Below are 126,961 nucleotides of genomic sequence, written 5' to 3'. Positions count from 1 at the left end.
ATATTAAATAAGTAACTAGGTACATATTCAACGATTTAATTGCTTTGAAGTATTTATGTCAAGACGGGAAAGTAACTCAAGGTCCATAATATTATTGGATTGAAAAAAAAGTTTCGTAGACGAATTAATTTTAAAATTTTAAAATTGAGTCCAAAAACGTTATGAAAACCTCAGTTGTAGTTGATTCACGAGCGAAATGTATTTTGGTAATTACTTAATTTAATTATAGAGCTGCTAAAGCGTTGTCAAAGCTTTCATATTATGCGTTATGCAGTATTTAAGGGTGCTGTTGACACCCTATTTTTCGGGCCATTCAACAGTTTATGTGCGCCTTTAATACGATTCAAACAAATTGGTGTATGTCATAAATTACAGAGTAAGACGCAGCCCTTGCTCCCCTACGTTGTCTGCGAAATTGTTAGTTGTAACACGTTTACTGCGGACAAAAAGTAAAAAGAGATCGTTTGTTCTACACGCGCTCTATAATGTTTCATTTTTTCTTGGATAAGTAGGTAAAATTTTGCTCAACAGATTGCCACTCCCATTGAAATAAATCACACTATGATAATTTTCATGTGTATTTCTCATCCTCCTCACTGTTCCTATACATTGGCATTTCATATACCTATGTATTTATATATGAAGATGCAATTGAAGTTCTAACAGTTAAGTAACCGATATCCAGAACCGTAGTATATTATTATTAGTCTGTGCCAGAACTAATCAATTTTGGACTGTATTCCGAAGTCGCAAGTAAGCCGCAAAAGGCCTTCGGTATCTGAGGAAGTTTCTAGCTAATTTAATGGGAAAACTTGTATCGTAGTCAATTTATACGGCATTATCTGGGGTTGGCGCGGAATGCGATCGGTCAATAGGCCTTAGATTGATATCTATAGAGTAAATGTGTTTGTTGCTGTTTGGAGACATTTTATTGCAATCGTCACTTGGTCGCGACGAATTGTTAACTTCGCCATTTTCCGACCTCCAGATTGCTGATAAGATATACGAGCACAATTAAAGAGGCTTATTAAGTGACGTCAAAGTTTTATTGAGTTTCCTATCTGATAACTATGAATCGGATAGGCGCTTGGCAATGTTTCTTGGTGTATTAATATGTAATTCTAAGTTATTATAGTCCATATTCTTTCAGATTCATTATAGTGGATCAAATTGTATTTGAGGTGAGTAGGTACACTTGTATTTGTAGTGAAATAGGTAACAGGTACAGGTATGCTATGGAAGTACATTTGTAAAATGGAGCTACATCTGCCAACAAACTGTTTTACAGTTTGGCAGAGTATTGTGATAATATGTATAATGTATATGTGTCTTTAAATAAAAATAAAAAATTAATGTAATTATTTAACTAATATTTTTTATATTAATTTACTATACTTAATGGGGATTTATATGAAAAAGTTTTTGATAACATTTTTGAGCTTTATTTCTAAGGACTTAACTACGTGTAGGTGCATGTCTACAAAGCTGCTTACTTATATAAAATTTGCCGTGTGTAACCCTTTAATAAACCTATCTATTAATCACAAGGTTAGGTACAAGACATTTTTCAATGTATAAAATCAATTCCCTGCATTTTTAAACGGTAGGTACTATATTTGATTACGACTGAAAAAGTAAAAACAGTTAGTAGTTTTTACTAACAACATTTCTTCGTAAGTTCTTCGTAATGAAAGCTGTGTGATGAAAGCATAAGAATCAAACTGACGAAAACATATGACAAATGTATAAAACCAATCACATGTTTCACTGTATCAAGTACAGTGTACACAGTTAATACAACAGCAAGATTTAAGCTAATTATGGCAACCCTACGTGAGCGTGCGACCACAGCCGACACAATGAGACGATTCAGTTTGAGCGGCCGACCGTTAAACGCGTCCCTCCAGCGCTGTCCTAAACTGTATTCTTCTATTGTTTATGGCATTGTCGATTTAAATGATACCACCGATTCGGGATGACTTTCATCCTTGAATGTACACCTTGGATCATGCGATAGGATATTATGGCAAAGTAATTCAATTAATTAGCGGAATATTGCCTTATATCAATGTTCGGGGAAGTTTTCTTCTACAAATTCTTTATATAAGGTCAATATTAAACTTACGATATCGTGTCTTAACTATTATAATAGGTACTACTAAAGATAGCTAGTAGCTTACAGCCCATAAATAACCTAAAACTATTTAGTTGCTTGTGGATAGTATTTAAAATTGAAACAACTTTTACGCGAACTAAAGCTTTTTACACACGGTTTGAATTGAATGCTACTTCGAAACGTCTAAGACTAAGAAATTAGACGGTATGTATCTCTATGTCTATAAATCTTTATATCTTATATATAAAATTCTCGTGTCACAATGTTAGTCTGCATACTCCTCCGAAACGGGTGGACCGATTCTCATGAAATTTTCTGTGCATATCGGGTAAGTCTGAGAATCGGCCAACATCTATTTTTCATATGTACCACGGGCGAAGCCGGGGCGGGCCGCTAGTAAATATATAAAATCCTCATGTCACAATGTTAGTTACCATACTCCTCCGAAACCGCTATTACAAAATTTCGTGTTATGTTATATAATTTACGAAATTTTGTGTTCCTATTACTTAGATCTGAGAATCGTCTACCATCTTTTCATACTCCTAAGTGATAAGAGTAAGGCAGAACGTTCGCCGGGACATCTAGTAATAGTATAAACAAATATAAGACTAGAAGTATGTTCGTTATCGACTGTTCAGTGGTGCAGCTCAAATTAAGCGTGAATCCCCTTTGATTGCGATGGCTGGGTGCGACATATGTCGCCAGCAATGCTCTGGACTTGCTTGAGCGTTATAACAAATGCTGTATCGATTTGCGAGACTATTGTTTTCTTGTTTTGCAAGAAGTATGAAAATTATACAATTGTTCATATCAAAGTAGCTTTCTATGCTAATTCACTGGGTTAAGAAGTTTCTGTGAAATAATGAAGTTAAGTTAAAATATATCAACTACTTAATTGTGTTTTGAAAAGCATATTATGTCTAACGGTCAGTATATATGTAGATACTCTCAGATGTCTTCGACATTGGACAAAAGCGTGGAAATAAATACCTACAGTGTATGTACAACATTGGGATCAGGAACCGTGACCAAAATGTGGTAAGCCGTAAGGATGACATCGTCGACATGACTTTACCTAAGGCAAAATATTAAATGAATGAAATAAACAAAATGAGAAATTATTAGGCAGTCTACATTGTGAAAAAAAAAACACTCTTTTGTAAAAAAAAATATCATTTATTAAATTTAAAAACTCAACCATAAGCAATATAGATTAGGCGCTTTTAGGATTTTTAATTTAAATTAATTACAAGCAAAGTACCCATATAATATGTATTATGTGTTCTTCATCGTGCTTTTAAAGTTCTTTGAAACAATGAATGAAATAGGAATTGTAACCGGAGGAATTAAGAAATAACGCACTAATCGACTTTATGTCGGGGATCTGCACATGGGCGTAGCCACGGTGGGGCAGGGTGGGGCACTTGCCCCACCCTGGCTCTGATCTGGAAGGTACCTAACCAAATGTAAAAAACGTAATTATCTAGGTAGTTAGGTACCTACTGACTACAAAACTTAATATCCGTTAAAAAATTCTCACTCGAAAGTTGTCAGTCGACTCAAAAAAAAATGCGATCTAAACAAAAAGCTTGCGCTTCTATGTTACATGATTTAAAGTTTAAACCACTTTTGGTGCCAAAAAAAGTAGTGTAGTACTGTTACCCCATTCAAAGCTGTTTTTATTTAGCCAAATTCGCACTAAATTTCCCATCCAATTTCACTTTTGTTTTAGGATAAGTTACTGACCATAAAAGCACAAAATGCTGACAGATCCAGGTGGAGCTACGCTCGCAATCTTACATAAAAGTTTTTGGCCGATATCTCGGAAACTATCCATTTTAAGGCAAAAAATATTGGGAATTTTTTGTAGGTAGTAAAATTTTACACCTTTTATACCTTGTAAACTTTATGTAAAACTTTCCGTTTACGATTTATGGCCTATTTAATGAGCCGGTTAATCATCTTTGGCAAGTAACTCTTTAAATATTGGATTTATCAATCATTAATATATTATACACTAGCTTTCCGCCTGCGGCTTCGCCCGCGTTTTCAAAGAAAAACCCGCATAGTTCCCGTTCCCGTGGGATTTCCGGGATAAAACCTAGCCTATGTTACTCGTGGATAATGTAGCTTTCGAATGGTGAAAGAATTTTTAAAATCGGTCCAGTAGTTTATGAGCCTATTCATTACAATCAAACAAACAAACAAAGTTTTCCTCTTTATAATATTAGTGTAGATAGATATGCATTATCTATTTATTAAGATTACTTTATTTGAAACTTTTTTTTCTAATCCTTTTTGAGTTATTTAACGTTTGGCAATAAAATAGTAAATTTCAAGGTACCTATGTATGTTTCGTATATATGTAGGTATAATATTTCGTACATATGTTTCGTATATATTCTAAATAATATTGAGTAGTTATTTTATATTCGGATGCCATAATAAAATAAAGGAAAATATTTTAAAAAATGTATTAAAAATTTTCTATAAGTAAAAAAAAAATCAAAAATTTTGCCGTTTCGGAAACGGTGAAAATCTACTTGCATTGGAAATTTCTTCTTCGTTTTTATTACATCCGTAAAAAAGCTTTTGGCCTGCCACGTCACCCGCCGAGCCTCGGCATTTCTACATTATACGTGGAACGTAACTCAATAAATATGGGCACTAGAAAAAAAAAATTCAATCAAAACTTGTAGAGAATAAAGTGACCTAAAAACTATGTACATACATGCATTTTATTCATTAATCCAATATTTTAACGATCAACCGGTTCATCAAATAGGCCATAAACCGTAAATAGTGTTTTACAAAAAATTTTACATGGTATAAAATATGCGAAATTTAACTTTCTACAAAAAAGTCTAAGCAACTTTTGCCCTAAAGTGGATAGTTTTCGAGATATCGGTCAAAAACTATAAGATTGCGAGCAATGCTCCACCTGGATCTGTCTGCATTTTGTGTTTTTATGGTCAATAAGTGACCATTAACCTAAAACAAACATGAAATCGGAAGTGCAAGGTTTTGCTTTATTTACTGAGTTATTTAAAATGGTTCATTTTTATATTTACATAGACCTATTTTTTATGGTAAAAAGGAATCATATTATTGTATTAGACGGATAAACTATATAATATAGGGATGAAATTTGCAACATAAACGGCTGTAGGTATCTTTTGTTTGTTTTGATTTATTCATCATTATTTCTGCTTGATACCGCCACGTGTTCTTGAAAAAAAAAAGTATTTTTAGACAGACAGACGCACAACAAAGTCTGCCTGTCGGTTTGTCTGTCAACACACTTTTTCTCAGGAACGCGTAGAGTTATCAAACTGAAATTTATATCGAATACTCAAGTCTACGGTCTCTTAAAGCTGTGAAAAAATCAAACTTATAAGCCAACGCAATCAAAAGATACAGCCAAGCAAGGAATCGCAAGACGCAAGGGAATCAAAACCTACATTGTACCTACAGCTTCCCGTGAACACAGAGTCTTGAAATTTGGTTAAAAGCAATGTCTTATAGCACAGATAAAGGAAAAATTGCTAAAACATACATTTTAGAGTTACAACATAATAAAAAGTAGGTTTATTCGGAGCCCTCGGTGCGCGACTCCGACTTGGCCGGTTTTTTTTTGCCCCACCCTGTGCCCATGGCTAGCTACGCCCATGGATCTGCAGATACAAAAAGTAGATTTTCATTAAGAATGCTGCGTCCATAGTTCTCGGTACTATACAAAAAAATAATTCTCCTGATCTCGAATTATGTTGTAAAGCAATTTAATAATTTTTATGGTATGCAACACCTGCTAAACTCTACAAGCTATTACTCCGATAGATGCCTGAAAAAATAAATAAAAAATATATTTTATAGAAAAGATGAGCGATGTTCCTAGTAAATATATGTTTCATTAATTGTTGAACAAAGACAAGAATCTTGAACGACAAAGCTGTCGTTCAAGCTTTTTGTGCTATTCCTTTCTAGTAAGTAATTACTGCGAAAATCTCTGGATTAAGATCTACTTATACGAATAACTTTAAAAAGTACTTCACTACAATCTAGTTAACACACAATATTTTAGTGTATTTATTTTATCATATTATGGACACAAAAAATTTATTTAAATATATTATTTCATTTTTATATTCGTATTTAAACATAACACAAACATTCATTCACAAAAATACAGACATAACACTCACAAAAAATATTGTGTGTACCTACAACACACATAAAACTTTTTAATAAAAATGTAGTCTATATATTTAATAATACATACTTACAATTCCTATATTTTAGAAGTAAAGTTAATAAAAGTCGAAGAAGAAGAATGTCTTACCCGAATTAGAAAACTATAATTAATAAAATTTATAATCTCTACTGAGTGAAACATTTAATAAATAATAATATAATCTCAAACTATCATACATAGATCTCCCTATACGACAATTACTAGTTGAAACTTCCAAGATATTCCTTCAAAATAAGTTCGTTGAAATAAATATTGGATGAAAGTTTCGAGCCCGCATCGGCGAACGAACTTGCAAGGGTGAAATGTTTGTTCTACACTTTCACTGTCGAATGTTCTTGTCTATCTTTAAAAGTTACGAACATTCCAGAACTATTTCCCTCTTTCAATCTTGGTTTATATGAACGGATTAGATTCTAAGCTGTGGCTTTGTTTGATTTAAACTATGCAATTAGGTACGAAAAATAAGAATCAATTGGAGATGTATTTAGTTTTATTATTTTAATTTGAACAATCCTAGTATAATAATTTAATATGTAAGTACCTACTAATACTATTAATCAATGATATTATATATAGAAACAAGCTATTAATGGCCAAAAATATTAGTAAAGATATTTTTTTTCAAATTTAAATTTAAATTACTATTTTGCTATTTTGCTTTACTTTGCATTTAAAAGTAGTCCTTAGTAGGTACTTAAAAGGGTCTTGAAAATTCTAAATAATATTAATTGCAAATTATTTTAATTTAATTTAACTTATTTTACTACGGACACTAACATGTGAAAATACCGCTAGAATTTAAAACTTTCCTCTATTCCGGTCTGATCCATAGACACTTCGCTTTGATTAAACGCGCAAATTTATAAAACTACAATGCGCTATCTAAAGCAATAAAACTTCAGTTTACTTAAATAAATTGTATTTGAAATAGTCGTAAAAACAATTTTAATCGAACAGCGTAATTCCCGTAATACATTTAATGGTCATACGCCCTCGTAGTGTTTGTCGTGACAGACACCCATAACGCACTATGCTCTGGCCTGTCACCTTTATGGTTTCCCGATTGCTAGACAATGCTCCTGTTGGGGACTTGATCTATGGGATGTGTTAGCTACTCAATGTTATTGCGTGCTTTAAATTAAGCTGAAGTATGATTTACGCGCGTTTTGTGTTCCTGGGTTGAAGACACGGATCTGAAAAGAAAATGTTTTTTTTTGGATAAGTAATTAGGAACGGAAAATTTTCACATTTATGATTAATCTAAATTGGAAATGCTTAATTTGATCTAAACCATCCATTTTATTAGACTGTACTACACATCACTATAACACCAGACCCATCTAGAGAATGCAAAAAGATCACCTTATTAATTCTGCAAGATGCAAACTCATTTAAGAAAAGCATTTAAAAATAAACACAGACAGAAAGTCAAACAGCCCTGTCTAGAAATTCCCTTATAATATTTACCCACGGCACTTAATAAGCGTCCAACACATAGGCCATTGTCATTCTAGGCCAAATAAAGAGCCGGTAAGCAATAATGGCACAATCGATATCATTAAATGGCCGAAAGCAGAGTGATTAACAATCGATTTACGCAATACGTATTGTGAAGAGAATTCGATTCAGTTTAATACGCACTTAATGAAATCCTCGTTATTACTGACGTATTTGTTTATAAAAAATAAAAATATTATTAAATTTATATTTACTTTAGTGGAAATCATATATAACGGTTTCCTGAGTCGAAATGAAAATGAATGTCTTGAAAAGCATCGATATTTAGGTATCTTTATTTCTACCCAAGACAATAAGATAAATTTTGAAATTGTATTGTAGTACCTAACTACTAATAAAAATTGCAAGATATTAATTATTTAAATTTTTTTTGTTATTTCGTTTCACATTACTAGAAACAAGATGCTGTCCAAAATAAACACCAATAGTTACTAAATAATGAGTAAAATTGCTTAGTGATTAGTCTAGGTATTATAAGGTTAATTCCCAGGGCAAAATTGTTTGTTAAGAAAATTGGTTTCGACAAATAACTGTCAGTTGTTTAGTTAAGCGAAGGAAATAAAACACGCAGTAAAAATAGCAAATAGGTTGAACTAACACATAATAAAGCAACGTTGATAACACGAAAGTTGTCAAAAAAAGGCAAAATGAGTCGCGTGCCCCAACACGTTTACTATAATGAGATAGTGTGTTTTTAGGTAGTTAGAGACTAGCCTTTTTTACAGGTTTGCCCCTTTTTTGTTGTATCTGTGAAGAATCAATCACTTATTTGTTTTTTTTTTATAATTTTTGTTACCAGTAAGTTAAAGAGAAGTTTGTTGCCATATGAATAAATATGCATAAAAAAAATGAGAATTGAGGTACCAATGTAGTAAAATTTCGAAACTATCATGTATCTTCTGGATATATGGGGACCCGATCTATATGGAGATTCTGAAAATTTATCGTTTAAATTAAAAAAAAATTGAATGGCAAATATTTGGAACTTTAAAATTTAGTGAAATGGTAAACTCAATCTCCGTTTAATTCACCCGTTAGATATTTAGCAGGGGGTAATTTTTTTATGAAAAATAAAAATGTACAAACTGACAACCGCACTATTTCACATGTAGAGGATTCCTTAAAAAGTGGCTATAATCATTCAAAGGAGGGAACTTTGTGAAAAATTGCGGTTGAAAAATTCGTGTCGCTAACGACGCGTGTCAGAGACGCGACTTTTGTTTATAAATGATGCAAAATGATAAGTAAAAACCGAAGGAAAACATCCAGAGTTGCGTGTGGCCCGTTCTGATGGATTTTGGGACATTGATGTATTGTCTGTAGATTGCTTATAGTCTATGGACTGATAATTTATGATTATCGTTTTATTTATTTAGGAATCTGGCACGTTACGCGATAATTTAAAGTAATAAAATCTTAAATTGTGTTTTTTTTTGGTTTTTGTAATTATTACAATTGAATCGAGAATAAGAGAAGATTGAAATAGTTATAACAGTTAAATAAAAAACAATCAACTTCAGAGTTCAGGCAACAGTGATATTTTATTTACACGTGTGGTAATTTACTTTAGAATTTTTCAGCTACCATAATGTCCATTTATTTTAGACAAAGTGACAAAACTGAGCAAATGCTAGGAGTGCTCCGGTATCAGGTGCTGATGGAGCTGTTAACACACTATTATTGTAACTATCAATTTAATCACTTAAAGGCCCGGTTACATGGCGCGGTTTGTGCAGGTATAATTTTAAGGGCATTTTTTTTGAATTTATTAATAAAAAATGTCGTTGTTATGTAGTAACTTGTTAATGTAGGTAAATAACAATACCTTTTTTTGTAATTATTTAGGAAGAACCAGATTATCAGGTTTGACGAACCTTTGCTCATTGTTTGACCTAAGTTTCAATTTGTCAAAAATATGTTCAAAGATTTTTTACTATTCATCATTGATTTTGTTGTTATCTAAGTAGGTACCTACCTTCAAGGTGCAGAATAAAAAATTAAACCAATATGGTGAATAATTTCCAATAATGTGGATTATTATTTTTAAATAACACCTCTCTTTTTCGAGGCATATAAACCCAGCAAGTTTAACACTCGCATCGACGACCAGGTGTTGTATTGCCATTAATATCAATTCAACATTGACCGTCTGCCACTTGCATAGCCATTTTAACTTGACCTCCCTCCCCTCTCTCATACACACGTGAAAACAACACAAGTAACGTTTAACAGTGTTGACCGGGGGTCAAATTGTGTTGGTGACAAAATATTTTATGAGCCGATATCCGTCGTATGTAGAATAATTCGATTTTATGAGACTAATGCTTTTCCGTTTGGTGTTAACGCTTTTTATTGTTGAACTTTGTGGTAAAATGTAAATTTGCTTTTGTGTTTGTTTATATGAGTGGTTTGTTGTTCAGGGTAGTTTTTATGTACTTTGAAGACAGGTAATATAGGTAAGATTAGTTAGGTAGTTATTGTATTGTGATGTATTATTAATTTATGTCATATAATATATTTTTAGTTTTTGCATATTGGCGCAAAATGTAAATAGTATTGTCTACACTAATATTATGAAAAGGAAATATTTGGTTGTTTGTTTTTTTGAATTGAATAGGCTCAGAAACTACTAGAATTATTTCAACCCGGGCGGAGCCGTAAAAGTGGCTAGTAGGTTATAAAGTGGAGCATATACCTACATACTCTCACTTGTTTATTTTATTTAATTTTTTTATTTGAAAAAAATTGTATCCTAATAGCTTTAGGAGGAGTAAAAATATAAATTATGAAGCGTGGCTTTTATTTACAAGGTTATGTATTACAATTCATTTTGCCTTTACAGCTATCCAAATAGGCTTAACAATAATAATCCATGTAAACACTGTCTAATCAAATTAAGTATTTTGTCTTCCATATACGCCATTGCCTTATTCTCTATTCGCCTACACACTTAGATTGCGTAAATAAATGTTATTACATTAATATCAACGCTTTTCCACATGAGTTCCTCTAGGTAGAGTTATTTTTTGCAGAAAAAACGAAGCATGTTTACATCTTATGAGTTCTACCTACACTGCAAAACTGGGGTGAATTCGTTCCAAACACATACCACCAAATGGACAACAGACAGAGTGATTATGATTATCGACTACACGAATTTAAAGAAGAAAGATTTGATGATTTGTCAGATTTGTGTGTTTAATTCTTAGCATATTGACGACTGTATTTTTGTATATTATATGTAACTAGTTTATAATTCATCCTACTATATTGACGACCGTTTTCATCTTTATTTATGTCACGTATTATGTAGTTAAACTATATAAAAATCATAATAAAACTAGATTTACTAGACCCAGAGCGTTATTTGTATTAATTAGATTAATGGCTCTCTACGATATTATGATATAATGATACTAGCAACAACGACGAACAACAATGATATTTTTGAGATTCATCACGAAATTAACAATAAAATGCGATACGTACAGCATACATACAATTCATAGTACATATTATTATAGTTTATAGCACGTATCACTATCTTTAATACGTATATATACAGATGGTCAGTATATCGCACCGCGACGCGGACGGCCGGAAGAGTCAATACGGGCAGCGAGTGAGCGAGGGATGTTTGCGGAGAGCTGAGACGCAATTATATTAAGATTACATATTTATCTCCCGAGACCGACCCATTTCTTTTAGGGTTTCTTTGGCGGATCTAGTGGAGCTGTTAAAACCGTTTTATAGATTTTTTATGACATAGCGTATTCTTTGGTTAAAGGTTAAGTTGATTTATATAATGTTATGTATGTTTATAAGTAGTATCTAATCTAATGATCAAAAATCAGATACAAAAATGTTCGTCATTTTATGACTAATAGAGATGTGGTCTGGTAGAGCACAGAAAGCTTATTACTGCGTCAACAAGACACCACGCTTTTTTTTAGATATAAAAATAATAAATAATTGTGCACACCAATAGAAGAATACAATAACTTATTTTTCACTTAAACAGCATTAAATTTAAGCGTCTAAACAAAATGACAATTTAATTAACAGCTCTATATAATTCCATCCCCCTGCTCAAGTCGTTTGATCCCCAATATTGATTCCGGGATCAGCGGCTGTCCAATGCTGGCTCCCGCGTGATCTTATCATTATTTTAAATGCTTCTTTGTTATGCCGCCCTAATGCGATTTGTGTGCTGAAAATTGTACGGATATGTTGCCAACTTTGCCAACGAAATTAACCTAAAATATACATTATGTATGTGTAGAGTACGAAATGAATGCTTATTTATAAACATAAACCGTGATGTGTTATCGTCCAGTATTTGGCAGAAATGAATGTTAAAATGAATAGCTGGATAATTTACAATTAGATAACGCAAAGATTTACCCTACTACATATTATATTTTAAGGGTATTTTTTCTACAGCATGACATCTATATTGTTCACTTACATTAACATATTTTCTATTCAACTTGCTTTTTATGCAAAAAGTTTGGCAAACCCGTGAACACCATAAAAATTTGTACTTACAAGATAGTTGCAGATTATTAATTTAATTACTGTATCATCATTTTTACTTTTCTAGTGAACAAGGCTTCCACAGCCTTGTTCACTAGAAAAGTAACAGGAAAGCCAGGAAGAAACAAAGGTTAAAAGATTCATTTTAAATATCAATAAAAAATATACTTATTGAATTACTTGTTTAATTACTTAAATTGTACCTAAACTTGAAACATTAAATTAAATTTGCCTTGTGTAAAACTAGATGGCGCCGTTTTCACACGACGCGACGAACTGCTTTTTCATTCAAACTAAGTTCTTATTGCAGAAGTTTTCAAGCATTTTCTTCCTGTCTCCGCCACACCAATTCACTGTTTCTTTTCAATATTAATTAACAATGAACTTAAAGCAGGATGCCGCCGTCACCTAGGCGTGGAAATTTAATAAGTAAATTGCTGGTTGTCACTCAAATAGCAGTGTATTGGTCAGCTAGTGTGACCGAGGTGTTATTGAATAAGGATGGGTCGCTCCCTGTGATTTGGCGCAATTATTCGTCCGTTTAGCGACGGATGTGTGGAGGTCGTTGAACTTGAATTGACGTTTTTATAAGTTGGGAACGGGCGCACTAAAATCTATGCCTACAGACGGGTACAATGACTGACGGCTGACGGGGAGCATATTATAGTAAGTAGCTTTGAAGGTCTCGGGCAAAGGTTGGAAATTGTGAGTGTTTTTGTTAGGTGACTGATATCACTGATTATAGCATACACTATCTTATTGTAAATATAGACTACCTAGGTTCCTAAAAATAAATCTTATATATAAAAATGAATCGCAAAATGTGTTGGTAAGCGCATAACTCGAGAACGGCTGAACCGATTTCGATAATTCTTTTTTTATTATATTCCTTGAAGTACGAGGATGGTTTTTATGTAGAGAAAACGTAAATATGTACCACGGGCGAAGCCGGGGCGGACCGCTAGTTGCTTATAAAGCTACTAATAACAAATAGGTTCAGCACATTGATTGATCCAAATGAAAAATTAATTAATTCGATCGAACGTATAGTTATTGATCGATACAATACTCATAGCACTTTTTTAAAATAAATAAATAAATTCTATAGAAATACCTACTCATAAAAAGAAAACAATACCGTAACCAAGCATTAAACAAAGCTTATGGCACTTCAAGCACAGTTAGAACACAGCGTGTCAGTCTGCAGTCAGTTGTTTCCTCACTATATAATCAAATCTCTCACAGATTCAATTAATAACAATTAAAGAGCACATAGAATACAAAACAGCATAGACACGTTTTTATATAATGACGTGTTAAGTTCCGCGTACTTGGTTGTTAACATTAACTAATTGCGACAATCAATGCAATCTGTTTCACATGGTTTTGTTAGGTTTTAACACTTGGATAAAAGAATAGGGAATGATGGAAGTTGTTAGACGGTGTTTGTAGTGTAGAATGTTCTATCAACTGATAGCTGAGTAGCTATGGAAATAAACATGTAAAAACATTTGTCTTATCTAAATGCTTAAATTCTTACAAATAAAATAAGAAAAAATATTATAATAAAATAAATTTTTCCACGGAAAAATATTAATTCGAAGCAAAACAATACAATTATTTCGCGTCCCGCCGTCCGTATTCACAAATGACACGTATTTTCAGCAAAAAGCTTAATTTAATTTGAAAGGCCATTACCACAGCCGCCACTGCAGTCGATTTCACATATCTCCAGACTTTTCTTGTCTGTATTCGCATAAAAGTTCATTTTCAGTGTCTCATTGAACTTTATAAGCGTTGGTAAAAACTCGAAATGTGCGGAATATGGCTCCGCTAAAGTATTTTTATTGCACACGTACATTGACCGGGGCATTCATTAATTAAAGCAAGTTTTATTAGCACGTCACAAACAGTTTTCGGTGTTATTCCTAGACGAGTTCATTATGCGAGCTTATCGACGTTCTGTGCATCCAAATGATTTATTAATTCAACAGTTGTATAAAGAATCTGTGCGGTATATTAAAAGATTAAAAAATCGGCAATAAAAAGTGTGATTAACTTGTGTGAGACCATACAACTTTTACAAAAAAAAAAATACACTTTTTACAAAAAAAAACGCTCCACAGTTTTTCTGTTCGATACTAGAGCAATAAATACACTACAATTAGAGGTTATAAAGCGTTCTTCGACGACTGTTAGCGTTAAATGGGGATCACAAAAAGCTGCACCGTTCACTCGCAAGTGTAACACCTATGACGTTCATGATAGCACTTATCATCTTTATAATACAGTTATAAGAAATGTGATTTGTCTTTCTGTCTCTAGATTTATGTTTTGATAAAAAAACTATACTTATACAGTTATTATAATATGAACATCAAACGTTATTATTACAGCTAGAGCAACGTAAACACATAATATTATGTATGTATAATGTGGTTAAAGTTTTTAAATTAATATTTTACAAAAGCCATGTAACTATTAGTTTTATTAATTTAGGTATGACTTTTCAGAGTTTCTAAATATGAAATTGATGCCGTTCTAGTATTATGTTATAGGGAGGAATGTTTATGTAGAGTAGGTACCTACTATTTTTACTCCTAGGTAATTATTATATTGTCAGATTGTAAAGACTATGCTGTATGTGTGTGTAAGAGAGTTGGTAAGTCCATATGACATTAACAGTAGCACTAGCCTATTTTTAATACAGTAAGTAGAAACAAATATAAAAAAATAGTATACTTATATGAATTAATTGATCATTGCATAATCCTAAAATAACTTAAATGGAATATCTGTATAAATATGTTTAATGCTTAGCCAGCAAACATAACAGGTAATTCAGAAATTAATAATCACAAAATTTACATCCGGCTATCGATAGCGTAAAATTAGTTTATATTCAAACACAATAAAGCTTATATTGTCAGCAATTACAGAACATTTTCCACAATATAACAATTCGGTTTGGCTTTGTTCACAAATAAATTATAGAGCTGCGTCCACACGGGATCGCGGCGCGGCGACAGATCGCACCAATTTGAATATTAATAGCGCCAGCGAAGCGTGAAAACTGTACGATGTTACTCTTTTTACTGGAATTGACATATTTTTTTAAAATGGAAGTCGGAATTTATTGGATTCGAATTATTTCTGCGATAAATGCAACATTTAAAACGTTTAATCTATAATAATTTTATTATAATATTATGTTGCTTACAATTAAAATAAATAGTCATAAGAAATGGTTTCAACATTCAAATACGCGTTTGTTTTCATTAAATTTTAAATTTAGAATGTGCTAAAATGTTCCATCCGCAGATTATTGAATGGACAAATGGACTTTTTTTTGACCTACCAGCCAGTATTTTTTTTTTATTTTCATGTATTATTTAAAATATTATATTTGTATTCCATCATATCCAGTGACAATGATCGCGATAGAGCCGTTGGAGCGGATCAGCCATATGACCGCGCCCTGAGCGCATTGACGGCCGATGCATAAATCAAACGCTAATAAATAAATATCGCTTCGAGTCGCTTCCTGTCGCTAATGTAGCGTTTACACCCTTGTCCTGTTGGCCCATCGACCATGTCGGGTGACACTTGTTTGTTTCGACAAAAAGCCAAGGAGCTGTCTTTTAAAAGTAAAGATAAATAACCTCAATTAAAAAAACAGTTCTGATAGAGTAGGATAAAAGATTGCTAAGGAAAAAATTTGATACTATTTCGCCAAAAATTATTGGTTACTTATTGTACCTATATAGATAGGAGCGTGGGAGCTTTGCTATATAGTAAAGGTAGAATCATATCCTGCTTATTGACATTTGCAATATTAAAACTAAATGTACTTTTCATAACTACGATTGGAGCTTTGAATGACATCAGGAAGAGAAAGAAAATGCTCGTAATCTGAATATCTGACTGGCAAACTAAATGATATTTTAAACATAATATTACAAAACCTGACATTAAGAACACTTAATAATCAACTCACTTTACTATACGTTAGGTACTAGGTATATCTATTGATATAATGCATATCATTGACACATATCTATTGTCATGCATTGGTCCATGGAGCACGGAGCAGGGTCACCTATTATGTGCACCGCTCCTTGATTGGCACATGACCGTCACGTCACTAAGTGAGAGACCGTAAGTACCTCAGTTAATTTAATTAAAAGTAAATGTATGAAAATTTTTAAGGAATATCATGTGGCAGATGAATAGTTAGTACTTTACCACCGTAATCGTAATATGATAATAACTAAGTAAAAAGTTTTCAAATAGGTATTCAATACTCAAACAAACAGGAATAAATAAAACACAATAAGAAAGTAAACGATTTTATTATTTTAACTAAATTTTAAAACCAATTTACACTTTACAAAACATACAGATATATAGGAGAGCAGTTTTTTACAATACTTTTTACAGTACAATACATAATTTATTAAGTGTTTGTATAACTAATTCTTATGCAAAGTAGGTAATACATATTAGGCAATTGTTGGCAACATTATTATAATTCACAAATCCTATTTTATCTGTAAATCTAAATTTCACAAACCATTGTTACTTCATCCCTCAAGATATTTAATTTTGATATGAAAACACCGTGACATCCGCAAGCCCCATATATTATCCCGGACTATCTTCTAGCCAATATCACCGCAAAATATTAGCCGTTGCGAATCTAACTTTAGTACTAGTGTGTCCACTTAGCTATCCTTAACATCTCAGTTATACTAATATCGACCTTAGCGTTACACTATAAAGATAAATTTTCCACAACAGCAGTTCGCACATCCATAAATGTCCTCAAGTAAAATTATGTCATAAGATTAGAGTGCTTCAGTACAAAATATACAAATAGCACTCTCATCTTCAGTATCTGTTACTAGAATTTGTTCTGTAATGAAATTTGAGTTGTATTTCAAACATATAAGGTTAGTTTTTGTTGTATCTAGGAGGATAGAGCTTGACCCATCCCAAGGGATTTCAACATGGACTTTAGTCACGGTTTTATTTGAATTCGCCGAAATGCATTGCGACAAATATTTGGACATTTATTGCTATTGGGTCTGGTGTCGAATATTAAATGTTGATTTTGTTCGGTCTGTCATATTACATGAATTAGTTCCGGAGGATTTTTGGATTTGCGACAAACGACGCGGGCGAGCCGCTCTGATTGATATCTTGAAGTATTCACGGATTAATATTGGGGTGGAATCGATAACCTGCCTTTGATTTATTTCATGTTTATTAACCGTGTTTGTGTAGGCAATGTTGTTAAAAAAGTTATCATGAATATTTTTTAACTAGGTAGGTTCGGTGTAAAAAGGGAAAAACTGTTTTCTTGTCATATAGGTATAACGTTCGTTAATTGTAGGTAGAGTAATAGAATGGAATAATGTTTCTCCAAAAGTACTTGTCACACTATTATTTTGTCGATTTTAACATTGTTGTGAATATAGCAAGTGCCAGATAATTTGTGAAACAATTTTACAAGCAAATATACGTTTACAAATTAGGTACCAATTACGTGCAAACGCATTTGAATGCCTACATAATTTTCTGCATTCACTGAAGCGAAACGTATAAAGTGCGAGTGAGTAATAGTTGAATTTGTTTATCCGAATTCGGCGTTATTTAGTCGGGTCGAAAAGTGACAATTTTATAGTCACATCGCGCCGGCGTCGGCTGCGGCTGCTGTCAGCGGCCGGCAAAAGGGAACAAAACAGTGACAATTGGTGCATATCCTCGACGAATTATCCCTCTTCGGCGCCTTTGTCCAATTGAAGCTTCCTTTATTTTAGCTTTTTTGCCGCTTTTCCATTCTCATTTGGTTATTTATATCCTCTTTTTTGGATCGGACAATGAGCGCGCCGCTCATTATATCGTCTCAGGTTTAGCACGCGACTCGCTACTAAATCTCCGGTGGAATTCTAGCGAATTACCGCAGAAACACGGGCCGTTTTTTCGGGTGATTGATTGGAGTAAAAATTACTCTCTGTTTTTTCGACAGCGGAGTCGTCGTGTCATCGATTCGCTTTTATCGTGGGGTGGAAAAGCGATCGGGTTTGCTAGCGAAAGATAAATCTCGACGTATTAACATATAGTGAAAAACATATATCGAGGTCGTGAGAGTCATTAATTTAGTGTATCGTGGCAGGTTATCTTGGTGCAGTTGCGGCTCGGCGTTTCTTAGTAGTTGTCGGAAATAGATTGGCCCACCCGTCAAGTGCACTCGTGTATGTACTGCGAATTCCGAATTAATATCATAAAGGTTTTAAAGTTATATCTTAATTTTATTCGTTTTTAATGGGATACTGTTTATTATTTTTATGAATATGTGTGTTATATCCGTAACTGCATTAAAATAGTTGACAAGGCATAGTTAAAAAGTGGAGTTAGGTATATATTTTTTTTTTGTAATGCATGATTTTACCGAAACTTATTTGGTCGATCATTTTATTAGAAATAATAATAATAATAAGCTCATTCATATTCTTATGGAGAAAAGCTCATTCATTCCGTGTAAAAAAAATCAAAATTTACATTTCAAATGTTTTGTTAGTTGTTAGTTTAACTTAATCTATTTTAGTATCTAATGTTAGTTTTAATTTTCTTATTTCCAGGGATCCCTTATTGGGTAAAAGCCTCCTCTCTCCTCTTCCATGTAATCCTATCCTGTGAAATTTTCATCCAGTTTTTATTAGGACTAAAAAGTGAAGTCCCGTGTCCCCGTAGTGGGGTAAGGGGCAGATGCATTATTCATACCTACATCTGTTTCACTGATCGATTTTCTTTAGGGACAAGTAGGTGATCAGCCTTCTGTGTCCTGCCAGACCGAGACATTTTTTTTTTCTTCGTCTCCACCGGGAATCGAACCCAGGACCCCTCGGTTCTACGCTCACGCGTCAACCACTGTACCAAGGTGGCGGTCGAACTAAAGTACGCCTTAATTGTAAAGTTCTACCGCATATACTAAAAATATTATTAATTGATAATAAATGTAATGTAGAGCTGCGATACATTTTTAATGAATAACATTTTACAAGCATTTTTAACATTTCTATTTAAAACGACAACAAAGTCCATGTCAAATGAACACACGTAAACTTTTTATTAAACAAGATGCAGCATCAGACATTGTTTACGCTTTTCCCAAAACATGGTCCCGGCATAATGTATGCAATCTATTGTCTCTGCTCGCAGGATGTCAGCACAAATTACTCGTCGATTAGTTTCCGAGTAATCGATTTTGTATTCGATAGTTGCATCGTTCGGAAAAAGGTCGAAATACAAAAAATCGGATGCAATCATCTGATAGAATGTCGGTTCAAATTGACACGATTATTGAGACATTTCTGGGAATATTATTCGCGTGTGGGATATTAAGTACTTGTGTTAGAATGTATTGAAGAAATATCGTATGAGGTAACTTCTTCCTTCGTTTCGTTGGAGAGTCTTTTTGCAAGACTAGAGTTTTTCGTTTTAAAATGTTTAAAAGCATAGTGATCGTCATTGGTGATGCTATCGATACCCACGTATCTATATCTATGTAGTCTTTTCGTGTCTATTATATTTCAATCACAAACAAAAATATGTTATCTAATACCTAACTATGAATTTAATACGAAGGGTTCTATAGGTATTAAAAATTGCACACACCTACAGAAATCTAGAATGTCATAAATTTTTGAAGGTTATTAAGGTTATATTTAAAAAGTCGTAACTTCTACTTTATCGTTTTATGACAACAATCGGTCAAATTTGCCTGTATTTTGTTAGCATACGCGACGGACAATCTCTAATTTCACGAGTCATTACCCCACCGAACCCTGATTAGGGGCGACACTGAGGGGCTTCGCTAATAAATATCCCGGAATTGATAAAAAGAAAGCTCAAGATGTCATGAATTTGTAATTGAATGACGTGGTACCTATGGGCGACGCGTAAGTACTATGGATAGACTGTAGATAATGACCGCTTGTCTGAGGAGGATGAAATGTATAATTTAAAGGACATAAATATTCTATAATATCTAATCACCGCTCATCTGCTGAGAATTTAAGCAAGGGCTTTTATTAATTTTCTAGAATGCGTAAAATGACATTTTCAATGGAATTTCACAACAGAGGATACCTTCTGAATGAATAAGCATTCTTATTAATTCTAGTTCAAAAAAGAATTTCAAACATTGCTCTATTACTCTCTACATTTTATAATCGCTATAGTGTAACACTAGATCCCAAGATCAACATTCCTAATAACACACGAGAAGAATCTATTAAGGATTCGTCAGTAAAAAACATATTCCCTTACTTCACTTGCATTTCGTCAGTAAAATAATAATTAGCATTTACTTTCCAATGCATCGTTAAAATTCTGCGGCGCCTGCCACCGGCGCGGTGGAAATGTCGAAAAATTCATACGTTTTTGTCTTGCGCAATTCGTCGTCGCGAAAATGGTCGAATAACTGTCATTTTTTGTTAGTTAAACAATTGAGTCCGCTCGTACGGAAGCGAAAAAATCGCAACGTAGCGATAGCGCCACTGATATATTCGACAGGTTACTTTTGTTACCTTTCAATCGGTTTTGTTTTTTGAGTCGATCAGTCGGATTCAATGTAGCAAGAACGCATTTGGCGTTTGGATGAACGCACAATGCGCAATTAGCTTTATTATAATTACTTACCGATATTGTGTTTTTGTTTATAATATGATTATAAATATGAGTACTGGGAGGAGCATCTTTTCCCAGCATTGTCAGGCGTTTAAATCGCATACCTATATAATAAATACGTGTGGTATAAAAACAGAAAACGTCAATGGTTTCTTCACATGTGGTGTAAGTAGAAATTTCACCATGAAAGTGGAATAAATCATGAAGGGTGTTCTGGGGTCATAATTTAATTTAAATTGATGTGTGTAATCAATTAAAAGCATTGATTAACAAAATAATATCTAGATATGAAATTTTGATCGTTAGATTATAAAATTGTATTATGGTACCTATACATATTATCTTATGAAAAGTTATGTTTTTGAAGATTTATCTACCTATCGATAATTTTACCGCGGTCGGTAAGATACACAATATCTAACTATCTACATACTATTTCATAACATAAAATTAAATACAAAGTTAAACAGCGACTAAAAATACTATCTACTCTCACACAATCTTTCTGTAAAAGGCATAATTTAAGTTGCATTTAAAAGCAAACGAAAATCATTTTTATGTTAATTTACAATTTACAATTTGTAGTTTTTAAATTTAGCCCTAAAGGAATCTTCTATGTGATGAACCCAGATAACATTCATCTTATATTGCCGGTCACAGATAATAAAAAGCAAATGGAATTTGCCTGTCGGAGGTGCAATAATAAAATCAGACATTCTAGAGCCCGCTTGTTTATCCTTAAATCAATTTTATCACGTCTTAAATAAACTTAACTTTCCCCTCGTCGGCTTCTGCAAGCATCTGTCTTCGTATTGTCTCAAGTGATTTGCGAGGATATCAAACCGGAGGAGGGAGACAGACTTATGTCCGTCCCCTGTGAGGGAGCGGGAGGAAACGTCGTCAATTGGACCCCAACAATTAATTATAATGGGGCATCGGCTATCGCTTGTTAGACGATTTTTTCAATTTTTATTCTCACGCGAATGTGGGATTCCTGAAATAACTTTTCACGCCGGTTTCAATCTGGACATCTGAGTTAGGTAGGTACGGTTACTGTATTCGTTTTATAGAGAATTTGAAATATTTTCTGTTTCTATTCAAACTTATGTTAATTGGTTCATATAATGATATGATTCGAGAGAAGAAACGAAATTTTCAAGGAAGACACTTATTTTACACAATATTTTGAATTCTTTCACATTTTGGTAAATATCAATTATCTACGTATTTTTAATTTACAATGCAGAATGTATAGTGTATAGTCGCCTATTAAAACTACTTTAAAAATAGTTTGTTTAATTACATATTTATCAATTTGTAAAATATAAGTTTCCTAGACATCGAGCCAACGTGACTCTTGTTTCAGAAGTGCCACAAAATACATAATAGTAGCTAGAAGTGCCTAAAGAAATTCCTCGTTCTCCAATCAGTATTGACTTTAGGTAATAGCTATTTCTCTTAATTGGATAAATATCTTAGGGCTTAAATTCATTTCAGGTGAGAACAGAAAATAGCAAGAGTTATAAGAATTTGCTTTTTTCATATAAGTACTTAACGTAAAACATTTTAGTTAAAACGATTCTACGATAAGTGACACATGTAGGTACGTACACAAGTACCAAATCATCACAAATTTAATTGGCTACATTGAGATCACGCTCTGTAAAGCACATAAAGATCATATCGCTCATTATACACCCAAAACCCGTTTCATCTGAATCACTGGCGATGCTGTTACCATCGTTATGACGCGCCACACTGCTATCAGAGATCTGCTCTTGCGCACCTCACCTCAGAACTAGTTTAGAATACTAATACTTAAGGGTGACCAGTTATACAGCCTCTATGGTATACTAAATCTCTCGAATAAAGGAATGAATGGACATTATCGCAAACTTAAGTATTATGATTATAGAATCAACTAGAAACTGGATGTGGTCTTGCAAGCTGAAGTATCTTGCTCGTAATGGTTTTGCGTTTTGTCATTTTGTTGAAGCTTTACAACCTTTCTGGATGAAGCCAGAAATAGTTGTGACTTACCTACCTTGTTGTATCTTATTAAGCTTTTCACCATGCATATTAATCTAGGAATATGTATCTATCTATGAAATATGGTAATTTGCTTATTTGAATATTTTCAGGATTAGCTTAGCATTAAGTAGGTATACGAAATAGTGTTTTTGAGTTTCAGTTCCATACTGAGCAGCACATTATATAGTAGTATAGATATATAAGATACTTATTTAATTTTCATTTTGGGTCTAGTGTACCTACTAGCTTCGTAAAATTTGTCACAACGTAAGTAACATGAACCCAAGTGTACACAAATCTGACCGAATGTTGCGAATCTCAACAGTTGCTTTAATCTATGACACGTGCAAGTTGGCCTCTCTAATAAAACACATTGTTACGTGTAAACTCATATTATCTAGAGACTGGTTACAGTTAAGTGGGCGAAACGCGAGGCGACAATCTGATATTGCAATTATGTATAGTACGTGACACCTTGCGACTCTGTGATGCTATCGGCGTTGGGAGTGATTCCAATTATGGCGTATAAAGCTTGTTAGACAAGGTAGAAAAAATGGCTTTATAGCCAATTCTCGTGTCACGCTGCTGATTACGGATGTGTTTTTGCGATTGCCTTCGCGTTTGAATACAGATGTTCATATTAGATAGATTCGCGATTCGTTCGTAAAGCAGCTGGCGTTTGAGTCTCAACCGTATTGTGTGTGATTTTAGGGTTATTATGTACCTAGTGTAACTGTCTACAGTTTCTTGTATTCGATGAGATCTCCTCTCTATTTGGTGGGTGATGTGAGCAAAAAGAAAACACGTCTTTTGTCAATAGATTTATCTATATATTTTAATGAATAGTTTTCAATACAGCTGTCACATAGTTACAGTCTCTCAACTTCTCAAAGCAACTCTTTTTTACATTCTGTAGAAAAATGGCAAATCAACAAACATGTGTTTGCATTTCAATTCACTTTTGATAAAATATGACAAAAACAAAATGTGTTACGTATATTATTTCGAGATTTACTTTTAATGGTCTTAAATTTAATGAATTCCATGGAAAATTATATTCATTTATAATTATATATTTTGTATTTTAACTACAAATTTATCAACTATATATTACAAAATTTTAACTTACAGTTAATTTTCATCAATCGTTTTTATATGGTGCGTCAGATTGTTCTTAGAAAACTCTTATAAACTTTTTAATTTTACGATTAATTTTAGATACTTCCATACAAAACGAAATAATGCCTCGTTATAATACTTTTTTATATTAAGATTTAATTAAATTATAAAATTATTAATTTCTCTCGACTCTTTTTGCAAGAAACAACCGAACGCACTCGTTCACAGCACAATTGATAAAACATATTTTCAAAATATGTCTAATAATAATAAACACGTAAATATACCTTATAAATTGTATTTACACAATAAAGCAATAATTATTTTTATACTTAGTGGGAATTAAATGAATCGATAAATCGACGAAAAGGCCTTATTTTGACATCTTTTAAATACCATCTGATTTAATAATAATCTATTTAAAATAAATCTTAATAAATAAGAAATAAATTGTTTATATTTTAATAACACTTAGTAAAATAAAAACAAATTATAATTGGTGTAAGTATTTGATAACGTGGTACTAAAATATATAAATGTTGCTGATGTCTCGCATAAAGTTCTTTTCATCGAAAATAATATCTCTATATCTATTGCAGTGGAAACTAATGTGATAGCTATCGTGTCCATACTACGTGTTCGAATAATGACGTCACGGCACACTCCGCTCCAGTAACAGTATATTTGACAACACAATTTACAATTAAAATGGCGGGAGAGCAAATGACAGTGACATGTAAAAAACTTTTTGAAAATGGAAATCATAGATTCAAAAATAAGACGGAAAATATGAATGCTAACAATACTAATGCTTTTTCGTATGACAGACTTAATAAGACTACCATGACTAAGCCTAGATGCATTTAAAAGTATAATAGCTGAATAACTCCCTTAGAATTTTGTGAAACGGAACCTAAATGAGGCGTTGTAAAATATACTGCTATCAATGAAGCCTGGAGCTTTATAACCATAGGAATGGGAAACTTTCATAGAAATTTTAAAATTTAAAATGAGTTTAATAAAATTTTCATAATTTTACAAAACGACATTGCAGGAAAACTCATGGTCATCGCTCACTATCCAGGTGACAAGCGAGTGCGGGTAACGCGTGACGATCAATCGACGAACATTACTGTTCTAAAGAAACGGCTAGGGCGAGCTTAACTATGTACATCATACGATCGACCCGAATAGAACTCGACAGAAAACAAAATAGGAACGATACAAAACGACATCCCGGCGGGATCTGATATAAATACACTCTATGTACACGTTCGCGGCTAGGTCGCGAGTCAGTCCTGCGTTTCGACGTCGAGGCCGTTGACCATGCGCTCGATGCTCTTGAGGTCGGAGGCGGGCGGCGTGCGGGGGCGGGCCGGGGGCGCGGCGGGCCCCGGCGGGCCGCTCGCCGGCGGGCCGCCGGGCGTGGCGGGCGCGGGCGCGTCGGGCGGCGGGTCGGCGGACGCGGCGCGCGCCGGCGGCGAGCCCCCGCGCGCGCGCGCCGGCGACGAGCTGAGGCTGCGCGCGCGCGGCGCCACCTGCTCGAACGCGGAGCCCAGCCCGGGCAGCGCGTACGGCGCGAAGCGGTGCGCCTTGCCCAGCGGCGCGGGCGCGGGCGGCGCGGGCGGCGGCGGCAGCGAGTACTGCTGCAGCAGCGGGTGCAGGTTGAACAGCAGCCCGGGCGGCATCTGGTGCGGCGGGAAGAACGGCGGCGGGTACAGCGACGGCGGGTACAGGTAGGGCAGCAGCGGCGGCTGCACGGGCGGGCCCAGCGACACGTCGGGCGCGGGCGAGGGCCGCGACGGGCCCGGCGGGGGGGAGTGCGCGCGGGTGCCGCCCGAGCACGACGAGTCGGAGCCCGCTTCGTCGGGACCGGAGTCTCCGCCGCCTCCGCTTGATGTGAACCAGGCTGTGGAATAAATAAATGTTAATGCTGTCTTTCAATTTAAAAGACAATGTAACGAGTTTTGCTAATTATTTTGTGTTACTTAAACATTTCTGACTAAAATATATTTTCAAAATTGTTCCCTGGTTACTGATAGAGTCAGATTTATTATTTCTTTTAGTTTCTATTCAGTTTTCGTTATATTCTACATATTAATATAATCATCTATGTCCTTCAAGTCCTAAACTCTCTTTTATCACCAAATAACAATACTTACAGTTGGTAGAATGCTGCGTAGTAGAAGGCGGCGGTGGGGGGCTGGATGGACCCCCAACGTCAAGCGGCCGCTCGTCGTCGTCGTCCCGCGCGTCCGACCGCGCCGTCAGCAGCGCTTGCCTGCGGTACACGGACAGACTGCTCGTGTTATCGTTATGTTATTTATTAAGTGATGTAGAAATGAACATGATATATGAGTATGAGGGTTAAAAGGTATAAAGGTAAATGGTAGGTAGATAAAGGTAAAAAGGTATATGGTATACAGTGTTAAGGTTAAGAAAAAAGGAGAAGTATAAGCACTAATTTTATATTAAGAAATAGGTAGGTATATAAATACTAGGTATAAGGTATGATGGTATACGTTATAAAGTAAGAAGCTATAGTCTTAAGAGTTAAAGCTTGGTTGATTTCTAGTTCTCTCTCTAGGATTATCAATATTTCAGTTAAATGCATCTATTAGTATGATACAGTCAGATAAGCTCTTTAATTAATATATCCTTCAATAGAAACTCTATAATGCGAATACTGGTTCCATTTCTATAATTATTAATTTTCTAATTTACTTTTTCAGATCACAGAAGACTCAATAATTTTGCCTCCATAAAATGCAGACCACGCAACCAAACCAGAAGCCGAACTTATAGCTCTTTTTGTCGGAGACCAAGACTGTTTTTTGTTGTAGTAGAAAAGTAAAATAATCTTCAAATAAAATTATATTTTTTACAAAGAATGTTTTTTTTTTATACATCAAACAATCGTTTTAGAAGACCCCCACTAATACTGCTAGCTTTAGATCAATAGTAGGTAATAATAGATACCGTTAAAGAGCTTGTGTGAGTGACACAAGAGGAAATGTAAACTTCCACAAAGAAAATACATTAAATTCTTGTGACAATATTGTTTCTACTTCTAAACAAATAAATAAAATAAATACAATAGGTTTGCATGTATTACTTGTAACTTTTCCAATAAGTGGTAGTAGGTTATTTATATTTATTTAGAACTAGCTTTCCGCCCGCTGCTTCGCCCGCGTTTTCAAAGAAAAACCCACATAGTTCTCGTTCCGGTGGTATTTCCGGGATAAAACCTATCCAATGTGTTAATCCAAGTTACCCTCTATATGTATGCTAAATTTCATTGTAATCTGTTCAGTAGTATTTGCGTGAAAGAGTAACAAACTTTCGCATTTATAATATCATAGTAGGAAATAGGATAGGATTAGGATACATTTCTCAAACTGATTTAATATTGGCCTTGATTTAAAACTTAAAAGTGTTCCTAGACTTGCGTTAAGGCAATATAAAATTGAATCTTTACATTTCCTTCTAACTCTAACACATTGCTAAATATATTTATGCAATAACTATTGCTTGTACAACTGTACAAACATAAGAAAATAAATTCATTGATTAAATAAAACTTTAATTGCCGTATACCTATAGAAAATGTGAAATTCATAATTACATACTTAGAAGTTTGTAAAATAAATGTAATTTGTTAAATTAAATTTTGACCAGACTACGCTTATTTCTTTACGTCCTGTCATTATCGAAGGTAAATTGGATTACGTTATAAATAAGAAATAATATCCTATAAAAAGTTGAATCATGTTGAACGTTAAACTTTAGCTTGCAATCTCGCATGTTATAATAAAGTTTTATCATTGCGACGACGTTTAGTAAATTAGTGCAGTTAAGATTCAGTTATCGTGTTTAGGGACGTCGTAAATATTGTCATTTTGAGTTATACTTTGTGGAGTGAATGAACCGTTGAAACTCACGGAATGAGATCAGAAATGTCATTTCAAATTCGAAGGTGGGCGCCAAATTTGTCTCGGGTAATTGATTGAAATTATTTTAGGTACTGTATGATGGCAGATGGTAGAGTCAAGGAATATAGCTGCGTATGAAATCATTAGTTTCTATATCGAAAAATTAGGAACTAAATCGGATTAACGACGAATATTGTACATTTTTGCATACATTGTTGCGGGTTTAAAAATGCCATCGTATCAAGGAGGGGTGTCAAGCGGTTGACATTTTGGTTAATGGCCCACCGCGACCCTCCAAAGGTTAATCATTTCCTAATGATAGTGAGGAAACCTACCTCGTCTGTCGCGCCCTTTCGTCTGTTTTTTGCTTATAGTGTCAAAAATACCGACTCGTTTAAAGGACACGCAGGGAATAGGTAATATATTTTGAGATAATTTTAACTTAATAAGGAATATTTGTTAAAAAAAAAATAATATAATGAGGTTTGTATCGGTAGAAAGCGTTCCGTAAAGAAGTTGTTGTTTACGCGAAATGAAAATAAACGTTAAAGTTATTTAAAATTATTTCTGCAATATTATCATCAGTTTGTATTCACAGTTAGTATTATATACGAGAACGCAAAGCTACGTACAGTCTCTTGTATGTACCTAGTCATTATATTTTTAGAAATTTTATAAAAGACACTAAGTAGGTACGTGACTTGCGCAAAACATTTAAATAGATAAAAAACAGAAGTTGAGAAAAGCCAAAACGTTCAAACAATTAAACCTGGCATTGAATTTAAAACTTATCCGTAGCGAGAAATCATCGCAAAACACTGTCAATTGTCTTAAAGTTTACCTTCTGTAAAAGTTTATTGTGCATTGTTTGTTCCCCAAACACCAAGCGCCTGATTACTGGGGTCTACTAAATTCATTTTATTAACTCATCTCATTGCCTGATAGAATTTAATTTAGCCACCCTTTGTGGTCAGGGCTGGTTTTGTTTCGTTTTAAACGGTGAATGTTTTTTACTTTGAAAATTCTTGAATTGAGAGAAAAGTTTTTAAGTTGAATTTGAATGCAAACTTTGCAATATGATAGGAAAAACAAATAGTTATTTGTTTTGTAATTAATAATTAAAAAATAATTTGGTTGAGAAAGGATAGACTTAGAATCTGATAACTAGCAGTCGAATCTAACTCTGAAATGTATGGAGAGTCACATTCGTAATTCTGATGTGTCTGCAAATTGTAATACGTTAAAACATTATGAAGTATGCAAGTAACATTTCAAAATGCATACCGTATTACAGTAACGTACTACTTTATACAATTGTTACTGTAGACATATATATAGTCTTCTAACTTTAAATGGGAATGTAAGTACCCAGAAGAATAGAAATTGGCACTTGAAAGTTGAGATATTATATGGAAAATTCTTATAAAATCTCGATTTCGCATTTAAATAGTGCGGTCATTTCATACGTTTTTCTTGACATATATCTTTAAACAATAATAATTTTATGCTTTTCCAAAATTTTTAATACGCAAGCATTATTGACATGTACATTTAGTGAAGTGTGGATCATAATAAAAATTATGAAATCGTTTTTATTACTGTTGATGGCAACCCTAACTTAAACTGTTGGCATTAGGGTGTTCACGTTACAATGTAAACCAGCGCGGGGTTGCCAGCTCCTAGCAATTTTACCGAATTTTTTATTCTCGAAGTGATGCAACCCTCGCCGCAATTTATCGAGCATATTTTTGATGATACATTTAACAATACTTGTTTTGATTTCTTTTAAATTTATGGACGATATTGTTAGGATCGTTATCGTTTGGATTTATTTCTGTAATTGTATAATGGTTTGGGTGAAAAGAGTTATAACATTGAAAAGAAATAGGCACAAAATGTTAGTCTAGAATTGGAATAAATTGTTTTTACTGCATCTTGCAGTTAAAGAGATTCTCTTATGGCTCTACGTAAATAATTTGATGAATCCTTAATCGTCATTTGATCAATGTACATATGGAATTAGAATAAAAGTTAAAAGTCTAAATTGATATTTAAACAGAAATCTCAGAAGAAATTATTTAAGAAATTAACAGCTATTATACCTAGATGTGTTATTTAAGCAGGAAAGTTATTAAGAAATCGAAATAACCTATCGAATTTGAAGCAATGCCATAAAGTGTATTGACTACAACACCGTCAAGTAAGAATGGCATAAAATAAAATCGCAATGAATTTACATTTCAGCCGGTCCCAGCTAACTGCTAAACCATAGAGTAAATAATACAAAGGGAACGTTGAGATATGCGGCATGTGTCCCGGCTTTTCACGTGGCGTTTATCAAAACGCTCACGTTTCCCGCGCTTCCGGCTCGACGGCCATTTTGAAAAGACGAGTTTCCGGTGTCCGGCCGTGTATGCCCTTTAATTTGGAAGCTGTGGCCCGACAATTCCGGTGTAAAATGTTGTGTAAGCGAATTAAAGATGCCTTCCTGAACGTTAAATAAATATGTGCCAACAAAGCCAAAGGATCCTAATGGGCCATTAGCTACCGTTATGTTTGCATTTTAGCACATTTATGCAGTTTAATTTTAAGTTTTAACAATAAACGTTATTAATATGTATAGGATACTTTAAGACTGTTAAACGACTGCGACAAATACACTAGATTGTAAGTGAGAAATAAAAGTTTGATACATGATCGTATTATGTTTGAATGAATCTCATTTAAAATTTGTGCCATCTCAGTACAGATGTAGCGAGTTCCTACCATTGGATTATTAGTACAAAACCAGATCTGTCAATTCGCCTCATCATCTTAATAATCTCACAGCTCACACTAATTGAGTTCTTGTTCGTTGAAATTCAAATAAGTAAGCGGAACCGCAAGCTCCCACTGCGGTGAGCTATCAAATTATGCGGTGAAAAAAGTCTAAAGCTGATTTTATCGCGGAAATCCAATTTTCTCCCTCGCACGCTAAAGACGTTGGAAAAAGCGCCAAGTCGAATGACTCCACCATTTTGAAAGTTACCCGCCATGTTTAAATCCCGAACATGAATAAGGAGGCGCCGGATTGGTTTAATTTGAATTTCGTCGTCGGTGTTAGCGGTGCGTTCAGAAACGTTCTTGCCCTAATTAATTTGAGGAGATTCACAGATAGCGGACTAATTTCGTTAGTTGTTAACTTTAGTTAAATTGTAGACGGCTGTGCCCTCATTAATCTTTGAATGTTTACCACCTACGGCTCACTTTATTGCCGCTCATTTGCAGCAATAATTCTAACGCTCGTTGTAAATGCGACGCAGGGACGTGATTTAATAAATGCTTATTTTTGTGAACAAACACGATATTAACTTACTAAAATGCTTGTAGTTAATTTCTAAAATTTGTTATTATTAAATATGAAAATTATGTTGAACATGCTATTATACAAAATATTACAATTATAATTAATATATTCGCAATACTTTTCTTTTTTTGGCTATAGGTAGGTAAACTGATTTGTAACCATCACAACTTTGGTTGATTACCCTTCAAAATTTAAAATACTCAGTTTAAAGGAATGAATGTACTTCAGAATGTCTCTATCAAGCTCTAGAAAATGTACCCAAATTACGAAACGAGACTTAATTTCTGCTTTTTGCTAGTTATTTTTTATAAACCTCTCGTTTAGTCGCATTTACGAATGTATCAAATTATACGAAGTCAAGTCTGTTATTTTAAAAAATAAATATTTATTAGAGAGAGAACTAGTAATGGGCCTTGGTTAAAATCACTTGATGTTAACTGCTAGTTTTTAAGGCTTGTACTGTCGCAGAGTAGTGAGGAACCGCTAATTATCTCGAAAAGCGATCTTCAATTAAACGTCAAGTGAGTTTCAACCGTGGCTTTTTAGTTTTTTATTAAATAATCGTATAGAACGCGGTATAAATACTTACTTCTTTTCTCTTTTCCCCGCGCCCGTGTCGCGGAAACCTTTTGCGAACGGGTTGTTGTCGATTTTCAGTTGCGTAATCTGTGAGAAAATAAAAGTTTCATTCCTCTTTATATTTCACTTATTTTGATATTACGAAAAGGTAAACTAAGTTATGATGGTGCCGGTTCATATTTGTAAAAGGTAAATGTTATTTGCAGGATGGTTTTGGACTTTTTTTTGTTTGTTTGATATTCATATCCAAAAGTTCTGAATACTTTTTTAAGGTTGGCAACTTATGGTGAATGCTTCGGGGTGCAATATTTGGAATACCATTAATTAACTTACACTATACACTCTATAGGTTTATTAAAGAAGCATATGCCACACTGAATAGAATTTAAATAATTTTGTCCTTATTGCTATGAATTAATGAATTTTTAATGTGTTCATTAAAAAATTCAATCCACGAAATTTTTACGTTACTTTTCAATATATCTACTGCCAAAGTTGATTTTCAATACGGGAAGCTTTAAATTCGAGTGTTGCAACACCAATAAAACACAAACTTAGTAATATTACGTACAATATTTTTAAGCTTGTCAACTACCTACGAGATATGAAAATTCTAAAATATGATACTGGCAAAGTGACGAAAAAAAATGCTTCTTAGTTAAAAAAATACACATGACGTAAAACATGTGCAGTGACGTCATACCTTCTCATTCTGGTAAGCGGTGACCGCGATGAACTCTGTCTCCTTGAAGACATACGTCCTGAAGGTGGAGTAGGGCAGCTTGAGGATGTCGTTCGCCCGGACCAGGTGGAACCGGGGCTGGTACTTGTGCATCGAGTTCAGGATCGTCTGCGTAACACACTTTAGACAGCTTAGGAACTTGATCGAGCGGTTTAGCGTTTGTGGTGATGTACATTGTAGGTACCTACATGGCTGTTGCTGTAGGGGGATTGGATTTGGTCGTATTTATAGGAAAGGGAAAATGTATGGTGTAATTTTTCTCAGGATATTATGGTGTGTTTTTGGACAAGTTGAGGAGAAATACAATATAATTTTTTACGTGATAGAAAATTAATAATATGGAGCACGGCCATTGGAACCTTGTACAAAATGTAAATTTTTGATGTACCTACCTAGTTAAAAATATAACTTTACCATCATTTCTATTATTCGACTTCTAACCAGTAACTTTTGATGTTATATATAATTACGAATAAATAATAAAGCATATCAAAAGTTCTGAAGTGTTTTTTTTAGTTCAATACTTCGTAAAACATTTTTTTAGTATAAAAGTTTCATGGATTGATTTCGCCAGTCTTTAGCATTAACAAAAGCAACCTTACAAAAACCCGATAAAAATCTTTCTATTATAAAACATTTAACGAAACATATTTGAAAGAAAAAAGTTAGATAAACACAGCTTACTCGTTTGCAAACTTTTGATTCACATAAACTCCGCTAGATGGCGCTATCGGTATGATTTGTATAGCAGACGTGAAATGTATGCAATTTGTGTAAAATATCACACAATTTCCTACATGGCATTAAAGTTCAAATTCGCTTAAATCACAAAACGAAACATAAGTCATTTGTTAAATTAGCTTTTAATGGAAGTTATGGGAAATTAGTCCTTTATTGCTTGCGCTAAGTATTGCAATGATTATCGCGTTTTACGATAACTATGCAGTGAATTAGATTTGTCCAATATCGGTTTAATTAGACTGTTACTTATTGAGTTATTGATGTTTGATTAATTTTCCAAATGCCGAATAGTTAAAATTGATAGTCCGACAGCCTTTTAATTTTACGACATTTTTGCAAAATTTATCATAAAATATTATCTACAATTAAAATTAAAAAATTACAAATTTCAATAAAATAAAATAAAATTAAACACATATAAACCTGTATATATATTATAATCACACTGTACCTACAACTTTAATCGGAAAACTTTACCCCTTAAAAAAGACAAAATAAAACTCTGAAAAAAGTATTGTAAATACTTAGTAATGTCAGGGTTAAATAAATTTGGTTTCCGTAATAACAGTGGTGACCCCGCCGCGGAGCAAATTACGGGGCATTACGCGTCCCCGCCGTAATAAGTAGCAATGATACTTGCATCATTTTAGTTTTTAATGCGGAAGCGACGAATTTTTCTTTCAGGGTTATGAATCAATAATGTTTAGGACAAGAAAAAGTGTAATAAAATGCAAGTAATTTACATTACTAACGTTTACAAGTTACTTATTTGTCATTTGTAAAACTTGTAAAACAATATTACAATATGACTCTACATTTGTGTTGATGCATTATTATTTAGTCCATAAGATATCTTTGTTTGTTATTATTAATGCTCTCTATCACTGGAAAACATATTTTGTCTTTTAGAATATTATATGCTCTATATTCTAGAGTTGTAGAGCACATGGGTATTGCATAGAGTTTCTATGCGCTTAATTCGTCTCTACCTTTTCTTTATAAATATGTAGAGTCTAGAGCGGCTGCGTTCTCAAGAATATTATGTATTCAATCATTTACATGGCTCCTAATGAAGACAGGTAAGTCACACATGCACATTGTAATTCTGCTAAGGAATAATCTAGATAAGTGCATCCATTGTGGTTGCCGGTACAATATCTATTTGTATGCAAAACCGTGGTTAAGATTCCTAGGCGCAACCTTAAGTGATATGTGCTTTGTAAATCAATTTTCAAGGTTTTAATCTGTTTGGACTCTATATAGAGTAGGTATGTATGCAGAGTGGTTTATGGTCTCTATGTGTTAATTTTTGTAAAGCCAAATGAAGAGATGCCTTAAACAGTTCATTTTTGTTTGGAATTTAAATAAGACACAATAAAATATTACTTCTCTAAGGATTTCCATTTTACGATATTTTAACTTTATTCATATTATAAGTAAGTATCTACTATTTAATATAACGAACATAATATTATTATATTGTAACAAAATATTCAACGAAATATTTAAATTATTCCAGGTGTAAACGAATTGTCGAAATTATTTGTGTAAATATTATGCAGTAATATTTTCTAATACGTAAATATTTGTGTTTGTATGAAAAATTATTAGTCTAATTGATTTTTTCTCTTATTTATGTTTATATAACCACTTAGCCGTCTGTACAAATATAATAAAAAAGTTAGCAGGTGTGCAGATTTACCTGCATTTAAGGGCCTTTATTACGGCTTATAAAATTCGTATCTCAGATCTTACCAGCTATTAGTTATTCTTTATTTTATATCTATACCTATAGGTAGATATATCTAACATTTTTATTGTATTTTTTTATCCTAATATTACTAACCATTTGTAACCTCAAATATTGAGTCAGTTAATTTAATAGCAAAAAAAAATTAAAGTAATATTACATAAGTAAATACAAATAACTAACATACTTATAGTTATATCAAAATCATTCAATTTCTATCAAGAATATAATGTTAATTCTCGATTATAAAATGCATTTAGAAATAAATTTCTTCATAAAGATAAACTATAAAATAGATTCTTTAAATTGATAAAAAGAAGTTAATTTATTTATTCCTAACCTCGTACTTAGTAATTAGGAAGGAACTGATTGTTGTCCACATTAAAAGCAATTAAAACTAATTTGATGAAATCTGAACGTGCGGGCGCGTTACTATTTAACCACTTAACGTCAATTAATTCATAGCTGCAGGAAATCTCGTAAAAAATTGTTAAGAAATGATTATTCTATACAGGGTGTCCCAAAAAGTAGTGATGAACGGAAGCTGGGAGGTAGTAGTAGAGTAGGATCACCAATAAATCATATTATGTTACTGGAAAATTGCATTAAGTTCAAATAAAAAATTAGGGTTGTCATCATCGTTTCAACCAAAACATTCTGCTACTTAACTAGACTCCCAAGGTTCTAAATTTCCACTGGTAGTATAAATTATGTTTAAATAAATTTTTTAGCAGAGCAGTAAATAAAACAATTAAAGTCAAAATAATCAATATTTATTGTTTAAAATTATTACCACTGAACAATCAGCGCTGGTTTAAAATAGCTGGCTTATGGCTAGCAGAATAGTAGATAAAACACTTAATTAAAGTTAAAATAATCAATATTTATTCTTAAAAATAATAACCACTGAATAATCAGCTTGTCGCGCCAATTTGTCTCAGCCCCTTTGATCATTTTTTCATTAAAATTATAAATTGATGTATTAAATTGGTAACGAATACTATTAATTTATTATCTGCACGAAATAGAATGTTACTACTGTATTGGTGACAAATATCAAATAAAAAGGGGTCGCAGTCAGGGATCGATAATCGATTTATTTGGTGACAGATCTACCATTCTGAGCAAAGAGCTATTATTTAAGTAACAAAACTGTTATTATAAGAACGAGAATGTTACTACTGTATTGGTGACAAAATATCAAATAAAAAGGAGTCGCAGTCAGCTGGATCGATAATCGATTTATTTGGTGACAGATCTACCATTCTGAGCACAGAGCTATTATTTAAGTAACAAAACTGTTATTATAAGAACGAAGTTTATATTCATGTAATGCAATATAATATTATTGGTTATCGATCTCTTATTTTACACATATATTAACATTAATTTGATAATTCATACCTGGGAACAATTTTTGTTTATCTGAGAACGAAAATATTTCGTGGTGATAGATCTATTTATTAGGTGATACAACTTAATGACAAATATAAATTTTGGTGATAGAAAATATAGTTCCCATAATTTATTATGTTTTAGACAAAGCAGGCGAAGCCGCGGGCGGAAAGCTAGTTTTCTTATATAACTTCAAGCTTTCTATAACCACAGTGTATCTTTAGTACAGTAACAAATACGTAAGAATTAATTACAGAAGCATGAGTGAGATTAATGGTTTGCACTCTAATTATCAATATTAATGATTTAATCACGCGTTAAGATGGTGTAAACTGTAAGCTATAATCCGGTAAGAGGAAAAACGTTTGAGTTTAATGAAGCGAAATGTGAAATGTTATTTAAAATACACTGAGATATTTAAATGATTCGCAGTAAATTGTAATAAATTTGTATATTTTGACTGACTAAATTTTGTAGTAATTTATCTATTTATTTATTTTTAATTAATGATAATAAAGGGGAATGTTTATTTGACACCTTTTCACTGGTCGTTTTTATTTTTCTGTGTATGCCCGGCTAGTAAGGCACTAATTTATACCTATATCTTCACTTTAGCGTATGGATTTTCTATTGTAGATTTCACAGTGAAAAAATTTTTTTAACTCAACACAAAATAAATGATCATCAAAAACAAAAAGCGTGACTGTACCATAAAACACAAAAATCATCAACAAGTTAAAAAAATAGTTTAAAAACGAATAAGTTACTTACAATATGACTGAATAACGTTATAAAACATAAGAATTGATCTAACGAAGCGGCTAGACGGGGCCATTTGATAGACGATAACACGGGAAATTATAATACGAGTGTGCGTTCCTCTTAATTACAGACCTTTTATCTGCCGTCCAATTTCTTTATTTTACGGCTGGACATCGTATTAATATGTTAATCGGGATGCACGGTGGTCTGTCGATGGTTTTTATTTATCAGTTCGAATGTACGATAGAGTTTGTTGTATTTAATCGAGGAGGGCGTGAGGTACAATCGTGTATTGATATATTGTTATGCGTAATTGTTTTCAATGCAACTTTCTTTTTAATATTTCTTTTGAATGTGAATACGACTTTATTTGTCTCTTATTAATAACTGTGTTCTTACGCATGCTGGTTTTGATGTGAAATATTTTGTCATAAAATATTTTTTCATCGTAAAACTGTTTTCTTAGGCGTGTTACCATATATTTATACGCAAATTTATACCTACCCATAATATAAAATACCTAAATCTAATCGCACGATAAATTTTAGTTTGTGCACCTCCCAGTTTGTGAACTACTAAAATGGCCTCTTTATGTTGAGAGCCCTGCGTCAGGGTCTGCTTTCGCCTTCAAAGGGCTAGGTACTTGCCCTCTTTTTAATGTAGGGATTTAGCAAGTAGCAACACACTTGTGTCATTTCATAATTCTTTTTAAATTTCAATCATTTGGTCAAAAAAATCATTTGGTTGTGACTGCGTTTTCAAATTTTGTTTCCATTATTTCACCTTATTATTTAAAAAAAACAAACAAATTCAAACAAAAAATACAGAAAAAGGAAGAGAATAACATATTTAAAAAAATGCAATATTTTAATTTGTTAAAGCATCGATATTTCGATGGTTAAAAGGCACTTCACTAGCAGTTAATTTCCACAGTTAAGAGATGGCGCCACATTCCATTGTTCGTTTCGTCACGGTCACAGATATTAGTTTAATTGGTAAATGTTGCGTGTGAATAGAGACATTAGGCATTTATCGTACAATTCGCCGCGTGAAAATAATTATCGATTCGTGACGTTGCATAAAATATTCTCGATTGGAGCTTGTCACGTGTAAATAATTGAGCATCGAATGAAGTTTCTATTCATGATAATGTACTATAAAAATTTATTTAATAATATTCGATATTTAAAGAATTCCACTCGTTTTAAATTGCATTGATTACCTACGTTAATGCTGCGTAGTTTGCGCTATTCACCTCTAGATGGCGTTGAGTGCATCTCAATCAATCAACTTCAAATTGAATATACGTTATGGCCGCATAACGCGTTTTTCTCATAATAAATGCCTTTATTATATTGAAATATATTTTAAAATATTTAATGAGATATCATACGCTTGAGCATCCTCGAGCCTCGTTTCATCGTGCTTTTACAGGCTCTTGGCAGTGTATTAAAGAAAAAATACGTGACTTTAATACTTATACACGATATAATTAATCGTATATCGCTCATTCGATTGCCGTTGCGTTCCTATGCATCGCCGGGCGTCGCCCCATACATTCGCGCCAAATGGCTAATTCGCGCGGCAAACATACGCGCCATAAGTCATATCAACTAACCAATACATGCGGAGTCAACGGAACTATACGTGTCTCGCTCTAACGAACTAGAGAAAGCCGCCGCGACTGTTTGTTTTTCCTTTTACTTCCTTTGAAATCTTATTTTGAATTTTATTCCTATAGGGGCGTGGATGCGGCGATGTTGCATATTATGTCGCTCGTTCTCTCCCGCGGAGGCTGCAGCTGTCCTTTTCTCGCTTTTTGTGATTTTAATTCGCGGAACGGCATCGGAACGTGATTCGATTCTAAAGAATTTTTTTATTGCATATATTGAGAATTCGATGAAGGTAAGACGCGCAGATTCGGCAAGTCTTGGGCGCTTAGACTGCATGCGATCTTTATTGGAATTGTTCAAATAAATGGGTCATAAACAGCTGATTGATTCAATGGTCTTAAGTCTGAGATGATGAATTATTAATTTTAAATACAGCTTCAAGTTCACATTCAAGGTAACTGAAATTATAATTAGGTAACGATTCTTTTTATAAGTGTGCAATCTTGAACTTGAACCTGCCTATATTTTTTTTTAATATTGAATTTGAAAAATAGCAATATTAAAACAACTCTATCATCCTAATGTAAATTGTAAACCGAAAAAATGATACCATTTTCATATTAAATTCAGAAAAATATTCATTTTCAAGCTGCATTGCGGCAGGCACCATGAGCATGGAAGTTTCATACCTATGCCTGCTTAAAATAAGGATACGTAAAGTAAATTGTGTTATAAATTTAGACGCAAACCTAATTCAAGAATAAAATAAATGTAATTTACAACCGTGGCCTGAATATAGTTTAGGAAAAATCGTTTTGAATAGGTAGGTATAAAGTTTCAGAGAAACCTCTAAAGAATTTTGTAGAATTCCGAAAATATGCCAACTTTCTAGTTAGGAATATTCAGGTTCTACATATTCATTTTTTACTATTTTTATTTCTGTGCGACGCAGGTAACGAAAACTTAATTACGCTACTACAAAATAACATCAGCAATATTGATTTGCTGAACACTTAGCTATAGATAAAATTGCAAACAAAATTAAAAACACAATCATGGTCGTTGATATGATTCATCGATCTACAACGTTGAAGTGACGCGCGTGATCTTAAACACTCCAATTGCAAGATAAAAGCTTCCCATATATATTTACCACAAGAACAATAAAAACTGAAAAGGTTTTAAACCAGATTACGAGTCATAGGAGCCGCCGACACAATATTTGTGTTGGCTGTCGACACGCAAACCGCCTTAGCAGTGTCAACAAAAGGGTACCATAATGTGCTTTTTAGTACAAAAAGCTTGGACAAATATTGGGAATCATTGCCTATACGATGCGGGGTTATCTGCTTCCGTTGTTCCATAATTGGTAGCTTTGATTTCACAGTGGGATATATTTGGTCAAGTGTACGTAATAGCCGTGGATTGGAAATTGATGAGGTCGCTTCTGATGAGTTTTTAGGACGATTGCTTTGAACATGGAACCTAGGTATATGTGTGTATAAAAAAGATATAGAAAATAGGTGTTATTTGTATAAAATCTCTCTCTATCTCTCTATTTTGGAGTTGTAAGTCCTTGTCACAGGTATTTCCATTTCCGATTCTGTATATTATGCTTTAGATAAAGTTTGAATATAGCTCTGACTTTGAACTGCTCATTTAAATTGTTCTACAGGGTTAAAGTTTATTCCTGGAACTCCCTGTCCCCTTATTTAATTTAAATCATTACATTATTCCGTGGTCTATAGATTGACAAACAAGGCTATTTTTAAAACTGTTTGTAGATAAACAAAAAAAAAATATTGTAAATTCAACTCTATTGATGAAGTAAATAAAGGCTAAGTCAATTAAAATATTTGCAAGTACATTAAAAAAAACTATCGTATAAAATATTTTAATAGTTATTAGAAGACAGAATAGTTATTAGCAGACATAAAACCAATTAGGCTTGTTACAGTAAAATTACAACCATAAAAGCAATAGCCTGTGATAAAAAATATATAAATGCCTAGTAATATTAATCATTCCGAAACAAATTGAATGAGATTTACCATTAGGCTGTATTCACAAACGATTTTAAATATCTTATTCTATTTTTATTAACTCCCCTTTACTTGGACAAGGCCTTTCTTTCCTAGTTATAAACGTCATAACTGAGAATAATTTTATTTAGCTTAGTTCTCATTTCTCAAGTATTCTAAATTAAAGAGTCCATCTATTCTATTTCCTCTTATGACGTAAAAGGTCTATACGCATACATAAAATAAGCAATACCGTAACTACCGTATTGCCAGTTCCATAAAAATACTTTTTCTTGTTGCCAGTTCTATAAAACTATTTTTTCCAGAGGTCCCTAATAGTTAAAGCTTAGTACCAAAGACATCTAGATATTTCTAGCTACCCTACTTCACCTAGGTACTAAAGACTAAAGCCCACTAGTCTGAGCTCAGCTTAAAATCGCGGGAGCAAATCCATTAGCGATTAACGAGCTATCGGCGGGCAGTAAATTAAAATAAATATTTGCTTGCAGCGCCTGCGCACAAAGGACGCCGCTTTCAAGTGCGCCGACACAGGTGCCGCGTACTCTCTGTTGGCTTTGGATCGAGTTACGTCTGTATTCGAAGGACCACTTGTCTATGGGTATAGACTATAGAGATGGAGATTACTGGAGCGAAGATTCAATTGTTAGAGAATTGGCAGACAGTTTTATAATAAAGGAATAATAATGTGTCAAGAGATATTACTGTAGAGTTGAATATAAGAATACCTACTGAAGAAAATTAAAGAATTGATGACAATTTGGTAGATCGATGTGCATTGTGCATGTATAGTATTCGAAGGGCCACCAGTCTATGGGTAGACAATAGAGATTTAGATTCAACTGGAGCGTTGAAGATTCAATTGTTAGAGGAAAATTTGCGACCGAATTCCAAGAAAAAATAAAAGTTGTCTATTTCGTGATGTATCTAATTATTTATAAATTAGTGGAGCGTTGAACGAACAAAATTAAGTAGGTAGAAATATTGTGTCTACAAAGGGAAAGGACCAATAGTTATCTAAAGATTTAACTTAACGTTAAAGCTTCTTTCTGCTTTGGTAATCTAAACTCTGTATAACTAATGTCGATACGATTATTTTAATAGATACCTAACAAAAAAGTAAGTTCATTATAATAATATTACAATGTTCTCATTACATGAGTGTAAAGGTTTAATACTTCTGTGATCTTCTTAGGCTTGGAATGTAGGTATATATAGATGCTAAGACGATCTTTGTGGTAGACCTTAAACCTTTTTGAAGGTTATTTCATATAAGCTACTTGTATAAAAATCCTTTTGTACCTTTCACTATGAATTTAATAACCCTTTGTATTTAAATTTTAGAAACTATCTAAGAGAAAACATCAGATCAAAAGAAAATTGATATTTTTTTGTTTCTGTTCTGTGTATTAGATTAAATATTTATATTTTTTAACATGGTGGCAAATAAAACGCTTTCGATTTCTATCTCTAAAATAATAAATATCCCATTAGGTACTACAAAAACGTTACATACATTGTATGGGTTATTTATAAGCAGAAGCTACTGTGGAATATTTAGCTCAAATAGATATATTAATTGATTCATACATATTTAACACGAAGCAACACTTATCGTTGACTAGATATGTAAATTCCAACCACGAACAAATTACCTTTTTGCTGCTTTTTCATATTTAAATCAATATCTTTTTCCTACAAACAAACCAAATAACACTTGAACAAATTCACTTAAAACCAACATTCTCGAAACAATTTTTCACACTAAATGATGCAAACAAAGATTCGGAATGAAAAAGCGCGATGAAATATGATCGTGTCGGCCATTTAAAGGCATAAGTGTTAATGTTTGCTGAGCAAATACTGCTGCCTTGATCGTCGAATGTTTTGGATGCAGTTTAGAGGAAATATTGCAGTATTGCTGTTTTAATCTGGTGTTTTCTGTTCTGTTTCCATTGGGAAAACGATGGATGATTTGTCTGCAGAGCTTCTTCTCGAACTTTAAGTTATTGTTTTTTAATTCTTAAAACTAAAACTAAATCGTTGTTTAGTTCTATTAAATATTTAAATAATGCCCTTTTGTTCAATTATGATTCAGGCTTTGCATTATTAAAAAAAGATCACTCAGGTGATTAAATTATGCAAATTATTGATGTAGTAGAGTTTAGATAACAACGATTTTTTAATGCGAACACTAAGCACTAGTATTTTTAAAACTACCACTCACCAATATTTTTAGAATTAGATACACCACATAGTTTAGCATTCATTTTTTCACCACCAAAAATAAAAATATCTTATATAAAATATTTCAAATCGAAATTCTCCCTATAAAGCTGCGCCCGACCACCGACAGGTGGCGTTACCCGTATAATTTTATACCAATACCGGTATATACCGGTATGAGGTGATTTCAACATGTCTGTGGGTGATTTCCATTCAAACCACACCATACTTGTCAATCATCTGATAGCTGCTTTTGACGCGCTTTATATACATTCTACTTTGTATTTATCGTCTCGATTCTATTATGGTGTTTTCTTGTTTGATTTTATAGAATGGATATCTATGTGTAGATAGGTCTTTATGACGGGTTTAAAAATAGGATTAATGATATATTTACTATAGTAACTTAGTATTTGAAAGCAGATTAGCTGTTATTAATTACATTCAATTGGAATCAAATGTTATAATTGACCTAAGTATATTGGGCATATATTGGTTTTGACGATCATTTTGGCAGCTAATACCTATGTGTCTCTATTTCCCTTATAAGCCTATAGATTTAAAATAAAGTAAAACAGTCGAACATCAATCTTAGTACATCGAACAGCACATCAAATGAAGTATGAAAAAACATTTAGAATCGTTCAACATTATTTTTGTTATTATTTATAGTGAATATCACGTTCCCCGCTACTACAAAAACTATCAAAGACGCAATAGCACAAAAGTTTTCACTCGACATTTAGCGCTAAAAGATCTGCGCTTGATTATTGTTAAAAGGCTTTTGATCTTTGGAACATCGAAAGTACTACAGTCTACATGGTAAAGTCACTTCATAACAACACTTCAAAAGTAGTCCGTTATAAAACGCTTTTAGAGAGAAAAACGATAATTGCAACGTGAGAAAGATACACACAGTTTCCACAAAGGTTCCGTATGAAACGCTCTCTACGCGTCTAATTCCATTAGTATTAAAACACATTAAAATGTGGAGCAGAATTTCATAAAGACAGTGGCGCCGCCACCCGCAATTAGAAGAAACATCAAAACTATACCCGACCACAATAAAAGGCCTTTTCCATCCAACGGATAGTTTCAACGCACGGTTCTTTTGATTTTCGCCTCTTAATGTACCGGTGATTTTATACTTGAGTGATGATGCTCTCAACGATCCGTTAAAAGGGTTTTTATAGTTTTATACCTTTATTCAGCGCAGAAGTGGCGAGGCGGTTTTGTTTGTGAGTAAATCTCTATTAATTCGATGGCAGTCGGATAATTGTATCCGGATTTATAATGCATCTTGTAAGTCGGAAAACTTAATAATCGCGACGTGTCCCCTTCACGGCGCGGGCCTTTAAAGTTGAGAGCGAAGAGTCTCTGCCATCAAGAGGCTGACTGCTACACTTTCATACAAATATCTTGCTAAATGCATTCGATGTTAGGTATATGTATTTTTCACTGTTCTATTGAACAGATTTTTTTCTATTTTTAAAGGAAATTCAATATAAATAAAAATTCACAGAACGAAAGCTTTTTTACCACAATTGAGTAACATATTAATTATTAATCTTCACAATAGAAATGGGAACGGTTCACCATACATTGTATTATAACAAATTGTACAGCAAAATGTCAACTCATGTTTTAATTACATATCATTGGAGTTAAGTCGAGATACATTCAATATTTGCCAACATAAACTATCATTTTACGCATTGCTACGTATCAATTAGATTCAACTGGCCATTATGTGCTAATGTTTCCGCGAATACATAAGTAACAAAGGTAGGTATGCCAATTCAACGACTTGATGAAAAAAATGTTCTAGGGATCGTTTGTTTACTTGGAAAATGTTCTATTTTAACTTTTGAGCTACATGAGTTGCTTTGTTTTTTAATTCTATAAATAGTGGTTAAAAATGGTTTTTGTATTATTTTCTCCTTGCTTTAAATTATATTTCTTTTATTATAATTTTCGTGGATCTTATAAATTATAAAGTTTCATGACATTCTCCTGCATTTTAGCCATACTATAAGAACTCCCAAGGCCTTATGAAGTTAAATTACGAAATAATAAAAAATAAAGCGAAAAAGTATGTAAGCAGTTGACATTATAAATCATAATACATAAATTGTAATCAAACATACAAATTTATTTTTATCTTTAAACGCAATCTGAAGAAAAGCTCAACTCCTTTCAAATTGTTTAAAGCTGTCTATATAACTTATAATAAAATATAATAAGTAATTAAAAACCTAACACCTCTAACGACTACGGACTAACTATTTTAATCGCATTTTCCCATTACCGCTATTATCCAAAGATCACACGAACTAAAACAAGCGCCCCACAGATTAGAGGCAAATTAATTAACCAACTTACACGTCTGGGATCCAAGCATCAAAGTCTAGTTCAGCCTTTCCCAACCTTTTCCAAAGGCGGACCCCTAGCGCCAAGTTACCATGATCCGCGGACCCCCAAAAAATCTTATTCGCATAAGACAATCTATATTATTTTAAAAATTGATTGATTTCTTGCAGTGTTTTTGTATGAAATAGCTTAGCCACCCAACACTTGACAGATTATTATTCCATCTTAAAACTGAATAATACAAGTCCGGCCTCCAGAATAGTCTGGTCACTAAGGCTTTCGTAATTTTCTTGATTTGTCTGCGGACCCCCTGGGATATGCAGAACCGCTAGGAGTCCGCGGACCCCAGGTTGGGAAACGCTCGTCTAGTTGGTAATCGGTCTCGTGAGATGATACCATTTATGTAGAAACGATAGTCTTGCACTAAACGTGTTGTACATTTTATGTGCAGACAGCATTTTTACGACGGCATTACTTGTAGCATTTATGGCTGATACGTCGTAACAAAAATTTATTTTTGTTGTGTTAATACCGTTTTTGTTTTGCATGTAGGAATTGATTTTGAATCGGCACGTTAAACGCTTTCTGGATATTGTTGTTTTTGTGGTGTTGTTAGTTGATGGTATGCTAATGTGGCTAATATGGTAGAGTTATTTGTAAAGAGAATAGAAGCAGTAGGGCTGTGATACGGGATACCCTGATGATTTAAAATACGGTTGTCTACAGCGAAATCTAAATAAATTATTTCATATTTGAAACATTATCATAAGCAAATCTAAGCTTGGTCAATGGTCATACATTATTTATTACGTACATATTCATTAATAATAAATAAATATTTCGGGACAATTTTCACACACGGCACGATCTGATCCCATACTAAATTTTCGCTTGTGTTATGGAAACCAGATGGCTGATAAACATACATATATAATTTAACGCAAACATCTATGTTCATCACACAAATATTTGCCCCGGGTGGGAATCGAACCCACGACCTCTGGCTTGGAAGGCAGGGCCACTACCAACCAAGCCAACCGGTCAGTCAATTGTTTTTGCGTACATAATGAACATAAAAAGAGAATAACGTCTCTGGACTATATTCCAGAGGAGGCTTAGACAACACCCCTAGATGGCGGGTGCCTTTAAAAAAAAAGCTTGGTCGTGCTGCTTATTTTTAAACTAAACAATTGATGATATTAGGATCTTCTCTTTTATAACAAACAACGGTTAAGTGATTGTATCCAATCTATCTGCACAAAACATTTTCAGTACAGATAGCATACCAATAACAAGGCCTCTTCACATTTTCAGTAATCATTTGAATAAAAACAAAAAGCTTGTTATTAAAATTTCGTACCAACATGAAGTACTATGAAGTATATTATATCCCTCGTGGATAGGGGAGGTTACGGGGTTGTAATTGATTGCCTACGATACGCGGTTATCTATTGGGCCACTTGTTTTTAAAATAATTAGATACCAATCAATGATGCCTTTTGTACGTGTGTGCTAGCGACATCTGTTGTGTGGATGTGGAACTAAAGTAGTTGTATATGAGCTTTTACTTTAAAATTTAATAGGCACATAAATTATAATTAGATTACTAAAATAAATTATACTAATAATTATGAACGTATTTTATTCACGTTCAATTTCTACAAAAGTTAATAATGGCAAGTAATTATTAATAAAAAAACAATATGACATTATGGCTACTTATTTGAGTTTAGGTTTTTTACATTCATAAGCTTTATGTAAATCAACAATTTCGTGTATCCGATTTCCTAATCACAATTTCATTTTAAACGTTAAAACACTACCCGTAACAAAATTAAAAACAGAACTTTCGTTTCTCCTTGCCAAGCATTAACTTTAAATTCCATACTTTACAAATAGATTTCCCACACGTGTAACAGCTGTCTCTTTCGCTCTCGTTACAAAGCCATGAAGCCTACAGCTAATATAATTAGTCATTGGAAACCATATTATGTCGATCCGTTTATAATGTCCTTCTTGACCATTCGTCCGAAAGGCGTCCATTGGACAATTCTTTCTATAATTCTTTGAAAATTTCTTAAATGTCACCAGTCGCCATAATTAACTGGTCTGGTTATTTTTATATCGTATTAACAAGGCTTTTTGTTGCGCACATTTATTAAAGTGTTATTTTTATTAAATTAATTTTAATGAGCTGCTTCATTTGGCTATGATGATTAATTTCGAACCGCTGCGTTGGTGTGTAAGAATGTTAAGTAATTTTTTTTTAATTGAATTTTTTCATAAAAAACTTTTGAATAATAATGTGTCGTTAGCACATTTTGAAACCTTATTCTCCTTTATAAATACATACTACCGACTACGCAAACAATATTGATGAAACAATTAAACTTTAACGAAGGTTTATTTCTAAGAATAATTGCTATCCGCAACACTATTAAAAGCAGAACCTCCAAATTTAATAATTACATCAATATCCGACACATATGTCAAAATACGGGACCACTATACAAACAGACGGAACCATAGACAGCTGCCTAACGACAGTATAACTATTTATTACCATAATCATCGGCTAACGCTTGTTAGTTTTGTTAAGAACAAACCCCTAATCATATCCTAATTAAGCCCGTTTTTACGCCAATTCTTTGAGACCTTTTTTCGTTATATCATTTACAAAACAAGCCTCGCTGCGACATTTGATTATAAACTTTAACTATTACGAGTTTAAGTTTATATTTATTTGTGGGAATGAGATTAACAAATATTTGGGTTTGAGAAGTGTTTTTCTACCATATAATTAGGTTCAGACACCTTGGTGTGATGATTGCTGGCGCCTCCGGCTGTCTTGTATTGACTTCGAGCTCTTTGTTATTATTATTTTTTTTTGTAAAGTCCAGTCCACAGTAAATGTAAAATATATTTTAAAAATAAACTTTATTATGCTTTAATAGTAAATGCCTAAATACCTATGTATTAGAAAATATATTGGAATTTAAAGAGACATAATTACATAAAAATAACGTGTAGTAATGTAAAATTTACATTTATACTGCATAAATAAATCATACTTGTTCAATGCTAACAATGAAATTGCATTTGCAGCCGATATAATATGATAATGATGAATGTTGATTTATATCTTATTTAATACGTCGAATAAAAAGTATTATGTCAACTATAATACCTTATTAACAGAGATTTAATTGCCTCTAACTCAATAAAGAGCTTTTATAAAAAACGATCATAGTGGTATTATGGTATTGAGAACATGTTACATTGTAACAATTACAAAGTATATAACTGTATATAAGAGTTATTTAATGCATCACTTGAGGGAAATAAACGTAAATTTAAAATACATAATTCAAGTCTAACTTTCCCGACAGCTGATAAAGCTCTACTACTTATAGGTACCTACCTAAACGGAAAAAAAATTTAAACAATTTTAACTTCTGTTTAAAACCAAATAATAACTACGACGACGTATATAGACATAGGTAGTTAATAGTAATTCATCAAAAATGTTATGGTTATATTCTATTTTCTCCAGCATTAGTCCCTTGTAAACTCCGTGAATAAATGATATTTCGCATGAAAAAAGTGTGTGGAATACAAACAAACATTTCACGCTCCAACTGACTTACAAACGAATCGAGTTACTGGTAGGTGAGCATCAAAAAACTAAAAGGTAATAGACAAGCTCGACCATAAATAATAGAATCATTAACATCTGCTCTATGATTCGATCATAAAGTTTTTTCGTCAGCAAAAAACGATCCGTTACTAGTTAGGGGCGTTTCGAAGGAATACGCGTTTTAACGGTTATTTTTAATTTTCATCAGATTAATCATATTTCGAACATGTATAAATATTGTAACTGGAGCTGTAAAATTGAATTGCCGCCATTTTTGACTGCTATAATGATGAAGTCAAGAATGAAAAGTGTAATAAAATGACAGATTAAAAAAATGAAATGTCTACTAACCAAATGATCTGAGTGGGGGTCTCTGGGCGCACTAGGTGATGGATTGGGCCACAGCAACTTTGACAACATCCGTTGGCTTTGGCTATAGATGAGCTCCTACGAAGGAGAGAAAAATGAACTTTAGTATGACAAGAAAAAAGGCGGGAAACGCCGACAGATGAAGGATGTTCGAGTCAAAGGCGATGAACAGAAACTACGTTTTCTGTTATCGGTAACTTCATTGTAAGCTATAGGCATCATGCAAGCAAAAACGTTAGTTCAAATATCTCTGCTAACAAGTTCGTAAAAGTTAACATCGCTTCACAATCTTGTAAGTTTTTATCGAGAACGGGACGTAACCGGCAATAATTATGAAGGAAAGAACTCGAATGTCGGTAAATAGTCAATAATTAGTAACCACGTACGGTGATTAACACATGTCGGTAATTACTACGGTGGTAGCGTTGGACTTCTTACGATCCTTCTATAACTTATCGTATAGTTTTTTCGTTTATGCGTAATCCATTCAATGATCAAACTTGGCTGATATCATTGTTTACTGTTCGAACTCATTTATTTTAATGTTAATACGTTTTTAGAAATCCGTTCTAGTTTGTACTGGAAACTTTATTAAAAATTATTTGCGTATTTTTTGAAGTGAAACTTCTTTGAGCGCGTTCAGAGTTAAATTTCAATATCGTGCCATATCTTTGAATCTTGCCAAAGAAGTTTCACTTCTGACACGTGTGCTCGGCACTTTTTTTAAATTTACTAAATTATCAAAGTTCCTACGTTAATAATTAACCAAAACAGGCATGCATGGAACAAATAACAATGCCCTCGATTTGTTGAACAAAGGTAAGCATTAAGATAACACAGGTATGCACTAGCGTGTAAACTGTATGATTATGTGTAATTGACTCTTATGACTCTAATACATTTGGAAAACAAATACTGTAATGATAGGTGGGTCTTATAAGTTTTATTTAATAATATCGGGTTATGATACATCACTTTAGAATTTGTAATACAGATAATTAGGTTGTTTTATAGAATTATTAAAATTGTTTTTACAAGTGTAACTTATAGTAAATTTTCTTATTAAATTACTCAGAAATTGATGTATGATTTTAAAAATTTACTATTTATTTCAAATTATGCTGTATTCTTTACATCTGTTTTCGCTAAATTTTGCCATTTTTTTAAACAAATTAAATAAATTACTTATTGCTTTTTTTTCAAAGCCTCTAGCTCCCTAAACAAAGTAAGGTAACAAAGTAAGGTAATAAATGAAGATACAATCGGGCAAGTATCGAAGGATGAATGGATAAAATTATAAATAATGTGTGTCTGGCACACTGCGCCCGCGCCCGCGGCTAGCAACGAGGTTGCCAACATTTGGTTATGAAGTTAACAAAATAATGTTTTTTTTTTGAAGTGAAACTTCTTAATCGGGGTTGGAAAAAATTTAGTGTAACATTTTTTCGTTACGCGTGACATTTTACCGTTACGCGCCATCTTTTTCTTATCCCTACCACGCGTGATTTGACGTATTTCTGTAAAGTTGCATATAGTAAATTGTTTTTGAAAAATGAGGTCATAAAGAAGTTTCACTTCTTACGTGTATAGGTACTCCTAGTAGGTACACGCACACATTTTTTTTTCAAGTAAGTATTGTTTAATGTTAAAGATAGTGTTTAAATTTTAATTAATAAATTTCAAGAAAATCTTTTATCATTAAGATTTTGAAAGAAAACCCGGTTAAATATTTTATGTTTACTGAACATAAATAGATGCATTTTCTTTAAATTTACAGATAACGATTTTATTTAATTATGGCTCTATAACTCTTCAACTCTATTTTACTATCTAATAAATTATTAATTAACTTAACATTGGAAGTCTATACTTTTTTGCATACATACATCTTTAAGCATTGCTTGATGATAAATATACATTAAGATTAATCATCACCAATCTTACAATACAAACCAGCAACAAATGAAGGCACAAAATCAATTCTCCCAAAACTATAGCAACACCGAACAAAAGACCACAAAAGACGGCCAACGGCCACTCCTGATCGTAAAAATAAAAAAAACATAAAGGTAATTATGGGCTGTGCAAAGTTTCTCGCCTACAAAACAAACATTGTCGACAGAGCAGACGATCGCCAGAGCGCTAAATTATTTTAATAACCGCGAACCTCGAGTCAACATTTCCTTCGCTATGATTTATCGTTCTTGCCTCTCGACCGCTTGTTGATTTTTTAAGAACCCATAATTTGATTCAATTAATCTGGACTGAGGTATTATGTTGTTATGTCAATATGAAATTTGTTACATTGAGAGTTGAACATTGGTGATTTATATCTAATGGTGCAATGTGTTTGATAGACAAATCATTTGATTAACATATCAGTTTGTATGCCCACTAGCTATTTTATATAATATCGTTACGATTTTTATAACTTTTGATTACATGCCTAGGTACTTCAATTGATCGATCAATTATATTTTGCGTACTTATTTCAAAAGACAAATTAGTCGTTCATCAAACATTATTTTTTATATCATTCTCTTTCAAATTTAAAAATTAAAACAATTTTAACATCAAAAAGCTCTGCACATTTCTAACCTATGCGATTTCGAGGATGGAAATTGGCAGTTAAGTTTCTGTTTAAATTATACCAATCGATATCATCTCAATAATACAGCTGTCAGAAATATATGCTCATGTAATATCTTCTTATAACCGGTTCCTTACATGAATGAAACCGATAATTAACATACTATTTGTATTATAATACATATATTATTTTCGTTTGATTTTCGTGTATTTGAATTGATTGCACTAAATCTAGACGTATTTGGATCATAATTTATATCTCACTAGCAATGCCCTGCGGTTTCATCCGCATAGATAGCGATATCGTTACAGTGAAAAGTCTACTATAGGTCGGACTATAGGTTTAATTTTTAATCACATGATAATCACCTTTACCCCGTCCCGCACTACGGCCTTTTTTTTTTGTTTTAGTGGGGAAATCTTTCATAGATACCCACGGCCTCCGGGGGAGGGGCCGTGGGTTATGTCGGATTCCTACCGACCAAAACCCCACTGTGTTCCGTCAAGACGCATATTGGTAGAATTCCTCCATGACCCCCGCACTGGCTTGCTCGAACAGTATACCTACTATTTTCTGTAGATTGACACTTTTAAAAATTCGTTATATCTTTTGAATGGAATATCCAATTCTTTTCATTTAAAAAGTATTTTGCTGGTATTGAAACAGTCTATAATAAAACATCATTTAATGGGATAAGGATTAATATATGTGTATCGATAACATGGTTTGATTACTGTCGGCACTTCTATTTACTTTGAAAACGTAAAAAAGTTGTTGTAGTAACATAACTACTGAAGATGGACATATGGTATCGCGGACTTTCTTGTAGATATTGATCCATTCTATAATACCGTAGAACATTTTTTTGTTCTATCTTCAATAGATTCCGCAGCGCACGCGATGACAGATTTTTTATTGAGGATTTTTTTACACCTTGGGTTACATTATTGCATTTTTGGTAAGGATCTCTAATTTTTTTGAAAATGCAATATAGCCTATGTTGCTCAGTAAAGATGCAGCTTTCTAATGGTGAAAGAATTTTTGAAATCGGTCCAGTAGTTTTTGCGTGAAAACCATACATACATACATACATACATACATACATACTTACAAACTTTTCCTCTTTATAATATTAGTATAGATAGTATAGATTAACTCGAATACTCGATATTACCTACCTCAAATATGTGAACTAATGAAGTTTTCAACTAGCAATGCTGTATTTACCTACAGTAGGTATGGTAATGATATTTTTAAAATAATATATTTAATATTATATTTTGAAGAAATATTTCGATAAAAGAGTTCAAGCTTTGGTTTATTAATACAATTATTATTTCGACAGTTACTTTCAAGTCCTTAAAAAATAATATCAATGTCTATTTATTTCAGTTAAAAAAAATGAAGGAAAATATTGCAAATGCCAAATGAAGATAAGTAAATAATTGCCAGTATTTATTTACCTACATTGCCAATTTGCATAAAATCATGTCTAGAATCTAGAAGTTTTCTGACAGAATAATTTCAAAAACCCCGTTGACATTGGACTATAAAACAAACAAGGTTATAATTAATACTATGACAAGAATGTAATCAGATTGCTCTAAGTTACGGGGTACCTATAATTGCTGGTTGAGTATGGGCCAAGCGCCTGCGCAGCTGAAGTTACCCCGCAGGCTATAGCGAACTAATAATTTTTATTGTTTTATTTTAGAAATAAAAAAGACAAAAAAATCCAAATTCTAATTAATTTAATGCATAAAATAAGCATAGCATAAGTCTAAGAAATATTAAAATAGGTATAGTATAGTCCATTGAAATGTTACATTTTTTAGGCCCTTGCGTTTGTTAGAGGACACAATTTTATTTTTTTGATATTTAGGGGGGATCAGCATGAAGCTAAAACTAAGTTAGTGGGGTCGCAACCCTTGTCCCACGGCCGCCATCTTGAAAATAGCGGTTGAAATGGTTTTTATGATATACTTTTATCTCTTAAACTATTTAATATTTACCTATCTGATAAAAAAAATTGTTAATATTATTTGTTGCAAATTAAATTCTCTACAACTTTGGTCCAGAAACTTTTTGTCGCAGAACTATAAAAAAAAAAGTTATAAGTGAAAATGTTCAGAAATTAGAGATATTTATATTTTTCAATAAAACTTTTTTTTATCATTTTACGAAGAAATTATATCAGACCATTTTTGTAGATTATTTTTCGAGGAAAATTTTTTCATTACGTCAATAGCTAATGTTTTACAGCGCTCTGAAGTGAGTAGGTACTATTTTTGTATCAATTCAATCAATATGCTTTATTCTTAACTCGATTTTTTAGAACCTAGGTATCTATTATTGTTTAGCAAAAAACAATCAAGCTTAAAACGGGAATTTATTGAATAGAAAGAATCCTGTGAAGTACCTAAGTAGCAGTAGAACTATGTAGCTCTACGTATTATCTTATTGTAATTTATATTACCTATATTCTTTTAAGTGTGTCTTATATTATTAACTTAAACCGTATAAGTTTAAAATACCTCGTAAGTGATTTACAATTTAATAAGCAATTCTCTTCAGTATTGCTACATTGTATAATGCACTCAAATCCCATTTAATTGACTACGGTGTAAGTACGCTACACGTTTAAATAATAATTTATAAGACTTCAAAAAACTGGCTTCGTTGTTTAATAGGCTTCAGCTGGCAATCTATACGCATCTCGATTTAAGAGTTACGGACCAGAATCAAGAATTTTGAACGGCTCTTAACTCACGCTCTTTTGTTAACAAGTAAATATCCAAACAATATAGCATTTCGTGGGGTGAAGTTACGATATACAACGTGACATTTGAACTATCTACGATCTACAATTCGCCCGCGAGACGAAGACGTATATGGTTTTGAGCCGACACAGAGCGAAAGATCGACGCTAATTAAGCGCTATAAAAAGACCGAGTCGCAGCCTTTCACCGGTGACGACGAATTCTGTCTTAAAACGAGAAATTACCTCAAATGCGCGAGCCTCGATCGTAATAGATTAATGATATAGCCTGGAAGGTCTGTACGGTCGGTAAGAGGTCGCGGCGGGCGCCACCCGCGCGGCGAGCGAGCGAGAGCCCTAATCGATGGAGGCGCCACCGGCTCGCCGCAGGGCGGCGCCCGCGTCGGCCCCACGCGCAACACATCTTATTGAGAAATTCCCGAGCATAATTCTCCTTTTGGTTTCCCGTGTAGTTTACTCCCTGTTAACAATATTACCATTTCGGTGACCGAGCTTGCAGACGCATATTTTATCGGAACATCGGCTCTTTAGGGCCGACTCGTGTGCGCCGTGTGTTCGCCTGATTTATAACATCATATAAATTCAACGTGCGCTCTGCCCGGACGGATTTACATTTTGTGGATTCAACTCCGTTACAAATTTCAGTAGCCAGTAATGGATCACTTTAAATATATGTGGTACATATATATACTTAGTAAAATAAATTAAAAACCAAAAAATCGCATATATAGATAGACCGTACAATTTATAACGAAATGTTAATGCTTCCGGTGCTTATTACCGAGCTTACAATATTTCAGTCTGAAATCACTCCTTAATTATAATTGATTAAGTATTAAAAATCGCTGGCCAATTTTCGTCTTCATCGAAGCTGTTAAAACAGCAATCAATTCTTATCGGACAGTTATGCTAATAAGACATGCTAATTCCGAAAACCAACAAGCGAACAAAAACACGAGAGCATCGTCGGCCGAAAAGGTAAAAAGGTAAAAAAAGTAAAGAGCCGGGCGCCACGGGCAATTATGAGCACGGGTGAACCGACGCCCGAGCCCCGAACTACTCCCAACTCAGTCGGAATGCTTTCCTTTCTAGTTTCGAGCTGTCTACGTATTCGCATTGTCCTAACTTCTTAGAACGGTAGCGTTTTGACCTTTGACGATGGGGATTTTAAAAATTTATGGCCCGAGACGTTCGTTAGGAACGACGAGTTACAGTTGTCTGAATTCAACTATTTATAAGAGCAAGAAAACGTTTAGGCCCGCTGTAAAATGCAAGTGTATCTCTTGCATTTTGCATGGAGCTAACAGGTTTAGTTATATTGACGTACAGCTTAATTGTTTTTCTTTGAATATTGATCATCTATGTGAGGTGCCTGAGGCGGAGACGCTACCACACACTTGGTGGTTCAATTTTTAAAGAGAAAAAATTAATAAGCTCAATCAAGGTGGTTGAATCATAACTGTTGAGGCCAATTATATATCGTTAAATGAATAGATACTATTATGTTAGTCGTATGAAATTTAATAAGTATTCCTGTAAATAGTAAAATTCCTTAGAAACGTTTAAATAAATGCTTATTTGAAGTTTGAACAAATAAACGTTCGAATTATACCAGTATAAACTGCTGTTGCTAAACCTTGTTATATTGTACCAACCAAACGATCTTAGAGACAAAGGACACAAACACACACAAGTACGGATTTGCCACGCATTTGATCCGGATTTTCCGGTCAAATCCAGTTAACAGGGCGTACCCGTGACGTCACAGCGGCCGACCAATCACAGCCCGTCCCCTTATTGTCACCCCCGTATCAATAGGTATCGTCGGACACTCCTAGCGATTGCTTCTTACTTTGATTGACTTTCCGAAATACTGATACATTTCAAAGGGGTGGGAAATGAAAAGATAGTTAATAGTTTGAGATAAGATCTAAAAAATTAGTAAAACTGTGATTTTAAACTACTATATTGGCTATTACTGCAATACAATATGTATTCGTACTAATTTAACTTTCAAATGAATATTGATGGATATACTTTTTATATCGGAAGCGAAATAGTGTAACAAACCTTGTTACCTTGTAAGAAATGATAAAAACCCTTCAAGGAAAACATGCATTATGAATTATGATAATTCTTTAGCAAAGAAATTCATATGCATTTCATACGCAGGTGACGAAATTAATTTAAGCTTAAAAAATATCTAGAAAACAGTTTTAATTAAAGCCACATTTTGTTAAACACGGAAACTCATAGACATCGATACGCAACGAAACGTACAAATATATCATTACAATTGTCAATTACCCTTACTCTATAAAATATTATATCAAATTTGAACCTTATTACAACTTATTAGGGCTATTTTTAAAAACTAGGGTGATATAGTTAGGGTGATAATACAATAGCTATAGGATTAGTTGCGAAGTGTGCAAGGGGCTTAAGTTTGGCGTAATGGCGGCGAAATATTATTATCTAATAAATTGTATTCATATTCATTTATCACTTCTAGTTTGTTCATCCCTCCTTTGTTATGTATATCGAGTTTTATTATGTCTGATTATGTTTATGTATTAACTGGTAACACTAAAGGATGAATAAATTTTCTTTTCAGAGCAATGATAATACGATAATAAGAACTAAGCCATCATTTATACAGAAAAATCGAGATGAAATTCTTCTATACTAAAATGTCGATTTTTAAAGGCTTGTTAATCTGTAATCCGTAGTTACTTTTTAAGTTTTTAGTAATATGTGGTAATACGTACTTACTACATATTTAGTAATCTGTTGTAATACCAAAATGGGAGCGTCTATTTTAATGCTACTCTGTTTCGTAGATTTTTGTTGAAACAATTTTTTCACGCCGATAAATGTTTGAAACTAACTGATTCAGCAACAAAACAAAATAGATAAGATATAGCTGTACAAAACCACAACAAAACAAACATTCATATATCCTTGACAGTTAAAACAAAGAAATTTTGTCACGATGCCAAAATATTCAACTGTCTACGTGACTTAGATATAACTACTAAAGTAGATTGCATTTAGGCTTCGTATACTACCTATTCATGTTCTGAAACTACATCTAAAAATAATTATATTTAAACCAACTAAAAAATGTTTATAATATGTATAAATATGATTCTATAAATACCAAAAGCAACTTACCTACCTATAACTTCATAACGATTTTATCAAAACGAAAATAATATTCTGAGAACTCTTGTTTTACCAGGAATTCTATACGGAATTCCATTTACCAACTTATTTCGTGAGACAATAAAGAATCATCAGAAAGATCAGAACCAATAGGTATCTATTATTTACAAACTAAATTATATCACATTTATGTATATTTTTTTGTGTTTCGCAAATAAGTTTATACACTACTACTCCTTAATTATTAAACATTTAATTCACACAAAAGACAAACACAGAAAATATTTTATACTATGTATTTAACCTAATTATTGAAGTGAATCTTCTTTTGGCGTGCTGAGAGCATTATTTCAAGGTCACGTCATGGAAATTCCGTCAAGTCATGGAGTAAGGCGACGATTATGGTATCTTTGAACCTTGCCGTAGAAGTTTCACTTCTGACAAGTGTGCTCGGCACACACGCTCCTTTTTAACAAAAAAGAATAACACACTCATCTAGCTACAACCAATGACTCTATCTAAATAGTGGACATATTAGCTGCGCTCCGCGGTTTCACCCGCGTAGCTCGTTGGTCTTAGCGTGATGATATATAGCCTTCCTCGATAAATGAGTTATCCAACACCGAAATAATTCTTTAAATCGCACCAGTAGTTCCTGAGATTTGCACGTTCAAACAAACAAACTCTTCAGCTTTATAATCGTATAGATATAGATATAAGTATAGATTACATATTATTTGTATCTATTTATGTATTTATCTGTCAAGTAATAAATCGTATCACTAATCTGAGGTCCGAGGACCGTCCTCAATTAACGTAAAACGTGTTCACCTCCGACAATTTAATAGATAACAGTTCGCTTCTGGTGGTCCACTTTGCTGAGTGGTTGAGATAAATTGGGTTAAGGAGCCCGACGCAAGGTGGCTGATTGGATGGGTTACCTTTCCTAGATCTTAATTAATTTATTGGAATTTTGGTAGCAATCTGTTGGTAGCATATTAATTAATTGCAATTAGTATTAAAATATATTTATAAGAATTATTTTTTTAGCATAACTAGGTAGTTAAGTAGGCAAATGAGCGTTAAAAATATTTAATAAAAAATTTCTGTACAGTAAAAGAATATAATGAAACTAGGCTGTTTAGATAAAGTCCTTTGCCTTTCCCAAATGGGACATACTTTAAAAAAAAGTAGGATTGGCATGCGGGCTGCCATTCACATTATATGCGGGCAATAGGTACAAGCGTCGAGTGGCGAATTTTTTATGGACATTATTGAACGAAACTTCTTATCTTTTTATTAAATCGCGAATTTGTACGGTACTGTACCCTGAAGGTTAAGATGTAAAAGGGTGACCGAAGATTTTGATGGATAAATAGATAAATTAAAAAAGGATTGCAATCAATAAAAAAAAGTTTTAAAATAAATATAGGTACGTAATTGTCATATACGTCATATAAATATCACTAATAACCTATTGTTATTAATGATACTCTGAATATGTATCTAATTAACGCGTACTTACAACATTAATTCTGCGATTCTAGTATTTTACAAAAAAGATTTGAATTAAATCAAAAATATTAAAAACCACCAAGGCAACACATTCTTCGAATTCAAATGTAAACAAAACACTACACAACCACGAACCTAGTTAAATGATAATTGTAATTAGGGTAATTGCGCTGGTTTGCCGTCCAGTTTCGGTTTTCGTCCATTTGACTGACCTGCTACAATCACGTGCGTAAAACTTGAATACACACCTACCTTCCCGCGCAAGTTGGCACTTTTTACGTTCCATAATGTGTAAGCAACAGTACTATCAACATGAAAATTTGATTTGACAAGAAGAGAGTTCAAAAAATTAACGTAAAAGTGGCCGCTTCCCATCCGTGCCTTGCAGATGTCATCGCGCGAGAGAAAAATTTGCCGGCGAGAAAAGTTCATGGTAAGTTAAATCACTGTTTTAGCTAGTTTACGTAATGTTTTTGGTACGTATGTTTAGATAAAAGCCTATTAAACGCAATTAGAAGTGTTTATTATACTTTTTTTTATAATACTCTTCGAAAAATTAAGTGGACGGATACTAGGTTACCAAATTCTCAAAATATTTGGTTTTCGTCCAAGTGGACGAAAACTCAAACAGCTACGTGAATATTTGTTAGGGTCATTTTATTTTATCGGACCTTTAAAATACTGAATAGTTTCCCCCGAAGTGATCTTTATTGCTATTAGTTTAGATTTTTTGGTTTCCGTCCACTGCTTTGTCAGTGCTGCCAAAATAAAAAAATATTTAAAGTAGTGGACGAAAACTAAATTTAGCTTTAAACGTTTTAGTTTTCGTCCATGAATGAGTATTGGAGTGGACAAAAATTAAAAAAAAGCTATTCGTTTGCATTACTTTTCGTCTTTTTTACGTATTGAAAAGTTTTCTATTCAGTATCTTCCTTATAAATATATAGGTACCTACCTACCTACCTATATATAGGTACCTAATATTGTCATTCATTCAGTCATGTATCATTCTCCTTATGTGAAGTAGAGTCAATTATTCGTAGCATAAATGGGGGTAGGTCAGACATAATACACTGTATTTTTCTTGATTATCATTCACTTGACTATCATCTTTAATTCTAGGTCTGTTTTGCCAATGCAATATTTTTTTATTCTACTTACTCAACGTATCCTAAGAAAGATCTTATTGTTTTTAGATGGCCTCGAAGGAGTCTAAGAAAGCTAGAAAAAAAACGCTACGTACACTGAAGAATCTTTAATAAAGGCATCAGTAAGACAATAATGCATAGTTCAGTAAGGTATAGATACTATAGTTTATTTTAGTAGCTAAAACGTATTATTATGGCTGTGTTTAATATAGTACGTTTCATTTGATAAACAAAGTATTAGAATGAATATTTCTGTTTTTTGATGTAATTTCTCAGTCCTATAATTATTACTTTATTCATTTACATTGTAAGTAACGCATTCCTTTCTTTATTACGAATGATTAAACAGTCATCACTAACGCATATAAAGACTGCCAAGTGCTACATAGATCTCAGTGTTGACTAGTTATATTGATTATTATTAGTAAAACTAAACCTGTAAGGTAGTGAGAAATTGTGATGTTGATTAAATAAAAGTATATATTTACCTGTAATTGGTTTTTAACTTAATAGTTGACCTACCCTCCTTTTTCTACACGGTGGTCGAAAACTAGCTTACACTAGGACGAAAACCAGTTTTTTTGGACGAAAACTAGCATATACCCTACTTTTGCAGAAAATAATTTAAATAAAAAGATACGTCAAAATGATTTATTTTCACTTAATATTATCTTAAAGAAGACTATATAAGGACTAAATAAAAATATTATATGTTTAAGTAAGGGTGCTCCAAAATATTTATTTCGCATCACAAAGTTGGCAACTCCCATAACTGGACGAAAACCAGCGCAATGACCCTACTATCGCTCGAAATGATGTGAATAATAAAACGAAACATTCCACTCATTTAACGCAATGTTGCTATTCATTAAGTGTATAAACCTCCACAGATTATCATTCAACGCGTACCAATCATAGATTATATGTATAAAACTTATCGTTGAATTAAAATTATCTCAGCGAAACTCGTCGCGAAGGGTCTAATTCAAGCGCGATAAATACTAAAGTACGAATAAAACATTCGAGCGGCTTTTTTGAAGCCTCAAAGGGAGCCGATTTGTTTGGCATAAAGACCTCTTTATTGGTCTATATCGCAAGAGACTTTATTCTTCTTTATTCGCCCGGTTAATATTGCAATTCAATTAATGAACAATATTCGGTCAGGTTTCTCGAGTTAATGCAACGGACGGGAAGTTTGGTGAAATTTCGTTCGGGTTTATGCGTTTTTGTGTAATTAAGATTCGTACTTTATTGCGCCGGGATTTTACTTCGATGCGATGATTGCTTTGCTCGATTTCGTGAAAGAAATTTAACTTATTTTGCCGCTTTTGTGATTTGTCTCAAAATCTCAAATGCTGCACTTTGAGTTTACCGTTTTCGTTGCGTTTGTAAAATATTATTCCTCGTTTGCAATCTGTTTTTGTGTTGATAAGTTTTTAGTGTCTAAAGATTCATCAAATGCGTAGGTATCTAGGTATCTCTTCAGTTATGAGCTGCTGATATGAAGCTAATTGATTGATTTTATCTCTATGTATTTGATAAAAATTTTGAACGAAAAGCTCCCGTCCTAATGAATATTGATTGCTAACTATGCCTAGGTACCTATCTATCTATTAACGCTAACAATTTCATATATTCCATTAACAAAATTACAGATGTAAAGAATAAAGGGTTTAACCATCATATAAAACCTTTGTTAAACTAAAACTTTTTACACGCAATGCGTGCGGCATTACATTATCTGTGATCGTTTTAAGCCTTCTAAATTTAAAAAAAGGTTCGTTCACGTGTAACAACCAACCGAACGGCTACCGGTGTAAGCAGACGCCAATAAACACCGTTATAATCCGTCCTTTACATATAAAAACACTCAACGTGCGGCACTCTCGGTGTTTATCTCTTTATCCATTGCCTCTAGAAAGGATATTACTCGATATTATTTCAACATTAAGATATTGAACATCTTTATACCTTCTAATAGAGCCGACAAAGCAACTGTGTAGTTCGCTGTTTGATGCAAACGGTAGTGACATTTAGAGAACGTAAGTCTGTGATTTGTAGTTCGTTACTTGCATAATGTGCAGACTGCAGAATGTATTGTCTAATAATTATTGTTAATTTTATAGCTACTTTCATTAATTAATTTTATAACAAGTATACTCACTAGTCTACTCTTCCTGATGTTATGACTATGAATCAAGATTATTGCGTGATAAAAAGTGAGAAATAAATTTCATACTATAAAAGTATAGAATGAAAAATCCATCTAGTAGGTAAGTACGATATTTCAAAACACAAATGATAACTATTCAAATTGTTGTTGTTAATTGTTTTCAAATTATATGCTTTACCTACTAGAAATTAATTGTAGGTAATTGATTCGCATTCTTTTGTTTTTCATGATATTTTTCTAGAAAAGGAAAGCAACAAAACAATAACATGACATGTCATTGTCAATGTGCGTGAAATGTCATTTTTTGCACAGAGTATAAAACATGAAAGCGATGACAGAAAAACAACAAAAATTACCGACTGCAATTTTTTAATAAATATCATTGGGTTTTTCTGTTATTTCCAATGTTTTTGGAGTATAAGTTTATTTAGAAGTACCTAATACGTTTATAATTAAAAAAAATTAATTAGGTATCTACAGTATAGAAGCATAAAGTATTAGGTAAGCATAGATAAAACATTTCGAACCATAAACAAAGTAATGCCTAGTTCACATTCACAATATCACAGAAAAAAAATCATAAATATTATAAATACTCATTATAACGGTATTAATTACATAACAAAACGAATATACAATGGAGAACAAAGTTATAATTTGCATATCGTGTATTCGATCTTATTTACGACACTTTAACTAGATGTTGGGTGGCGTGCAAGTGGCGTGCCTGCTCATTTTAATCATTGTTTTAATTTCTTTTCTAATCATATTTAAAATGTAACTAGTGTGCAATAAATATGGCTTTAGTTTATGGTTTCCACAACTTATAAGGCTCTGTGTACATGGTGGTTTGTAAGAAAATAATTGTTAAACAAAATATTTTGAAATTTAGTCATTTATTAAAGAAATTATTTAAAAATTGATCTTTTCTTTAATTTTATCTTGTTAGGTGATACTTTATATTATGTTGGAAAAAAAACGTGATTAGTTAAATTTTTAATAACAAAAGCTTTTACTTAGAAAGGGGTCATAAAAAGACTAAAAGGGAACAATACTTTCAAATGCTAAGTTTTATACATCAAGTAGTTAGTTCAATACAAATTTTCTTTCCTTATTACGTATCCATATAAGTGTGTATTGTGTTGTTATTGTAGTTTTAAACCGTCTATATAAATGAAATTAATTAAATCAACTGGTCGTAAGAGCTTCAATGGCGCGAATAAAACACTTTATTTAGCATCATCATAAAAACACTCTGAATGAATAAATACAAAAAAGTAATAATGAGAAGGCTTTGCATTCCTTTAAAACTCCGTATTTTTATGAGCAAGTAACCGAGCCATAATATTTGGAGAAGGCATTTCGATGGTGGTTATTGTAGAAGATAGACTAGTCAGTGCAGTGTAGGATAAAATTAGTATCGTTAAGATTAATTTAATTAATAGATACCTAGATATCAGAAATAATGATTTATAATTATAATTATGATTATAATCTTTTCCAATAATTATAAAGAAGGTCGTATATTATTCTAAAAGTCCCTTTCTTAAAAAGGTTGTTTATGTAAGTATTCTTAGTTCTTACTTGACAGAGGATTTGCATTATGTTTCAGAATTATTGATTAAACTACATATTTTCTACTAATTTTATCCTTTTGCTCTACAATTTAAACATAACTACATACTTTTTGCTTATAAATACTATTATCACATATGCCACACATTAATAAATCTACATTCCCACCAATTCACACATCACCCATAAAATAGAATTGAAAACCAAGCGCCACTCCACATCTTTACTGTCCATCTATGACACGTATTAAAAAGCCAGTTATATTTAAATTCTCCCGTTTTATCAAGGCACATTAGCCGGTGGTCGGCGGGTGACAAAACAAATGAGTGTTTTAACGCTATCTTTTGAACCCTTTCATCTCGCCGCAGTAGCTCTTTTCAATATCTTAAGCATTTATATGGGTTAGATTTGGATTTATCCTGTTCTGTTTTAAGTTTGTGGCTTATTCGAGGTTTAAGTTCTACGGGTTGTAGTAGCGGTAAGTAATGTAACTTATCATTTTCATATAATTATTAAGTTTTATACTAATGTCTAATTTGTACATCGAATAGTGTGAAATAAATATGTACATGCAAATTTGCAAAAAAATAAACAGCATTTACATTCACCAATTTTCTTTTTTCCTGATTAAATTTTGGTAATTTATTTTTTATTTTAACAAATTTGTCTAGTAAAATATGCTGGGAATATTATTTTTTACCTTCATCATTAAACCTGCTTTAAATACACTGTAGAGTCAAATTCGAAATTTAACAAAACACTAACAATTACTATTATAAAAAATATGTAAGTATTATCTTTGATCATTTACCTTTGCATATTAAAGAGTGCAGCCAAAATTTATAATTCGACTCGAAAATAAAATTATTCGACTCCACTCCACCTCTGTTCCAATATCTATAGATGGTCTCTAGATAGCGGGATACACCTAAACTTCACTCTTTATTGCCTCACGACACACACACTCATGCATTTATAATTTAACTAGCGGTCCGCCCCGGCTTCGCCCGTGGTACTTACATATTTACGTTTTCTCTACGTAAAAACCATCCTCGTACTTCAAGGAATATAATAAAAAAAGAATTATCGAAATCGGTCCAGCCGTTCTCGAGTTATGTGCTTACCAACACATTTTGCGATTCATTTTTATATTATAGATTCCCACCTCAAGTTGGCTCGGAATTTGTTCATGTAGAATGTGTCAAAAGGTTTTTTGTGATTGTACTTGTTTGTAGTACTTTGTAGTTTGTACGTGATCAGAAATACAATACTTTGTAAAATTCAACGGATAATTATAATATTGACGGTTGTTAACACTTTACTTAATATGGTGCAGATTTTTCATTTGTTTTTAGTCAAATTATGCAACTGGTGTTCGAAATAATGTGATGAATATTGGAATATATTGCGTTTAATTAATTAATTAGTATTCTGTAACTAACACCTTTAATCATTAAAATATATTATATTCTTTAAAGTAAATGTATATTGTTCGTCCTATCAAAATGTAGAGTCGTTTCATAAAAAAAATTCCTAATCCATAATATATAATGGCTCAGAAATCTTTTAGTAAATAATGTTTTACTGTGATAGTTACAAACATTTGAGTGTTAAATAATTGTATTTGATTAAAACAACAAAATACTGATATGCTTTCAACTAAGAAAGCACAGTATAATACCTATACATATATTAGTATTAGTATTCTATTAGCAGGTATAATATTGTTTCTGCTCACTACAGAAACAAACAAATGCATGTAACAGCATGACATTTTACCAGAAAAAATATCAATTGAAAATTAATAACAATTTGATCTAAGTCGTTTATTATGTACGCCTGGTAACTCAGGTTTACTAATTAATCATTATATTAACAGATATAACGAACCTCGTTAACAATATAATGTTATGCGTTGTTTGTGTAAAGATGGATATGTTTTAAAGTTTTTACATACGTTTTAGCAACACTGGACATAGTTCAGTGCGGTTTTGTGTAACACGTCTAATAACGTATTTTATAATATGTTTCTTTGACCCATTTTTAAAGATATGCGTGATTACGATTACAAACATTATGTTTATTTAATATAATATATTGATGTGTTCCAGTATTTCACTTGTTTATGTATTGTATCATATTTATTGTACGTTGTTAGCTTCAAACCGTGGATTTGCTCACATTTAAGGAACCAATTATGTATAATATTCCTACTCTAGGTCATAGTTGGTAGTAATAAAATATTTTGAAAGACCATCAAATACAAGTTTCCATAGATAATATAATATTGGTAGAAAGTAAAACCATCTTAAACGATTAAATAAAGCCGAGTTAACACTAACACGCAGAGCGTTTAAGGTGAGACTCCAGAAAATGAAAGTATTATTATAATTAGACCACCGTGATGATATCAGTAAACTAATTCGGATACACGGAATGTCACTTCAGATCACACGGCGGATGAAGGTTGGGTTATCTTAACGGTATTGCTACCTGTCTTGGATTTCAGTTTTAGTTGGCTAATATATTGCTGTTATAGCGGGTTGCTTTGCTTTTGTAACGTGTTTTGTAGATACTCTGTGTTCAATTTTACGACAAATATGATATTAATAAATTGCGAAGATAGATAATTATACCTAACTGAATTTGTCAAAGTGAAATAAATATTCTTATTCAAACTGAAACAATCTAAATTTTACTCTTTTTATCTAGTCACATTAGAATCTGGCATAAAAAGGAAAGGTACTTCCTTTTCAGATTCTTTTATATTTCCACTTAAACTGTGTATAAACCTTAACCCAAAGGGAATGACCAAACGAACAACTTCTAGCAATCCACACAAAAACATATTTTGTCATATATTCACGCAATGTCTTGTAAAGGCCCTGACGCCCTAAACATTCCTCCATCGACTGCTACCAGTTATATCAAATATACTTGAACAGAATGCGGAAAATGTAAAATTGTCGTTTTCACGAGTGAAGAAGCAGGTGTGAGGGAGTCACCTCACCTTGTAATAAAAATATTTGGGAGACGAGACATTCCTCACACGATTTGACAGTAATCATTCAAAGGGCAATTGTTTTGGCAATATTTGGATGTTATGTTAGTATTATATTGAGATGATGTTAGTGCAATTTAAAACATAGTTCTAGAGAATTCTGTGACGTGAGTGATTATTGTTAATTTGTGAATTGCTTTACACGCTTCCAATAATATATTATGTGCCCTAAATAGTGAGAAATGTACGGGCGATCCTATTTATATATCAAATAACGACTCTGTACAATTAAAACATTAAAAAAGTAAGGATACGTAATTACTAATTACTTAAGTTATTGACACCAAACGTTCAATTCGAATAAACAAATAAAAATAAAGAAAGTCACTCATGCAGTCATGCGGTAATCGGTATATCTATTATGTAGTATAGGTGCTGATAATAAAGAAATTTTAAAATCAATTTAAATATCAAACATAGTACAGCACTATAACCGGTTGCAGCAATCAATTATAAACAAGCCAATAAAACAAAAACTATAGAAATAAAAATATAAATATATCTAACGATGTTAATTTAGAGACACATGAGGGGAATGTACGTTATGTGGCGGCGGCGTGTCAACACTGACAGCTTTACGGTTTTTACATGCAAATACATTGGAAAAGAATGACTACACGTCATATTCCAACTCGCCTGGAACACCATTTTCGGCTAAGTAGGTCGGTAGACACAATGGCTGTCAGTACTTCGGATATTTATCAATTTCATTGCAGGAATTCGGTAGGAGCGGAAGCATTCGCTAGCTTTTATAGACCGATTTGTCTTATTTGTCTCTCTACACGCTAATTTGTCATGTATTACGTGTGCGTGAAGTTCGAATGTAGCGTGCGCTGTTTTGACAAATTGCACGCTGTTTGTGTCAGTTTTTTAAAGAATAGTGAATTAAAATCTAGATTAGTTTTTGCTCAACTATGTTGCTAGAATTTTTAGTTTATTAAAACGAGCGTCGGTTCGTTAAGGCCGGAATATTTCTATAGCAATTTGTTTTCAATTTCTTTGTTGATGTAAATGAAGTTTTCTATTTTCAATTACGAGAACGTCATTTGAAATAGTAATTACAGTTTCTATACTAGTTCCTGTAAATGTTACATTTTTCTATTTTCTATGTGCTGCTAATTATGTTTTACGAATATATAAAAAATACTTATAATGCTCATTTTAATTAAGTATGGTAAGATACCTTATGATAGCATTGCATGTCAAAGGTATCTACCATATTTAACGTTCACACCTAAATTACACCATCAAGCATTCTAACGACATACATAAAAAGGAATGCGTAAAACAGTTACTTCAGCACCCCCCATAATAACAGTGATAACCTCCTCACGCCCTCATACAAGGAAACGGGAAGCCAGTATAAGGTGACCCCTACGGAACATACAACTGTAGCTCTGCGTTTGTTTCAGCTCTGAACTAATACGGCCGGGGGGTCTAGCTATTCTGGTGTTTTCATAATGCGTGTCTGTAGACCATCCTAGTGGTTTTCGTAATGCGAGTACATGTTCGCTGTTTTTGAGTCGAATTTTCGAAAGTATGCTCTCAGTGGCGCTTTTATTGGCCCTAAAGGCATAAAGTGAACTTCGAGTGTTGGTGAATTTGAGGTGTAATTTTGGTTTCGCAGTCACGCTATACGATGTCGCTCGCGTGTCGTATGTTTCCTTCGATTACGGTTTTATCACGTAGCTTTAAGTATTTTTGAAGAGAAGACCTTTTTTGTTTATGCCTTAGGCGCGGGTCAAACACAAGCGGCGCGGGCGCGGGCGTGCCATAAGCGCACCTCTTGAATCTGTTTTGCACCACGTCCTTCTTATACATTTTGTATGAAAGAATTTTGGAAAGGCGACGAGGCGGCACGCCACGGTTGCGCCGCGGGCGTACCGCAGGCGTACCGCAGGCGCGCTTCCCCCATCGCATCCAAATAGAGGTCAATTCACGGTCATACACAATCAAAAACAAATCGGGTGGTAGTGGTTAGGGAGCCAGGTGCAAATTTGGTTAACTATTTCCTCTCAAGAGATAATTCGTCAGACTCATGAGAGTATAGTATTATAAAGCCTCGTGAACGTCAGCTGGCGCTCGGTTGGGGGGGTGAGCGGTTGTAGCCTCCCACGCACATAGGAAAAAAAAATACATTCATTCATTCATTTCCTCTCAGCTAAAAATTTGTCAAATTGTAGCTAACCCAATATCTCAACGAAAAAAAATAGTCAGCTGGTTACAACATGGTGTATTATACGTCAGCTGGTGTCTCGAACATGAAAGTTAAATTTAAAGAAAAATTTATTTTCCGTTATTTCCTCTCAAACAAAAATTTACCTGATGATAGCTTATATGTAACTGTGGATAAATATATATGTCAGCTGGCTGTATCTTGGTGGAAAAACCGTCAGCTGATACGGGAGGCTACAACCGCTCTTCCCCCCAACCGAGCTCCAGCTGACGTTCACGAGGCTTCATAATACTATACTTTGATGCATTTTACTAATTACCGCTTGAGAGGAACTTGGTCATAAAATCTGCTGCTGGCTCCCGGACCATAGGAGACGGTAGCCTGTCAGTCAAAAATGTGTTCTCTCTGTGTGGAATTATATAGAGCTGCTATTACATACCCTTCTTCGTTTTGTTTTTAAAGGTGAATTGAATTAATCGATGAAATGATTTACACAGGTGATGGCAGTAGGGAAAGTGAAAATGAAGAAGAGCATAATGAAAGTTCCCATGTATTTACAATGTCAGAAATAAAGATAATCCTGATTTTGATTGTGTTTTTTATTTATTTGTAATTGTAATAATATTGTGGAATGATCAGTACTGTAAATACTTTTGAACTGAGATTTTAATGATAAGATTTATATGGTTTAAATGTAAACCTGTGTTTGAAAACCATATTTTATCTATACTAATATTATAAAGAGGAAAGGTTTGTATGTATGTATGTATGTATGTATGGTTTTCACGCATAAACTAGGTACTGGACCGATTTTGATGAAATTTGGCACAGATAATCTTTAAACCCTGAGAAAGAACATAGGCTACCTTTTATTGCGAAATATGTACCACGGGCTAAGCCGGGGCGGACCGCTAGTACAATATAAATTTTGTGTTATTTTAACCTTCTTTTCTTCCATCATTACACCAGTACTACTTTAAAATTACTTTAAAAGTACTATAAAATTTTCCAAGTAAATTCCAACATTTCCAACAAAGATATATTTGCAATCGTGGGGTTATCCTCGCTATTTACTTACAAGGAATTATCAAAACAAAATCGTTACTTTCAAATTAATGTTAATCTCTTTTAGCACAAAAAACATTACTAAATTATGCATGAAGAAAATGCATTTAACCACTCTATATAAATATCATTTTCGGACGCCAACAGCGCGCCCGATGCGCGCCGGCAGCGCGCCCGAGGCGCGCCGGCAGCGCGCCCGCGGCGCGCCGGCAGCGCGCCCGCGGTGCGCCCGATGCGCGCCGCGCCGCTTGTATATGTCCCGCGCCTTATGACATACCTACTGAACGTCACTTACATAATCTATGATTTTAAGACCGAGGTTAAACGGTTGAACGTAAAACAAATGAATATTAATCCCTCTGTGGTTAAATTAATATTAATTAATGCAGCTTTAATTGACGTTTTGTGAATAATGAGAAATATTAATTCTTTAACGCTTTGAATGAAGTGAAGTTTTAATTTAGACACTAATGAGGATGAGCAAAAAATTCCCTTCGACGTGTGTTTCTATGCATTTAACTCGGCTTATTTATTTGCCATTGAATAAAAATATGTTTTTATTCATAACTACGCTATGTACATCATTAATCTAATGCTGTTAAATACGAGGTCTTTTTTCTAATGCCTTGTAAAAAGAAATATATTTTTTAGAATGTTTCGTTTTCCATTACAGAATATTTTTGTTCGTCAAAGCGATCACTTATCCATTTTTGCAAACAAAAACTTTTAGAACCCGAAAAATACCATTCTGTGTATCAATAAAGGTGTTCTCATATAAAACCTAAAGCCACAACTTGGATAGAGCCATCAAACAATAAACTTTTCAACAACAGCCATAAAAATCCAAATTAATACAGGCACGCCGCTTCAAATAGTGAATATTTTCCAACTATTTGGATGTCTCATCTCTTTAATGCTTCCGTTGGAACTAATGCGGGGTTCGGGGACATTTGCATTTTATGTGCGTTTTTAGTCTATGGCGTCGAAGTTGTACAAGTGTCGTTTTCTCAATTTTTCCCGCCAATTTTCGGTCGACAAAATGGCCGCCGCACAGGCACGGTGTGACACGCACGTCTCTTCACACGCAATCTATGGTTAAGTGTTTGTAAGAACAATATTTGTGTTTGTTTTTGAGGCTTTTAAATAAAAAACCGAATGCTAAATATGGACCGACAGGTTTAAGGCTAATGCCCCTAATTTATAACACTTGATATTTGAAATGGTATGGACAAATTGTTATATGTACCTACCACGTTCAAATTGCAATTTTTGTTTATTAAAACTATTTTGTGAGTGCACGATTTTAGGTGTCAGCATAAGAGAAAATACCTTGGAAAATACATATTGACCATGTATTAGCACATGTCAAAAATATCAATGTTTCAACCAAGTGCGTGTAAACATGGTGTCAAGTGGCTTTGTCAAATGTTTGCCATGCTCGTGGTCACATGACAGCTAGGGAATTGTGTATTTATAACTTAATAAACAATTATTCGTATTTCGTCTCTCTATAGGGGAAAAACCTGAAAATTCCTACCCAAAGCTTTCTTGAATCAGTTCTTGCAAATTCTACCTATTTTCTAATCTGCAATCAAATATTGAATATTAAAAATTTAACTTTAAAATTATAACCTTCATATCATATTATTATCAAATCTCAGTAACATATCTTCATTTAATTTTGTATTCCTGTCTATAAAAAGTAGAAAGAAAGAACCATTCCTGGTAACTTTTTAACTTTAGCAAGCGGTTATAGCAACTCCTTGTGCATAAAAAAAAACTTTAAATTTTATTACAATCTGTAACACGATTCACCTTTATGACAGCGCGCGGTTGCCGCAGTGAACTTTTAAAAAACTAAATCACTCCCGCCATAAAATTAAAGTGATAAATTATATGATCCATTCGATTCATAACAATGTGCTAAAATAAACAAATTAATTGTATTGCCTATCGTAAACTTCGCTCAGGTCTTTTCGCGTCTGGACGCGAGCGTGGGAATACCTCCCAAGATCTTACGCTTTTTAAATTATTAATTGATTTGCTTAAGCTTTACAACATGACGTATAAATAGTAATTAAATGTTATGCTGAAATGTTTGGCCGATTTCGGTCCTTCGAGATTTTTATATCTTCAAAAGCTTTTAACAAAACATTTGCAAATAAACGTGCAGGTTGAAAATTTTTGGTATCGCCAAAAGTCATTAATTTATGATGTACAAGATTGCAGAACACTAGGAAACTCATGTACCTAATACGAAACTCTTAAAGTGTTTCACATCACAGAAAGCTATAACTCGATCGATTAAAGCAAAGTGAAAGTTCGTTCGCAATGGTAGTGGTCGGAAGTGGCACTGCATTTGATCTCGTGATCCCGCAAATATTTGCGCGTCCCTCGTGGGAATACATGCATCCCGGGTTTTACTTACTTAAATTTCGATGTGATAGAGACAGCAATAGTCACCCATATCTAGGAGCGTAAGTGTGAAAGGGTAAACGATAGCGCGATGTACATTGCTGTATGGATCAGTTGCATCAAAACTGGGAATCAAATAGACCGCAATGTATGGTTTGAAGGCTATTATTGTATCACTGCTAACCTAGTAACATAAATCACTTGTATATTTACGCGATTTATTTATTAGATATTAATTCATATTTAAATAATTACACTGATCGAATATAAGAAGATTGCTATAAAGTTTAAAATCCTTATAGCCTTATAGGTGTGTCTGTTGGATATTTATTCATATAAGTACCTACCTACTACTAGCTACTAACTAATATTAAAAGTTTTTCTCAGATGGAATGAATAAATCGCGTTAAAATCAATCACTACATACTTACATAGTATAAAACAAAGTCACATGTCCCTTTGTATGCTTAAATCTTTAAAACAACGCAACGGATTTAGATGCGGTTTTTTTAATAGATAGAGTGATTCAAGAGGAAGGTTTTAGCATATAATTTATTATGTTTTAGACAAAGCGGGCGAAGCCGCGGGCGGAAAGCTAGTAATTATAATAAAAGTCGCGTAAAATCAGAGCCAGAAAATATGATTAAATTTATACCCATATTTTTATGGTTAAAATGAGTGTTAATTTCAATCTATATTTATTTATACATAGAATCCATTCAGCAGGTGCCATTTATTGCTTCGAAATTATAATAAAATATAAATATTCACATAATAATGTCGTAAGTTTGTCATTAACGCATCAACGCTAGGTTTTAATTCCGTTAATTTTTGATACGGCTCATTTTGTGCTGCGTCAAATTTTTACGTTATCTAGAAGCGATTAATTTTCATTCACATTAGCATTTAACGTTTGTATACAATGTATAGCTACTTTAATACACCTTTTAAAGTTTACAAATGACATAGATACATAATTTATGTGACTGGAAGCATTATAGTTGACAACTCCATTGATATTATTAATTCGTAAGTTTGTATGGTTTGATGTGTTAATGTATGTAGTTGTATACAACAAGACGCACAAGGTTGTAATGAAATTAATGATTATAATGAAACTGATGATTTTTGTAATTAATCGCTAAATAAAAATAATTTTTATTCGATACTGAACTATCACGTTTAAATAAATCAAAAAGGTAGGTAACGAACAGTTTTAAATTATTAAATAAGAAATACTCATAGGCAACGTCCATTTTAAAAGCAACCGAATAGCCCACACAAAGAAAATGCTTGTGTATAATATTTATCAAAGGTACCTTCAATATAATGCTAGTATTCTTATGAGAAAGTCCTCTGTAAGTGATTCAGGCAAACGAATCTACCCTGACTTTGACTACCTCCTCAGAGACACGTGTAATGCCTACAACTGAAAATCTATAAGGTCACAAAACATGTCTGTAATCCTTTCTCTTATTGACATATTAAAGTATATTTGACCATGTAACTTGACGTACAATACATTGAACACTTGTTCCAACATATCACCCTACTATTGACACTTGACAGCTGCCCTTGGTCAGTTTTTGTTGCAACTTAATACTGATATCGAATACGAATTGTATCCGTTTTTGTATTAATGACAATGGCAAAAATATCTTTTGGTGTTATTGATGAAGGCGGATCTGAGTATCTTCATTTAAATACATATGTTATACTTAGGTATGTTTTATTTAGTGGGGAAATATTATTATGTCACTTAAGTATAGGTAGGTACCTACTTGTAAAGTTATCTGAATTTACATTTCATTCATAAAACTTTTGAACTAGTAATTTTCTATAAAATACACAGAAATACATAACATAACTTTCGTTGACATTTTTTATTTGTGTTGCCAGAAATTCCCCAAGACATATTTAAGTGCTTTTATAGTAATAAAACGTGTGCCTAATTAGGATATTTATTTTCGCATAATATTTAGCCATCATATTTGTATTTCCCTCCAAAACTAAATTGAAAGAGGTTTTATGTTTTGCACAAATTAGAAAAAAGTATTCGCCGACCAAATCCTCACGAAGTTTAAAATTATTACGATAAAAATTAAAAACTTTACAACGGCGCCTGTTTATAAAAAGCCTTAATAGAATCCTAACCCAAGGCTTAACCCAACTACAACCGAAAACATAAAAGGATTACAATTTACACATCAATTAACAACTATTGTGCGATAAAAATGATGTTAAAGCCTTTCTTTCCAGCATTGTAAAGAACATTTTATTTAAGATCACGGCAAAGCGTTTGAAAGAAAGAACTAAGTATTATTTCTTATGAACTATTAGAACACTAATTAAATTACGAAGTAGGCCATTAAGTGTACATAAATTACAATAATTGTAAAACTTATTTATAAGTATTAACCATGTAAATATTATAACCATTTAGGTATACTTGTTCACTCGCTCTTTCATCTTGTAATACCTACATAATTATAAATATTATCTTTAGTTTACTAGTTTAAACTGAATACGTTAATTATTTCACATTGATTTACACAATTTAAAATGTTCTACATTACCAGTTTTGTTAAACCATAAAAATAAGCATTGCTAAATATGAAACAATATTGTCAGGCATACCTACAAACACGAAACCCTATTCTCAAAACCACAACCACGGCGTTCGATAATTAATCCATTATTCGACTAACCCCATCGACAATCGAACCGATAAGGCCGAGATGGCTTCGTATAGGAAAGATTTTATCACCCTCGTTTAATAGACAACAATTTGAGAGGGGCTCACCGATCTCCTGGATGCCTCGATGCCTCCCAAAGGACAGCACCTTTTGATCAATAACTGTATATAAATTATCGAGCATATGCCCTTTCCTGCTCAAGCAAGCGCACCGGTTCGTCGGCCTTTGTAATCGAGCAGCTATTTATTTATCGAACCCGTGCAAAACTTTCAGAATTGCGTAAGAAAGTTTGGAACATTTCGTAACGCGCAGAAAGTCGACCCTCAGTTTTCAAGGTGAGTCGTATTCAAATTAATAAGGAATACTTATGGAACGTTACGTTTACGAACCGCCATTATCCACTCGATTCGGCGGTTCCGCGCAGCTGTATTCAGTGGGAAGATGCGGCTTCCGAAACACAATGCGCTACTTGAAATGAATTAGATGCTCGAAAGACGCCGGTTGCGGATTAGCCCCTCACAATTAAAACGGGCAGACGGCGCTTTTCGTCATCTTTGACGTTTGAGTCGAGAATACACCCCCGGCGGCGAGCCGAGCTATTGTAAGTGTTCAAGATGTTTTGGTTTGCAAAAACGGCACACAAGGCCACGATTAGTGAACATCGGGACATTGGAACGCGAGTGTGTACAATGCCTGCTTGTTGCTAATACACGTTCCTTTGTATCGACGTGAGCTTGTTTGTTTTTGCGCCACCCACTTCAAATCGGAGCAAAATATCCTTAGCGTTTGTAAAAAAGATCTTACTTCGTTATGATTCGGATACACTGTATTGATTGTTAAAGTTTTTTGTGTCTTAAAATTTGTACACTATCAACTAATTACTTAACAACTAATTTTAGATTAAGAAGTTAAAGTGATACGGCAGCACCCTGTAAGTTCTTAGCCTGTAAATTTAAACGGTAGACATTTTTAAATCATTTCCTCGAAATTGGAACCATTTATCCATCGTCTTGTATATTAAAAATCTTGACAAAGTATTATGATAAGTTATAATTATTCGTTTTATTAAGAGTGGTCATTAAATAATTTTATGGGGATAAAAAGCGGCGAGGCGCTCAAGTCTTTTATGTGACAATTAAGCGCTGTTGGCGATGTGAAGCGATTGATGATGCTTCAACAAAAAGGCTTAAAACATTGCTATTAAAATTATTTTAATGAATTATGATTATTACAAGTCATTCTGATTTGTTTTGTGAGTGATTAGAAAGGTAAGAAACAGATTTTATAATTATTATTCCTTCAGAATTGATAAGGCTAAAAAATACATTTGAGTTACCTTTGTTAACATATTTTTTATGCTACTTATTATTTATTAATTGAAAATACGGTGGCATTCTTTTACAGCAGTAATATTAACCATAACCGTACATATTTCTATAGACGATAGTAAAATTAACGAAGAAAAAAACAAAGAAAAAAAAATAAACAAATTGAATTCATGTTAACATCGCCGATAATATCAATATGAAAAATTGACAAGCGTACAAAAATCGGCATGTCGGACACGAAAGGCGGACAAAAAACAAACAAACAATCTCGGGATCTCTACCTGTTTGTTAAACGTAATATCGTTAAAGATCAAAGAAAGGTGAAAGGTATAAACTATGCAAAAACAATAGAGGAGTGTTCAAAGAACGTTGCGTATGTTATTTTTTATCTGTATCTCTTATAGACTATAGAGTAGCGCGATTTGACATGTCATCGATAGAAAAAAAAAACTATATGAATTAAATAATAACCAATTCGACGATTGCTTAAAGCTGAATTTAATTTATAGATATTTATATCGAAATAAAAATAAATAACCGGCCAGCTGATGTCAGAATTCCTCACATACCGAACGGAGACGGTCGTTATTTCAATTACCAGCCAGTCCCTCGTCAAAGACAAAAGACTTGACAGAAAAAAAACAAACGTTCATCGGTGGAATTAGAAAAAAAAGTTATCTATGATTGGATCGCGGTCATGTACCTAAACGCAGTCAGGTGGAATATGTTAGTCGACTTTCATTTTCGGGAGCGGAATGAAATTGATACTCGTATCTATATTTTGGTCCGCAAGTAATTTGAGTGATAAAAATTATATTTTCTTCTGTTTCCTATGTGTGTGCAAATTTTTTTTGAAGTACAACTTCTTTAGGCGACTTGAGAGCAAAATTTCCGCGTCATGACAATGACCGTCATCTCATGGTAATACCAAAGAAGTTTCACTTCTGACACGTGTGCTCGGCACACACGTTGTTTTTTTTACCTTACGTTACCTGTTTGTTTTACCGAACTCAAAAAAGCTTGGAGAAAACAATACGTGTTTAATATTTTAAATAAAGTTATCCGCATGGCAAACGCAGCTATTAAGAACCCAGACTAACTGTATTTTGATTCAAGTGTTTTCTACAACATGAATGAGATTTTTATAAAGAACGCTTGAAATTATAAATTGCTCTGAATTTTGTAAAATAAAAGTTGGATAAACGTAGGATTTTACTGTGGCAGAAACTGTCTATTGAGAGTATAAAAATATTTTATGTAGGTATTTTTATTTGTCTATACTCTATATATTAGTAGGCTAAAATTTACAGTTCTAATTTCTATTCCAATTTCGTTTGTTTGTAACACTTAATTATGTCTTAATAGTAATCCTACACGCAAGTTGGAAATTGTGTTCGTTGGTTTGTCCATCGCTTACGCTGCAATGGAGTAACAGATTGCCATTTTTTTATAGATATTGTTTGAATGCAATAGATTTACGTAGGTAACTAACTTATTCAGGACTTACAACTGAAGACATAAATAAATTAATAAAACATGAACAAAGACAGGGCGGGCCGCTAGTAGGTATAACATATAATTTTAATTATTCGCAAATTGGTTCCTTTAAAATTGACAGGTGCCGCCATCGCAGGTAGCGCTTTGTCTAGTTTCCTTAATAGGCCATGTTTGTATATGAAATAACGAAAAAAAGTTATAATTAAGTGAAGCAATTAACGAGAACACGTTTCATCAAACTGGTTCTTTGATTAATCACCGATTTCATTACAATTTCTAATCGACGGCCTTTCTATTGAAGATTAAGTGTTTAGTTGCATTCAGCATTTGTTAGCATCATGGTGAATGCGGCCCTCGTTGAAGATAGTTCACATAATTACAATTTGCACGAGCGAACGGCTTCGCACACAAAAAAGCCCGGTGTCTGGATAATCCATTGAAAACTACTAAATGGCGAAGTGGATGGCTGGTTAGAGTAAATAGCGATAATAACCGTGGCGGGCACAATGGACCCCCGCTGGCCGGCGACACAAACCGACCCACGAACCTTTTTAATTATAATATCACCCACATTATAAAAGTTTTTGCGTCGAACAAAAAACAGCCGATGTTAGCTTTTTTGGATATTCCGTGATGGGTATTAAATATTGCCCTTCATTTGTCGTAGCGTTGACGTGAACGATTCTCCGGGTGATTATAAACACAAATAAAATTGATTAGTTTTGTACGAGGTTGCCTAATGACCTGCTCACATTTCGGGACACGAAGTCGAATTCGAACTTAATGCCGAATATATTATTATTGAGACAATTACCGACGATTTTTATGGGCGCATTGGAAGTTATGTCAGGAGATTACTTATTTGCGAATTTGAATTAAATTATAAGATAAATTTGAAGGTGCGGTTGGTGATTTAAATAAATATGGTACTCACGAAACCGTGCTTGTCACTGATATTGTTCGTCAACTTCAACTTGTGGAAGGAGACCACTTTCTGCATCCACTGCTCTCCTGTCGAGGGGGAGTCGGGGTGGATGTACATCCTCTTGGGCATCTCAGGATCTGCTTTACCAGCTACCATCCACCGACTCCGGAAAACAAATAAACACATGTAGTATACCTTTTACACACACAAACAAAGCAGATAATCAAGTCATCGGTAACAAACTACCAAATAAAGATCATAGGGATCCGTTTTACTAAACATTAGAATCTAACATTAGCATATATTTAAATTTATCAAAGTTCATAAATAATCAAAAGTAATTAGGTATTTACTAATGAAAGTACAATTATTTTTTAATTAAAACGAACACATGGCACCAAGACAGGTGGCCGCATAAATTATGAATGTTATGACGTTATAAACAATGTACTTATAACCTCAGACGGAGACTTGTTAAAGCGTGAAAATATTTAATTAATTGAAATCTTTGTCTCGTCTACACCGAAAGCGAACATGCATCGTAAGCACGGGTTAGTCATTAAGGAAGAAAGTTCAGCACTACACAGTACACAGTACACACGAAAAACACAAGACGATAAATGGTGACAAAAGCGCCATTACACTTAACACTACGTGTGACAATGGGTTAAAAAAGCAACGTGAATGAAAGGAGATCTGCGTAGAACGGAAAATATGCTGGCGAGATAAATCAGTGCTGGGGAACGACAATTACGATTCATAAATTGACCAACAGTACGTGATTGGATTCAAAATTGGGTCATACCATGTATACCAACGTTCCTTCCAAGAACATCCGGTTCGTTAGCGGAGTAAAGAATGGCAAAAACACAGCTCTAGCGTTCGTTAGCTTTGTTGTCGATACTCGATAGATTCACGCAGATCCCTATCTTCACGTCGATACATACGCATGCTTCTTGCCTCATCGTTTTATATCCACGAATTACATTAAAATAAGACGAGCCATCGGGGCCCTCGTATGACTCTTTATGTATGATTAATTTTCTTATTTTAATTTAATTCCATCGTCACATCTTTATTTATACCTGTTGTGGAATTTGTATCTGCAATCGTCGGCAGCTACGATGTCCATTAGCAAAATGTATTTTGCTTTTTTATCAAGACCAGAAACGCGAACTTTGTAGGCAGGAAACATACGTCTGTAAGCAATACGAGAGAAAAACATGGATTGGGACTCGTTCTTTGCGACAACGATTTGACATCACGTCGATTGTGAGACATGCCGCTGAACTAGTTTCACTTTTTGTGTTCATTTGCTCCCAAGAAACGACCGTTTTAGCTTGTGATCTTGTTCCGCACTAATTAGACGCATTTACATAAACGATTCGGGTCACTTCATACTATTATGGATACGCGCCTTTTCTTCCAGTCATACAATTATTAACAGAACAACGAAAGTGAATTTATTTAAATGTTACGGTATTTTCCGGTAGTTACTGCAGTTTAAATATTTATTTAGAATAAAACTGACAAAAATGCAATGATTTTTGTTTATCTACTCTCCTGAAAAACAAAATGATCAAATATTTAATGTTATTACCGGCGCTAGACGACCGCCTTTGTCGGCGACAATTTATCGTTTTACAGCTGACTCACTATCAAAATTTCAACTGGAATGTTCGGTTCGTATTAATTAACGAATATTATTGAAGTTTATCGGTCGCATCTTGATGTTGCCAATCCAGCGGCTGTTTTGATTCAAGACATCGAACGCAGTCGAACGTAAAGATCGGCGTATCTAATCTTGTTATCAAGAATTTAACAATACACACGGTCGAATTCGATCTCAAGATACATCTCGAACGTTTACCATTGACCTCAGGGATTCGAAAAATCTACGTCTACTCGCTATTTCTCACCTTCGAAATTACCCGCTTTTTACGTCACCGCTGCGGTGTTTGAGACAAAGGTATTTTAATGATATTACCCGTTGGATGCGCGTTGAATCCTTAATCGCCGGTCGATTCCGAGTGCTGTAATCGTAATGTCGTTGCCCTTTTTAACGTGGATACAAATTAGCCACGATTAATATGACATCGGAACTATTACGGTGGGAACTAACGCAATGTGGGAAAAATCACAAGCTAAATGGTGAAGCCGATTAGTGCCGTCGGAATATCTCGAATCGACGGTGTAGGGGTGGGCATTTGGGTTGTTAAGGTTATAGCAGAAGCCTAAGCGTGTCGACCGATAATTCTGCGTTCCATTGAAGCTGAATTCTCGGTTGCCAGTGGAGGCGATGAAATCAGACAGGCGATGGATGATGTTCTACCTGTTGTGGAACTTATATCGGTAGTCGTCTGCTGCGACGATGTCCAGGAGGAGAATGTATTTTGCCTTCGCGTCCAATCCAGAAACGCGGAACTTCATTTGTGGAAACATCTGTCTGTAAACGTAAATTCAAAGATAGCATCCTATTGTGTTCTAAATAAAATAAAAATTTGAAAGTAACAGTTAACACAAAATTACTAATTTTACCCTCAATATCTTTTTAATTATTCGAATCCATTTGGTAAAAGCTGTGTTAATTAGAATGTGAATCAGGGCTTGTCATAAAAAATTAAATACGGTCATGAATAAAAAGATATTGATGGCGCAATAATATAAAAGGCAGAATTAGCGAAAATTATGTATATGATCGCTGTTGTCGCTCATAATCACGTTTTAAAAACTCGTCAAGCCCATAGATGATGTTGGCCACCGATGGTATCAACAGTTAGTGTGGAGATATTATCTTTAGTGGTCAGTGTGAACAGAGTTTAACGCTCATTAGACGTCTGATTTATAGCGATTACGTGATGAAGACTCGGAGCGATTTGCCGACAAGCTGATGAATGTTGTGCCGTGTACAACGATGTGCGGAATACAAAGTGCTTGTGTTTATAGCTTACACTTGAGCACTTTTCCTTGTGCGTAAGATAATTTCTGATAATCTTGATATGGAATGCTAGGAATTCTTTGGACTCCCGTACGGATAGATGTCGAAAGATAAAAGTTAGCTTCATTGTGAGTTTTTCTAGCAATTTTATTCTAGAAATATGTTCTATTTATCGCTTCAGGAGCAATAAAAATTTTATTTTAAAAGTGAGAATGAATTAGTATTGGTTGAAAATTCAAGAATATGTTATATATTAAATTATTAACCTAATCATAGCTAAATTATGCATGTTCGTAAAACAGGATCAGGCAAAGCGGGTGGTCCGTTCTAGGAACTTACCCACCAACGACGTCTTATAAGATTTGTAATTAGTCAGTTTATTAGATTGCTTTTATAATATTGTAAGTGATAATTTATGTTTGTAATTGGAATATCTTTCGGACACACATTTTACTTAGTGTGATAGTGCTATAGCTTCCAAACCTATTGTAAATGCAAGACTAGAGGATTGTCCTCATATATTCGATAGTAAGGAGGAACCAAACCAAAACTCTTCTGTTAATGACATTAGTTAATCTATATAGGCTTATCTTATCAGTAATTTAAAATTCTTAACTTATTTTCCACGTACGATTCTGTTTATCTTAATTTTTAAACGTTAAACCCCCGTTAGTCGCCAGGAAATGCACCATAATTTTCTACTTCGAAATGCAGAAATTAAAATGATATTAAGTGAATCATGTCGAAGGGCAGAGGTAGGTAGGTATAGTGACGGTAACAAAAACGGCAACCGCACAGCGTCAGGTAACACAATACAGTGAGCTACCAGCCTCGCTTGAGCTCTTACACATTAGCCCTGTGTAGTGAACTAGGGTTGCCAGTGTGCTGTTTTGTCGTAGGTTAGTTTAGAAGAAGGAAATGATTTGTTGGGAAGCTAGATGCAGGCGTAGTTTCAGATTTAGGTAAGTGGAAAATCTTAATTGTTGAAGATGTTTTTTAAAACTCTTTACTGTAAATATATCTGTTATCTTTTACTTTTAAAACAGTTACAAAAAGTATGCGATCATTTTTATGCTCAGTATGCTTGGTATCTTCATCACTTTCATTATCATCCTTAACTTATCCAAGTAAATAATGAAATCGTAGACCTTAATAGCAATGCCTATTATAACGGTAAATTATAATCCTTTTCCTTACAGGCAACCCTATTAAATAAGTATTTTCTCGGCTAGCAAGGTGAGCTGGGAGCTCTAGTAATTGGTTATGCTTGGAGGTGTCAAGTTTAGCTGGGTATTTGATTTCGCTTCGCCGTAACGTCAATCATAGCTCTACTTATAATAGTTAACACGTATTAAATGATTTCATAAAGGCTCACTAATATGCGTCTAGAAAAATCTTGAACATTCGAATTGCCATATTATTTAAATAACTTATAATAATTTCGATTCTTCTTAGACTATACGTACCTACAGCAAGTATCATTATTCATAATGAATTATTTGATATGTAATTTTTTACATAGTTGAATAAAATATAACCTAGAAAGTAGGGCATGCACCCGGGTTTACCCGGTTCCGAAAAACCCGGGTAAACCCGGGTTTTTTGATGATCTTGAGAACCGGGTCTGAATAGTATGAAACCCGGTTCTCCCGGTTCCGACCAAAATATTAAAATATGAAGTATTATTTATATTTTGCTGCATTATTTTAACAAATTTATTCTATCTGGCAACGTCAGACTCACGTGCATCGCGAATTTTCGTGTCACGCCTCAAGCGTGGCTCTGATTGGTTGTCTAACCTTAGATGCTATAAGTTTCCTACGGGTGCATTACCAAAAAAAAAGTCAAACTCACAAGCCAACGCATCAAAAGATACAGCCGTAAATGTTGAAAATTTTTGCAAATTTCGACATTCGCATTGGATTCAAAACCTACAGACAGGGTACTTCTCATAAACACAGAGCCTTTAAATTTCGTAAAAGTAACGTCTTATAACATTGATAAAGGAAAAATTGCTAGAAACATAAATTTTAAAGTTACAACATTATAAAAAATAGGTTTGTTTGGAGCCCTCGGAGCGCAAGTCCGACTCGCACTTGGCCGGTTTTTTGCTTTACAGTTTGCAGTTAGTGAATAAGGTTTAAGATTATAATGTGATACTAGCTTCCGCCCGCGACTCCGTCCGCGCGGATATCCGTCTTCGCGTGGATGGTTTATTTCTCCATATTGAGTAACTCTGACAATGACATTTTATAAAAAAAAAGAATCCACTGTGGGTAACGCAACGTGTGTTCGCAGTTCTACAGAACAACGTGTATGGATAAAACTGAAAAATTTAGATTTTTTTCCCACGTATTTTTTCAAGATAAAAAGTATCCTATTTTATGCCCAGGATAATAAAGTATAATTATACCAAGTTTTATCGAAATCGAACCGTTAGTTTTCCCGTGATGTCAGCATATATACAGACAGACCAAAATTTTTTTAATCACATATTTGGGTTTGGTATCGATCCAGTAACACCACGTGCTATTTATTTTTTCAATATTTTTAATGTACAGAATTGTACCTTCGACATATTTATTATATGTAAAAATTATGATTACAAGGTACTTTTATAAGACTGATAAATAAAGAGAAGTATTGAAATGTTGTTTCTTTATTAATTTAATAAAACAAGACACAAGCCGTGTAAAATAAAAGGCCTATCAGGTACTTTTATAGTTACTTTTGTTTAATTTCGTATTTTTTCCGAGGTATTATAAAAGAACCGGGTAACCCGGTTCTACCCGGTTCTGAGATCGATTTGGAACCGGGTTTCAGAAACTTGGAACCGGACTCGGTTCTGCATGCCCTACTAGAAAGTTCCAACCGCATCGATCTTCACCTACAAAAATTTTGACCTAAGTTCAGTTGCGTACTTTAACGTAAGCGATTTTCACACTTGTTATTTTCACGTTTAAGCCTATTTTCCCATAACAGTATTGAATAGCTGAGTTCGCCGTTCGTACAATAGACGACACGAGTGCACTAGGGCCCTTATAAGGTGACATTCTTTGAGTTTGTTACTCAGTCACGCTTTAAATGCTTAACGTATCAAAATGCGTTATTCTAGTTATAATTTAAATCCTTGAATAATTCTACCAAAAGAAAGGCCACAAGAATAGCGCACGTAGGCGCACGTCGAAATTAATGCACATCATAGATAATTTTACATTTCTAAAGGAAACTAATAATGTAATATTTATACATTAATATCGTTCAACTATTATCTAATTAAGTACGTATATATTATACATTTTAAAGAAAAGTGTTCACATTGCACTAACAGTTTATTTTAATTAATTTACTTAGACCATACCATTCATCTTCGTTACACTTCTATTATTCATATGAACAATAAAACTTCTACGGACTTAAAGGTATGCAAATAGCAATTAAAGAGTTATTAGGATATTAGTGTTAAAACTAGAGGGGTGGAGGGGACACATCTGTTCACACGACTCATTCTTGCGGCTTCTGACGGCGTGGCGCGGCACGTTCGTTATTACTTGCAATTTTTGATAGTTTAGTTTAGGAATCATTATCAAATTTGTAAACGCATTTTTCAGTTTTCTTTAGCATGATTTGTCTTTTGTTTCTAAAGAATGTGGTTACGGCTAGAAGAGCGAGGTTAAGAATGTCTGCCACATTCATTTTGATTCTATTAGAGCATTTAGAATCGAGCATAAAATCGAGCTATAAAATCAATTTATTTAAAATAATTTTGATCGATCTGTTTACTTTCGCGTAAGTTTACCTTATATTGACGAATTCTTAAGCACCTAGCATTGTAACTGTAGAATTACGTTTATTTAATTACGTAGATTTTTAACCAGCAATTTAAAATATGGTGAGTCTTGTCTCATCGACGAGGCTTTTCACGCGAAAGAGTCGGCCGTGTCTCCCTGCGCTAGTGGGAATCTTAGACTCTTTGCATTGTCAGAGAATACGCGGATAAATTAATAAATAAACATTATTTAACCATAATGCTTTGTAATATTCAATTATGAATTCTGATCCCTGTAAATAAGATTAAAATTAACTCATCAAAGTCAGAATTAACGTTGCCAATAAATAATTCTGTAACGCATAATGGTATAACATTTATATTAAAAAATTAGTAATGAAGATAATGTAAATGAAGCATTGTTATACAAACTATTTAGTTTAATGTTTTCATGCTTCGTTGGGCTTGTAAATCTTGCAAAAAGGTTGATAATTATTCAACTGACAACACAGAACCAGCTTCATGGCTACTTTCTTTAATTATAACGTAATTTCGACATTTTAAATGGATTGCTAACATCGCTAGCGCTCGTTTGAGTAATCTACCCCTAATAACGTCACACGTCGGAGCGTCTATCTTGTTTATAATTGTAGCTTAGCAAAAACAAGTACACGTATGAGGTGATCATTAAACAACTAATAACAGTTATTGACTATAAGTTGGCACCTTTCGAGAAAAAAACACGCATAATGAACCGTTGAATAAATGTTAAATTCGTATTTACGATTAACACTTGATAGCATTTAAAAATATGAAATAAACATCAGTATGGAGCGATATAATTGCTCCTTCCTACGTGTTATTTTGTAATGAAATATGTTTGTTTGCATTATGCAGTGCTTCGTGTCCTGTACACGCATAGTTTGCTTTTTTTCATTATTTCGTGCAAGTACTTGCAGAAAATACGAGTTTTTTGATACCGCATTGCTCAAGGATTTAGAATAGCGGATTTAGAATAGCTTGTGTTAAATATTAATTCTCGATTCATTTATAATTACGATTGCTAATTAATATCGCTTAATTAAATGTAATGTATCTGACCAAAGAACTATTTAAGGTAGGTATACGTTATATGTAGCGTTTTCAACGCGAAGAAGGTTTTGTGAGACTTTGAGAGCTACGATTTATTTTTTTATTATTATTTTCAGAGCACAAACATCTCTTTACTTTTAATATGTAATTTAATAGCTAACTGAACTATATGTCTTTATGCAGCTTTGTAAGTAATATTAAGATATCTTTACAATAAAAAAATAATAACAGGAATACACGACTTGCAGTATTTTCCGAATGTCACAATAACAACATGACAAAAAATTCTTCGTAAACACGACGAAGTACCGTCAGTCGTCACATGTCGAAAAAGGAAAAAATACGCGTTATAAAGGAGACTATTTTTTGTGGGCCCACCAAGACTCGGTAACGTATAGTAATAAAAAAAAAACGTGTAAAAATATAAAATTATATTATGAATTTTGAAGCTTCGTTGTTTTACAAACGAAACCGGAATCATGAAATCGAATTAAAAAGCCTTATTTTGATATCATCCCTGCTGTAGTGCTGTCAACAAACCAAGAACAATGGCCAACATTAAAAAAAAACTGGAACGAAACGTTTTTATTGATAGAATGAAAATAAAACCAAAAAGCGAAAAAAATTGCCTTCAATAAACCACTTTAGAAACTGTTTTTATTTATATTTATATGGAAGAATATGATTGATAGCGATTTTAAATCCTGTCATTTATCAAATAAAACAATATTTTTCTACTCAGCTAAAAAAATCCGTGTTTCGAAACGTTATATCTATTGGCTGCTTTGATGGAATATGTCAGATTCCTCCTGTCGTAGCCCCCTGCGTCAATGTTTGCAATGAATGTAAACAATGTTTTTTTTACCTATTTTAAAATGAAATTGCTACAACATAAGAGCGTTTAATATTACAATTGAACATGAATAATAGAATAGCTGTGCTAATGGATACCTATCCTAATATTATGTACCTACTCCTAGTCATAAAATATCACGTACCTAAATACCTACCTACTTAACTAATAATTTCTTATTGAATCAGTTTTCCCAATCGCTAAAATCGCATCAAGGTCCAGTAACTTGAGGTACACCCACTTATATCTATTTTCTATACTATTTATAACCAAATCGGGTCTCTGTGTTTGCGGTACCTTCGTTGTGTCCGATTTCCGAGCTTGGAATCGTGACAATGTATATGATGTTTTCTAATATTCATTTATTTAAATATATTGTACCCAATGATTCGGATGGGTCACACAAGACAAATCGCTCATTATCAGTTAGTTTTTATGTAGTAATGAAGTGAATGTTTGCACACGTATTTCTAAAGATTCCGGTTAAATCATGTAAAAGTAATGTCACCACTTTAATCTGGGGACTTCAAGGAACAAATTAACACACATTTCATTAATATACGCTAAGAAATTGAGGTGGGCCTATTCTCCAAACAAAAAAAAATTGTCTCCTTTAATAAAATGGAGCAGTAAATTAGTCACACGAAGGTCGGAGTGGGCGCGGAGTTAAAGTACAGGAATGGTATGATATGTGGGTGTTTGTGGCTTTTGGTAATTGTTTCATAGCAGGATATTGACGTGGCCATATTTATGAGTGATAAAGATGTTTATTTTACAATCAATAATAGGTATTTTGTGAACTAATCTATACTAGGACAATAGGTAGATATTATAAAGCTGAAGAGGAACAGCTAATCCATATTCTATAGGCTATATAATTTTATACAGCTGCAGAATTAGTTTATTTTGTTTGGACGCGCTAATCTCAGGAACCACGGATTTTATTTGAAAAATAATTTCATTATTAGATAGTCCATTTATCGAGGAAGGCTATAAATCATCACGTTAAGACCAATAGGAGCGGAGCATTGCGCATAAAACCACGGGACACAGCTAGTGTTGAATAATACGCAAGGTGTCTCTACTGCTTTTTGTGTTGGCGATTATAATTAAATAAAGTGCAATAAAATTATGTATTTCTAACGAAATGTTTTAATTATATCGACGCTTAAATAATTGGCCTATTAATTATTGTATTTAGCTAGGACGGTGAATGAAGTAACTTGAGAACTTAAAATGTCAAAGATAATTAAAATAATATCCGTAATTATCTTCTTAGTTCTCTATCTAATTTCTTTTAATAACTACTTTTAATATAGCAGAACAAATTTAATACAACCTGAAATTTTCGAGCAGAATTTAACCAACTCTACCATAGTCGAAAAAAGTAATTAACGTTTACTTTTGCCAAATATTCAGTTACACCCACATCGAAATTGAAAATAATTTGGAAAATCCAAAAGTGCACGCCTCATAATTTTTTTTTAATAAATATTTATTAATTATTATTTTTGTTTATTTAATAACAATTAAACCACATCGAATCAGACCCTGAAAAATGAAAGGGTTCTATTCCTGAGCATACTCAAGCGTAAGAGAAAAAAAAAGACTCGATTAGTAAAGTATTTCGGTCGCTATCGTGTTAACAAGAAAAAGGATCCGCACATACAGACACACGGACGTCCAAGACAGAACTTTTTTAAACTGTTTTTTAACTAGTTTAAATAACAAAAATGACATCAAAAATATCATGAACGTTAAAAATAGTGTTTTTTCTTAATATGTGTGTGTATGTATTATCTTACAAGTGCAATGTATGATAAATAAAGACATTTTAAGTTTGAAAAATCAGATGTTTTGCGCGAAGTGACAGTAGTACCCACCTCAACGCTTCGCTTATGAGGCGTGCAATATCCATTAGATTAAAATACCCGATACTGGACAATTAAATAGATACCACATCTAGTCCCTTCTTATATTCACCGTCTCTTAAAATAATATAGAGGTGCGATCGACCATAAAGATATAACAGTCAGCTACCGAACACTATCCGACTAATTAATAAAAAAAGTCTGATAAACTGGAAAGTAGCTACGCGTGCTGGCGATTCATTTGAACCTATGTACTTCACATTTTGGTAGGATTATACTCAAACTGTTCACGCATTTAAATAATTAATCTAAGAGTACTTTTTTAAAAAATTTGTAAACTTTGTTAAATTTGCAGTTAATTGTAGAAATTGTACGAATTTATTTATTAAAGCTGTGGTGATAAATTCAACACTATTCAACTGGTTTTTTAATATTTCCGGTTTATTTGGATATAAAAAACTCATAAGTTGCTTTATAATATAATATAGTCATAGATTGTTTTTTTTTATAAATAGGCCTACTTTTGTATGTTACATTTGATTAATAGGTACCTACCTACCACCTAAGTGATATTTTGTTACCTAGGTACTCATTAGAAATTGGAAAAACCTTCAAATAATATCAATAAGGCTAGGTTCTACGTGGTTCTACTATTTGGTAATTTTATTAATGGTCATAGGTATAGGTATTTAAATATCAATTGTTTTTGAGCTGATATTAATTGAAATTGTGTAAAATAACTTCTATGCCAATATGTGTTAATCTACAACCTTACAACTGAGTTCTTATGAATTTTATAACACTTAGTAGAACTAAAAACGGCATACATAGAACTATAATAGAAGTTATACACTATAGAGCATAGACTCGTGAATAAAAGAGGTTTCTCTAAAAAAGGTTCCATACTTTTCCTTCGAATATGTAAACACTTACAACGATAAAACTGCAATTTTCACATGTTAACACCAAACATGGTTATGAAGTGGTATCGACATGCGATCCTACATTATGGTAAACTGTTTGTCTATGGTATTCCCTTTTTACAATTTGTATGCAGTTCTCTATGCTTTATGGTGACGATTGGTGAACATGATAGGTGTTTGTGAATAGAAATGTTGCTTTTGGTGAATATAATGGAGTTTTGATAGCTGTTTTGATGAATTTGATTGCTTTTTAGAGATTTCGATAAATGGGCAGTCTTTCTGATTGTCAGATGTATATAGTTCACATTAATAAAGTTTAATTATAAAGTAAAATGTAGGGAGCTAAAAGAGCCAAAGTATATTTTTAATCAAGAGTAGGTAATTGTTACGTGCCTTTTAACTTTGCTAAATAATGATCCTTTTATTCCATTTGCAACAAATAATTAATCATCCTTGCGCACGCGCATTGTTACAAATTAATCATATTTTAAAACATTAGAAAGAATTCAGGAGCAATACTAATTAATTATTAACTAATCATTAGTCTAAGTCATTATAAATAAAAAACTCGTCTAAATTTATTGCTTTTACAAACAATAGATCCGCTAAAATTACAAGTTGCCAGTAATAATCACTATCCCTTACATATATCAACAACCTGTTATACAACCTTTTTACAAAAAAAAAACAACAAAAAAAGTCTTAAAAAAGTTTTGAAAATTAAAGAGGCCGCTTAGATTGTGATTTGAGACAAAACGCGGTGGTTTGTAAGAGAATGGAAATAAAAAAGGCTATAAATAACGATTAACAAAAAGCGATGTCATCTCGTCTCCCTTATCGAAGGGCACCGCTTGACGGTAGCCCGGCTAAGGAACAGGGAGAGGTGTGGAGTCGATATTGGTAGTATATTTTTTGGTTGGTAAATCGGGCTTTGTTTCAGTGGAAGTTAAGTAGATTGTAAGTTACTTTTGCGTGATTGCTGTTGTGTAAGATATATTTGCCTTTTTATTATGTGTCTATTTATGTCTTTTTAATGAATTATTTGGTTAAATGTATAAGATACAAGCACTATTATTTACTTTTAAATACTATTAGCCTTTCAATTTACGTTTTCGTTTTGACACTAAATACCTACCTAAAGAAATAATTTATTAAAAGCGACTCTATAGTTTTCTGTTCTAGATACAGATAACCAGCGGTAAGGTCGCTCGGCGCCACCTCGGGGTGGGCTAGTTAAGCCTTTTAACGTACCGTACAATCAATGAAGTAATTTAAATAATATTACGTGGAATGTACTGAAAAGTGAAGTTTTTTAACTGTAGATATTCATAACTTGGAAAGTATTATATTATATTATATTAATATCAAGGGCGGATCCAGCTTTAGTGCCAGGGGGGGGTCACATAGACGTGGTCAATTTTCAAAAGCTATATTTTGGTAATTTAATTGATACGTAGATTTAAAAAAAAAATGGTCAAGTGTGAGTCGGATTGGCGAACCAAGAGTTCCGTACAAACATTTTTATGTTTTAATATTAAATTTATGCTTTTTGCGATTTTTCCTTTATCTGTGCTATAAGACGTAAGTTTCTATTAAATAAAGATTAAATATCAAGATTCTGTGTTCACGGGAAGTACCCTGTAGGTTTTGATTCCTGGCAACACTTGCGAATGTTGATAAGCATGAAATGTATGTTTTAGCAATTTTTCCTCCGTCTGTGCTGACATTGCTTTCCAAATTCAACTCCAAATCCAACCAAATTTCAGAACTCTGTGTTCACAGGAAATAGTACAATACCTATAGATTTTGATTCCCTTGCGATAATGTCGAAATTTGCGATAATTTACGGCATAAATGGCTGTATCTTTTGATTGCGTTGGCTTATAAATTTGATTTTTTCACAGCTATAAGGAACCGTAGATTTGAGTATTCGGTATGAATTTCAGATTGATACCTCCACGCGTTCCTGAGAAAAAGGGTCTTCACAGGCAGACAAACTTGAAAAATATATATTTTTTGCAATTATTCCTGTATCTGTATTCTGTACTAAAAGATGCTTTGTACCGAATTTCAAGATTATGAGTTTACGGAAAGTACCCTGTAGGTTTTGAGTTTTGATTCCCTTGCGAATGTCGAAATTTGCGAAATTTTTCGGCATTTACGGCTGTATCTTCTGATTCGTTGACATAGAAGTTTGATTTTATTATAGCGTAAAGGTATTTTAGACTTGAGTTTTTGGTATGAATATCAAGTTAATACATGTCAGCGTTCATGAGTTGTAAGTTAAAATTTTTTTTAAATATTTTTTTATATTATAATCTAAGGAAAAATTCATGCTTTTCGCAATTAGTAAACAAAGTCGATGTCTCTGTGCCTATGTCCATATGTATGATTAAATCTTTAAAACTACGCAACGAATTTCGATGCAGTTTTTTTAAAGATAGAGTGATTCAAGAGGAATAGTATATAATTTATAAGGTTTTAGAGAAAGCGGGCGAAGCCGTGGGCTGTAAGCTAGTCTGCGTTATAAGACGTTTGATTGTACTAAATTTCATGACTCTGTGTACTCGGGAACTACCCTGTAGGTTTTGATTTCTTAGGGAGTGTCGAAAAATTTCAGCAATTACAGCTGCATCTTTTGATTGCGTTGGCTAAAACGTTTGAATTTTTTACAGCATCAAGGGACCTAGACCGTAGGATTTCGACATTAGCAAGGGAATCAATACCTGCAGGGAGCACCCGTTAACACAGTCTTGAAATTGAGTAAAAAGTATCGTGTTATAGCACAGATGTAGTAATAACTGCGAAAACCCTAATTATTTAATTAAATTAAATAAAAATATATTTTTATAAACTTACAATCCCTTTACTCATGAACGTCAACATGTATTCAATTGATATTCACATCAGAACTCAGGTCTATACTAACTTAAATCTGTTATTTAATTCAAATTCTATGTCAACGCAATCTGAAGAAAAAGCAATCAGAGCCGCATATTCTGTAATTCGCAACTACTTGCAAGGGAATCATCAATCAAAACCTACAAGGTACTTCCCATGAACACAGTCTTTAAATTTGGTTAAAAGCAACGACTTAAGCACTTACAAGAAAAAATCCTTTAAACAAAATTGTAAGATACAACATAATGAAAAAATATGTTTGCTCGGAGTCCTCGGTGCGCGAGTCCGACGCGCACTTGACCGATTTTTTGTTGTAATTTGACTGTATTTTATAGTATTCATTTGAAAAAAAAAATTGCTATTTTATTTCTTATCCACGAACTGGGATATTTCGATATTTGAGGTTTTGTGTGAAAAGTGTAACAGCAAAAGTTGTAGAAAAAAAAAATTAATTACATACAACTTTACCATTACACTTTATTCCGCACTTATAGTTTTTTTTAAATCGAAAAACCTGTTATTTGTCCTTAAATTACAACCACAGGTCGACCCTAATAAACTTTTTCTATAATTTTTGTTATATTCTCTTCAGTTACCGTTTGTAATTGATTTCATTGTTCTATATTACTTTTATGTCTCAAAATTCAATAAAAACATCATATTGAACAGTATTAATTTGTTAATTTAAAAAAGTTAATATTAAATTAGTGGTCCACTTAGGTCGTGGACCTAGCCCAGGGGGGGGGTCATGACCCCGTGACCCCCCCCCTGGATCCGCGCTTGATTAATATACATATAATTACGTGAGAGAAATTTTAAAAAATGATACCTACTTGTTATACCTATCATATCACACATGTTTTTTTCCAGTTGTAGGGTCGCGAAATAAAATTAAGTATGGAGTAAGATGCCTATGGAGGCCAATCGGTTATTCCGTTACGATGTAAATAACTGTCAAACAAACAAACTAATAAAACGTCACGTGAACCGACTAACAGAAAGTTTTTGCTATAATTAAATTCTGAATATGTTCAATGTCCTTTTGAATGTCCCGACGCCCGCTACAATTCAATACTAGAAATGCACAAAAAAAAACATCAAACAACATCAACAAGCAACAGAAGTCGGCCGAGCGAAATGCACAATTATCCCCGTTTAAAAAGTGATCAATAATAATCGATAAAAAAATCGATTCGACAAAAACGCGGGCCGTTTGATCGAGCGGTGGCAATCGAGTCGTGTTTATGACTCGATTTTGGACTCGAGTCTCGATGTCGATGTCATGTAGGCTTGTAGCACGTCACTTCGGGGATAGATCCTGCGATAACGAATGAATAATTATTCAAATGTAGTATGGACCCGTTTCGCTGATACTTAGGAATTTTTGTATGTCTAGGTACTTGGCTTGGTGTTTTGGCTTGTTTTGGTTGTTGGGAAATATTTTACAGAACTTTTTGTGATAAATGGATTTTTAAAAGAATTAAATTAAGATTGTAAAAGAGTATACAAATGAGGTTAGAATTAAAATTCTGATGTTATAGACAACATTTCAAAGACAAAGACAATTGGACTAAAAACATCATAAAATTCGAAACATTCACAATCGAAATAACCTCTTTAAAAGGTAAACAATAAACTTAAATCAGCTTAAGTACCAGACTGTAAATTAGAATGTACATTCTTGCCCATACAGAGATACAGTCCCCATTTCACCATATAGCATTCATGTGAGCCTCCAATAATCTGCGACGCACGTCTCAACAGGGAGAAATCTAATTTAATTACCAAAGGAGCGTTAATTACAAAGGAAAGTAAACAATTAGCCAAAAAGGTGATATACATTCTCCTTACGATCTCTTACGTGTTCTGGTTTTGTAAATGCATCGATTAAGCTTAAATGCTTTAAAGTAATTAGTCGTAAACGTTTGGGAACCTCTGATAATGACTTAGGTTTTATAGTTTTACCTATTTTTGACGTGATGCATAATTAATTTGGTAGGCTTTCTAATTATCAGTTACAGAATTCTTGGTAAGGTTGGTAATGGTCGTAAAACTTTAGGAAAGTGGCTCACGATGTAAAGGTTTTATTGTGTAGCTATGTGTTTTTATAATTAATTTGGACGTCACGATTAGGCTTTCTAATTAGAGTTTTGGTTAATGATTGAAGTAAAGTATTTCATTCACTAATTATTATTCATTAGGCTCTTTATTTAGAATTAGTATTCTATTGATTAATTCAGGTTAAGTTTTAACTTTCTCTCTTCAAAGCATAATGTGCAAAGGTATCCATAATTTGAGCAAAATTAGTTTACAAACATTAATATCACTTTTTTTGTAAATCATGTAAAATACTTATAACGAAAGAAAGTATAAACATTTATTATAATACGGTGTTTTCTTTTCAACTTTCGTTAGGTACTTAAGTACTTTTACCAAAAATCTTATCTGTTTCCTTAAAAAATGTTATACATCAAATATTATGCGTGGACATTCAATTTAAAATATCTATTGGTGATATCCAGAAATCAGTAACGTCGCGAGCCGAATGAGTAAAAAAACATGGCTGCTTGTTCTTGCAGCGATGAAATGTCGAGAATGTATCCACGTGGGGACCAGAGGACCCTAGGGCTGTCAGTTGCTGAGTTATTTTGTATCATTTTTATGAGGAATAAAAAAATATATTTTGGATATTAAGAACGCGTATATATGTAAATACATTTCGTTTTTGATCATAGTACAGTTATCAATTGGTACCTACTACAGCCTGGAGTTGTACCAACAGGACACCAGACAGGACATATTATATACCTATAGATATTTCGTACCTATGTACTTTTTTTGTATGCATAAAACAAAAATGAAAATTCAGAAAAAGCTATATATTTTGAATTTAATACAAAAGAAGCCACCATTTCTATATCCTTCATCCAACGTCCACTTTCGCCTGCCAGCCCTAACGGACCAAAGACTCAGGGCCGAATATAAGGGCTCCCGTTCCTTTTATTTTGGATGTCTCCCATTTGTTATACATAATACATATAGCTTTCCTATCGCGGCATCGCGCGGGAATTTGAGGCCGGCGCCACCGAACGGAGAAACTTCTAGAGGCTGCGACGTTTTTGAATTTTCATCATATTTACGTCACGATTCTTGTTAGAAGATTACATAGACGTAGTTGGATTATATAGGATGTGCTATTTTAGAGTCGTTAATTGAACGCTAAAATATGTCGTACCTATATTTAAAGGCATGAAATTTTCAAAATCAATTCAATTGGTCTTTTTTATTTATAGATAAATTTAACCGCATAAATAAAAAAATATACAATGTGTCATCATTAATAAGCAATCAATCAATATTTACTGTATCCTATAAAATTTATAGTTATTAATGTTTACGATATATTTATTAGATGTCGATGTGGTTATTATTAAGATCTCTTCCCTATATGACAAAACAAACTCAATAAAATAAAAGTTGAAAATTTTTATACACCCTGTAGAAGCTTGTAGGTATTTGAGAATCGGGCAGAGGACGGCGGAATGCATCGCAACTCGCAACATCGACTTATGAGTGAGAGGCTTGCAGTTTTTGTGGCTTGGAGTAGCCTGTACTGTCTGATATGACTATAATAGTACCTACGTTTACCAGATATATATGTAGTAGAAAATTGATTTGGATAATATCATTTGATCGCGTAAATATAATATTAGTATGGATGTATGGCCATTTCTGACGGGTTGGTGGATATAATTAAATTATGAGTAGTAGTACAAAGTAGTAGGATATTCTTGGTTACTGCTTTGAAATTCGGGGCCTTTTCTGATGAGATTCGTCCTGTGTTTTTAGTAATAGAGTATGTGAAGACATACAAGGGCACAGTACAATAAATAAGACTAAATTGCACACTTCGTACACCAAACAATAAATTCAAGGCAGCAATAAAACTCAACAACAAACAGGATGTCCATATCAAGTGAACGCAAAACAAAACAATTGGCGTTAAAAATCAAAACAATTAAATCATTCTATTTACGTTTTTACCAGAAGCCTGGGACCTTGAGACTTTACGGCTAATTTGTTTAGACCTGGTTCCGATTCTCAAAATAGTGGATAATCATTCCACGTATATACTAGACAGATGACTTGAATTTAAATGGGTCGAGTTGCGTGTGAGAAAAAAGCCGAAAAAACCTAATTGGACCCCACGTCACGTGTTTGAATAGCCGATAGTGAAAATTAGCGATTATCAACGCTACTATTTACTTTTTTCTTGTACAATATGGATATAATTCATCCGTGCGAGTGTACTGTTCGTCATGGTGGGAATTCTGTAACAGTACGCAGTTATGTGGAACCGTGTTGCTCTTTTTACCCGACTGTGGAGGGTTTGGTTTTTAGTGTATGTTTATAGGGAAAGTAGATTTCTTAGAAATACGCGGCTTGATGGATTTGAGCTAATGAGGAGCAATTTAATTTTTCTTGCGAGGATGAGACTCGAGGTTTTTCAAAATAATAAAACATTAAAATGGATGATTTTAGCGCCTTATTCATTTTAAAGATTTTGAAAGGTAATTTCTATTTCATTTATATTCGTCTTTCTTCAACGTATTTAGAAATAACCTCAATTTATATTGTGCAGTGTCATTTGCATCTTCTCTCCTAACATAATATGATCCTAAACATACCAAATCTAGAAGAAACATAGTTACTAATAGACTTGTTTATACATGGACAATAGAAGAACCATTTTCTATTCATATTCCGTCTTTTTGTTCATATTTCCCTTATGTAACATATTCATCAACAATTCCACTATTTACATTACTGTTTATGCACATAAATTTGAAATTGCATCTACATGATTGCATTGTCACCCAAAATAGCAGGTGATGTCTATTTTTAGGTCCGCCAGCATACATTAGCTTCATTGAATATTCGGTATTATCAATTTGCAACGTTAATAACGTAACATAAAGACTTTACAAAACACATTAATTCTTTAATTACAGACTACCTAATGCAAAACGCAAATGCGTATTAAAATCAAATATAATAAACATCATATTGGCACTCGTGAACCAATATTATACTGAGCGTTTAAGCGCACGCGATACAAAATGATTTGTTGACTGCCTCCAAGCGGGCAAAAACAACGAAATTGTAAACAATTGCACTTGTATTGCGGCTACTGATTTGAATGATTCTTTAGAAGGTGTTGCTTCATCGGTTATTACTATGTAGGTATGCTATGTATGACTGCTTTGAATAGTGGAGCGAGTGTGTCAAACATGAAGGGTTATTTGCAAGTTTTTGAATGCGTTAGCATAGAAATTATTATTGGTAAACATTTTTAATAGTAAGTTGTGCGGATAGTCATAAATTTTCGGTTCTTTATATGGAATATACCAGCTAGATAGATCATTAATTCTTGTTTTCTAGTTATCTATATGTTTAATGATGATTCAGATTGTAAAGTCGAATCAAAATTTTGTATTAAAGCAACTTTACCAAACTTTATATCATTGTCAGACCTGTGACAAGAGAGCTTCTTGTGTTTATCATCCACCGAACTTTGTGTCATTCTCAGAACTGAAGAAGCTATATGTAAATGTTGTCTCTATAATTACATTATCTACTAGGGACCGTTACGCTCCAGACAGAGAACGTCCGGGTCACCGTATTCCCATCACGGCACTGTCCATCAACGCCTCGTATTTCTACATTTCGGACAGGCCAAACTGTAACGAATACTACGCTAATTGAATACGTAATCACTCATTACCATACTCAGATCTGATTTCCTTGACATTAGCAATTTTTATTAGTTCTAGGAGACGCGAAGTCTGGGTGTCCGCTCGTCTGTTTTCGGTGACAAGGCCGTACGCATATCCTGGACCTTTAATGTGAATTTTGTCAAGGTTCTATCTGTTACGTGTAAGTATATTTAATGGTTTGTCTAGTCATGCTAATAGCTTGGATAAATGCCCTAGAATCCCAAGATAGAATTCTATGAAATGTTTAAAAAACATCATTAAAATATATATCGTACCTATTTACCATAAACTACGATAGATTAATTAGCTTTGCTATGATCCTATGTAGACATAAAAATATTTTAACCATTAATCTATCTACTGCATAGAAGATAAACATTCACCAAATGAAGTTTACAAAACTGATAAAATCTACCAAACATAAATTTTGTGTAACACTTAAAGTTTTTGTCTTACGCTCATCACGTATGTTCTAAGTGGACCTAGACACTGATGTTATCTAAGTAATGTGAACTTGATTAGCAGATATGGACCACATTACGGTATCTAGCATCTTTGTTAGATGTTTTATATGGCGAGGAATATACGCACCTGTTAAAGAATGATTTATTTATGATAAATTAATTGAACGATAAATTCTTTTATTAAATGATTAAATCAAATGATACAACATTCAAAAAAATTTTTAGCTTGATAAGGTTATGGCTTGAAATAAAATAAGCAGAGTAAAATATAGGTCCTGTCGAATGAAAAGTAGGATGACATTATACCTACTTATTCCTAGACCCAGATTGATTTTAAGAAAACGTAGTTTAATAAGTGTATGGAGTTAAAAGTATATTAATGTATCTAAACTAGGTACAGAGAACAAAAATCACGTCCGAACAATAACATAGTAAATCCAACACAATTTATGTGAGCAACAAACAGCACAAATTAAACGGCCATAACACATAATTTACCGTCAACATATTTCCCTAAACACATAAAACAAACGCCGAAACTCGTAAACGGACAATAAAACATACCAAAATCTATAATGGGCGCCAATGCAATAACTCATAACACTATCTTGGTAATAAATCATTAAATTTTACCGCTTTTTAAGTGGACATTATCGCAACTGATTGAAACAAAGATTCCTTTCGGATCATGAGAAGTCCTTTATGCTCGACCTTGGTGTCAACCGATAGCGGGTAATAGAAAGGCTTATAGTTTAGTTATAGGGTCACCATGATAGCAATGCCTTTTTGCTTCACAAGTACGTACTGTTCGATATGGATATGTGATTCATGGACGCGATAATAACGGCTATTTATTCAATTAATGCTTCTGTGTTCTCTTATTTTGTTGATTTATGCTTTGATGGTATGGAAATAAAAATTGATAGCTTTTTACCTACTTTATATCTACCTACCTACTAGTTTTATGAAAATTCCTAAATAATTTTAAATTGTTAATTGAAGTGAACATTCCAAACTTCCCAAACTTTTCCTTTTTTGGTAGATATGTATAAAAAGTTTTACTTAGGTACTTACCTACATTTTCAATATTACTATAATAATTCACTACTTCAGTACTACTACATTGTACATATTATATGTATATTACACTTCAATGAATTTGTTTTATGTACTTGCAATCAAATATCAAATGACTACTAATGAAAATAAAAACAACAAAAAATCACGTACGTATAAAATAAAATTCAATTACCAAATTCGTAAGCGTCCAAAAACCAGACACTTTCCAACGTAAAAAGATACTAAGTCTTTACGCCACATTAGCTTTTGCATTCATCAGAAAATTTCGCGGTCTTTTTATTTGAGTTTGTTCATATTTTCGTCTCCGTGGTTTTTTGTTCCATGTTTAAATGACGTGACATTTTGAAATTAGTATGAATATTTTTTGACCCTATGACATTTCTTGATTAGTGACTGTGAAAAAGTAGGTAGGTACCGTACCTAAATAGTCACCACACTTACTAAAAATATTTAATATTAGACTATAGAATTAGGTATCTATATCTGTATGCTGTCCAATCAATATCCATCCATACCTATTATTTAGTTATTGCCATTTTAAATTTAATATTTTATGCATTTTATAATTTGCATAATGCAATCACACACCAACCCAAGTCCACACTTAAAAAGACAATCACCAATCGAACAGCAGAAAATCGCAAAAATCACAAAAGCATTACAAAAACAAATGCATCGAGTTGCAGTTTTATGGAGACGAGTCACCCGTGCCGTGCTAATTAAGCCCTTGTACACCGAGGGTCCGTCGTCAATCAATGCTTAAGGGCTCAACTGAATTATTGGCAACGTCAACTGCACGGAGCCACGAAGCACTAGGCTCTATTGTGCCTTGATGCAGCTGTTTTTGATTTTTTTTTTCAATGTGGCTGATTATGTGATTGTGTGATTAATTATCTGCGTAGAGAGGTAGTTGGAAAATTATGTTAGGTTTTTCTGTTTCTCAGTGTTCCTAATATTGTCTGATAGGATAGAAGTTTTACATGATGAGACTGTCTTTTATGAATTTTCGATGTCTTCTTATCTATACGATTTATTATACCTAGTGTTGTTTTAATTAATACATTCATTGATCAAAAATCAAGCTTCTTAAGCATAAAATCTATGTCAAAAACCTAATATTAAATTTGCACGCGCCCTCTTGCCATAGTCAGCATGTCCGGTACGCCAAAGTACCGCATCAAATCTTCGCTCCTCAATGTATTTCACCAACATCGAGCGTGGGACAAGGGTGTTTATCAAGCGGTATCTATACTCTATACGCCCGTGTGTCACGGTGATGTCATCGAACCAGCGCGAAGGTTAAATGTATTGTCGTATGCAGATTGAAGAGTAATTTCCGACAACGACGTAAATGAATTCGACCGTTGCACGTTTTCGAGTGCCGTGTGTAGATGTTCTATTTTTAATTTTTAATTACGATTGTCTATGGCCATCGAGAAATGATCATTTGTTTTTAATTTCGCGTTCTCGTTCCATTCTTTATTCGAATGTTCTCGAACGCGCTCATCGAATCTGTCAATACTATTCACAGATAATATAAAGCTATAGGTATGGTATGGTAAGTCATAAGTTGCATATTTCGTTGCACAAAAATATATTTTTATACTGGTAATTTTATTAATATTAACGGTAACAGGTTAAATGTCTGAAAATGAACTGTCAATTAGTTGATTACGACCATCGCGCCCTCTAATTTAACCCTCTATGGGGATTTGGGGATTGAAACCGGCGCTAATAGTTATCCCCGTTGAGTGTTGTTACTTTGTTTTAACTGACACCAGCTACGGAATTAATTTGTTAATAGGTATGATTTTGATAGATTTAAGGAGGTATTGATTTTTAAAAATGAGTCTTCACAGACTAACAATAACTTTTATTTTTACTAGGTTTTAACTTATATTTGGATTTTTTTTAATAATTTAACTAATTTAAAAAGCTGTAATGCTATATATACCTAGGGTAATTCCGGGGTAGATGGCCATACTGGAGAGATGGCCAATCGAAATATTTCAGGGACTCGTTCACTAGATGTCACTATTTAGCGCTTAATTAGCTGCGCGTCGTGTGTGAGGGCAAAGGTACGGCAAAGTATTCAGTGAAAAACAAAGAAAAAGTAAGTAAATCTTTTGTTTTTTGATTCGAATAGCTTGAATATTTTTTAGATGTCAACTGTTTTTCACAACTGTGGTGTTAGTTTCTTAAAATAATGGTGATATTTGTATTTGTTGTAAAGTATACGAACAGTGCTACGTTATAACCTCAAAATTATTTGTTTCATGTCATTATTTGTTTTAGATATTGATGTGGCCATCTCTCGCGGAATATAAGGGCAGATGGCCAATTGTAGTCGGTATATGATGGCCATATTTACATACTATAAAAATTATGTTTTGTACAAATAATTGATTTATCTTTATATTTGTTTTAGATGCCTAATAAATACAAGAGAAAGGTAGTGGCTGTGAGAGGTTGGAAGAATCGCTAAAAGCAACTATTAATGCAGTAATGATAGCTTATCGGTGCGCACGGCAGGGCTCCAGTACCAAATACCTATAAAAATATTAGAATGACGAATAAAAATAAAAAGAGTGTGTGTGCCGAGCACATGTGTCACAAGTGAAGCTTCTTTGGCAAGATTCAAAGATACCAAAATCGTCACCTTAGTCTTAGTCTTAGACGTGACGGTATTGTCATGACGCGACTTTGAAATTTTACTCTCAACACGCTTAAAGAAGTATCACTTCAAAAATAATATCAAGAAAGGACCAATGGGACCTCATTTGGAGAAGAAAACGGGAAGAAATTTGTTACTTCAAAACAATGCAAGCTAAACAGTAAAGGCGCTTTAGCTTACGAATTAGCCGAACAGTTAAATTAGGAGTAAATGCATAATTTTGACTGCTTGAATGCGTCCTTATCTAAGAAAATGAGATGTTATCTCCTAACTGCGTATTTAATATGGATCAATCTGGACTACAGCTTAACAGTCGTCCGGGACACATGCTTGTTGAAAAAGCTTCTAAAGCGGTCTCCACAGTGACTTCAACTGAAAAGGGGGAGACACCAACCGAGAAAACGCGGCGAAGAAGATAAAGAAGACTTAAAACTATGAAATGGGACTAAAAAGGAATCGTAAGCCTATAATTGAGTTATGGCCATCTTACCTCTAGTGCCATGGCCATCACGCCCGGACACCTCGGGGGAGATGGCCAATTGTGATTTTTAAAAAACTTAAATTAATAAGGTGATCTTATTGGAATTAATTACTTTTATGTTTAGAATATCATAGCTGAATCTTTAAAGTTTAATAAAAAATAAATACAATCACCAAAACAACAGTATTTCATTTTTGATAGAGCTTAGAAAAAACTATGGCCAACTACCCCGGACTTACCCTATATACCTAGTGAACTAGACTATTTTATAGTTAATATTATAGTTTTTCCTAGTCTTTATAACATTTCGAAAATAGCTCCCGAATCTATTGCTTTGCCTCACTCAATTATAATAGACACCACCAATTGACCAATACCTACATTGTATCATTATTGCACTAATATTTTGAACTAGCAACACTGATTGCAATTGACGTAATCCTTAAACGCCGGTTTCCCAGTTGCCCGCCTTTTTAATATTCATTGTATATTCATTGTTTACTGCATATCGGTGGCGTGTCTGTTTTTATATCCCGTACGTAATGTTAATTCGAGTTTAGCGATTAATCGACGTACTTAGCGAGGATTTCACTCGATGTTACGTTTGATATCGATGCAGTTGTAAGGAGGTGCGTATAAATAACATATTTCGGATTGAATTTATGTCTCAAAATATAGGTACCTATGCGGAATAAAAAATCTAATCATTAGCTTGCTGAGTAAATACTAGATTCATACGTAGGTATAGAAAGGTGAAGGTACTTAAATACGCAAAAACAAATAGGAATTATTTTGTAGACGGTATGTCATTATCTATCTACCCCATAAAAATATCTCAATTTACCTTCCATACAATAATATTCAATTAATTGTATCTAGTATCTTCAAGCGTAGAGTGAACAGGTACCTTCTAGGGAAGCGCGTTCCATCTTAGACCACATCTCAGCTTAACATCAGGCGAGATTGTGGTCAAGCGCTTCCCTATTGCCAATAAAAAAAATAAAAAAAGTTTTTTATGTCTATCAAAACGGTAAAATCGATTTTGTTAATAAAGATTTTTGTATTTTGTATTTTTTTTTGTTAAACTTTAAGATCTATCTTGATCTATCAACCATTACATAAAAAACTGCAATAGACTCGCCAAAATATCCATAATATCACTTCATATACTTTAACAAATATTATAGACCTTGACAGCGTGTTAATATCGACTCAAACGGTCAATAATTATAGCGGTGCCGTCTCGGCTGCTTACCTATTCCCCTTGGATTGAGATGGATCCAAGAAACATACACTTTGTTGTTTTTTTTACAAGTAAAGTAAGTGAATCGTAATCGACGCTGAACGTTTGGCTATTTGTATCGGAATTTTAACGATTATTTCATATGGTTTACGATTTATTGACTTTAGAGTGAGATGTATGGTGAATGAAAATTAAAGAGCTGTTTAATAGCTATTCCATTTTCATTTTTATGGAAGAATTTAAAATCGCTATCAAACGTTTGTAACACAGTACAATTTCTTTCAAAGTTCATTTAACACTAATTAATTTCTCCTTTTCCGATTCGATGATGTTATTCCATTTATGAACAGTTTTATCTTACCAATCATAGTCAAAATGGATACCTACTTTTAAGGCTCGGCTGCAGGCATTTTCTAGAATAAATAATAACTTTAAAACTTTTATGTATTAGTTTTAAATCATTTACTAACGACATTGTTTTCAATTTTCAGCTTATTAGCCAGTTATTCAGATTTGCTTATATACCTTTTCTTACAGGCATATTGACAGCACTATAGCTACATCCATCTCCATCACAATTAGCCATTCTAAATTAATTATTATCCATATAGATACTAATCGCGTGTGCGAACGGTATCGCAATCACATTTCTTGAAAGCAGCTCACACAAAAAGTCGGCATCTGTGTCCACGGTCTAGTTATCAAGTAATTTTGTAACACGTCATAAACCATGTTAAATATAATGCGAAATTTAATCCTTTTTTATAATGTATTTGTTTATTCTGTATATTTAAGAATCATCGACCGAATTAACTACTTAGTCAAAAGTTAAGGTACTTTTTCATTTTGCAGTACATATTATGCGAAATTAAATCCTTTTTTATATAGTAGGTATCTACTATTTGTCTTTGGTTAATTTTAATTGCCTTTTATTAGTAAAGTGTAGGTAATTTGTTTATTCTGTGTATCAGAATCATCGAAATTACTTTATTTAATTTTAAGTACTTTTTCATTTGGCAGTATTATAATAATAATTGTTCGTGACGTCATACTTCGTCTATGGTTTGGTTAGTATAGAGCATCGACCACACAGTGGTTGTGTGGTCGATGGTATAGAGACGGAATACATAATAGTAGCTAAACGCTACAGAACGGACACTCTCCGCCTCCCGCCAAATTTAAACACTTAGGTAGGTAGGTACCTCACCCCGCACGATCGTGATTAAAATGGGCCACATTTTTCTGCAAGGACGATACGCAACGAAGATTGACAACATTAATCAAATTGACTTAAAGTAATTTTATTATTTTGGATTTGTGACTATCGTTTTTCGTAGAAAATGGTTAGATATTGTGCTGTTTACGAATGTATTTCATCAGAAAAACGCGAATTTTTTTTACGCTAGTCACAAATGTGCCAATTCCATAAAGCGTTAACACACACATTTGCAGTCTCTACAGTGTGACTATCAAAACGATAATAATTTTGCATGGAGTGTCCGGGGTGTGGTGGTACCTATAGAAAAAAACATCTCAAAATCTACCTGTAGTAATCATTAATATATTACTTAATAGTACATCCATACTAATATTATAAATGCGAAAGTAACTCTGTCTGTCTGTCTGTTACTCAATCACGCCTGAACTACTGAACCAATTTGCATGAAATTTGGTATAGACATATTTTGATACCCGAGAAAGGACATAGGCTACTATTTATCCCGGGAAAATGATGCAATCCCGGAAATCCCACGGGAACGGGAACTATGCGGGTTTTTCTTTGACTCCGCGGGCGAAGCCGCGGGCGGAAACCTAGTATATAATAAATTCAACCACATAATATGTATTATGTAAGGTAGACCTATATCCTACGTTTCAATGATAATTTATTACATAGTTACAATAATTTTAATTGAATTTACGTCAATACATTATACAATATAGGTTAAAGAACGATAAGCGTGTTATTTAAAAGTGAGAATTAAAAAAGATGTTTTATTTTTAAAAGCATGTGTACTGTGTAGGTACCTACATTTTAAATTAGCGGTATTTTCCACTGTTTTTCAGTGGTTTTTCATCATGCTGTTTAAGTTGTTAATTTAAGGTGATGAATTAATTTTTCTAACATTTACGGCCCTTTTTAAACCTTCGTAATTTTTATATTATTAAAGTTGTCGTGATGAAAATTCTTGACAAGAAAGTTCAATAGTAACACAATACGTCTACCGTTTTAGAAACATGATTCCATGATATTTTCTCGATAGAAAAAAAATACAAAGTTCTCATTGTTATTTTTTTTTAATCTCTGGCATCTTCAAAATAACAAACGTAAAGTTACGACTTTTTGGATATTAACTATAAAATATACAACCTATACGTCTACCGTGTTAGAATTTTGAAATATGCGATGGTTTTGAAATAAACAAGAAATACTTGAAATTAGCGCCTGACCAGCCAATATGGCGAGAGCCGCCCTGTACCTTCCTACCCCGATCGCTGCACGAGTCATTCCCGCTACGGCCGTCACACGGGGAACTTGTGTCGCTTGCGCAATCGTAAAAAAGGGTGACAACACGATAAGACAAAATGAGACAAATGGGGACAATAAAGAAAACAAGAAGAAAGGTTGGAGGAAAAAGAATGCTTACAATTGGAACAAATTAATGAAGTAAGTTGGTTTTATTTTAAATTTGATGATAATTGTATTATAGACGATGTTTGATATGTACCCCTGTTTTAAGTACATAACGAATGTGTAAGATTTTTTCATTTATAGCATAAATAATCTTTTCAGAAATCCGGAATCCAGAAGGAAAATAAACCCACTGATTGTTCACAATGTGAACCCACTCCTTCGTAAGTACCTTTATTCAGTCAAAAACGTATGTTATCAACGCTCTACTGGTTTTATCGCATGATTCCATTTTTAGCAAAAAGCAACAAAGTGCAAAGAAATAAAAAATCATGGTGAACTTAGTGGAAGTATGGTGGACGTAATATGGAATTATGGAACAGGAGCTCGTTGGAGTAGTATTATATTTTAAAAAAATACGAAAAAATTTCAAGAATTTCTTAGTAGGTGGTAGATAAGTATGTTGTATAAAGAATTTGATGTTGATATTTATTTCATTTATACTTACTACACCTGTGCGGGAAATTGCTTAGTACTAAAACAGGTTTATATTCATATTTACATAGTAATGTGAGTTTTCATTTCGAAAAATTTTGTGTAAGTATATTAAATTGAGTTCCTGGGTGATCTGGAAACACAATTGGGCCCGGAGGATGGCGCTGCAGTCACTCCTCCTAATCACATGAACCGATTTGGATGAATATTTGTGTGCACATTTCATTGTTGTGGGATGATTGGTTGATTCGTTTTCACATTAGCTAATATTATGTATTTTTGTTGTTAGAAAGTAAACTTAATTTAATGTTTATAATACATTATTATTGGTATAAATAAGCCAGTGTTCGTCTCACATTGCTGTACCTGCCTACCTATCCTACCAGGGCCTAACTTTGTTCTGGCTATTTTATTTTGATTATTTGTAATGAATAATTACAATTATAATAGAGTGCAAAAAATAAATACATGCGTCAATATATTTTGTGCTTTTTTAAACAATTTTTTTATTTAAAAAAATATCATTCCGACCGCGGCTTTGCCCGCGTGGAATTAGGTTATATCGTGAATCCTGTTTTATCCCACAGAAGTGTTCAGTTCGGATAAAAAGTATCCTATGTGTAAATCCAGGCAATTAGCTATATTTTATCAAAATTGGTAATGTAGTCTTGACGTGATTAAGTAACAACTAACAAAAAAATATACAAATTAACATCCAAAGTTTCGCATCAGTTTTACTGTATTAGCGATATCTTCCACTCTTGACTTTGACTGAGAAGAATTAGGGTTTATAACTTCTTTCAGAAATAGTACCTTTCATTTCTGGGCATGATGTAATATCTACGTCAGCATCAAATTCTATCTAAATCAATTCAGTAGTCCGCGTAATTAGGTACCATTTCATTTTTCAGAGTAACAATATTTTTTGTTATTTTAAAGATTATTTATAACCTGTATTATTTTGTAATAAAGTAAACATTACGAAATAATAATAATTAATAATTATTAATAATGTCTAAGTAGTTGTTAAAAAGAAGATAATTTTGTGTTTATAAGCAAGAAAATAAAACCAATAAATCAACAATTAAATATATGTATAACAATATTATAACTGTATGACGACTCCATACATGTTTGTCCCGAGTCGGCCAGCGGCAGCGCGGCGAGTATGCAAGAATGACTTCGCGCACACCCGCGTTCGCGATAGCGAGCTATTAGACTCCGCCCGCCAAGCAGTGGATTTTTTTTTGTGTATCGTCTTAAGGACTGAAGAAATTAGTAAATTATAATTAATGGAGAAGGTAATGTATCTATTAGTTTAGGTAAAAAGTTAAATTAAAATTATTACATAAATATGAAAGCGTAATTCTTAAACTAAACTAAGATATTTTCTGAGCGGATTTATTCAGCACTATCCGTCCTATAGATAGTGGATTGAGCTATATACAGTAGCACCTCTATAAGTCGAATATCAAGGGAGACGCCAAAAAATTCGAGTTATAGAGTTTTCAACTTATGGAGGATTTCGACTTAGGCGGATTTTGTTTCGACATAAAGAGTTTGAGTTTTATTCTTATAAATTTTGAATAAGAGAGGTAAAATAAATTAAAAATCAACTTGCAGAGGTGACAAACATGTTTTTATTTATGACAAATCAACATTATTTCAAATCATTTTAAAATAAAAAATATGGCATTAAAAAAAGTATTTATTATATGTATTATTTGCTTTAGATAATTTGGTTGTTCTCTAGCATTGTCTAATCTATAAAGAGCAGAAAATTCTTCTTCTTCAGAGAAACTATGGATTGCTCTATAAAATTTCGTAAGGTATTCAATGCGGTTCTTGCCTCTTTAATGGAAACCTATGGAGCGCATGTACTATTCACGTCTTCTATGTCATCTTAATCATTAGTATCGGTTTTCTAAGCTACAGAATCGCTAATTTCGTCATTAGAAACTTAATGCAAACACGTGTTTACGTGAGTCATAAATTTATTATCGTGTACCCCTAAAATGTTTTCTAAGAAACAATAGTGTACTTGTACTGTCGGCAAGTTATTAAAGTCGGTAACTTATTTTTGGTCGAACAATAGAGGTAATAAATTCCAAATGATCAAGTTATAAAGATTGTAAAATAAAACGTTGCTATGTTCGAGATACAGAGGTCAAATTTAATTTTTCGAGTTATAGAGTGAAAATATGTGCCAAAATGGCTTGGAGGGAGTCAGTGATAATTTCGACTAACAGAGGGTCAAGATTTCAAGTAAAGGAGGTTTTCGGGTTTGAAGGGAAGGGAACAAGACATTTTTTCGAAATTTGGAGGTTTTTGACTTATCGAGGTTCGACTTAACGAGGTGCTACTGTATATAGCTAGCTTTCTGCCCGCGGCTTCGCCCGCTTTGTCTAAAACATAATAAATTATATACTAAAAGCTTCCTCTTGAATCACCCTATCTATTAAAAAAAACCGCATCAAAATCCGTTGCGTAGTTTTAAAGATTTAAGCATACATAGGGACAGAGAAAGCGACTTTTTTTATACTACCTACCTAACTTAGGTAGGTAGTATAAAAAAAGTCGCTCGCTATAGGTAACCTAAGTATGTAGTGAAGAGGTTTCTACGAATTTTGTATACAATTTCAGTAACTTTACAACTAGTAAGTTTTCAAGAACAAACATTAGCAACACAGGCCTATTATTTGTATTTAAATTATTGTATTAATATTCATTTAGAAATCAATCAATGATAATACATTTTTATATTTTACGCATTTACACGCATTTAAACAGCCTACATGAAAATAAAGAATTTATTTTAAAATACTTAGATAAACGCGCGGAATTCAGATACCAACGCATCGAGATAATGAATTACAAATCGCTACAAAACAATTTAGTTTCACTCGAATAGTTTTCATATTTAATTCAGTTTATGAAAAATCGCATTAAATACCACTGCGGTACTTCATTGGTATGTGCCGTGAAAATCGGTTCGCCGAGGCGGCAACACTCGTTAGTTTAATTGCACAAGAATTTTAGATATTATCTGTTCATCAATCAATTAGATGTGCTAGCAATAGTACGAAACAATTAGACTAGGAATATGCGTTGTTTATTACACGGCCGAACACGCAGTTTGCATTCAACGTACCAACATGCTCGCTAGTTGCATGCATATGCATACTATACCGATGTCCTTCCCATGAACAACATCGCATGAAGAGTTATTCTGAATAATGATCGTCTTGGCTAGACGTAAACGTACATCAAAACAGGAAACATAAACAAAACACGATACTTTTTGTTATATGCTCTGGGCATTTGTCTTGCTACAGACTATATCTATGGCTGAGTATATGGTTCGGATAATAAAGAAATTAGAATTAATTTTTGCCTACTTTGAATCATCGATTGTTCCATGGAAAAAGGTTATGATTGTTTGCGAACTATTCAGCAGAAAATAACTTAATAAGTTACTTACTAGGTACGTATGCATTTATAAAAATATTACCTTAGAATTAGATAATGCATGCTTGTAAATTTAAATTTTAAAATAGTGCGTTTGGTAAGAACTGTGTAATTTGCTTCAATTTGAATAATCGTAGATGATAGGTAACCAAATTGAATATGTTTGAATTTTTAACGTATTGTTTTAATTTAACAGTATTTATATCTACTTCCAGGGAATAAATGAATAATCATTAAAACAGTTACCATACTATGATAATAATACCGTAGGTACCGATCATGGCGGGAAACAAAAAATAGACCAAAAACGAACAATTTTATACCCATCGGTAAGTATAAATAATTTTGATAGTTAGCGTTTGTCGCATTGAAAAAGACAATAAATTACAGAACTAGTTTATTAGCAATAAAACGATAAGGTTTGTTTACATATAATGTTTCGGACCGCGCCCACAAGATGGCCGACAGTGCGAGTTACTTCTAGATGAGTGACTGCGTGTGTTTTGCTAAAATATAAAGTCATTTTTTTTAATTTTTGAGTACTTTCTACTAAAAGAATTAAGTTTTTTCTAGTTATTGATGAGGTACCTACATCGTATGATGGACTCTTTATAAAGTTTGTTAAAAATTCGCATTAAAAAAAATCACAAATGCACTTTTTGAGACATAAGATAAACATTTATAAACTGCAGAACCTAACTTCGGTACGAAACGTATTGAAAATTTCATGGAAAAGATTTCGAAAAATACACAAGTTTTTCCTTCTCTGTATTTCTACAATATTGGAAAGAGAAAAGGGTCTTATACCTAATCATAAATTAACCTACCTAGTATCCAGTTAGTTTCTACAATATTTACTATTTAATAGATAAATAATCTTTTTGTAACTACCTAATGACAAAAATTTTAAGTAGAATTAGTAGAAAAAAGCTTTTATTTTTTCTACTTATAACGTTACCTTAATCATATTTTAAATTCAAGTTTCACTTTTTTAATATTTCTAAGATAATATTTAACCACGTTAATCTATAGAATATCTAGGTAGGTACCGAAGTACCCAACCCTTATTTTAACTGAGCTTATGGATGCGATACATTAGCAAAATCAATAAAATGATTGACTCCAATACAAAACGTACAACTATTGTGTAATTCAGTATAAAATTCCGTATATTTACGCGGCCACTATCAAATACTTCAAAGCAAGTCTTTTATTACAGACAGTGACGGTACAAATTTGTTAAACACGTAAATACTGAGTAAATTTTATTTAATCTAGGGTTGGCAAAAGTTTTATAAAATGATTTTTTCTGTAAAAAATAATATGGCTCTAGAAATATATTATCTATTATAGGTAAGAATGAGGTGATGTTATGACTTCTATCTAAAGTAGATATAAATAAAATTTAATCTTAATGCAGTTAATTATATTTTTATGCAAAGGTATAACCGTTGTTCAAATAATTGTGACTTTAGGCTATTTTTGCTACGCAAACTTTACGCGATACAGTATTTCTATAAAATATGCGCCAACCCTAGTTCTCTTCTATGTAATTTTGAATTAGCCAGTTACTGCAAATTAAAGGATAGTTTTTCCAATATTTTCCGTATAACATGAACCATTTTCAGATCACTTTGGTTATGAATATGATAAGAAAAAGTTTGACTGGTAAATTAGGGCTAACAAAATTTAATTATTTATTAAATCTACTTTTAAACCGCTTAGGTACCTATAGGTTTATTATGTTGTTAGATATTTCAATACGATCATTTAAAATACTTAATAAAACTCAATTAGATAGGAATGTACGTATATCTATCTACAATAAAAAAATTTCACTAAAATTTTCCATTTGTAAAAAGAAATCAAAATAAAAACTCGCAAGTACAGTAACAGTATTAATTATTTAATAGTGTTGTAATAACACCTTATCGATTCTAATTAAAATCTCTACGAAATAAAAACTTTATTTCAATGACAGTTGCTTTTTTAAATATAGGTACCTAAATTAACAATTTCTTTTAATACAAAAACAATATACAATAGTTAGTACCTATCTAATGGTCAATTATATTGTTTTCATGACAATTTTATTAGCTGCGGATTTAATACATTTTCTGAATGTATTATTTGCCTTTTTTGGTCTGGCAATAAAAATAGGATAGTTGATACTGGCAACTCTTCACAATGGACTATAAAAATTACTGCGCGTTATAACCAATTCATTAGCTCCTACGTTTTATAATTTCTCACTTTTTATAGTTATAAAGGGCAACACTTTTTATCCATTTGTCATACAAGGGGGTTTCGTTATCCGAGAAAATTATTTCTTGTTATGTCTTATTAGAATATTTCGTTCAAAACAACATATATGCAAGAATAGTTATTAAGTCACCAAGATATTTTAACGTTCATAATTACTCATATATTGGTTTTTGTATAAATGATGTCAATAATTGAACTTTAACTAAGTTAAAATTGAAAGTACCCACGTACATTATTACTTTTTCAACCTAAACAAAAATATATTTATAAAACATGAGGTAAATAGCTTTAAAAATCCAAAACATTTTTGCTAAAATGCTTTAAACATTGTTTGCAATTTAAATAAAACGTATTTTTCCTTTCGTTTTTTTCTTACAATTGCTGTAATTTACAGAACGGAAAATTTTCTTCTAATTACTTACGTGCCTACTTCTACCTACGTTTCTTACGTTTGTAAAAGTTCACTTCACGAACTAAGAAAGTTTAATTACTCAAACTGCTCAATTTATGCTTGTAATATGCTTTTTCAAAACTAATATTAATATAGTTCAATTCTTAACAACATTTGTACCTATATCACGTGATAATTGCAATAAATGAAACAGTGACCTTTAATTAAAACACCTCTGCGATATAATTTGTCAACAATATAATATCTCGACGGGTTATAAAGTATAAATTGATTTAATGTCATAGTCTATGCGACGCCTTTGTTATCTGTGGCTACTTGTAAACATGCTATATTACCTACTCTGTGGTTTATTATTCGCTAAAAATTCTGATTGACGTCAACTAAATAAATATATTGCTATTCAGTAACACAAATTAATTATTACTTAATTCTAAATTTGTTTTCCAAGAGTAATTGTAAAAGAAATGGAAACACTTTGGTAAAAGTGTACCAATGCAAGGTACTTATTTTACCAAATATTGATTTTGTATTTATCACTGTCTCTCTTATTGACTATTGTATATCCTATTCGTGTATAACTTCTAAAATGCTAAAGATTGTACATTCATTTAAAATAGATTTCAGGGTTTTCAATCGCAGTAGTAAGAGACAAGAGTACCTAAGTATTTCAAGAATTAAACTTTTTTACATTGAGATATACATATATGGAGACGACACCGCCTACATCACTTATGTTCCGCTCAACATACGCCACATGACGTATGTTGAGCGGTTTTTTTAATGGTTTTAAAGTGGAACGCATCAAATATGCCTTCGTGTGTGTTACGATATTGCACAAATAATACAAATAATACGGAAATGTGCAAAGGAATAACTTTCATCGGTAAGAACCTAACTAGATAATAATTTTTAAAACTTAGTTAGAGCAAAAAAATGGCGCACAGATTTTGTTCGTGGTGTCTCCTCCATACGTATACCTAGTAATATTATCTCAATGCTTTTTTAAGAAAATTTTCTCTACACTGACTTCTTATCGGAAAGTTTATTTCATTGGATGATGAAGTACCTAAGTTTAATTAAATAATAAATAGTAGGACTTCACAAGGCATGAAAACATATGCGATATGGTTAGATAAAATAAACCATAAATAACAAATTACATTGTTGCGTTGATTAATATGTTGAATCAGACGTCATTTACATAAATACCTATTTTGTGTTCATATGAATGTGGTTAGTGATAGTCATTTTAATTCTAGCTAACAAAAAAGATAGTTCATTTAGCGGAGCAAGTTAAAAACTAAAGTTTCCATCAGCCGTACCCACTTGGGCATTCACAAGAAGTTTAACAACAGAATTGTTGGCGCCAAAATAATCGTCTGCGGTTTTCTTCCGAGTTATTTTCTTTTTTCAAAATTTCCCGCGCTTTGATGTTTCAAGTGACACCCTTGAAATTTTGGCGGTAACCGCCCCTTGGTTCCCACGTTTTGATACTTTAACAAAACATTGTTTTCGCGTTGCGATTTTTTACAATTTATTATTTTTTTCTGTCTGTATAATTTATTTATTTTTGAATGCATGGTTACAACTTACAACGTGACTAAGGTTTTTTGTTGCTTTATAGCTCATTTGATTTGACACGCATCTATGTAGCTAGGCTGCAGGTACTTGCCTAATGAACATGAAAATAGGTAACTTATATTATATTTAATCTCGATTTAATATAATCTGGCCTATGAGTACGAAATGTTTTGGTAGGCAAACATTTTTAGTATGCAAGTTATTTAGAGGTAGGTAAATAATTCAGATTAAATTTTATTGAAACATTTTTTTTTTGGTAAAGTTGTTTAAAATTTTTATTGTATCTAAACTGGATAGGTAGGCTAAAATTATTTTAATGTTAATATTTAGTACCTAAAATAATAATATTGTAGTGATCAATGACGTTATTGTTGGGTCTATCGGGTATAACGCAAAACGCTCTTGCAATATTTTCCTAGAGATGTAGAGTTTTTAACTTTAAATTTAAATATCTAATGTTAAAAGCCATTATCCACAGGTTCTTCTTTACGTATTAAATTAGTATACCTAAATGTATCTATACCTACCTATATCCATTGACAAAAGAAGAGATTTATATTTTATACTTTGATTGCGAAATACTCGGGCAGGTAGGTACTATGAAGGACTATTTGCTTTGTTCTTACATATTTCTGAATTCATTCATTTAGATAATGTGGCGATTATACGCATAGGGTTTTTTGAATCACTGATACAATAAATAAAAAAATAAACATACCTAGATGATCTTAAAATTTAATTTGAAATCAATTTAAAGGTAGGTAATTTGCATATCATTCTTTTTTAATTTCGGTCTAAGCATATTAAAACAATATTAAAAAGGTTAGATAGATTTCTTTAGTAGTGTCCCTGCTAGCATTACTAATAATTTAAACTCGTCTTCAGTACTTGCAGAGACCTTTTTGAGGGACCATGTTGCGGGGTGCAGTACATTATTTCAATTGCGTCACGTAACTGCTAATGATATTGTTACAGCATTTAAGACACTTAATTTAAAAAACACTTGTGATCTTTGGGGAATGTCCGTAAATTTAGTTAATAATATAATAGAAAATATTGCAAACAATTTAGCTTTCATATTTAATAAGTGTTGTGACTATGGTACATTTCCTAATTTACTAAAGCTTAGTAAAGTTATACCTCTATTTAAGAAAGGCGATCAAGAAGACTGTAACAACTATAGACCTATCTCGATTTTACCAACATTAAGTAAGGTATTCGAAAAGTTAATATTAAACCAATTGACTAGTCACTTTGCTTCTAATAATTTGCTGCACACCAAACAGTTTGGTTTCACAAAGGGGCGCTCAACCACAGATGCTGGAGTTGCACTACTAACACATATATATAAGGCATGGGAAAACTCAAAAAATGCTTTGGGGATATTTTGTGACCTCTCCAAGGCATTTGACTGCGTTGAACATTGTACATTATTGCGTAAACTTAATCACTATGGGATTAAAGGACAAGCTCAGAACCTCATAGCCTCATACCTGCATGATAGGATACAAACTGTAGTTGTTAATGGAGAACGTTCTAGCGGTGCGTCAATTAACATTGGTGTTCCACAAGGATCTATTTTAGGACCCTTCTTGTTCTTGGTATATATCAATGATCTACCTTATTATTTACAGGATAGGTGTGAAATAGTTCTGTTTGCAGATGATACCTCATTAATATTCAATGTGGATAGGCATGACCCAAATGTTGACGAAGTGAACAGTACTCTTTTACACATATCCGACTGGTTTACTGCTAATAATTTATTATTAAATGCCAAAAAAACAACTTGTGTTGAATTTTTACTACCTAACGTTAAAAAGTTGAGCAGAAATATTACCTTGAACGGGGAGGTATTACACCCTACAGAATCGACTGTATTTCTTGGGTTAACATTGGACGAGAAACTACAGTGGGGAGCCCATGTCAACACCGCTGCAGGTAAGCTCAGTTCAGCAGCATATGCAGTCCGAAAGGTAAGGCATCTCACCGATGAAGATACAGCTAGATTGGTTTATTTCAGCTACTTTCATAGTATTATGTCCTATGGAATTCTACTATGGGGCAGGGCAGCAGATATAGAAACTATATTTATCTTACAGAAAAGAGCCATTCGCTCTATATATAATTTACGTGCTCGGGACTCACTAAGAGATCTCTTTAAGAATACTGGTATCCTTACTGTACCATCACAGTATATATTTAATAATATTTTGCATGTACACAAAAATGCCGACGTACACACAAGAGTAGGAGATAGACACTGTTATGGCACAAGGAACAGAAATAGAATTGAAATGCCATTTTTCCGATTAGCTAAAGTTAAAAATTCATTTATGGGTCAAGGTATACGCTTTTACAATAGAATTCCTCATAATATTAAAGAGTTTGGTAGTGCTAAATTTAAAACTTATGTAAAAAATATATTAGTTCAGAGAGCCTATTATAGCATTAAGGAATATATGGAAGATGAAAATCCATGGAGGGTTGTCGCGTAAGAACCACAGGACAGTTCTTTGGCATATATATATATATTATGTAGTTAGATTTAAGTTACAGATTATGTAATATTGACAATATGATTTTAAAAGAGCAACTATGGAGTTTCTTGCCGGTTCTTCTCCATAGATACTGCTTTCCGAATCGGTGGTAAATGTTAAAAATACTTATGTAATGACGATTCGAAAGTGCTACTAAAAGTAGTCTAATTGAATAAATAAATGTTTGAGTTTGAGTTTGAGTTTGAGTTTAGAATGGACGAGTTATTGGGATTTGGTTTTATTTGTTTTTGTTTATTTATTTGATAAGATATTTAAATTAGACAAGTTCAAGTAGGTAGGTAGGTAACAGACTTTTTTAAGTAGGTAACATTCATTTTTCATGTAAAATCTGAATTATTTTACCTACTAATAAAAAGATTTACCTAATTCAATTCAGAAAGGTAATTTCTTTCTTTTATTAAGTATTGATGATAATTTTATATCAATGCTGTCTATTGTTAACCATTACCTATAAATGTTTAGGCTATTACAGACTACCTACTACATTTAACGAATTGCACCTATTTTTATACTTCAAATTAATTAAGCAAAAAGCAATCATTTTACCAAATAGATACCTACCAATGATACTTATTTCTTTTTATTTTGGCACTTGATAATATAGTTTTTGCAGGCAATGTAAAATATTTTTAACTCCTACCATATTTACCTAAATTAATTGCACAGGTACATTATAATTTATTTTTTATAAGTGTCACTGATTTAAAATGCAAAGCAAAATAATACCTATAGGTAGGTGTAAATATTTTTTAAATATCAATTGAGTTAACAATAATGACAAATATTATCTAATGATTAAAAATGTATTCTGCGTAATAAGAATTTTCAATGAAGTAGCTACCAATAAGATTTTTATAATTAGAATTTCAAATTAAAAAAACTTCTTTTGCAATTTCCTATTTTTTACAAATAATTTATGTTAAATAAATAAATTTAAAGGAAACTTTCTGTTTTTACTTATCTATGTTCTATTTAATAGTTTATAGAACTTCATATTTAAATTAATGAGATAATACAAAAAAGGCGTAATTAAGAGTGACAATCCCGTCGGGCGGTGGAGTTAGCGAAAAAATGCGCCTATGACGACACTTTTGCATTACAAGTAGCTTCTTGTTTAAAAAGTTTCATGATATTATGCCTACTTTTCAAATTAATTCATATTTTTTTTAAATTATCTTCATGTATAACAAAATAACAATTTTGAAATAATGAAAGAACTGTAAAATTAGGTATAGAGTTCTGTTTGAGAGTGGTTGTCTTGTTTCTCTTTTCTTGGAAATAATTGAATGTAGACAGTCAAACTTATATTTTATTCTTTGTGTTATGTATTTACTATTTTATTGGAGAAGCCATACTATCGCTACGTACAAGAAAATCGTTTCTTAAGTTGCTGTAGCTTAACGAAGAAGCGGTTTTGTATTTATTCATAGTTTAGACCGGACCGGTCGGGCCGGTTATCATATTTATGAATAACATTACTTCTTTATCATCGTTTTAGACATAAGAATGTATATCGACTGTCACTTTATAATTAATGTTAGATCATACTAATAATTATTCCGGCACAGATTTGTTTTGTAAACAATTCCACGCTGACTCTACATTCGATAAACATCGCTGTACACGGCTACACATATTTCTGTTCGGACTTACCGCTGCAAGGCACAGGACGCAAACGATTCGTAAACTAAGCACACACAACACTCAGACAGCACTCGGTACCGCGGTGGGCACGATCACGAGCGACAACGGCGTCCGGGGCCCGTACTGACCTGCCACTCTTGGTGATCACCATTTCGGTGCCCAGCTTGTGGAACTTCTCCCAGAGGTCCTTGCCCTCGAGCGTGACTTTGGGGTCGTCGACGACGCCGTCGTCGTCTGGCGGCAGCGGCGCGTACGGCGGCGGCGGCGGCTTGAGCAGCGGACAGGGCGCGGACAGCGCGGCGGCGGCGGCCAGCGCGGCCGGCAGGTACGGGGGCGGCGGCAGCGCGCCCGCCGTCAGCAGCGCCGACACCGAGAAGTCGCTCGGCCGCGGCGCCAGCAACGGATGGAAGGCGACGGCGTCGCGCCGCTCCGCGCCCTCGAAGCGCATGCCCGCGCCGCCCGGGGCCCACGGCGCGCGCTCCACGGCCGGCGTGCCCGTCGGCTCCAGCGGTCGCGCTCGCGCCCGCTCATGCAACGTCCATGACGCGCCGGCGGCTCGCGCGGATACACTCGTGGCGCGACAATGACACGGTTCCCTGGCGACACCCGCTCGCGCGGCAGGCGTCAAACGACTGGCCGCCGGCGGCGCCGGCTCCGACACCCCTCCCGCCGCGGCCAATGGCGCGGCGCGGCCGGCCCCCGCGCGCGCGCCCGCGCCCCGCGCCCCGGGCCCGCGCGGCCGGCGGGCGGCGGGCGGGGCCGCGGCGCCGCGCGCCTTGTTTTTTCGTCGCGGCGAGGTGTCCGCCGCCGCCACACCTCGCGGCCGCCCGCAGCCGCCCGCAAGGCCCCGCACGGCGACGCGCGGCCACCGCTCAGGGCGCGCGGGGGCGACGTTCGCGGCCGCCTCTTTCTAATTGGACACGTTTCCGTTCGTTCATCAATTGAGCTCGTTACGGCCGATATCTTTTGTGCAGCAGGCCCTCCGGTTCGCGTTGTCTCCGCGGCCTCCCGCCTCTACACTCGAGCACCTCGCTTCTTCACAATTCTTGGCAATAGTTCTAGTTTTCTTGCTACGTTGTTCAGTATTTCTTTTTAGTATTGTTTGTATTCACTATGAAAGTGTTGTTTATGTGTAACGTTAAGTGTAGAGTATACTATTTTCATTTTACAGTCTCTTTAACATTATAGAGGTTTTTCTTGTAGAAAGAAATAAATAGCTCTACATTAAATACACTACAAAAATGATTGTTTCGCCGAGCGCTATAGCTAGGCTCTCAAAGGCCGCGTAGGTGTGTAATGGCAGTAGACGCTAACCGCACAAATTAGGTAGGTACCTACTCATGTTTCTCTTCGTGCACCGGTCGCCACCTCAATTTGAATAATAATGCGCCGTAATGCGTGATGCACAAAAAGCGTTATACAAGGAACCGGCATTAACTAGCGAAATAAAAGGCCATAGAATGTAAATGAATATTGTTATGTACGTATTGTTTTTTGCCCAATTTATTTCTGCGCGATATGAGACTCTTATAAACAGCTAAGTTGGAATACTTACACTACTATTTGCGCCTATACGCCTGGACTTCTTTTTCACAAAATATTTATTTAGTTAATGATTCAGATGCGTTAAAGATTTTTTATTTAAAAAAAGTACAAAAAATGATAACTTAAATACCGTAATGACTTTAAAAGTAACTTCATTCTCTAATAAATTACCTACAACATTTTTTTATAAATTTAAAATCAATCAGTGTTGTCATTTTTAAGCAATTTTTGTTATTAACGAGAACACACGATACCTATATACAAAAAGAAAAATGTTCCGTCTTTATATTTTATACATTTTATTGAATATACAATTTTGTAGGAGCTTTTTTAGTTTAGGTAGATATAGGTAGGTAGGTAGGTACGCTAGGCTAAAATAAACTTGTTTGAAAAGTTAGGTACCTACTTATGTATCGACTATTAATAATACATATTTGTATTTTGCTATAAACTAAGCCCGTGGCTTCGCCTGTAGTAGTTCCCCATAATATGTAGATATGACTAATTTTTTTTTTTCAAACAAAATTTTCGACTGAATAATCCTCCATAATCCATTATTATTTATTATATTATCCAAGAATAAAAATGCCTCCTTTCCGTAGCTGTTCACGAACAATGAAAGAAATAGTTGGTTATTATGTGTTTTATTTCACAATTAAAACGCACTTTATAATTAATTTACATAAATTATTTTTAAACAATTGTTTTGTCCGACGCGGACGCGACGCTTGGACACGTTCAGTCGGTGCGCTACAGCTGCGACGTTGTAGTAAAAATATTGTATGAACTAAATAATTTTTAAGTATTTTATGTGTATTAAATAATAAATAAATCATTTATTTTTCTCAAAAAAACTTATAACTACATTAACAAAAGTAGGTACCTACAAGTAAACATAAACCAAGAGGACTGGTGTCTGCGATAGGCCGTAGCCCGTAGCCTGTAGTGCAGATCGCCAGGCACTCCCCAATTCGAACCGCTTCAATAAATATTAAATATAAAAATAGGATAAATATGGTAAAATATAATTTTAGAAATACTGATTGTCATGTGCGAAAAATTTTATTGTTGAAATATTTTTTTTTTTATCATACCTAAAGCTTTTATAATGACACATTTTTATAAAGTGTTGATTTTAATTTCTACAGTACCTTCCTACGTATACCTATACCCAATCTGTTTATAAAAATACTTTAGCACTTTAAAGCTATAGATACCTATCTTTATCAAGTAACATCTTTAGTTATATTTATTTATTTTATTCCATTCAAAGCCAGGTTATACAGCTTGTTTATTATATTTTCATCAATAGGCAACACGGTGGGCGATACGGTCAATTTAACATCGTAAATAAAATTACACATACAGCAGAGGCGCTAGCTTCGTAATATTAATCATTACATGACATTCATATAAAATTCATTGTATTTTTCCTATAAAAATATAAACTTAGGTACCTACTGTATGGTTTTATTATAATTTACCGACTCTAAAAAGGAGGTTATCATTTCGGAACATTTAATGTATGTAGTGATAATTATTTGATGTTCCTTGAATTCTTGATTTAATTGTTTTATTTTAGGTAGAGTGGTTCACACCACATCAATTAAAAAATAAGTAATAAATTTCAATAAATATATTGTGTTGTCGTCTACCTATCACTTAATTAAATCAATAACATACAGACAAAACTAATAACATAGGTAAATCAACACATATAAATAAATAAATATCTGAACTCCATTTTACACCAAATATCGCCAGATCTCCAAGATAAAGCAAGAGATATGTACCAGCTTAGATCATTAATGTACCAGGGTCCCACTGCAAAGATAATTTTTTAAGTGAAATAAATGATTTATTTATTTATTTATTATTTATAAATATTATAAAAAAAAAGATTTTTTCAACCACTCTATTTGTACCTACTATTTGTTGTGTCTGTTAAAATAAATGTTTCCTTTCCATTCCTATTATTGTTTTAAAATAAAATACACGTGTAGAACCAAGGGCGCCGAAACACAAAACCAATCGTGAAGAGGACCCGGGGATATCAAGTAACTTATCAATAACCACATTTAAGCCTCGTGTATTTTTCTAACAATAAACATATCTATTATAAAAAGGTGTGAAAGCCTAGAAGCTTCTATATCAAAGATACACTTATGGAGACACTTGAAAGAAATTAGAAATAACTAAGTAGGTACATAATACGTAGGTACTTATGCTGTTTTTCGTGTTTGTTAGAAATACAATTACTGCCGATTTCTCAACTGAGAATTGATTTTATTAAGGTGAAGAAAGCTTATGTCTGATACAAGAAAATATTTAAGCAGAAAATATTTAACTGGTCGTTAGTAATTGATAATCTATAAAAATCTATAAAAAAAGTTTAGACAAATTGCCATCGTATAAAATCTACAATTCCGATGTACGATTCGCGTCGGTTTTCACATCGTAGTTGTTTATTATCTGTGAAAATTGTATAATTTCCCGCCACTGAGTTACGTCAATTAAAATTACTTCACTTATGTTTATTACCTAGCACGTATGTGACATAATTTGTTGGATTATTATCGTTACATGCGATTATTTAATTTGTTATAAAATATTAATATTCATTTGCCATATTTTATTGTTTTTTTATCATTTGCGAACGGAGATAGTGACGTCAGAAGCTTTGCCATAAAATTGTTATTTAGGTAGGTACCTAATATAGGTATGTAATAAAGTTCCTTTGTATGCATATGTAATCTAATTATATTTTATGTTTGTAAGCATTATTATAAAATGTTAAATAATCAAGACGATAAAACTGTAATAAATTCTATGCAAAAACAACGTGCGTTTTATTTTCTTAAGACCACACATACATTTAAACGAAAGATATTTTATGATTATATGTTATGAGTCTAATAAACTAGGTAGGAGGAGTAACGATAACAGCTGTCTTTAGCTAGTTATAAGTTTTCTAGAAAGATGAAGAACTTTTAAAACTTGCGTGTCCCTTAGAGAGCGTGTCCCTTAGAGAGCGTGTCCCTTAGAGAGCGTGTCCCTTAGAGAATTGTAAACGTATTTCATTGAATATGTTCTAGTATAGTAAATTCAAAGAGTTCATATATTTTTATTATGATGTGGCGTAATAATAACGACGATTTTAGAGTAAGGGACAGTTTTTCTTGCTGATATAGTCTATGAAAACAATTTTTGGCGTATATTTACACATATTATTAGTCATTTTAACTAACAGATAGGTAGGTTATGCTGCAGATAGGTAGAGAATCTACAATCTTGGAATACACCCAAGGATATTAATCAATTAATCAACAGCTCTACATTTTATATAGAGCTGCATAACATCATCACAGCATTAAAATTTTAGTAATCTTCCTATATCTCTTTGCCAAATTTCATCTAGATTAGATCGCGATCTGCTCAATAAAACTTCCAAAATTGAACCAATTTTGTATACCTATACCTTCACCAATATAAGGCTGCCTTATTATACTGACTAGATTTCCGCCCGCGGCTTCGCCCGCGTTTTCAAAGGAAAACCCGCATAGTTCCCGTTCCCGTGGGATTTCCAGGATAAAACCTATCCTATGTGTTAATTCAAGTTACCCTATATATGTGTGCTAAATTTCATTGTAATCGGTTCAGTAGAATTTGCGTGAAAGAGTAACAAACACACACACATCCTCACAAACTTTCGCATTTATAATAGGTATTAGTAGGATAGGATTGACATAGGCTCTACCATACGTATGTTATTTTTATTTTTCTCCAACTTTATCCCAGCCGCAGCCGAGTAGAGATCAGCAAAAAGTTATATCAAATCATTTATAATATTAATTTAGCGTAACTAATAAAACTTATATTAAAATCAACAAGAAAGTTCATAGAGTTGTGCTATGTCAATTAGGTACGTTCGCGGCCTGCTTCTCCTGTGACAATATAGTACCTACGGACTTTTCTGCGTCTATTTCAAAGTACGGAAGTGCGGCTAGCCTACAATAGCCCCTTGGTATGCTTGCCATGCTTGCTAAGACCTAAAGGAGTGCGTCGACCTTTGATCCTGTTTGACCTAAGATCCTAGGTTTTCTTGTACTGGTTGCTAAAATATATAACAAGTAAATTTTTGCTTGAATAGTTGAAGTGAAACTTCTTTATCGGAGTTGGACAAAAATTTAGTGTAACATTTTTGCGTTACGCCGTACGCGTGACATTTTTGCGTTACGCCGTACGCGTGACATTTTTGCGTTACGCCATACTCGTGACATTTTTAAGGTCATAAAGAAGTTTCTTACGTGTGCACTCTAGTACACGCATACATTTTTTGAAGTGAAACTTCTTTATCGGGGTTGGACAAAAATTTGTGTAACATTTTTGCGTTACGCCGGACGTGTGACATTTT

The 126,961-nt window shown here is 33.3% G+C and overlaps 1 protein-coding gene and 1 long non-coding RNA gene across 8 annotated transcripts; one reads left to right on the top strand and one right to left on the bottom strand.

Moving 5' to 3' along the window:
- Window positions 1–23,958: 23,958 nt before the first annotated feature.
- LOC149478768 (T-box transcription factor TBX2-like) lies at window positions 23,959–121,646 on the bottom strand. 7 transcript variants are annotated; one of them, XM_089708362.1, is made up of 8 exons: window positions 121,131–121,646; window positions 80,964–81,077; window positions 79,888–80,041; window positions 49,753–49,848; window positions 32,830–32,988; window positions 32,137–32,213; window positions 26,432–26,568; window positions 23,959–26,178 (listed from the first exon to the last, which is right to left on the bottom strand). In XM_089708362.1, the coding sequence occupies exons 1-8, from the start codon at window positions 121,448–121,450 to the stop codon at window positions 25,562–25,564; spliced, it is 1,674 nt and encodes a 557-aa protein (XP_089564488.1). In that variant the 5' UTR covers window positions 121,451–121,646; the 3' UTR covers window positions 23,959–25,561. The 7 variants fall into 7 exon arrangements, with proteins under 7 accessions (XP_089564488.1, XP_089564490.1, XP_089564487.1 ...); XM_089708364.1 differs by lacking the exon at window positions 80,964–81,077 and adding an exon at window positions 82,211–82,324 and having other exon boundaries at window positions 26,432–26,550; window positions 121,131–121,645; XM_089708361.1 differs by lacking the exon at window positions 80,964–81,077 and adding an exon at window positions 82,211–82,324 and having other exon boundaries at window positions 121,131–121,644.
- On the top strand, window positions 108,545–109,552 carry LOC149478769 (uncharacterized). The gene is made up of 3 exons (XR_016317332.1): window positions 108,545–108,612; window positions 108,739–108,800; window positions 108,875–109,552. It is a non-coding gene; the product is annotated as an uncharacterized LOC149478769 (long non-coding RNA).
- Window positions 121,647–126,961: the final 5,315 nt, after the last annotated feature.

The sequence above is a fragment of the Colias philodice genome, chromosome 21 (assembly GCF_061535455.1).
Source record: "Colias philodice isolate Cphi_HAF_F1 chromosome 21, ilColPhil1 Martin Lab GWU primary, whole genome shotgun sequence".
In the NCBI taxonomy this organism is placed as follows: Eukaryota; Metazoa; Arthropoda; class Insecta; order Lepidoptera; family Pieridae; genus Colias; species Colias philodice.
Note: the sequence above shows the minus strand (reverse complement) of the source record. Positions and strands in the feature narration are given on the sequence as shown.

Bases quoted from the DNA above. Each gene is read 5' to 3' on its own strand.
- LOC149478768 (XM_089708362.1), bottom strand. From the start codon at position 121,450: ATGCGCTTCGAGGGCGCGGAGCGGCGCGACGCCGTCGCCTTCCATCCG. The intron at 81,078-121,130 runs GTCAGTACGGGC...TATTGCTTACAG, and splicing joins GTGATCACCAAGAGTGGCAG to ACGTATGTTTCCTGCCTACA. The intron at 26,179-26,431 runs GTAAGTATTGTT...TTTATTCCACAG, and splicing joins TACGCAGCATTCTACCAACT to CCTGGTTCACATCAAGCGGA.